Here is a 121896-nt window from a genome sequence, read left to right on the forward strand (position 1 = left end):
GGTCATGATCCCAGGGTCCTGGGATTGAGCCCCGCATCGGGCTCTCTGCTTAGCGGGGAGCCTGCTTCCCCTTCTCTCTCTGCCTGCCTCTCTGCCTACTTGTGATCTCTGTCTGTCAAATAAATAAATAAAACTTAGAAAAACAAAAAAAAGAACCCATATTTCAGGATGGACAGAGAGTCCCAAATCAGGGGACGAACCATGATGTCCAGTCCAGGACAGTGAAAGAGAATCTTCTGGTTCCTGGCTTCCCAGCTTCCTTGCAGCTCCGGGTAGCCATGTACCCAGTTCTACTCAATAAAATATTTGGAAAAGTCTTCTTGAGCATTCCTGGGGAAGATGTTCCTTACCAGTTAGATCAGGGAGACATGGTCTGAAAGCACCTGCCCTCCTTCCTGTATTGGGTGCTGTCATAGGAGAATGCTTTGTTCTGAGAGCTACAGCAGCCATCTTGGGACAAGTGGGAAAGCCAAGAAAACGACAGAGACACAGAACCAGAACACTGTTGACTCACTCACTACCTCTTAATTTTTATTATGTGAGAAGATGATCTGCCTGCATTACCTAAGCCATAGTTTGTTATTCTAATACTTGGAACCGAATGTTCTCTAACGATGTAATAACACATAACAAAAATTTGAAGTTGAAGATATCAACACCTCACAAAATGTAAACAAATTTAGCCAGTAACCAGTATTAATGGCCAACAGTATGGAGTGTCATATTTAAATGGTTAGGTATACACAATATTATATGTCAACTATATCTCAATAAAGCTGAAAAATACAAAGAAATGGTTGCTTTACTGGAATAGTATACAGTCGTTTTAAAATAATATTTAGGAGGACAGTGTGGCCACATGAGGAGATGCTCATAGTCTAAGATTATGTGAAAATAAAAGGAAAAAGAAAACCTGAGATTATAAATACCCTATGATTACAACGTTTACAAAGACTGTGACGAGACATACCCAAGACATTAACAGGAATTGTCTTGGGGGAGATTGGATTGACAATAAATTGTTTTTATCCATTCCTCTATTTCCTAAATATCAGATTTCACAGGTTACGATTTTTACATTAGAAAATATTAAATAAAGGAACTCGTATAGACAGGTGATATAAATCCCTGGAAGAATTAATATCAGATATAAGACTATGGTTAGCACCCTATTGGCCGACTCTAACTTCCCAATCTGATTGTCCGAGCGGTTCCTAACACGGTTCCTGGGTTCCTGCCTACCCTCTAGTCCCGTCTCCCAGCGCATGTCCGTTCCAGCCACAGCGAACACTCCTGCATCCTGCGGATGTGTTCTCGCCTCTGCCGGAAGAGCCTTTCCTTGTGTGCAAGCTAAGCATTGCTAGTCATGCCAAGACTGATGGTTATTCTCCAAAATCTCTTTCCTCAGTAATAGAAAATAATATTCAGCTGAGTACGCTGCAGCCCCGGATAAAGGCTACATTACAGTCCAGTCTTCCTTTCGGCTGGATGTAGTCATATGGCTTTGCTCTGGCTACTGCAGTGTGGGCAAACCTTCAGGCAACCTCCAAGAATGTCCTTAGTAGGAAGAGGCGCTCTCTTTTCTTTGCCCTTTCCTTCTTAGATGCTCAAGCTTGAACAGCCCACGTGGACCGTGAGATGACAGCCATGAGCTGAGCTTGGAGGAACATGCTAGAAGGAGGCTGGGTCCCTGATGCTCGCGTTGCTGCCACACTACTGGCCCTAGAGAGTCTGTCTGTGGGTTTCGTCTCCACAGAACAGAGAGATGGATAACTATCTTGCCTACCCCACTGTTGTTTGGGGTTTTCTGTCATACACAATTAAACCAAATGCTAGTTGATGAATTAATTTATGAGCTAAGCTAGTAGTAAAAATGGCTTTTAGAAGATGAATGACCGCAGTATTACTGAATTGTTGTCCAGAAGAAATGAAGAGAAAGTTGGCGGTGTGGGGCTGGCATGCAAAGGAAAACAGAAAGGCGGAAGAAGAGAAAGGGCTAGAAATGTGGTGAGAAGTCAGGGCCCCCAATGACTATTTGGCGAGAAGATGGGGGCTAAGGTTTGACCAAAGAAGTTTTAAGAATAAAGATGACTAGTATGAAATATTACATCACTTATTGTACTCGGCTACAGTATAATTCCCTGAGGTTAGCAAATTCTTGGTTAAAAATCTAATAATATACACAATAGCCTGGCATGAGCAGGTTTTTTGGAAAATCAAGAAGAAAGAGTCAAGACAGAGTAAAACAACAGGTTAAGTGAAACACCAAAAGCTGTACATTCAGGGGAAGCCGAAAAGAGAGCTTATAATAAGCAAAAGCTTCCCCAAATCCCCAGAAAGTGGGTGGATATGCTGTATTTCCAAAATGCAACAATTTTTAGAACCAATATTGTACATATATTAGCATGTTTTAATGCTATTTATGTATGTTTTGCATATCATTTTTCTTTATACCAGAAATAGAGTCATGTCAGACATATTCTTTTGCAACTTACTTTTGCTTTGTTTTAACCAATCAATATGCCCAGGACATCTTTCCAAATAGATTAACCTCATTCAGTAAGAACAGCATAGCATTCCATCATATGGAAACAGCATAATTAATTTAACTAGTCCATACTGATGTAAATTCACTTTTTTTTCACTCTTGCAAACAGTACTAGACTTGTGCAAAACAGTGTAACACCTGAATGCAATTGTGCATTAACAAATATTCCTAGAATAAATGACAGGAAGGGACTTTCCAAGGTTTCAGAGTAGATATATTTTTATCATAGCAGCTGTTACCAAACTACATTCCAAAGAAGTCTACCAGTGATGTACAGGAGTGCCTGTTTGTCTGCACTGTTACTGCACTAGATATTATAAATCTTACTTTTTGTCAGCTGTAAAGCAGTCTCAAGCTGATCAATTAGAGCGATTTAACATCTCTTCATATATTTACTGGTCACTTATATTTTTTTTTCTGAAATACATATTTATATCTTGTGTCTGATTTTTTTTTTTAAATTGTTTCTTTTGGGGGGATGCTCATGTGACTCAGTTGGTTAAGCATCTGTCTTTGGCTCGGGTCATGATCCCAGGGTCCTGGGATCGAGTCCCACGTTGGGCTCCCTGCTCAGCGAGGAGCCTGCTTCTCCCTCTGCCTGCCCCCCGCCCCAGCATGTGCCTTCCGTCGATCTCTCTCTCTCTCTGATAAATAAATAAATAAATAAATTCTTTTTTCACACTGATTTAGGAAAAATGTTTATATCTGAAAGATATCAATAATTGTTCTATATATACTTAACAAAGATAGCTCTTAGTCTGTCATTTGTCTTTTAATTTTGTCTATGGTGTCTTCTGCCATGCCCAAGACCTTAATTTTAGAAATGACTTAGAAAGATTTTCCCACTCCAAAATGTAAATAAAATTTTCTTTTATTTTATGATTTATGATTCTATCAAAATGACATGGCACTAATGTAATAATTAAGAGTACAGTCTCTAGCCCCAAGCTGCCCAAGTTCAAATCTTAGTGATTCTGTGTAACCTCGGGAAAATTATTTAACTTTTAAGCACCTTGGTTTCCTCATAAGGCGCTTGTGAGGATTAAATGAGTCAGTACCTACTAGGGGTTCAGAACACTCTTTGCAACACAGAAAGTTTCAGGAAACATTAGTTACTATTACTTTGCTGTGTCTTAATGACAGTAGTTTTCCAAAGTGTTTTTAATATCTGAAATAGCCCACAAATAAACACTCCAGAAATGCCTCCAATCCTTATAATGGTCTTAACCTTTCTGCCACCTGCCTCTATCAGAAAAATGAAACTTGGCACCTGCACACAGTTGGAAAACTGAAGACAGCAAGTAAGAAGGGCTAAGTGCCACACAGCAAATGAAACAGAAGTACCAGCGAGAAAACTCGACCAGCCCCAGGGAAACAGAAGGACGTAAGGTCAGAATTACGTTTCAACCATGAGTCTTGCCCCGATGGGTCTCTCACACAGCGGCTGCGTGAACTTGTCTCATCCTATCTGGGGCCAATGCACCCTTCACAGTCAGGGGAAGCTCATTTCCTACACATTGAACCTATACCTTTTTTTAGCACGTCTCAGGGACTACGTTGTGTTCAGTCCTTTCCAAAGCTTTGTTTAGTCCTGGGCAACTTTATGTTGTTATTTAGAGAGCCTGATCGTCGTCCTGGTTAGCATTGTGGCTGGAAGACTAAGATGGTTCATTGTTTTCACGATGACAAAGTGTGCCCATGTTTTGTTAATAATTACTGGAATCTCCAGAAAGGCACAGGCTTGACCACATGCCGCTAGTGCAGCTTCTAATTCTTGAATCTCTTTCATCTCCTCTCCTCCTTTTTTGTGCCTGAAGCTGAATGGTTTTTTCCTTTTCTCTTACAGAGAAGCAAGAATCTTCTCTATAACACTTATATATCATGAGGAACAGATTTGGCTTTACTTACCAACTCTTGTTATATTTTTATTTTCTAATTTATTTATTTCTGATTTTATCTGTTTCATTTGCTCATACACAGGCAACAGAAATGTATAGACAGCTTTTAAGAGAGAGAGAGGGAGAGAGCATGTTCATGTGTGGGTCGAGGGTGGTGGGATGGGGCAGAGGGAGAGGGAGAGAGAGAATCTCAAGCAGACTCCATACCCAGCCCAGAGTCCCCTACACGGCTCCATCTCACAACCCTGAGATCATGACCTGAGCCCAAATCAATAGTCGGTCACTTAACCGACTGAGCCTCCCAGGTGTCCCAAGACGGCTTTTGAATTGTGCTCATTTCTGAGCAAGCAAGTCATCCCCCCTGTTATTTTCTTTGATTAATTCTGTTGTTTCTTTTCTGGTTGCTCATGTGAAATGTTGGGTCTTTTTCTTTTCAGTCACTCTCGTTTCCTAATGAAAGCATTTGGTCGTGGCAATTTTATTTAAATTTTGAAGGGCAGAGTGACCCCAGCAGACATCTAGACTACAAATGATTTATAAAAGTAGAGTCCTTCTCTCAAAAAAGGCCTGTGTGCCAGGTGAGTGTGGAGAAAACGCTAGAATGTTAGAACTGGGAGCAGCCTCTGGAAGAGCCAAAGTCCTATGCCCTACAAATGGGGGCTGTGATCATGGGAGATGAGATCATTTGTGTGATATTTTAAAAGTTGTATATTCTCACATCGAGTCTGTGCTCTCCTTGAGCAAGAAGTCTTAAAAATCAAAGCAAAGCAACCTCTTTCCCTCCCTTTCTTCTTTGTACATGACAGCAGACCGCCTTTTATCCCAGAAAGAACCTAGTTAACTCTTTCCTTTCATAATCAACCCATGTCCAAAATACTGTGCAAATGCTGTTTTCAAAACTGAGCTTCAGCTAAGCACTGCCCCAAGCCTTCTCTTTCCCTCCAGACTAGAAACTGGAGGAGGATTCCGGAAGGCAGGAGAATAAGGCTGGCTGTTGGTGACCTGCTTTGACCATGTGTTTTAGATGAAAGCACTTAGAGCTTAAATTTAAAGTTAACTCAGTGTAAAAAAGATATGTCACAATTATTTAGGCGTTTATTGTGGTTCCTGCCCTTCTCATGTTTTCTTCCAGTCACTGGGATTTCATTGCCTTAATCCTGCAGTTCTTAACCAAAGTTGGGGGAAACAGGGGTGTGTCTATCAGAATCGTCTTGGGAGTTTTTTTGTTAAAATTATACACTTTCCACTACTAGAATCATAAACAATGATCTAATCAAAGAAGAAGAAGAGGGATAACAAAAGATGAAAAGGAATCTAGGAATCCAGTTTGGAAATAATTAGAAATGAGGACAGCTATTCATTATTAGTGATGAAAAGTCATCAGCTTGAATGTCCAAGAACAGGAAAATAAATTATATTACAGTAATTCACATTATGGAGTATATTTGTAACTATTACAACTAATACTTTTAATAACATGAGAAAAGGTGCATGATTTAACTTTCATTGCAAAATGCAGGATACAAAAATATATATAAAACATGATCTCAACTATTTAAATGTTATATATATATATATAGTGTGTGTGTGTGTGTGTATATATGTGTATGTGTATATATGTGTATATGTGTATATTCACACACACACATATATATGTACATGCAGCAAAAAGATTAGATGGGAAAGTCACCAAAATGCTAGCAGATTTTTATTTTGAATGGGATTAATGGAGAGTTTTAAATTTTTTTTCTCTTTACACTTTTGTGTTTTCAGTGTTTTTCTCACCATTATTGCTTTCTATATTCAGAAATAATCAAGAAATGTTCATATGTAACAACTTAAGTCTGTAGCTTCTATTTCTTATAATCCATTCTTGGAGGAAGAAAATAAATAAGAAAAGGAAGATGGGGACAGGAGGAGAAAGTTATGACTCAGAGAAAAGGAGGTATTGGTTTACCAAAACTACTGATATGCAACATATTTAATGAGAGTCTGGCTCAGGCTCCACACCATAACACAGGATGGCTAACTGGTCTACCTATACCGTTGTCGTCTCACTGAATGTCAGCCAGTATTCAGGCTCACTTTATAAGGGAAGGTGTTGGGAATATCCTGACCACCACTTTGAGCCTTTAAATACATTGTCTCCTTGCATAGAACATGTTTCCCTCCAACTCCCTCTGTCAAAACCCTGTATAGGTCTTTCCTCTTCCATGAAGCCTTTCCTGACTGTTCCAGTCAAACTAAAGCTTCCTTGTCTGTCTCCTGATAGCCTTCTCCCCAGACCTCTAACGTGGTATTTATCATAAATGTGTATTAGAGCAATCATGTGTTCTATTGTCTTTCCTGCTGGTCCATAAATGCTCGAGGGCAGGGGCTATCTCCCCACAGTACCTAACACAGTAAGTCACATCTGAGCTCTCATGGAATGATATAAAAACCAAGGCTCCTTGTCATCATGGTGGGGTACCTTCCAGAAAAGTCCAAGGGATTAGGGCAGCCAATTCCCTTTTGCAACTTTGCTTGCAGATTTGCTCATATACAGCCATTTACTGAACCCGGGAAATGAGTGATTTACTGAGGTGGGAAAACAGGTTTCCAAAACCAGCCCTTGTGAGATGAGGGAGTTGGCCTGATTTTAAGAAAAGTCTCTACTGATGATGCAAGTAGAACTAGATATAGGTCAAGTCCACCCTTTGTTCTTCGGTAGGGGGAGATTAGGGGAGCAAATAGGCAGTATCAGAGTCATGTCATCAGGACACACTCTGAGAGATATGTATAGGGAATACTGGGTGGTATTTTTGCAAAAGAAAAAATGTTCTTAGCTTTGGAACATCTTGGACTAATATAATTATTCACTCGTTTAGTCAACAAACATTAATACTATTGTGGTTGGGCCACGTGCTGGATATTGGGAGGTTATAATAGATGACAGACACATGCCGTTGGGAAGGGTACATGAAATGACAGTCATAGACTTAAATACACACAGCTGAGTTGCACTGATTCAAATCCACTGTATTGGTTTGCTAGGGCTATCATAACAAAGTACCACAGACTGGGTGGTTTAAACAATGGAAATTTATTGTCTCAGTCTCAAGACTGAAAGCCTTGAGATCAAGGTGTCTAGGGATTGGTTCCTTCCGCAGGCTGTGAGGGAGGGATCTGTTCCAGGCTGCTCTCTTCTTGGCTTGTAGATGGCCATCTTCATCTCGTGTCTTCCCTCTATGCATATATCACGGTGTCCCAATTTCCCTTTATTGATAAGGACACCAGTGTACTGGGTCAGAGCCCACCCCAATGATCCCATTTTAATCTAATTACCTCCGTAAAGACCGTATCTCCAAATAAGATCGTATACTGAGGTACTGGGGATTAGGTCTGCAACATACAAACTTTGAGGGGATGCAACTCAACCCATAATACCCACCCACATCTAGCAGATAATCCAAAGCTAAACCTGAATGTCATCAGACAGCCTTGACTGCCTCTCTGGCCATTGTTGCATGGGGACTACCACCCACCATTACCCCCAGGAGCAAAGGTAGCAGAGACACCAATCACAGTAGCAATAGGTAAGGTACAAGATGGCACTCTCATCCTTCCAAGGGGGTTGGCAGCCTTCTCCTGGAGCTTGGCTCCTGTTTTCCTGTCTCATTCCTGGCAGCAGGGATAGGCCCACAGCAAACAATATTCATGATAACGTGTCCTGGCACTTCACTTTGGAGGGCTTTGCCCCGGGCAGAAAACAGGCTGAGAAAAGTTGAAGCCCAGTGTTTAAATACGCAACCCAGAAAGATAGGCTAAACATATCTAAATGCCTCTCCCCAACCCCAACCCAACTAATGATAAAGTTATTAAGCTAAATACCACTAAATAAATTATGCCAATCTCCTTTACTGAAATATTAAGCCTGAATTCTCAAATTCCAAAAAACATTTAAAGCTGTCACTTGTAAACATGTAAAAAAATACATATCACTTACTCCCTCGTTTCAATCACTTTCCAATACATCAAAGAGGAACTAAAGTAGAAAAGACATCATTGAACAAAATGAGGATACTTTAAATACAGTTGCACTGTCTTTAATAGCTCATTATACATGAAATCAATCACTCAAGTTAATGCATTACTTGATACAGCTATTGAACAAGAAATTTATCTCATTTGGTAGCATCTGGCCAAAAAGGTACAGCTAAAAAAAATACATAGAATCAACAATTTCCAGTAGAGCACAAAAATGGATGAGCTCATGCATGTATCCTTAGTAGAAGTCTACCGAGTTCATGTTCTGTTTTGTAACCTTTAAATACATTAGCACAATAAACACTTATATTGGGTGTGGTGGGTGCTTTCAGTTCAGTGTGTAAGTAGGCAGAAAAAAAAATTAAGGTTAATGACTGAGGCTGTATTAAAGACTCCAAGTAATCCAGTTATTAAAATTTGACATAAAAAAAGATGCAGGAGTTTCCTTTAAGCCTCAAAGGTATCTGGTTAGCATTCTGAACCTCATCAGAAGAACCCAATGAAAACTACATAAAGCAGTAACTACCAGCACTCTCTTGACAAAGTTGGGAAGGATTCATGGGCTAATTTCTGACCTCTAGTGGTAAAGTTGTACTAAGGTCCTCAAATACATTCTCCATCCTGAATTACTGCTACCATTCGAGAGGATTAAAAGGAAAACAGTCCACCACGCTTTCAGAGGGCACTGATCTCTCTGCCCCTAGGTGGTTCGAGGGTATTAGGGAATTCCCTGGCCAACTTCCATTTAAATGTTTGTTTCAAGCAGGCCTATCCAAGAACCTCAGATAAAGCAATAGTTCTTCAGCTTGCGTTCAGATTATTTTCTCTTCCTCTCCCCAATCTCTTCAGAGTACTAGGGAAAACCCCAAAAAATCAACCACGGAGAGAAAAGAAAGGTGTGTGGTAACTGAGGGCTAATAAGTGAAGATACATGACTTAATCATATATAATCATACATATATATAAAATCATATATAAAATTTTTTGTTTTCAGAAACAAAAAGTAATTCTGATAAACCAAGAGGAATATTAAGTTTAGACGTTAGAAAACAATTCTTTTACTACCATTTAAAACTAGTAAGACTTAAAATTTTGAAGTGAGTATAACCATTCAGACATTGACCAGACATTACACCACTAAAGAGAAAGATGGCCAACATGATATTCTTTTAAAAATAATAACAGAAAAATATCAAACTTGGAAGGAAAACATCTTTTTTAAGAAAAGCAAAACTACTTTCCCTGATGATAATAGGGTCATCATTTTGAACAAGTCTATTTCTGCTAATCCAGGTGTTGAAACTGGAAATTCCCCAATATTACTTACAAAAGCACCATAGAGATGCCATTGCTTTCGACACCAGCTGCAAATCACAGCCCTTCCCATTGTTCCAGATTTTGTCCTTCAGAATCTACATGCAACATTGCCACATACACACTCTCCATTTTTTTTTAGCCCCACTTCTAGCACTTTCTTGTATTTGTATGTATGTAGGTAGGTAGGTATGCGTGTACTTTTATCTTCTTGTTTATCTCTGCCCTCCATCTAGGCCCTCAACCGAAGTTGACTACCCATTGGTTCATCTCTCCATGGCCTTCTCTCTATTCATGTATTTATAATATACACATATATCAGAGTTGTCATTCAGTTACAAAAACAGAATTTTACTTATACATTGATTTTATTGTCTGTTTAATAATAATACATCATGGAATGCCCTCAAAGTTAACTGGTAGACATCAGTGGTAAATTTATTTTCCAAAAATAGCCACAATGATATATCCTTATCCCATATGCTGTTCCAGTAACAGGTCACCCTCCTATAAAAAAATGTGGAGTCAAAAAAATAAAAATAAAAATAAAAATAAAATAAAGATGTGGAGTCTATTTCCCACCTCTTGAACCTTGGTGGGCCTGTGACTGTCTTGACACATAGAATGTGGCAGAGGGAAGTTGTGTGACTTCTAAGACTAAGTGAGAAAAGATGATATAACTTCAAACTGTTTCTATCTCTTCCTACTTCTGCCACTCCCCCTCCCCTTTCTTCTTCCTCTTTCTCCTTTCCTCCTCCTTCTCCTTCTTGCCCACTCCCTCCTCTTTTGCCTCCTCCCCGCCCCCCACTCTCTCAGCTACCATGTTGTGCAGAAGTGCAGGTTAATCTGGGAACCCAAGTGTAGAACTTCTAGGAGACAGCTCTAGTTAGTTTCACCCAATAAGCCAGACAGCCAGATGGAAGTGGATGATCCTTTGCATAGTTCCCGAAACCTTCCATGAAGTTCCCCTCTGCTTTCCACCTAACACCTCAGATACCATGGAGAGTAGACAAACCATCTCCCTTGTGCTTGGAGTCTGTACTGTGCCTCTTCCAAATTCCTGACCCACAGAAGCTATGAACATAATAAAATTATTGTTTTAAGTCAGTTAAGTTTGGGGGGGACTTTGTTACAACAGATAACTGGAAAAGAACTGACTTGTCCATTCTCGTAGCTGTATGGTGTTTTACAGCTGGCTATAATATGGCTGGTTTGATAATTACATTTGCAAGGGTGTTCACTTCGTTTCCAGTTTTTGCCACTACAAACATTACTGCAATGAATATCCTTGAATATGTATCTTGAGACTTATGTTTTTATTTCCACGAGAATTGTAGAGTAGAATTGCTGTGTATTTTGATTTTTACTAGTTCTTTTCTTACCCTCTGGTTCATAAGGGCTTATGGGGGGGTGCTTTTATTTATCTTTCTTTTCTAATGTATTTATGGTTCTTTTTCTAATTTATTAAGATGAACACTGAATTCTTGTATTTTTAATCTTTGTCTGCATACAACTTTTTTTTTTTTTTTAAGTAGACTCCACACGCAGTGTGGAGCTTGAAGTCACAACCCTGAGATCATGACCTGACCTGAGTTCAAGAGTTGGACGCTTAACCAACTGAGCCACCCAGGCATCCCTGCATGCAACTTTCTTTGGGTCTTGTAGGTTTGGTTATGGTGGGTTTTCCTTTTTTACTTTAAAAAGTTTACAATTTCAATCTTAGTTTCTAATTTGATCCAAGAAATTATTTAGGAGGGTAGTCTTAAGTTTCAAATAATTGGTTAAACTATCTTTTAAAAATTTATTTCTAATTTCATAAATTTTCTTCTAATTTCATCAGATAATGTGAACTATAGAAGTCTCTGCTTTAAAATTTCTTATGTTTTTTTTGTGGAAAAGTTTATGATAAGTTTTGTAGACAGTCAATGGCCACTTGGAAATATATATGTAATCTTTATTTAAAGAATGTAAGATTCTGAAAAAACAATGTAAGATTCCATATATATTTATTAAAGTATATGTGTTGATTAGATGCCTTGGTATCATGTTACTTTTTTTTTTTTTCGGTCTACTAGGTCCATCTATTTCTGAAAACAGTATAGTACAAATCCACTCTAATTTCATGTTTATGAAATTATCTTTACATTACTAATAATATTTTGGTTTACATATGTTTAGCTATTATGTTGTTTGATGTATATATTCATTATGTTATGCCCTTCATGGCAAATGTTCTTCTTCCTCATGCTCATCAGCCACCTGACTGATGTTAATACTGCCTCTTCTAGTTTTGTTTGCTTGCATTTGTGTGGTATTGGTTTTCCAATCTCTATATTTTAGAATATTTCTTTACTATGTTAAGTGTTTTCTATGGACAACATATAGCTGGGCTTGCTTTTAATCTAATGTGACATCTCTGTCTTTGGATGGGAAAACCAAGTTCATTTACATTTAATATAATCTCTGATACTCTTGATTTTATTCCTTCCCTCTTGTTTTTGCCTACTATTGAACATACTTTATTCCCCTATTTCCTTTAATTTATATTTACTAGTATGAACAAGTTATAATTTATTCCACTTCCCCCTTATTAATTTCTTAAATTATATACTCTCCCATTCCATTAATGATTATCTTCTTTTTTATTTCCTGAAAAGATGTGTTTCCCCTACATATTAGTCTATTTCCTGATACTTTCCCTCCACCTCAGTAAGATAATACTTCTAGAATGCTTTTACTTCCACTCCCCTTCTCCCAACCCCGCCTTTTGGGTTTTGCTGAGAAATTTTGCAACTTTTACTTCCAGGCTCTCATTAGTAGAGTCACATTTATCTTAAGAGTCTTTATTTAACACATGTAGTACATATTCTCAGTCATTCCATTATTATCCACATATATTACAAGGCTCACTATTCACTCATCACTTTTCCCCTTCTCCTTCACCTTCTCCTTTCTTGAGATCTCTATTCTTATTAATTCATTGTTTAGTTACAGCCCTCTTTTCACAGTTTTCTTGGATGGGGTATGAGTGATATATTCTTGGAATCCTTAAATTTCTGCAGTCCTTTCCTCCTGACAGGTGAATGATGTTAGGTTGGAAAGAGACCTACCTCTTGGGTTACATTCCTTTACTCCAAATAGGGATAGACATTATTCCACTGTCTCATGCCAGTCTGATTCTTTTCTCTTTGTAAATTATTTATTCTTTCTGTCTAGAAACTTAAAAGGTTTTTCTCTTCAACTTTGGTATTCAGGAATGCTGTCAGAATATGTTTAAAGTGTGTTCCTTTTCTCATCAACTCTGCCTAAGACTTAGGGCACTTTCAATTGTAAATACAAGTTTTCATTTAGCTCAGGAAAATTTGCATCTATTACATTTGGTCTTCCCTTGTAATTCACTCTGGAACTCCTATTACTTACACATTAGATCTCTGGATTTGTCCTCTTTCTTCTAGCAATGAAAGTATCCATTTAAGAATTTGAAGAGATATATTAATGTTTTTCCTGATAATACTGGATCATCATCAACATCAGCTAAATTATCTGGTTATAACATTTTGCTACTACACTGTAGCCTAAAGTGAAATATAATAATATGCATATCATTTGCATACCAGATAACTCACTCTATCAAGGTTGGCTTTTGGGGCGCCTGAGTGGCTCAGTGGGTTAAGCCTCTGCCTTTGGCTCAGGTCATGATCTCAGGGTCCTGGGATGGAGTCCCACATCAGATCGGGCCCTCTGCTCAGCAGGAAGCTCTCTGCTTCCCCTCCCCACCCCCCCACACCCCCCGCCTGTGTGTGATATCTATCTCTCTCTCTCTCTTTCTTTCTCTCTCTCTCTCTCTCTGTCAAATAAATAAATAAATAAAAATCTTTAAGTTTGGCTTTTTTCACTATATTTCAAAATGTACATCTATTAATTTAGTTATATCTATTTTTTAAATATATATTTAAAGCAATATACACACAGTCTTTTTAAAAATTTGTTCAGATAATGAAAGTAAAATATTTCTCTCCTACCTCTAACTCCCCAGGCCCACTCCTAAGGTAACCTGCTCTTTACAGTTTCTTACAAAACCTTTCAGAAATTCTTCATGTATAACAAAAATTATTACTATAGAAGTATCCATAGCTTCTTTCCATCCTCCTACCTACTAACAAAGCTTTTTGCCATTTGCACCCTGATCCCTTCCCACCTCCTACATTCCTGTCTCCCACTGCCTTATTATGTGGATGGGACAAACAGGAGTGGAGGTCTTAAAAATAAAGAAGCAAAGAAGTCCAGGGAGGAGATTTATATCCAAAAAGCCCAGGCCTACTCACTACAGGGAAGAGAAAAAAAAAAAAAAAAAACAGGAAAGAAATAGAAAGAAAGGTAGTGGGGTGACAGATGAGGACTAGTACTGGCAGAGGTATCAGGGAAGCTTTTGGCAAAAGACAGGCTTTGGGGTGTGTATTGGATATGAGAGAGTGAAAGACAGAAAGACTATATGGATATGCAGAGTTAAAGAAGTGTTCATGCAAGTTATGTTTTATATAACTTGTGTTGTATAAAACACAAGTGTTTCATAAACAGTTTTTGAGGAATACGAAGATTATTCACTATCTTATAAGCACAAGACCCTCTGAGGTTGTCATTTGAGGCCCAAGATCTATTCCATTCTTTCTATGTGTGGGTTTGCATTCATGTATGTGTGTGTATATGTAGGTATGTGTGTTTAGAAAGAGATGTATAGTACATAAATAGATTTATCTACACATATCCTTTTTAAAAATTTTTATTATTATTTCTTAAGTAAGCTCTACATCCAACATGGGCCTTGAACTCACAACTCTGAGATCAAGAGTCACACGCTCCATTGAGCCAGCCAGGTGCCCCCACAGATATCCTTTCTTAAAAAAAAACACAAACGTGTAAATACACTTTTGCACCTTGTTTCTTTTCCCCTTAAACATATAGATTGATTGATTTCTATCCTGCCTACTTCCTAAAAAAATCTGAGTTCGTTTACAATAAAATCAGAGGCAAGTTTTTAACATGACTCCAAGGACAAAAACCAAAAAGTAAAAGGGCCAAGGGAGATACTATATTCAGAAATTCTAGCCAATAGTTTCATTTCATGAATGTAATAAAAAATTAATAAGGTACTTTAAAAATAGATTCCTAAGTAACAAAATGCCAAACATTATTTTTGAAGGGAAGAAATTAATTTTACCTAAGACCGAACAGTGACTTAGCCCAGAGCTTAAGAAGACAGTGAGAGCTCCATCCACGTCAGAATCTTAGCAAAGAAATTCAGGACAGTGCCATCAGTTCTCAATTGTTTATACAAGCAGAGAAACCAAGATAAACCAAACTAGTGGGTCATTTTTAAAGTATATTTTATTGGCTTTTATATACCCAGATGGATAAATGATCAGTAAATAAGTGTGCAAACAGAACAACGAGGTCCTGCTGCAAAGAACAGTTCCAGAAAGATCTGGGAAATTGTTCGTTTCCCACAATCCTCTCGGTGACTGCATCCATTTCATCCCTCCAGTACGTGCAAAACATTAGATTAAAGCAGAATAATCCTTATAAATCTTTCCTCAAAATGGAGCTGTGTTGAGTCAGATCCTATCAGTATGAAGGATGGGGACCACACAAATAAAGAGAACATGTTTTAATCTATCCATACTTTGGGCAGATGGCTTTCAATCTTCCCCTTCCACTTCATTGCCTGTCACCTTCCTGGGGAATACATACCTAAAATGGATAATCTAGAAATCTGATATCACTTCTGTGACCTTCTCCACTCGGATAACCATCATCTCCATGCTCAGCCACAAATGAAACTATGTTGGGAACAAATATCCACAGTCCCAATATCTTGAACTCTGATACTCTCTCCCTTCCTATAACTTCCTTCTACCTTCTCTCTCTCTCCCCGACACTTTCTGAATCAGTCCTTTACCTCCAAAACATCTTCATCTCCATTCCCCGATTCAACCAGCCCCCTCTAGATTCTGACAATCACTAACCTTACTTAACCCAACTGATGTCTGTTTCTCCTCCCTTCTGAAAACTGGAGAAAAATCACTTAATTAATAAAATAAGCAAGTACCAGGTGTTGAGGATAGACAGCTCTCAATTCAAAACCTGGTTCTGCCATTTATTAGCTGGTAAAGTTTGGACAAGCAACATAATCTCCCTGAACATCTCTTTCCTTATCTGCAAAATGGGGTATTATCCATTAAGACACTTGCAGCTATAACAGAAAATCAAGCGAAAGTAGCTTATTGTCTCCCATAATAAAGTGGTTAGGAATCAGTACCAGGGTTAATTCAGTGGCTCTGTGATGTCATCAAGAACAAAGATTCTTTCCTCTTTATGCTCCACCATCCTCAGCACATTGCCTGGGGGACTTAGGCATATCTCTTCCTGTTACTACACTGGTGACTGTGCTACCAGGCATTTCATACAGACCCCAAGTCCTGCTAAAGAAGAGTGCACTTCCTCCCATGTGCCTCTCTGTATTAGTGAAGGAAACCTTTCCTAGAAATCTCCTTAGGTCCCTTTGGCTTGGTCAAATATCCACCCTAGAGCCAAGCACCGGCAAAAGTAAATAGGATTGCCATGATGGCCTTTTCAACCAATCATAACTCACTTTCTGGGGCTAGAGAGCGGCCAAGCTTTCCTCAGCACATTGCCACCAGATACCTAAACAAAAGAAGGCTGTGATAATAAGAATATCTGTTGTGTATGCCAACAACCTCTGCCATTTGGGCAATAAAACTTGCTCCACAAGATGGCTGTAAAGATGATACTGGATACATTTGCAAAGTATCTGGGGATGCCTGGCACATGGCAGACATCATGGTTTTTAAAGACGTCCACAATTCTTGAACATTCTTTCAAAAAGTAGAGCTAATTCCCCTACCCTTGAATGTGGGCTGTACTTACTGACTGGGTTCTAATAGAATTTGGCAAAAATAATGGTGTGAAATTTCCAACACTAGGTTACAAAAGGCACTGCAGCTTCTGTTTTTCCTCTCCTGAGTGTCCCACTCTGGAGAAAGCTGCCATGTTGTAAGGACACTCAAGCAGCCTATGGAGAAGCCCACACAGGGAGAAATTAGATTACCACCAACAACCAGCACCAATCTACAAGCCACGCAAATGAGCCACTGCCAATCTACAAGCCATGCAAAAAGCTGGAAGTGAATTTCTCAGCCCCAGTCAAGCCTTCAATGGACAGATGCACCAAGCCACTTCTTGGATGCAACCTCATGAAAGACTCCTACCCAGAATGATCCCAGCTAAGCCACTCCAAGGATTCTGGGAAACGGAGAATAATAATTTTCATTGTTTTAAGCCACTAAGTTTTGAAATTATTTTTTTACACAGCAATAGATAACTAATATGGATTTTGGTACCAAATGAGGGTTCTGCTATAACAAAAACTTTAAAATGCAAGAGTAGCTTTGTAACATGGCAGTAGACAGAAGCTGGGAGAACTTTGACGAGAAATTTAGTGAAGACTTAAAGAGCCCTGAAGAGACTGCCAGTGAGGGAGGGAAGGTTCATGGGTTTTACTATGACAGACCAGGTAAAAATGTATCTTGCTTTTCTCCTTCATAAATTTTAAGTCTGACCATTGCTGAGAGGTAATATGCATCACAGATAAATGCACAGGCTTTGGAGTCTGTCTTGATTTGAATCCTGGCTCCATCATTTCTTATCTATGAAATATTAGGCAAGTTGCTTAACCTCTTTATGCCTCAGTTTCCCTCAGGGGATTTTTATGAGGATTAAATAAGTTGCCACATATCAACTATAAATAAACAAACAAATAAACCAGGGTTTCTTTCTGTATCCCATGGCAGAGTTGATTATGGTTGAGAACCAGCAAACCAGAATTGGGGTAGAAACCAAGGAACATTACCTTGACTAGCCAAAAAAAGAACAAAGTCTTTGTGATGGGCTATCCCAACTAGGGTAGCATTTCTTAAGGTGTTGCCCCACCTGCATTAGAACCATTGAGGTATTTATTTAAAAGTTGGGGCCCTACCACCTGAGATTGATTCAGGAAGTCTAAAGGAGGGCAAAAAGCTGGATTTTAACTGAACCTTTTGTGGATGATTCTTGTGTCCACTAAAGTTTGAAAACCATTGTCCTGGGGAAAGGAGTCCAGGTAAATAGCCCAAAGATTAATCGCTTTGAACCCTACTGTTTTACCTTAAAAATGAATGCAAAATTCCCCATTCTTCTCCACAATTTATCCATTTTTGTTTTACTATACAAATAAGGTACATTAAATAATAATGCACGTAATTTGCCATTGAGTGAAATTAATATTCCTGAAAGATCTGCTACCTTTATCCAGGACTCGTGGCAGCCCCCGGCATACATCTACATACCCCAGTTGACATACAAGCTTTTGTGATAACTGTATCAACCCATTTTTAGTGTCTGATTTGACAAGTACCATCAGTATTGTAAATATGGACATTTGATAATTCGGCCTCTGCTCCACTTCTTCTAATGAGCCTTTTTGTACCACAGAGACTGAGAAGTTTAAAATTACATTTCCTAGACTCCTCTGGCTGGTAAAAATCTGGATATAAAATAGTGTTCACCCATTAGATACACTATTATGAGATGTGGGAAGTAGAAGTAAGTTGAAGGCGCTCTGTCTACTGCTATGTCTTATTCCGATAAAATGTCAAGTTATAGAGAGGTCAGTTTTCAGCAACAGTTGTCTGTTACCAACTTTGGGTCCACTGAGAGCAGGTGTGGCAATGGTGCCATGGTGGCCTTTTCATTAGGGCAGAGGTGGCAGTAGGTTAATTCTGCAGTGTTTTGAAAGTCATTCTCTGAGCCAAGTCTAGAATTTACTCCTCTAGCTCTTCTACCAACTTTTAAAGAACACTTTTTATTACAGTTTTGAATATATTCAGAAGTAGAACCAAAAACTAATAAAACCCCAGCTTCCACATTTACCAACTTAGGCCAATCTTATTTTATTTTTTAAGTACCCCTACCCACCCACTTCATCTTACTTTCAAGTAAATCCCAGACATCATATAATTTTATATATTTTAGCACGTATCTCTTTTTCAAAAAGTAGACTAAAAAATGTAATCTCTGAGATAATAGAACATATTGGTCTCTTGCCCCCAGTTCTTGGCACAGAACTCCTGAAACCCTTGTAGTAATTTCCAAAGTGATAAAAACACTAGGTGATCTCTTACTATATTTGTCCTTGACCCCATTCCTGCCCGACATACAGCTCCTAAAACCCATTTCTAAGTGATTAGAGCACTAGAAGCATCTTTTATTCTATTGAAGTGACTCTGGTATGGGCTCCTGGTTAGAGGCTGGTCACCGTAAAGACCGTGCATGATCAGAATCTCAATTTTCAGTCCCAGCCCTCATCCTGAGACAGGAAAGTGGCTGGAAATGGGAGTCAATAACTGTATGCCTATGTGAGGAAGCCTCCATAAAATTCCAGTACAATGGGGTTTAGAGAGCTTCCAGATAGACGAATACATCCAAATAGGAAGGGTGATGCACCCCAACTCCAAGGGACAGAAGCCCCTGCACTCGAGACCCTCCCAGATCCCAGGCCTCATCCGGTATCTCTTCATCAGGCTGTCCATTTGTGCCCTTTATCGTATCCTTTAATGATCTAGTATATGTAAGGAAATGTTACCCTGAGCTCTGTGAGCCACTCTAGCAAATTTTCAAACCATGAGGATAGGATTGTGGGAACCCCCAATTTATAGCCAAGTTGGACAGTTGTGGGTAACCTGGGGACCTACTTATTACTTGCAACCAGCATCTGAGGTTGGGGGGGGGACAGTCTTGTGGGACTGAACCCTTAACTTGTGGATGTTACCTCTAGGTAGATCGTGTAAGAACTGAGCTGAATTGTAGACACCCAACTTCTGTCAAGAGAATTGCTTGGTGTGGGGGAAAAACTCCACACATTTGGTGACCAGAGGAAGGTGTTTTTGGTAAGCAGTAAAGAGACACAGAAAAGAAACGCGCAGGGGGAAGGATTGGGTTTTCCCTACAAAAGAGAGAAAGAGATGGGGGGGGGGGACTGTATTTTTCCTAATATGACTATAGTATCATCATCCCTAAAATAAATAGGTAAATGGATAAATAGATCTTTAATTAAGTGTCCAGTCAATGTTCACATTGCCAGTCCTCGTTATTGTCATTAAAAAAACTCAATAGTTTTTGCTATATGAACAAATAAAGTCCATAAATTGTAATTGGTTGATATGCCTCTTCCATCTTAATGTATAGGTTCCCTTTCCATCTCTGTGTGTTTTTGTTTTGTTTTTTTTATTTGAAGAAACTGTTGTTAGAGCATCCCACAGTCTGTATTTTGGTGGTCACATCCCATGGTGTTGACATATTCCTCTGTCCTCTGTAATGCATATAAACTGGTTGTTAGATCTACAGGCTTGATCAGATTTAGGCTTTGTTTCCACTGATTTTTGAGTCCCCAGTTGTATATTAGATACCTTTCTGGGATAGTAGAAGCTACCAAAAAAACCCAAAACAAAACGAAACAAAAAAACAAAACAAAAAGCATAATACTGTGCATTCAATCAGACGGACAACCACAAGGCATACATACCTCACTTCACTGCTTTTGCTGTATTGTAGTTCACAGATACTGCATTTTTACAAATGAAGGTCTATGGCAACCCTGCATCACGTAAGTCTATTGGTGTCGCTTTTCCAAAAGCATTTGCTTATTTTTATCTCTTTGTTGTGTTTTGGTAATTCTCAAAATATTTCAAGCTTTTTCATTATTATATTTGTTATGGTGATCTATGATCGGTGTCTTTATGTTACCACTGTCATTGTCTTGGGGCAGGGAGCACAAACCATGTGCATATAGGATGGCAAACTCAATTAGTAAATGTTGCATGTGTTCTGACCTCCATCATTGGCTGAGCCCCCATTTCTCTCCCTCCTTGGGCCTCCCTATTCCCTGAGACACAGTAATACTGAAATTAGGCCAATTAATAACACTATAGTTGCCTCTATGTGTTCAAGTGAAAGGAAGAGTCACACATCCCTCACTTTAAATCAAAAAACTAAAAATGATTAAGCTTAGTGAGGAAGACCTGTTGAAAGCCAAGACGGGCCAAAAGTGAGACCTCCTGTACCCACTGGACAAGCAGTAAATGCAAAGGGAAAGTTCTCGAAAGGAAATTAAGAGTGCTACTTCAGTGATTCCATGAGTAAGAGTGAAACAGCCTTACTGCTGGTATGGAGGAAGTTCTGGGGGTCTGGATAGAAGATCAAACTAGCCACATAATTCCCTTGAGCCAAAGCCCAATCCAGACTCTCTCCAATTCTGTGAAGGCTGAGAGAGGTGAGGAAGCTGCAGAAGACAAGTCTGAGGCGAGCAGAGGCTGGTTCATGAGGTTAAAGGAGAGAAGCAAGTAAAGCAACAAGTGCTGATGGAGAAGCTGCAGCAGCTTCCCTGGAGGATCTAGTTCAGGTCATGAGCAAAGGTGGCCACACGACACAGACTTCTGGTGTAGATGAAACAGCCTTCTAACAGCTAATGCAGCCGGAGTCTTTAAGTTGAGGCTTCCACTCACAGTTCCAAAAACTGAGGGCCCTTGACCATTACACTAAGTCTACTCTCCCTGTACTCCATAAACAGAACAAAGCCTGGCTGACAGCACAACTGTTATAACACGGTTTACTGAATATTTTAAGCCCACAGTTGAAACCTACTGCTCAGGAAAAAAAAAAAAAAAAGATTCCTTTCAAAATAGGACTACTCATCAACAACGTACCTGGTCACCCAAGAACTCTGACAGAAATGTAGGAGATTACTGTTGTTTTCAGGCCTGCTAACATAACATCCGTTCTGCAGCCCATGGACGGAGGAGTCATTTTGACTTTCAAGTCTTATTATTTTAAGAAATCTGCTTCATAAGGCTATCCCTGTCATAGATAGTAATTCCTCGGATGGACCTGAAAGCCTCCTGGAAAGTTCACCATTCTCAATGCCATTAAGAACATTCCGGATTCATGGTAAGAGGTCAAAATGTCAACATTAATGGGAGTTTGAGAGAAGGTGATTCCAACCCTCATGGATGACCTGGATGGATTCAAGAACTCAGTGGAAAAAATAACTATAGATATAATGCAAACAGCAAGAGAACTAGAATGAGAAGTGGAGCCTGCAGATGTGACTGAACTGCTGTAATCTCTAAAACTTTAACAGATGAGAAGTTGCTTCTTCTGGATGAGCAAAGAAAGTGGTTTCTTGAGATGGAATCTACTCCTGGTGAAGATGCTGTGAAGACTGTTGAAATGACAACGAAGGATTTAGACTATCAAAAAAACGTCATGGATAAAGTGGTGACAGGGTTCAAGAGGACTCTCAATTCTGAGAGGTCAGCTGTGAGCAAAGTGCCATCCAACACCATCACATGCTACAAAGAAACCATCATAAAAAGAAGAGTCAATCAATGCAGCAAACTTTATTGTCTTATTTTATGAAATTGCTACAGCCAGCTTAAACCTTCAGGAAACACCCCCCTAATCATCCATGTTGGTTAGTAATATTATTTGAATATTTAAGTTAAAATAGACTGTTATTTCCTTTTTTATTATTCCTAGCACAGGGTAATCGTCAACAAAGATATGTTGACAGAATGCATCAAGAACTGATTTTCACATTATTTGCAACCAATGGTCAAAAATGGTCAAATTTTAGCTGAACGTATAGTAGACTGAAACAAAGACAATTTCCCAGCCTCTCTTGCAGCTAGATATGACCACATGACTAAGTTCTGGCTAATAAGATATAAGTGGAAGTATTGCACGGCAACTTCCAAAAATCTTCTACAAAAGATCGCTGGCCCCTGCCCACTGCTCCTTTCTTCTTTGTCCCTCCTCCAACAGAATGCAGATGTGATTATTAGAGCTCGAGCTACCCACCACCCTGGTTTAGGAATCGATGACCACACCTGGGGTATGCTAAGAGTGGTGAGCTAAAATAAAAGGATCCCAGATCTCCAAAAACTTAGTGGAGAAGAGCACACCCATGGTCCTGCAGACCCTAGCTCTGGAATTTTATGTGAGGAGAAAAATGAATTTTTATGTTTGTTATTGGGAAAACCCCACAATACCAGCTTCCTTTGTATAAGGGAGGAAGGCAGATTTATAAGTGGCAGTTTTTCAAGCACATGTACTGTGTAGCCACATCTCTCTTAGTTGGGGATAATAGGATATTCTTTCTTTCCAAGTAATTATTTTTATTCTTATGAAAACGTAACTCCTCTATAGTTGGAGTTAGAGAACCCAGGTTCAAGTCTTACCTCTGCCTTCAATGAGCCAATGTGTCACCTTCTCTAAGACTTTGTAAGACACAATGTAATAAGATTCTCTTGAGCCTTAAAATATAACATATATGGAAGTGTTTCACAATATAAGTAACTACACAGGGATAGTTGACTACAATTATAAGATAACTGTGGGGAGAAAATGTCTCAGGTTCTATCTCCAGTAACGAGTGCTCAATAAATATTTGATGAATAGATATTTTGAAGTCCTCAGTAAATGGGTGAATTGTTCTGCTTTGGAGTGAATAAATGTTCACAAGTCTTTAATATTGATTAAAGTATTACTTGAGTTTCTTAGAGCCAATTCTTAATTTTGCTATCAGTCAAAAGATACAAAGGTGTGAAAAAACAAACCTAGCTAATCCGTTTATCTAGTTCAAAAATGGACCCCAATTTGCTATAGCAAAATAATTTAAGAACACAAGTTGTGGTACAGAAATAAAATTTTTATGACCCTTTTCTTTTCCTTGAAATTACAAAGTTACATATAAAGACACATTTTAATATTTAAACCACTAACCCTACCACATCAAATGAAGGATTTCCTCACACTGGACTGTGGCTAAAGTATTTTATTAAATTAAGTATGTAGTTTGCAAATGGTTTCATAAGAAATTTTAAAAGCAAAGTTATAAAACATTTTCAATAAAAAAGTACAGAGTTAACAGCAAAATTACATTTTCTTTATAGTACAAATAAAAACATTTCTGATACACTGTCTGAAAATCTTATAATATATTCTCCAACTGATAGCTGCAATATTATATATTAATGAGAAGTTTCACCATTAATTCAATCATTTGCTAGTAACAGGTTCATCATTTGGACCATAAAAGTCAACTGCTCAACTTTAAGGAAAATAATAAAATTTGTCATTAGATAATGTTAAGTTACAAAAGGCTCTCCAGGATTTACATGTATGCCAGCCTTGTTTCTCTACTAAATTCTGTAGAGACATTAAGTAATATGTAAACTTCAATTACATTTTAAAAATAAGCACCATTAACATACATTCTACATAAATTTACTTTACCTTTTAAATGACACTTTTTTTGGCCACACTAACATTTAAATCTGTTTTCTTTACCATGTAAATAAAAATATGCAATATTTAACCACTCCACAGAAAATTACCAAACTTCACCTCATTGCACAATGGAAAAGCACTTGGAAAAAACACTTGGAAAAAAAAAGCACACGTTATTTTTGTGTCTTTTTTATAGATTTTGTCATTTTCTTAAATTGAGAGCAGTTAAAACATTGTCAGAGCAATTTCCTGAGTCTCAAAGTTTCTAATTTCCAGCTCAGAAATAACCAATCTTGCTATTATACATGTTCTTTTTCTAAGAACACACACAAAACATTCGAATTTCAAAAGAGAAAGACCAAAATAAGGACTGGGAACAATCCAACAGAAGAATTGTTTAGCTTTTCTTTTCAAAATGTGTTATAATATGCAAGACACTTTAAAGTATTAGTCAGATCTTCTACCATATAATATGTCCTATATTTAAAGGCCATAGAATTGCAAATAGTATAGAAACACTAATAAAGTGATGAAACCTCAACTTGAAAATAATACAGAACTATATGAACAGCCAATAAATCTAAGACAACATGCTTCCAAGTATCACGTTGAAGTAAGGAAGTGGATGAATTGAAAATACTGTTAAAGAGTTTCCTCAGTCCAACCTACTTCCCCTGTGGTTTCCACATTAGCTTTCTTTTTTTTTTTTCCTGGTAGATAAAAGTGAGAGACTACTGAAAAGAACTAATTGTTACTAAAACCTTCCAAACTACAGAAGTTTTATACTTTTAGAAGATTGATACACTTGCAAAGAGCCATTTTAATGAGTCCTGGATTAGCACAAATACACCAATACCTGAAAACTTCGATAATCCCCACACTGTCTTTACTTTTGACACACAGGATTTGGAAAGCAAGGGAAGAATTTGGTAAGCCCTGAACCTTTGGCATGCAGGATTTAGAAACGGGCAAAACAAGAAAAGAACAACTATAAAATTTTCTTTCATAATTATGTTGTTTAAACTATGCTAGACAGTGGGGTGGGAGACCGTTTAGAATTAAACAACTTCATAAAAACACAAGACGCTCAAAATTTGCCTAAATACTTATAAATGATGATTAAGAAAAATACCCTAGATCTACCAAAATAAAGCCTAAAGTTGAGGTTGGTACAGCAGAAAACGTAACCTCTTTCATTTGGTTTCTGCCCACAAAATACCTTACCCCTTGTTCTTTTTTATTGCTCCCATGTTAATCATAATTACAATAACACAAATAAATTTAGCTGAAGTGCGCAAAAGCGACACTTGTTTAAACGGGGTGAGGAACTATAAAAACATGGAAAGCTAGTATGCAGCTGTACACACTCAAATAACTCCAGGTTTTAGCACTGTTATTCACATTTCCTAAATCATATTAATTTATACATAGAAATATTTTATTTCACTAACAACTGTAGTTTCATAATAAGTTCTTGAAATGAATTGCTTTATTTTTAATTTATACAACTCTTCTAGACGTTACAAAAAATATGCTAAACTGTTGGTTTTTATTTTTTAAACAAATTATCAAACATAAGAATAATATTTCAATACCACTCACTAAGTACTTCTAAATAATAAATTTATTTTTTTGTGTGTGGAAATAAATTTAGTGATATAGCTCTTTTAAAAGCATGCTTTCATGAGATATAAAAACATGTTTTTGAGTTTTATTTTCATTAAAATGTCTGTTCTTTTGGGAAACCATTCTATAATTCAGGATTCTTTCAGGAACAGCTTGACCCTGTAATTCCTGATCCAAATGATTTTTAAGCTTATCAAAAAGCAACACAACCGTTTGTTCAATTACATATGTTGGAAACAGTCTCCATATCCGAAGTCAGTAAGCCATTGTTTCATGTTGGAAAATTATACTTTACCACATTAAACTTGTGTAAATGAAATTATAATTGACATACTAACAGGACTTTTTAGCTCACACACACAAGAAGAAGTCAATCAAATTTTCCCTTCAAAAAGCTGGCTCATTTTAAAAACAAGGGTAAAAAACTTTTAAATTGTAAAGATTCCTTTTAAGATTATATCAAAAATGTTTTCTATATTTGCTTTAAATTAATAGAGGACTTCAACCTACTGCACTTTAGAAATCATATGCTTCAAATATAAAATATAGCTCTTTAGTACCATCTTAAATACCATTTATACAGACAGCTCTAGAAGCAGTTCTATAAGACACCAATACTTGGTAGATTATCCAACCATTTCTCCTTCTCTAAAAACTTTTCTGCCTACAGAAGGTATAAAACTGTAATATAATCTCAGGCTCCAACTTTCCTCCTAGAAAATGCACACACACAGAACAAAAGGTAAGAGATCAAGATCATATACAAGACCGAGGAAAGTGCAAACGGCATGCCTTCCTTCCTGTAAGATATGGCAAAATGAAACTTTTTTTTGTATTTAGTTTTTAAATCAAAAAGTATTCAAGTGTTTTTGTTAGATTTTCTTTTCTTCATTACTACTACTACTTCTACTTCTCCTTTTAATACAAGGCTTTGATGGGCATGAACCAGGTCTCAAAGCACTTTAAAATACCTTTCAAAGATGCCTTTAGGATATTACTAAATGTTAAACAATTAATACAAAGGTATCATTTTTTTCTCTGAGAAAGAGAGCACTTCAAACTTCGAAACAGCAGCTAATACTTTCCTTAGACATTTTATAATCAATAAAAACTCTTTAATATAACAGACAACATATTTGGCATTTGATTCAGTAAAAAACTATTTTTTTGAGTTCTGAAAAACATCCTCATAATGTTTTTATTATAACTGGACATTTCTAATAAACACATGTTTACAGTAAAAATGACTAAATTTACCGCAAATAAAACTAAGTTTAACCTACAAACCTTCACACGTCTAAGTCAAGGACGTTTATTTTACTTTAGCATGACTTTCAAGCACCCTGGTTTAATTTCAGAGAACCTACAGAAATGAGAAAAGACTTATTTTAGGTAAAAATTTCAAAATGGTTAAGGAATAGATCATGCATGTAATCAATTCCAAGTGTCTATGCCAAATATAATATTTACTATCAAAGTATTCTCCTTTATTAAGTCAATCATCCAGGACCAATATCTATGCTTATGTATCCTTCAATTCATTGTAAAAATAAAGAATCCTAAGGCTAGGGGTTACTCCTAACTTAGTAGTTATTTAAGATTTTTCAAAACTCTCGAGCCTGAATTTGACCTTCATGAAGAAGAGCATACTGTCTGAAGGATAAGCTGATGTCTGCATTACATTATTTCTACGCATTAAGTGAGTACTAAAAAGAAATATCTAACATAATCGTAAGTCTGATTCATCAGGCCGTGAAATGCTTCCAAGCCCTTAATGTGAAATTTAAAAAACACTAGTCTCTACAATAGCCCATTAATCCCAACATGATAATGTTCTAGTCCAACTACTTTTTTAACAGACACTCTGAAATGTCACCTGTTTGCATGCTCAAAATTAATGTTACCATTTCCTATAATGTAGCCAAACGACATTTTATTACATGGCATAAACATAACTAAAACTAGAAGTAAGGGGAGGTTGGTACCTAATGATAAATATCCTCAGGGAATCTATCCATCAACAGATCTTATTCTTAGACTTTTCTTGTCATTTCCTGTTATTGAATAATAATCATTTAATGAAAAAGGACATGTCATGTTTGTTAGTTAAGATCATTAACAACACTTGATTTACGGAGATGTACAGATTCATAGTGACTGGATGCTTCTGCTAAAGTTTAAAAAAATCCAAATTATAATCCTATTTTAGTAGAAACGCCCAACTCCTTCCGAAATCTATGAATGCATAAATAGTAATTTTAAACTATGATACATATAATCTCACTATCTTGGATAATACATCATCAAAAAAACAAAATTATATTTACTTTCTGTTAGATTTTGGATTTATGATAGAAATAGTTTTGCCAAGTGATTGCTTCAACAAGAAACACATTTGTCTTTCATTTCTGGTTTTCTGAACATCATATATCCAGCAGGGAATGTTGTATCATAATTTAAGCATAAACATGTGGCTAATACCAGGTGGTTAAATTTAGTTAACTATTTTAATAAACCATCTGAGCATATGACTAGTGTTTATTATCTGTATATGGGCAATTGCCATTATCAATAACAGAAATCTATACTCACCTGAAGCTATGGCTTGTGAGGTATTTAATGACGGCTGGTTTGATGCGAGCAACTCCTCCTTGGCTGTGGTTTCCTCTCCCCGTAATCACAGACAGATAGGACTTCCCACCATTCTGCTTAAATTCTGTTACAACAGGAATTGGAACAGTTAAAATTCATTTATGTTACATTCTCAATAGAAAACAAACCTGAACTACTCAAACATATATGGAATTACTTTCATGGTGATTTAGATATTTATAAATTCAAAAAGCCCCCAAATTGAGGTTTTTAAATCCATGTTTCATCTATACTGTTTAAGTACAGAAGCCTCAAAGCAACTCATCCACCTAAACACAAGTGAAAGTTCTTCCCCTGTGGGGAAGGAGATTTCTGTGTCCTACCAGAATTTCTTTCTAAAATAATGATAATGACAATAACAATATTAATGATATCTTACAATTATTACATACTTGGAAGTGAAACACTGCTTAAAGCAACTTAATTTATTAACTAAGAATCTTCATAATGGGGGCACCTGCGTGGCTCAGTGGGTTAAGCCTCTGCCTTCAGCTCGGGTCGTGATCCCAGGGTCCTGGGATAGAGTCGCACATCAGGCTCTCTGCTCCTCAGGGAGCCTGCTTCCTCCTCTCTCTCTCTGCCTGCTTCTCTGCCTACTTGTGACCTCTGTCTGTCAAATAAATAAATAAAATCTTTAAAAAAAAAAAAAAAAGAATCTTCACAATGACCCTTTTAATTAAATATTCTGAAGCCAGCCAGCTGTGGTCTGTTGTTAATGGCTGGATGGTATGACCATGGACAAGTTATTTAGCCTATCTGTGCCAGTTTCCTTATCAGGAAAATGGGATACAGTCTTACTGTTAAAGATAATTGTTAAGAAACTCTTCTAAGGGCAACCTGGCTGGCTCAGGTTGGAAGAAGATGTGACTCTTGATCTCAGGGTTGTGAGTTTCGAGCCCTATGCTGAGTATAGAAATTACAAAAAACAAAAAACAAAAAACAAAAAAAAACTTAAAAAAACTCTTCTAAAGAGATAGTTTTTAAATATTAAATGAGTCTAGGCCTCTTTTAAGAATACAGCTCCTGCTCTGGATATGACCAGGTGAAAATCAAATGTATAAATCCAAAAAGTAAATAACAGCTACAATAAAATAACAAAAACAGTGTTAAGTAAGAGTTGACTTAATTAATTTAATAAATATTTGTTCCTCAGTCATAAACAGTACAAATTTTACTTTAGCATAAAATACACATAATATAAATATTCTATATTCTGCTCATTAAGTTGCCCTAAGACTCCAGCAGATCCACAGTTTTTCAAGTCTCCTATCTCCAAGGCAATATTTAGCCTAGAATTTGAAGAGGGTATGTTGCCCTTGCATTTCTAATTCCTTCTTTGCTTGAGATCTCCATTTCTTTCTTTCTTTCTTTCTTTCTCTTTCTTTCTTTCTTTCTTTCTTTCTTTCTTTCTTTCCTTTTTTTAAAAAAGATATCATTTATTTATTTGAGTGAGAGAGAGTATAAGCAGGGCAGGGAGGGAGAGGCAGAGGGAGAGGGAGAAGCAGACTCCCCACTGAGCAGGAAGCTCAACACAGGGCTTGATCCCAGGGCCCTGAGATCATGACCTGAGCCAAAAGCAGACACTTAACCAACTGAGCCACCCAGGTGCCCCAAGATCTCCATTTCTACTCTAGTCCATACCCATTACTTCAAGCAGTGTTCTGTTCAAAATTCAACTCTTCCTGGGTGCTACATACACAGGGTATTCACTTTGTGAAGTGTTTTTATGCTATACAATTATTACTTGTACCCTGTTCTTCATAGATGTGATATTACAAAGTTTACTTTAAAAAAAAACCTCAACTCTCATAACTATCCATAATTCCCTCTCATCACTACTTCATTGCTGCTCCCCTTATCAGTTAGGGCAGTCATTTATACCACCTCATTTTTAAATTCACTGCTCTGAAAATGTTCCACAGTTAAACTGCGTGCCTCAGATAAAAGTAGGCATTCAAAGGATGACTACTGGATGAATTAACGTGTATGTTTAAAAGGTCCCCAAATTTCACACTATTCCTAACATTTATCACCTTAAAAAAAAAACAAAAAACAAAAAACAAAAAACTATTTAACTCATTTTTAAGCCCAGCTCAGATTTCTTATCATTTCATTTGTAAATATTTCTGTGTACCTTTCAAAAAGGACTCTTAAAAACACACACACACACACACACACAATATCACCACCATATCTTATAAATAGCTCCTTAATATTATGCTTCTAAAAATGGCTAAAAGTTTCCCTCAAGAAAATGTTTTTATAGTGGTTTGCTTAAGTCACAGTTGAAACAGGTCCACACATTGCATTTGATTGATATATTCTGAAGTAACTTTTAATCTAAATGTTCTCCCTCCTCCTGGGTTTTTCTTTACAATTTGTTGAAAGACTTGGTTTACTTAGGGGACACCTGGGTGGCTCAGTCGGTTCAGCGGCTGCCTTGGGCTCAGGTCATGATGCCAGGGTCCTGGGACTGAGTCCCGCCTTGGGCTCCCTACTCGGCAGGGAGCCTGCTTTTCTCTCTGCCTGCCACTCTGCCTGCTTGTGCGCTCTCTCTCTCTCTCTCTGACAAATAACTAAATAAAATCTTAAAAAAAAAAAAAAAAAAGAAAAACAAAAACTTGGTTTATTTATCCTAGATTTTCACAGCATGAATACTGTTGATTGTATCCTCATGGTACCATTTAACCTGTTCCTCTGTTCCCTGTAAATCCCTACAAAGTAGTAAAAACTTCATGGGTGCTGGTGATGCATAGTCCAACCAGAAGGCACATAAAGGTCAGATACTTTTTTTGTTGTTCACTCCCAAGTTTGACAATCCCCTTTTATTACTAAAAACAATGGAGGACAGAGCCACAGATTGTCCCCTGGATGTATTTCTGTTCAACAATACTACCATCTGGTGGTGACTCACTGCAACTACAGACTACCACAGGTGGCAACACACACAAGGATAGGCCTGGCTTCAGAAAGGGTTTGTATCTTGGGTCTGAACAAGTATCACGTTACACAAGTTATTTAACTTTTTTTCTTGTAATCTTTTTTATTGAGATACAATTAATACAACATAAAGCTCATGATTTTAAAAATGTACAATTCAGTGGCTTTCAGTATAATATTGTGCAGCCATAAATACTAATTCCAGAACATTCCATCATCTCAGAAAGAAATTTTCTGTACTTGTTGAGCAGTCACTCCCAATCCATACTTTTTAGCCCCAGCAACCGCTAATGTACTTTCTGTTTCTATTGGTTTGTCTATTCTGAACATTTCATATGAATGGTAATCATATAAAAAGGGGCCCTTGTGTACCTGGCTTCTTTCACAAAACATGTTTACAAGGCTCATCCATGTTGCAGCATGTATCACTACTTAATTTCTTTTTGTGGGGCTGAATAATATTCCATTGAATAGATACACCAAATGTTGTTTGCCCTTTTATCAGCTGATAGACATTTAGTTGTTTCTACTTTTTGGCTATTGTGAATATTCATGTACAAGTTTGTGTGTGAATGAATTGTGCTTTCAATTCTCTTGTGTACATAACCAGGAGCAGAACCTGCTGGTTCATACGGTAACTCTAGGTTAAACTTTTTGAGGAATGCCAACCTTTTCCACAGTGGCTGTACCATTTAACATCCTCACTAGCAACATAAAGGGTTAAGGGATGCCTGGGTAGCTCAGTTGCTTAAGCGACTGCCTTCAGCACAGGTCACGATTCCAGGGTCCTGGGATCGAGTCCCATATCAGGCTCCTTGCTGCCAAAAACTACTAGTTAATTAGAAAGAAAAGGTACATTTACACAGAGAAATCTAGCAGAGTCCCACATTAGCTAAGAAATCAAACTTAACATCACCAATAATGGGCCAAAATGACCACGTTATGTCTTTTGATGTATTCATCAAGGATAATTCAACATCACCTACGTAGTATTTTTGCCAAAAAAATACTCTGAATCTAATCAGGAGGAAAGAATCAGACAAAATTGTAGGTCAATCTACCAAAAGTTAGGAGTCTTCAAAATGTCAACATAGAAGACAAAAAACAGGCAGCGTAACTATTCCTATTTTTTCTTGAGTAACCTCTACACCCAAAACGGAGCTCAAACTCATGACCCTGAGATCAAGAGTCACATGCTCCATTGATTGAGCTAGCCAGGTGCCCCAAACTATTTCTATATTACTGCAGGCTACAGACACGGGGCAATCAGCTGGAACATATAATGTCTGACTGGATCCTAGCTTAAGGGGGAAAAAAATGGCACAGCTGTAAAAGACATTTCCATACAGCTAGAGAAATGTGGATGTGGCCTGTATATTAGACATTATTATTAAAACAATGTTAAATATCTTAAAAGTAACAATGGTACTGTGATTCTGTAGGAGGATGCATTTGTTCTCAAGAGATAAACATGCTAAGGTATTTGGAGGTAAGGTACCACAGTGGTTAATAACTTATTTTCAAATAGTTCAGCAAAAAGCAGTTTTAAACAGATTAAGCAAATGTGGCCAAAGGTTAACAACTGATTGATCTGGGTAAAAGATATACGGATGTCTATTATACATTATTTCAACTTCTCTATGGGTTCTTAATTTTTCAACATAAAAAGCCAGGAAAAGGGGCTCCTGGGTGGCTCAGTAGGTTAAGCCTCTGCCTTCAGCTCAGGTCATGATCTCAGGATCCTGGGATCGAGCCCCGCATCAGGCTCTCTAATCAGCAGGGAGCCTGCTTCCCCCTCTCTCTCCGCCTGCCTCTCTGCCTACTTGGGATCTCTCTTTGTCAAATAAATAAAACCTTAAAAAAAAAATGCAGGAAAAAAGATAACAGTAAGAGTACACATGTTGATATGCAAAGTAAAGCTCACTGTACATAATAATTAAATGTGAGTAGAGGAATGGATACATTATGATGCACTCAGAATACTATACAGCGGTTACAATAAAAAAATGATACTATCAACATGAGTATATCTTGAAAATTATGCTGAGTGAAAATAAACAGTTTGGTTGAAGGCAGTGTGAAACCATGTACATTCATTTATTAAAATTCACAAAAGAAATACTACAGAATGATTATTGATGAATGTACATATAGTAATGGTATTTTAAAAACTAGACAGGAACCAAACTGAAAGATGTTGATTTCCACCAGAAAGAAAGAAAAAATGATTGGGAAGAACAGGCACCTGAATGGCTCAGTTGGTAGCGTATGCTGACTCTTGACCTCAGGGTTGTGGGTTCAAGCCTCACACTGAGTGTAAAGATTACTTTAAAAAAAAAAAATCTTAAAAAATACCTGGAAAGAATACAAAGGGAAGAGTAAAAATAAGATGTAAAGCATACATGGTAAAATGTTATCACTTGTTACTTGGATTCATGGGGACACAGGTGTTTCATTATATTACTGTAAGCTTTTCAACATGGTTTTTATGGTAAACAGATGAATTTCCAACCTCTATATTAATCATATTTCATCAAGTATTTAATTAATTACAAATGATACATGTTGAATTGATAAAACTGCATAAACTACAAAGCCTCCCTACACATATTATATATGTAGTATCATATACGCATAAGTTAACCAGAGTAATATAGCTATCAGAGACAAGGCAGGGTTATGGAGCTATGAGGTCTTACCTGGGGCATGGACTCCCATGTCTCCACAATAAAATGGAAGATAAAGAAAAAGCCAAATTGAGAATTCAAAAATACTCTAGTAGTGGTAAAAGAAGATGACTTCTAGAATTGGAGTCTGGAGTAACTAAAACAGATTGACTTTTTCTAAATGCTACCATTATCCAAATGATAATGAAAAAGAAACAAGATACTTTAATGCATATGAAGTACATGATACTGGATGGAAAAAGATCCTCATCTAAACCCCTTGGAAGAGGTAGAACTTAGAGAAGAGGCATGTAGTGGCCTTTCCTGAACCTGCAAAGACAAAATACAAGCAGAAAGAGAGAAAGGGAGCACCTGCATAATGCAAACACTCCGAAAGCCCGCCTTCTGTGATAATTCTGTAAAAATCCTATCACCTTATTTACTTCCGCATTTTATTGAACACCTATTGAACAACTGGCATCTAATACACATTTATTAGCTTTAATAAATGTCTACTGAACAAAGATGTCTGATACTCCTGAAAGGTCCCATTTATAAGTCACAGAGGATTCTCAGATTATACCATGCCCCCCCTTTAATAAATACAGCAAAGGAATACAAATATAACTGAAGTAGGGAGTTACCTAACAAGAATTAAAATAAAAACTTGAAACAAAAAAATATGAGATATGGAAATAAAAAGAAAATGTTAATGACTATGGCAATGAGCATTCTTTTCCAAGAAGGTCCCCTTGAAGCATGAACCTAAATACAAACATCTATAAATGTGACACAGATATCCTCAGCTGGCGAACTGAGAATCTCCTGAATTGGCAAGTTTACCAATATAAGCAAAAACATATTTTCTATTTTACTTTCTTTTTAAAAGATTTTATTTATCCATTTGACAGAGAGAGAGAGACAGCGAGAGAGGGAACACAAGCAGGGAGAGTGGGAGAGAGAGAGAAGCAGGCTTCCTGCTGAGCAGGGAAGCTGATGCAGAGCTCGATCCCAGGACTCTGGGATCATGACCTGAGACGAAGGCAGATGCTTAATGACTGAGCCACCCAGGTGCGCCATATTTTCCATTTTAAATTTGTCATTAACCACAAGTCTTACCTTCAGTTTTCTGCTGTAAAACTGTCATCAAGTGTTCTATAGCTTCATCCACATGCAGCCCATGGAGGTCTAAAACATTCTGTGGCAGCAGGGAGGCATTGACTTTCTCAAAAATCTCCACAGCAGCAAGGTGATTGGCTTCTTTCATCTTCTGCTCATGGAGACTACCCTTTTATTTTAAACAGACCACCAGTAAACACTTTTGCTATTTGCTACTTAGAAGGCAAAAGAGGAAATAAACAGTGCCCCCAAATAAAAGGTAAGACAAAAGAGGGAACAACAAATCTAAAATTTTAAATAATGCAATGGCCTATGCAAGAAGGCACCAAAGTTTAGGTGAATTTCAGTGAATCAATAACATAGTTCTTAAAATATTAAATCATCAATTCTAACAGATTTCCTAGTCCAAAAACCATAGAAGAGGAAGACTTAAATAAACATTGCCTATCTCAAGAAGGATTCCATTAGTTATCCTTCGATAATCCTGATCTCATTCAACATCTTGTGGTTACTTCTGAAGCCATCCCTCAAGGTATGTTATTGGGGCTCATGAGGTTATACTAGTTTGATATCTTTCTCCACTCAATCACAAAAAGTTATACCAGTTTGATATCTTTCTCCACTCAATCACAAAAAGTTCCATACTGGAACCACAAAGCTAAAAAGGAAATCAGATAGGTTTCTTATAATACTATGTCCAATAAGCTTGAGTCAAAATTTTACTTCCCTGAAAGATACTAATGCAACTTTCTTTTTCTGGCCATAAAAGTGATATATTACTAAAAATTCAAACATGCTAGAAAGCACAAGTCCCCTGTAATTCCACTCTGACATGGTCAATATCAACATTCTGTTGTCTTTCCTTCAGAAAACCTGTATCTGTTTAGAAGTAGTGCTAAATGACAGATTTTATCCTAAAAGAAAATATGGACTGACAGAATAAACTGTAATTCATATAAGCCATACATGCAAAAGCAACTATAGAAACTGAGCATTTCAAAGGAGAGGTAATTCTCAGAACCATACATTTCTTATATATTAGGATATCTTATGTCATTTACATAATCTACATTCCCCAGAATAACTTCATCTAGTCACAATAAGAGTATTACCTGCTTTAAGATTATTCAGATATCATAAATGACAAAAAATACCTGTTGGGCATAAAATGTGGCAACGTGTTTTTTCCCCATCCGATAAGCTTCTTTTGCTTTGCTGTAGCATTCAATCCTCTTCTGTTGGTGCAGGAAAGCCTCTGCTCTGTAGTCATTATACTCTGGGTACTCAAAATCCTGGAAAGATGGTTCACTTGGTACATCTTCAGTCTCTTTTGATTTCTTTGCCTACAAGATGTTAGACAATAAATAAAACACAAAAAGAGGAGAAAAATAGGGGCTTTTCCTTCAGAAGATGTATTCGAAAACTGAGATCCACTATTTTTTGCCTTTTCTTTTAAAAGATTTTATTTATTTATTTATTTATTTATTTATTTATTTATTTGATAGAGAGAGAAAGCAAGAGAGTACAAGCAGGGCTTGTGTCAGAGGGAGAGGGAGAAGCAGACTCCCCACTGAACAGGGAGCCCGATGTGGGGCTCGATCCCAGGACCCTGAGATCATGACCTGACTCAAAGGCAGACGCTTAACCCACTGAGCCACCCAGGCATCCCTATTTCTTAACCCTTCTTCTCAGGAAAGGAGACTCCCCAGAGTCAACCTAGTAAGTCATGTATTTAGCAACTACATTAACTTTTTCATGGTATAAGGTACCTCTTCTTTAACCACTCTTATCTTAAAAGATGTTGCAAAGTTCTCTAAAATTATCAAAATATAATTAGGTCACAAAACCAAATCAAAAAAGAAAACACAAGATATTCAAAGAATAAAACTCATATAGCTAATGCAAAATTTTCCAAATTTTAGTTTGTAAACACAGAGAGTCCAGTCATTGAAGGTAGTAATGGCGTATTTCAATTTTTTTTAAAATCAATAAAATAATTAAATAAATTCTTTTTGCAGGGACTCCTGAATGGCTGTCAGTTAAGCATCTGCCTTTGGCTCAGGTCATGATCCCAGGGTCCTAGGATCAAATCCACATCAGGCTCCTTGCTCAGCAGGGAGTCTGCTTCTCCCTCTGCCTGCCACTCCCCCTGCTTGTGGTCTCTCTTTCTCCCACTGACAAATAAAATCTTTCAAAAAATAAAAAATAAAGCAGAAGGACATATGGAATGTCCACAGCCATTAGTTAGTAAAAATTACAGGTAGGTCTCAATTTTTCAATTGCAGTTTTTCAATCAGCTGACTACTACCAACTAGCCACTATGCTAGTGTTGACTTCTGAGCTTTCTGAAACACCATCAATCAAGTAACTGTTATCCAAAATGGACTTTAAACAAGCAAAAGTAACTCTAAGATACAAAGTAATGAAAATAATAATTATGCTCCAATAATCCCCACTGAACAGAAAACTGCATGTTTCCGAAGATGTCTCTAAAATATCAAAAGTCGGTGTTTAAAAAACAGCAAAATATAGTGACTTCTACATCCAATTTGGCTTTTTATTTATTGCATTCCTAAAGAGCTACTTGCAGAAAACTGCTTGCAAACAGCAATCTGATACATTTCTTAGCATGTCACTAGGGGGTGGGAGTGGGTATTAATTATTGTGATTTAAGTGGATTTTCTTAAATGCTTAAAATAATTCCAAGGGGTGCCTGAGTGGCTCAGTGGGGTAAAGCCTCTGCCCTCAGCTCAGGTCATGATCTCAGGGTCCTGGGATCAAGCCCTGCATAGGGATCTCTGCTCAGCAGAGAGCTTGCCTCTACCTCCCCTTCCCTCTCTGCCTGCCTCTCTGCCTACTTGTGATCTCTCTCTGTCAAATAAATTAATAAAATCTTTTTAAAAATAAATAAATAAATAAAATTTAAAAAATAAAAGAATTCCAAGTATCAGGTGCCATACCAAGTAATTTAATGAACATTTTATGAAAACTCAATCCCAAAATTCCTCCAAAAATATAATTTTTAACTTCATAAATAAATCATACTTTTCTGATACAATTAATTCAAAGTAAATTAAATAGTTTAGGCTGTTAAATTCCTAAAAGCTGAAAACTGTCATTAAATTAGAAATATTACCAAAGACTATAATTATAATGCACTCTACAATACAATCTTTAATAAAATGCCACTTTAATTTTTTAATATCATTTGATATATATTAAATATTACATTAAAATTTTATGTATATATTACATAATACATACATTACTAATTGATCATTTTTTCAAACTGCCCGCCTGTGAATTGAGTTCTGAAGTCACAAAAGGTTGGTTAAAAATACTGGTCTAATATATAATAGTTGATTGTATTATTTTTTTACTCATTACATTTTACTATACCCCTAGAATTCTAGAGGTTTAAACAAGTTAAAGAATAAAATAAAGGTATCACCATATTCCTGACTCATTATTAAAGTCAAAAAATTTATAAATAGGGTCACCTGGGTGGCTCAGTCAGTTAAATGGCTGACTCCAGCTGAGGTCATGATCTCAGAGTCCTGGAATTGAGCCCCAAGGCAGGCTCTGCACTCAGTGGAGAGTCTGCTTTTCTTTCTCCCTCTGACCCTCACCCCCTCATGCTCTCTCTTTCTCTCTCAAATAAATAAATCTTAAGGGGCGCCTGGGTGGCTCAGTGGGTTAAGCCTCTGCCTTCGGCTCAGGTCATGATCTCAGGGTCCTGGGATCAAACCCCGCATTGGGCTCTCTGCTGGGCAGGGAGCCTGCTTCCCTCCCCCCTCTCTCTGCCTGCGAACTTGTGATCTCTCTCTCTCTCCCTCTCTGTGAAATAAATAAATAAGATCTTTTAAAAAAATTTTTTTTAATAAATACATAAATCTTAAAAAAAAAATTCTGTACAGTTGATTTACTTTTGCAACAAATAGCCAACCTATTTAATGAAAGAATACAAAGCTCTCTCTCACATAAGAATATGCATAGACCCTCTGTCACTCTCACCATTACTTAATCACAAGCTTGTTTCATATTAATGTTAAGTATTCTATGAGTATATGGTTTGCATCTGATAAAAATCAAAGATTTGGTAAGGAGAGGATAATAAAAATGCTTTCTATGACTTTTGAAAAGCCACAGTGCTTAACAGTATGAACATAAATATTTCATATTTCATAGCATCAGCGTCTCTGTTGGTGTTCATACTTAAAAAATGCAAATCATATTTGGTTCTCTGGGAAGAGACCCCTCATTTCTTATTCTTAAAAAAGAAAAAGAACAGTATGCAATGAGAAACGCTTTCCCAAATAGCTATCCTCTTTCAAAATAAAACCAAGATTTATTTTTATAACCATTTCATAGGGATGTGGTTTATTACTATAAGCCCATTAACAAGGGCCAAACGAAACATGCTTCCTAAGAATTCTCCTCATTAATGCCACTTACTCTCTTGAAGTATAATGTACTATAATACCAAAACCATTTCCCATGGTAACAAGCTTGTAAAATTCATTAAAGGCTAAAGGGAAAAATAGTAGTATTAACAAAACAACAGTTTTAAATGCTAGTTTCTTGAAAAGAGACAAATCAACATATTACTGGTACCATGATACCCCTGTTTAATATCTGTGGTCCTTTAGAGTCCTGGGATATCAAAGACAGAGTATTTTGCTCAAAAATCTGAAAATATTTTTTATCAGTGTTATGATACCTGCCTATATTTTGTGTAAAAAGCTAAGAATAATGTCCAGAATAACTTAAAAGGTCTACATTTTGGCCAATGTTTACATAACTCATAAACACCCCCCCCTCTTTTTTTAAAGATTTTATTTATTATTTACTTGACAGACAGAGATCACAAGTAGTCAGAGCGGCAGCAGAGAGAGAGGGAGGAGGAAGCAGGCTCCGTTTTTGAGCAGAGAGCCTGATGCGGGGCTCGGTCCCAGGACCCTGGAATCATGACCTGAGCCGAAGGCAGAGGCTTTAACCCACTGAGCCACCCAGGTGCCCCAAATCCCCTTTTCTTATTCAAACATCTTCCAATCATCTCCAATTTTGAGCAAACACACCTTCCTCCCATTACCTCCTCTACCACCATAATGACCCACAGTGCCTCGCTCTATTAACAGAAGAGTGAAGAAATAACCTTCATTCCTAAGTTGGTCTTGATGGTCTCATCATCATCTTGTATCCTCTCTGCATCTTATGAAATATTACAATACACTTATCTATCCATGATGAACAGAGGCATGTACAGCACTAACAGATCACATAAATACAAAAATGAACTGAGTCCTATATGTAAACAAAATGGTGAAATATTCAAAGAAAAAAGGGAGCACACAAGTTATTCCTGGTGGTCTCAATTAATAAGTAAGAAGAGCAGGATAATGAAGGTCTGTGAAAAAAAAGCCTAAAGGTAATACAAAATTGATATATAAAAACAATTGTATTTCTATGCATTTGCAATGTTCAATCCAAAAATAAAACAATTTCATTTACAACAGCATCAAAAAGAATAACGTAACTCAGGAATAAATTTAACAAAAGACATGTAAAACTTACATTCAAAACTACAACATAACTGTTGAAGAAATTAAGACCTAACTAAACTGAAATTCATGAACTGGAAGCAATAATATTAAGATGGTAATACATCTCAAGTTGATCTACAGACTCAACACACACCACATAAAAATTCCAGCTGGCTCTGAAGCATCTGGCTGGCTCAGTCAGAAGAGCATGCAACTCTTGATCCTGGGATTGTGGTTCGGAGTTTGAGTTCCATGTTACGTGTAGAGATTATTAAAATAAATAAATAAACTTGAAAAAAAAAATCCCAGCTGGCTTCTCTACAGAAATTGGCAAGCTGATCCTAAATTCATATGGAACTGCGAAGAAGGAAAACAATCTTGAAAAAAGAACATAGTTGGAAGCTCATACTTCCCAATTCCAAAACTTATTACAAAGCTACAATAATCAAGGTAGTGTGATACTGGTATGATGACAGACATACAGATCAATGGAACAGAATTTACAGTCTAGCAATAAACAGTCAATTCATTTTCGACAAAGGTGCTAAGAAAATTCAGTGGGGCAAGAACAATCTTTGCAATTAAGTAGTTCTGTGACAGCTGGATATCCACATGCAAAAAAATGAACTTGGACCCCTATCTCACACCCTATGCATGAATTAACTCAAAATGGATCAAAGATCTAACTTACAAAGAAATGTAAGTACAATGTAAGTACTAAAATTATAAATTTTAGAAGAAAACATAAAAACAAAACCCAAAAAATAACAAAATATACAACATAAAAAACAAAAAAATAACCTCATGACCTTGGATTAGGTAATGGTTTCTTAACTAGGACACCAAAAGTACAAGCAACAAAAAAGATAAATTGTACATCATGAAAATTAAAACTTTGTACTTCAAATGAAAGACATCAAAAGAGTAATAAGACAACCCTTAGAATGGGAGAAAATTTTGCAAATCACATGTCTGATAAGGGACTTGTAACTAGAATATAAAATGAAATCCTATGACTCAAGAATAAACATTTTAAGGGGCACCTGGGTGGCTCAGTCAGCTGAGCATCAAACTCTCGGTTTAGGCTCAGGTCATGATCTCAGGGTCATGAGACAGACCCCACTCATGTAGGGCTCCACACTCAGTGGGGAATCTGCTTGAGATTCTTTCCCTCTGCCCCTCCCCTTTTTCCTGTTCACACACATACACACTCTCTTTCAAATAAATAAATAAATAAATCTTTAAAAAAAAAAAACCAAGAATAAAAAAAACATTTCTTAATGGGCAAAGAATACAAATAGATATTTCCTCAAAGAAGACATTCAAATGACCAATAAGCACATGAAAAAGTGCTCACCATCACCAGTCATCAGGGAAGTGCAAATCAAAATGACAGTGAGATAACCACTTCTTTATTAACCGTTTATTTCCTGTTTCCTGATGCTTTGACATCTGGGTCCCTTGCTAACCCCTGGAGATAAAGTATCCCCAGCCCTGGGGCTGGCTAATTCCTAGAGATAGCAAACAACTCATCTGCTAGCATACCTTACAGAAGTAAACCAATCTCAAGCCCATATTCTCAACCACTTCCTTTATGGGGTTCTCACCCTCAGGGCCATCATCCACGTTGCCTAATCACCTACACCAGAGAGGACAAAACCAGGGATGGTTCCTACGCTCCAGAGCCTGCCCCAACTGTTCAAACTGGCCAATCCTAAACGTGTTTGCTCTGCCTCACCCATTCCTCTCCACAGAAACCACAGAAAAGGCTCTTGCCCATGTTTCCCCTCTGCTCGGTCTCCTGACTCTGGTGTGTCTCCATGTGGCCCTGGGTGGCAAGCCATGTCTCCTGTTTCTAGAGATCTGTGAGTATAATAAACTTCTTCCTTCATGACATTGCCATGACTCAGTATCTTATCATACCTGATTAAAACAAATCCCAGGTACCCTTAAGACAACTTCACACCCACCAGGATGGCTATAATCAAAATGACAGATACTAACAAGTGTCAGAGACAATGTGGATAAATTATAATCTTCATACATTACTGGTGGGAACATAAAATGGTACAGCCACTTTGGAAAAAAGTTTAGCAGTTTCTCGAATGGTTGAAAATCTCTGCCCACATATTCAACATACTTACACCTAAAACCCACCATACCATCACCCCCCTGCTATTCAATTAAGCCTCATACTCTACTGTATACAGTGAAAGTATCTATAAAGAAAAAGTTAAGACATTCAAGTGCTTGCCATACATAATGACACTGAAGAAAAAAACATAATCAGCTATAAATTCATTATTTTGAGCAAACAGATATCCTAAATCAAATATACTGCTGGTGGTTAAATTTCTAACATAGCTAAAATGTTGAGAAATAATCACTAAATTATATCAACAAACAATTACATTTCCATATACAATCATTTACCATTATAGTAAAAACAAATAACTCCATACCTTTTTTTCCTTAGACTTCTGTGTAATATGAGAAGGGACATTCTCATTTTGGTAAACGAACTCTTGGGCTACAACTGTTTTTACAGGGTCTCCTTCAAGGACACAGTTTAGAAACTGAACTGTGTGTTCTAATGAATAACTGTAGAGAGTTACAAACACAAGTTAATTTAAAAAGCAAAAGTTTTATGAAAACAGTAACACAAGCAAACCTTCAAACATTTTAGAAGAATACGGAAAATTGGTTTACTTCTGAGTTTTAAACATTGACACTATATGCTCATTACGTATCTCAGAGACTCAAGAACGACCAGAAGGAAACTATTAAATAATAAGCTCTCAGAAACTAATTTTTGTAAATGAAGACCAAAAGGTAACATACTGATAATTAATTTTTCTGATTTTTTTTTCCAGGTAGATCATCCACAACAATCTTACTTTCATTTTATCACCTATACTTCTCAGGCCCCTTGTGGGGTTCACACATGGTTTCAGTTTCCTCCAAACATCAAACACAGACAATATATCTCCAAACTGACATTTTTATTGCGTGAAATTTCACTTTTTACTTAAACCATAAGGTTCTAATCAAAGAAATTTTAAGTAGGGACACAGAAAGGAAAATATACTATCTTACCTCTCACCCCTAATTATTTAGGCATATTTCCATGGTGATTCTATATTTTATGTAATATCAAATTTTACAAATTGACATAGACTTGAAATACTCGTGTTCCAATTCCTAAAGAAACTCACTCCAAAGCAAATGATTTTATACTGCTATTATTTCAGGCTATTTATGCTTCTGATCGCTCCCAGTGACTACATAATGAAGAGCTGACCACAAAGGAGTATTTGTGAAATGTGCTAAACAATGATCCAAAGTACTGTGAGATTTTGCTATTCTTCTTGATGGAAAACCATTTTGGACTACCGGGTTAGCCCTCTGGTATTGCGGCCTTAGATATGCTCCCCAAGGAGAGGTTCCTAGGGGCTGCAAGCTACCAGCAATTACCATCCTAAACAGCCCTTAAAATCACATGCTTGCTAACTCATGGGGCCTGAAGGTAATATCCACCAGTGGTGGTGGTAGAGTAGGATGGCCCTGGAAGATTACAGCACAGGCATATATGTAATCAGTAACTGAACCCACCTACCCTTCTGAAGGGTAAATGTGAAGCTACTGCTAACTGAAAAAATTATCCAGCTGCCGGCAAACAAATGGAAGCAACTGATCACCTACCCTGAAGGGCCTGACTGACCCCCCATCACTCTGGGCATCACCAGAAAGGACTCACTCAGTCCCCCTTACCTTGCCCAGGGAACCAAAACTCTGGGTTATTTCACATCAGGCCATCTTTTATCAGCCCACAAAAGAGAGTTGCCGTATGTCAGTGCACACTCTCCTAATCCCCGTCCCCTTGGGAGATTTTAACACATAACTCTAAGAAAACAGCCAGTTAGGGAGCAAAAATAAATAGGGAAGTTGTTTATTAGAATAATACCATTAAAAACATGATTTAAGTGAATGTTTAGAACTCTACATTCTTAAAAGAGAATATTCTTTTTCAAAAGCACCTTTCATGTAATACCTGTAAAAACTGATCATGCATAAACCACAAAGAAAATCTTAAATTCTAAAAAGAACTCTTCAGGCCACATTCTTGTACCTCAATACAACAAAACAAAATAAATAATAATCCTCACTCTACCTACCACCAAAGACATCAAACCATTTAGAAAATTAAACCCTCTTAAAAAAAAAAATTAAAAACTTTTGGGGAAATGAGAAAATCAATCTGAATTAGAGATTATTTTAAAAATAATGAAAATGAGGGATGCCTGGATGGTTCAGTCAGTTAAAGTCTGTGTTCACTTCGGATCATGATCCCAGGGTCCTGGGATCAAGTCCCATACCCGGCTCCTAGCTCAGCAGAGATCTGCTTCTCCCTCTGCCTGCTGCTCCCCCTGCCTATGCTCGCTCTCTCTCTCTCTCTCTCTCTGACAAATAAATAAATTTTTTTAATGGAAAAAATAAGGAAAATGAAAATATTATATATCAAAATCAAAATATTATATATATATATATCAAAAACACTATACAAAGAAAAATTCATATCCTTAAATGTATTTTTTATTAAAGACTGAAAGGAAACAAACTAACCAGAGTTGAAAATGTATCAACAAATTTTAAGAAAAAGGAACTATCAAAAACAGAAAGGAATCACCAAAATTAAAAAACAAAAATAAATGATGTGAAAACACAGATCAATAAACCAAGAGCTTGTTCTTTAAAAGGGCCAATCTGATAAAGAGCAAAAACAACACAGAGAAAAAAAAATCAGGAAAGGAAAAAGGGATACAACCAAATACAAAATGTTTTCAATTATCAAAGAATATTTATATAACTTAACAATAATAAACTCAAAAATTAAGGTAAAACTGATTTTCTAGCAGACAAACTACCAGAAAAGATTCATGAAAAAAGCAATCTGAATAAAGCAATAACCTTAAAAAGATAGTAAAGATTCTAAAGACCTTCTCTCTGAAAAGGCACAACTCCAGAACTTTCAAGGTACCAATTTTAAATTTTCTAGAGCATAGAGAAAAATGGCAGTCTTTCCAGATTATTTTATTAAGCCTAAAGCCAAATAAAACCCTGAAACCAAAATCTGACAAGGACAGCACAAGAACAGAAAATCACAGACCAATCTCATTTAATTACTGTTGTGAAATCTTGAAATCAATTACTACACTGCATTTAGAGGAAAAAAAATCAGGGGTGCCTGGCTGGCACAATGTGTAGAGCATGTGACCCTTTTTTTTTTTTTTTAAGATTTTATCTATTTATTTGACAGAGAGATAGAGAACACAAGCAGGCAGAGCAGCACGCAGAGGGAAAGGAAGAAGCAGGGTCCCTGCTGAGCAGGGAAACTGATGCAGGGCCTGGGATCATGACGTGAGCTGAATGCAGACGCTTGACCTACTGAGCCACCCAGGTGCACCAAGGGCACATGACTCTTATCTTGAGGTCAAGAGTTTGAGGCCCACATTGAGTATAAATATTACTTAAATAAACTTGGGGAAAAAAAAAAAACAAAAAAATCAAAAACAAAAAAATCTGAAGGTAAAATAGGTTTTATTCTAGAAACTCACTATTATGATTGAAATACACTAAAACTAAAGAAAAAAATCTGTATTAGATTCTCAAACGATTATAAAAAGGCATGTATTTAAAAAACCTCTTGGGGCCTGTGGGTGGCTCAGTAGGTTAACCATCTGCCTTCGGCTCAGGTCATAATCCCAGGGTCCTAGGATTAAGCCCCGCATCAGGCTCCCTGCTCAGTGAGGAAGTCTGCCTCCCTCTCTCCATCTGCCTCTCCCCCTGCTCATGCTCTCTCTCACTCTCTAATAAATAAATAAAATCTTTTGAAAAAACAAAAACAAAAAAAAAACCACCTCTTGCTAAAATACAAATTTGAGAAATACTAAGATTTAAATACATATTATTCAAACCAGAAGTATCCCTAACATGCCAAACATCAAATACACTGTAATACTATGATAATTAAAACAACATAGTGGAAACCCAGGACCAAAGAACTCAAGAGAATTGGAAAGTCTTTAAAAGAAAATGTATATTTTGGAATATAGCAAATATTAGTGTTTATATTTTATATCAGTGGGTAAAGATGATCTATTCATCTCAATTAAGTTAAATCTCTACCTCATACCATACACATAAAATTTAGAAAATTTAGAAAATTTAAAATTCCTTGGGTAAATGGGAAATGCTAGATATGTTAAAACTTTTTAGCTATTAAAAATACTGAAGAGGGGTGCCTGGGTGGCTAATTGGTTAAGCGTCTGCCTCCAACTCAGGTCATGATCCCAGGGTCCTGGGATCGAGTCCCAAATTGGGCTCCCTCCTCATCAGTGGGTCTGCTTCTCCCTCTTCCTATGCCCACCCTCACTGGTGCTCTCTCCCCCTCTCTCTCTGTATCAAATAAATAAATAATCAAAAAATAAACTAAAAAAATAAAAACACTTAAGGAATATTTTTATAATACTGTGGTAGGACAGACGTCCTAAAATGACATGAAACCAAAAAGGAAATGATTTTCTGATAAAACATATGAACTAAAATATGTATAGACCCAAAGAGACTATCCTAGGTTAAACGATAAGTATCAGGGTAGAAAAATAATTATAATCTATAGAAACAAAGATAACTACACATAACATATAGTGAGTTCTCACAAACATCAAAAGAAATACAAAGAACCAAACAGAAAACAGGCCAAAATTAATGACTAGAAAAATAAATTAATGAAAAAGGCTCAACCTTCCTAGTAATCAAGAAAATTAAAATTTAGGGCGCCTGGGTGGCTCAGTGGATTAAGTATCTGCCTTCAGCTCAGGTCACGATCCCAGGGTCCTGGGATCAAGTCCCTCACTGGGCTCCCTGCTCAGCAGGGAGTTGCTTCCCCCTCTGCCCTTCTCCCTGCTTGTGCTCACGCTCTCTCTCAAAAATTAATTTTTTAAAAAGAAAATTTAAATTTAAACAACAATGAACTATTTTATCCACTAGAATGGCAAAAAATTTAAAGATTCTTAATATCCAGGATGGGTTACACTATCAGTACAGAAAGCCTCTATTTAAAAAAAAAAAAAATTGACATTAGCTGTAAAAATTTTCAACGCGTACACTCTAAACCAGCAATTTCATTTTAGGAACTAGCATACAATAGCATTCATCCATGTGTGCAAAAACGTATGCTCAAGGAGGCTTCCTTGAACTGGTTTCCAATTTTTCTTGCAGTCAAAAAGGCCATAAAGAGGAGCATGTTCAAATTATAGTACTTCTGGGGGGAAAACATCCACCTATGAATGAAAACTGGGAGTGTTTTTCACATGTCTTTTTTGTCTTTGTAAAAAAGAAAAGTTGGAAAGACTGAAAGAATACATTTTATATCTGGATTTTTATAAAGTTGGCCATTAGAATGGAAAGTAAATAGATAAATCTTTAAAAAAAAACACTTTAAGATTAGTATGGAATACTCTATGGACTTAAAGCAAATTACTAAGTATGGACTAGAAAAATAAATACCAATAAAACTACAAAACAGTATATAAAGCAACCTATTTTTGGTGAAATATATATTTTTACATAGACGAAGCAAACAGATACACATGTAAGCACATACACATCAGTGGACCATGAACCACCTGTCAAAACCTGCTCACTTTCTATATTATGTACATTGCACTTAAGTGGTTTATAATATGCCTATTATGATTTGTTATCAGAAAAATTAAAATGATATGCTTTCAATTACATCATAATAGAACCTACAGATAATCCTATCACTCACTTGTGGTCCTTGAAAATGTCCACCAGAAAATTTTGGTTAATGGCTGGAAAGATCTTAAAGAGCTGCTTCTCCTTTAGTTTAGTGGCACAATCTTTTTCAAACAGAAGTGCCTCCCTTTTCTAAAACAAACGAGAGAGACAAAAGTCATCCTTCAGACGGAATTTATAAAACTAATTATGCTGATCCAAAAGCATGGTTATTTTGTTGCAAAAAGATTAGTCATTTAAAAGCAATCACAGACTTTCTTCACTGATTAAAGACTGAAATTAGTAATGTAAGTATTCTTGCATTATTTATTTATATCCCATTTTTTGCAAAGTATTTGAAGCTGTTCACTTATATACATACACAATCACACATATACATATATGTGTGCAAGTGTATATAAATATATACATACATGTACACACTCAGCACAGTCATATTATATTAAAAAAAGATGAAGATACACATACACACACACACACACATATAAACAGGATATAAATAAATGAAGAAGTCAGAGTAGAGGAAACAAAAGTAAGAATATAGGATAAAGCTAGCAAGTAAAATTAGTATATAAATGCATGCCATAAAATCCTGTACATTGCTAAAGGTGGGCCACAAATTCAGTTCTGAGCTTCTCAGTGGCCAAAGCAAAGGGGGAAACAAAGATTCTCAGTGTCCATAAAATAAAAACAAACCAGTTGCTCAGGAGAAGTACAGCTTTTTCTGGTACTGAGACCTGAGAGAAATTTCTCCCATGGGTCCTCATAAAAGGGACACTGTGTGATGCTCTGAACAACGTCCTCAAAAACATATTCTCCTCAATGGGCAGAAACTACAACGTACAAATAAGTTGCAAATTCAGGTTGATAGAAAATCTTAAAATTCACAATTTAAAAAATTTTCACAAACATATTTACTCCAAAATAACTGTATGAGAACCGTCACTGACTGTTATTTTTTTCACAAGTTGTAAATTGGATCTGTTTAAATTGCCAAACTTACCTAAAGAACTTACCTAAATAAAACGTGCTTTTTAAATTCTAATCTAGGATTATGGTAAACATTCTTAAAGTTGATTTCTAACTCTAAAACAATCTGTTGACACTGTGATGTAAGTACATAATATTTTTGTTTGCTATGAAGCTGCTAATGTTTGAAAAATAACTTCTTATAAAATTTCAAAGGTGACTCAAAAATATGAAAATTACAATAATCTAGGACAACCCTAGAACAGTTATTGCTTTTGAAGCCTAATGTATTTAGGTCATTTATAACACCAAACAACAATAAAAGAGGATCCACAATAGGTGACAATCTGACCAGAAAGAGAGACTAGTAGAGTTGAACACATCACACATCACAAGAGTAATGGAAACAAGCCACCTCAAGAATTAAAAATATCTCATGTTTTATTTCAGATATACATTATAATCTGAACTTAATAAAAAATTCAGTGATCAGATTTACTAGCACTCTATCAGGTCATAGAGTTTCTAAACTACAAATTCTAAGGTCTCATGACTGAAACTCATGACCTTAATCATCTTATAATTATTCTACTCATATATCATGCCTAATGTTTTATTTTATATTCTTTGCTTAAAAAAATACAAAGTGTATTTCTCCTTTGGAGACAAAGAATGAAAAGAAAGCACCAAGAAATTCTTTTACTGAGGTTCTACCTACAGAGAAGTCCTTGGGACAAAATAAGTATAGCTTCTATCACCCAACCCATAGAAAGATAAGCAAAAATCACTGATAGAAAAAAAAATGCATTAAGTTGGGAAGGCAAAGATACTCATCTGTTCGCTATTATACTGAGAGATTAAAGGACAGATTAGAACCACAAAGATAAGTTCCAGTAGTAAAAACTGGCATTTCAACAAAAGGTGTCACACTATTTGGGCCTAAGTTCTAAAATTTCCTTATTTCTTTAAGTAAATGCATTTCTCCAATTTATTACACATATAAATGAAGAGGATATGTGAAACACCACCACATTGTAAGACCCTATCAAAGAGACTGTTTCTTAGGTTATGTAAACATGCAAAAATGGCAACATATTTCCAACTGATTAACAAGATAACTGGGGAAAATAAATACGAAGGTGGAGGAATCCCATCATTCTTCCAATGTCCCAATTCTATGTATTTCAGCTAAATGTAAAGATGCTCCTTTGAGTAGTCAAATGAGTAAGAAAGTAAAATGTTTAAGATCACCATCTAAAAATTACTTCTTTTCTTTGAGAATTGGACTAAATAACTTCTAGGGTCTTTCCCTTTTTGATTTCTGAAATTCTCTAATACTAATTTTCAGAATTTAAAAAAAGGCTAAGAAGAAATAGAAAAGAAACCAAATTCACTTATGGCTTCATAAAACCTGATATGGTGAATAAAGAACAAAAATAAAGTTCAAAATAAAGTTTCTATTTGAACTTGTTTGATTAAAAAGTTAGAAAAAGAAGAGTACTTAATTTTTGTTAAGTTTCTAGATTTTTCTCTAAAAAACTTTGTTTTAGGGCACCTGCATGGCTCAGTTGGTTAAGCATCTGACTCCTGATCTCAACTCAGGTCTTGATCTCAGGGCCATGAGTTCAAGCCCCTGTCCCACCCCCCAGGTTCCACGCTGTGCATAGAACCTACCCAAAAAAAAAAAAAAAAAAAAAAAAAATTATATTGAGGTTGGAAACATCATTAATAGCAAGACAGAAGACATTTCTTTTTACTAATTTATGAATAAAATTATCTTTAAATGAAAGATTTCTTTCATGTTTTTCAACAATTAAAAAATTATTTTAAATAATTAAAAAATTGTAGAAATAATTGCTAAAAGTCAAAAAATATATATGCAGCTCAATCACCTGCAAAATTAAATCTAAAAAAAATGGTTTAACACAGACTGGCTTATTGTTACAGAATATCAACTAGTCTCCCGAAGCAAAAAATTTCAGCTTCGAATTTCAAAACAGTTTCAATTTTAACATTAACTTCAATCAGGTTAAATACAGATTCCAGACTAGGAAATACAGAATCAAATGAAAATCACAAAGTAAACATATCATCAACCTAGCTAGAGTCAAGAGATAAAAGCTTAATAGTTATACTAACTCATACCAAATCGTGTTTTTCCTGTAAGGCAATCTCTTCTGACATTATTTCTCTGAGTGATACTTTTTTAGTTTGAGTGTTCCAATGATCCAATAAGGGTAGCATTTCAGGTGCTGCTAACGTCTTCAGTAATTTTTTGCCCGTTCTCTGAGATGATTTTTGTTCAGGATTATCAAGACCAATATGCCCACCCAGGGAAGGATCTACAAAAGCAGTATAAATAGAAAATAGAATGAATAAACAATAAACACACAATGCACTACTCATTCTGTTACAACTACCTCGGAAAGACCAAAGAAACGTGATTTTTTTTATTTCTAGCTTATATAAATATAATTCTGAGGTTTCAAAATGTACCTTCACATAATTACAAGCACGAAATATGTGTAAATGTAGGAATGTTTCAAATGAGCAAGGATCTGGGTATCACTGTAAATCAACGCGATGGTCCCCACTTCTTTCTACACCGCACGAGCACAGACAAACCTATGTACACACGCTGGTGAACAAAGGCAGCTGTGGCCAGGCGGAAGCCGCCAGCCGCAGCAGCTCTGCATAGCTCTGCGCAGCTCTGCTCAGCCACTCCAAACACTGAAAGGACCAATATTTTGGCAAACCCATAAGCCCATTAGAGGCACACAACACATACTGAACAAGTGATATTCAACATAAGGAAGAAACTGAACATTCTAAGTTCACAGGAACAAGCTTTAAGTGTATACTATCTCAGCATCTCTAGGGGGTATCAGCACATTCTGATACACTCCTGTGCTTTCCCAGAGAGTGAAGACCGGAGATGCTGCCATCCACATAACTCTGATACCCTTTCAGTACCTCTAGCTCTCAAACAGCTCTAGTTCTTGAAGCTGCAATTATACCCAAAGAACCTTCAACCGGAGTCCCGGTGTGGCATGGGGGGATCTGAAGGCAACGTGCACAACAGGAGACCTCTGTTAACAGTTCTGCCACCCTGTGCTAATCACTGAGGACAATGCTACCTAAAAGTCTTCTAGAATCAAGTATTTCAATTTGGCAGATGTTCCAAAAGCAGGCTGACTTTTGTGCTCTAACAAAATTAACATCAATACCCATTTTGAGTAACCAAGTAACAGCTGAATGATGCTCTCAATAAGACACACGAACATTTTATCGCTCTCAAACCAGAACAGTTTTCTTTCATTCAGAGCTAAATCTTAAACAGGAAACACCTTGACCACATGTACTAGCAGATACATAACCTAAGGCGTTCCACTGTACTCATGAAAGTTAATCATAGGCACTTTTTAGTTCTTCTAGTTTTATTTTACATCAATATTAAATGTTAAATATTTTAAAAGAACTTTTATTTGCAACTCAATGCTTGGGTAACATATTTTGTGGAAGTACATTTAATAATGAGGTAAAATTCATACACATATACTAAGTTTTGACATCATGACAAGAACATCAGCAGTAAAAAAAATATGTGCTTTACCTCGCATCAACTTGCCACAGGATACCTCTTCTTGTCTTTGTCGCTCCTAAACACAAATGCAGGATGGGGGATTTGCAAAGGGAGGGTGCATTAGAAAATAAGATTATATTATTTTTCTCTAGAAATCATTTCTCCTTGTAAAACTATCAATCATCCTTGCTAAATCTAAGTGAAACAATAAAATAAGCAAGATTATGAAAATGACCATATCAATATATTTTTTTCCACTTATAGAGCTCTGAGGCTGTTTTTCTTTAGACTGTTTTTGAAATTTAATCAACTAGCACTGCAAGTCTTTAGAGAATAAAAAACTATGATTTTTGTCTTAAAAAAAAAAAAGCCAACAATCACATTGAGCTCCACCATTAGTTATGTAATTTGGCCAGTCTGGAAATATTCTAAAATATTGGGAAGACAAAAAAATACCACTAATCTCTTTACTGGAAAAAGTTCATTCTCTCTCAAAGTCAAAATTCAATAGAATTCTTTCATACAACAGATTTTATTAAGAGCAAAGGTGAAGACAAAAGGAGCTCTTCATAAAAAAAAAAAAAAAGCCTACCAACCATTACAGATTCTTTCCATTTCTCATGAATCACTTTAGCCAGATTCAGATCTATATGAACCACACAATCCTCAACTGTTAGAGACCCTTGTGAGGGGGAGAAAAGAAAAGAAAATAGAATCATTACTCATATGTTTTCAGAAAACATACTCAACCACCTTATGTATCATTAAAATTAATTTATATTAGTTACTAACCTATATTCCTAGTTCTAAATCTCTTGGAATATTTTTGTTTATGTACTATGTCACTGTTTTCACACTTCCTGGCAGGTGCAATTATAAAATACTTCATAAATTTAAGTTATTCATGTCCATTAGTTTCCACTACTCAAGACTTTTCAAGAAGTGTGCTCTAAGAAATTAATCTTGCCTTAAGTATCTCTGGAGTAGCACCAGAGATTCAAAAAGGTTCATCTGTGCAAATAAGTATGAGGTAAATACCAAAGAAAATTCTCAATATATGAATGGAATGAACACAAACTCCATATAAATACTATTTCTTTAAATTACAGTTTTAAAAAATCCTCTACAAACAGATGTGTCAAAAATAAGGTAGGCAACACAAATTACTTTTATATTTCAATTAACATACAATTTTAAAATTAAGACAGAACCCTGAATCTGTATTCTAGTCACACAAAGACACACATACAGGTAATGTGCTTTTTTCTTTACCTGAATCAATACCAACAGGGCCAAATAACTCATTGAGCTGAAAAGCCAACTCGGGCGGTAATGCCAATTCCAGACAGTCTATGGTCAGAGATTTGGGCATCACTGGCATGGGATTCAACATCTCAGGTTTATCTTCTTCACTAACTCCAGCTGACAAAGTACTCTCAGCCATTAGAATTTTTTCCATTTCCTGTTCATCTTCATTCATAAATTCTTCGGTGTTTGGAAATCTCACACAATCCTTTGGAAAGTTTTCATTTTTCTTTATTTCAAGAGAGTCAATAAAATCAACTTCTTCATTTAATTCAAGATTTGAAGTGCTCGGTACAGAGTTTAAAATATCAGACAAATTCAAAGAAGAATGTATACTGTCTCCAGTCTCTGTGACTTCTAGGTGCTTCTCCATTTCACTCACATCTTGAGCACCAGTAGCTTTGAGAGTACCTGGGAAAGACTGCTTCATGTTATATAGACCTGGAAGTTCTGCCTGGCTACTGGGAAGTACTTCATTAGTACTCTTAACATCTAGAGTGGCATTTGGAAATAAACCTGTTATTAATCCAGGTTTTTCAGTAGTGATAGCTCTTATTTCTGCCTGCTCTGAATTTCCCTCTTCTGAATCACAGGAGGACTGTACGTTAGTGTTACTGTCAGCAGTGCCATGGCTAAATTCTGGCATAGAAGAATTAGAATCTTCTGAAGTTCCTCTTTGGCTAATAATTTCCTTCAAATTTAATCCCAGAGAAAATGGCCCAATTTGTGCTTCATCATATGATTTTTGGATATTTTCAAATTCAGTATCTTCGCATAGTTTAGTTTCAGAATCCAACAAAAGGCTTGTGGCCCAAATAATATCTTTGTTACACCTCTCATATAAGTCTTTTAGGGCTTCTAATGAAAAGGATCCAAAGAGTTTACAAAGAATGTTAAGATTTTCAGATTCATCAGCACTGGTAAGTTCACTTTCTTCGACATACGTGCTTTTGTCATACATGACCCTATATGGAATTGTTTCTTGAACATCTAATTTTGTGTTGCTATTGAAAGCTTTTGGTTTAAACCCATCTAATCGTCCTGTTAACACTCTCACAGAATCTGAAACACTAATTTTATTCTTTTCTATTTTCCATAAGAGAGCAAAATCCCGTGGTTCAGTCTGGGTACACATGCCTTCTTCTATTCCAGGAACTCTTTTAGGTTTTCCTTCTGGAAATTCAGCTAAAGTTTGTGGTCCTACTACTCCAGGAATAGTTGGCCCACTATTGGTAAAAGTAAGAGACAATGTATGCTGTCTGTGACTGTTTTTACTTGGACAAGTCTTACTCTCACAGATCATTTCATTGGGCAGCATTTCAGAATTTCCTAGAGTGGAACTGCCCAGGGTTTTTAGCTCTTCAGGGCTTGTGCCCCAACAACAGGTCTCATGGGCTGTGCAGAAGGGTGTCTCATTCATACCGTCATTAGTTCCAAATTCTAGGTTGGGTTCCTTTAAACTATTCTTTGGCATTCTTGATCTGTGCTCTCTCTGAGCTAAGGAATCAGATGAAGGCCAGTCACCCACAATGGTGAATGACTGTTTTTCAGTATTTTTATATGTATCATATTGACAGTTATTGAAAGATTCTGAAGCATCATCGTACTGTGACTTCCTGTCATCCTCTGTACTTTCGTGTGGAGATTCTTGTTGCTGGATATGATCCATATTCACAGATAGAGTACTCTCCAATCCTCTGCGTGACTGGGGGCGATTATATTTTTTGTCACTCTGTACAGATGAAGCTTTTTCAGTTTTTCGGTTCCTTTTTGTCCTCTGACCAATAGTCTTATCAACTGGCCAGTCACCAACAAAATTTGACAATTCATGTCTTGGGAACTTTTCCAAAGTTGACTTGCTCTTTTGTTTTCCAAAGGCTTTTTTCCTTACTGTGGCTCTTTCTTCCAATGTTTCACCAGGTGAAGATCTTTCATTATGAAATGGTGTAGTATTTGAAAGATCATAGTCTTCTTGGTTATTTTCACCATAGCAAATACTTGACAACACTCTCTCTACAACACCAACTGCATCCACTTTACTGCACTCTTTTTCAGAAGCCAGTTCAATCTGTTCTTCTTTTTTACTTTTTTCTGTTGCTTGTTTGCTTTCAGAATCAGAAATATCCATGTCGGAAACTTCCTGAATGAAAGCACTCTGAATGTTAGGATTCATAGCATTTATTTCTTTTCTTCCTTTGTTTAAATCTGCATTAGAAAGAGATGTAACATTCTCAGGTAATATAGTTTCTTTGGTCACTTCAAGTTTCTTCTCTTCAGTCAATTCTAGATGCTTCAAAGATGAGGATAAAACATTTTCTTCTTTTTCAGAGGTAATACCTTCATTGTCTTTTGGGCTGCAAGATTTTTTTTAAGTATTATAAGGAAGTATCTTAATGTTGCTGTTAACATTATGATTTAAATCAAAGAAGTATTCAACTGAAAGGCACTTAACATTCATTCTAAAACTTTTATAAATAAACTACATTAAAATTATAAAAGCTCATCTTGATCCTTCCCTGTACATTATGAATACATCCCTTTATTGTAACCCTAACACCTAACACAATACTTGGCATATAGGAAGCACTCAAACTTTTTTGAATTAAATAGTAAACATGAGATTTTCAGTTAAGGTGTTCAGATGCATTAAATATTAAAGTTATGATTCTAGGGACACCTGGGTGGCTCAGTGGGTTAAGCCTCTGCCTTTGGCTCGGGTCATGATCTCTGGGTCCTGGGATCAGTATCAGGGAGCCTGCTTCCTCCTCTCTACCTACTTGTGATCTCTGTCTGTCAAATAAATAAATGAAAATATTTTAAAGTTACGATTCTAAATTTGTTCCCAGAAGAGGACACCACCTCCCTGGCTTTTTTCAGAACTATTTTGGCATAATATATGTGAAAAGAAGTCTGCCTCTGTAACACCTGTCATTTGCTAGAGGGTAATGCTTAAGCTTCATTTACAAAGGCACAAAGAGTCAACAGGATTTGCACAACTAAAAGAAATGAGAGAAAGGGAAGAGAGCTGTCATTTGAAATGTCACCTGTTAATTTTTTTTAAAACCATCCTCAATGTTAATTTCAGACTTAGAGCGCTTTTGCCTAATTATTACACTTTCAACTTCAGTGTTTTTTCCTTAGTCAATATATCAACTCATCTTCCCCTCTTCCTTTATTCCGGAGCTCTCAAAGTCCCGACTCTCCCATGAAGCCTTCCTAAATGAAATCACATACAACACTGAGTCTTCTATATGCCAGATGCTATTCTAAGTCTTCTTGAAGTATTCATAAGCCTTACGAGATTTGCTCGAGCAAAGTGTTATTATTGCCATTTTAGAAATGAAGAGCTGAAGAATAGAGAGATTCTATAATTTGTCAAAGATTACAGAACCTTGGGATTTAAAACCAGGAAACACAGTTCAGGGGGCCCATGCCCTAAACCACTTCGCAACACAACTCCTCAATAAAAGAACATTTATGAATTTTCTCTTCCCAACTCCTTTCTAATAGAGCCTCACCATTCCTTATGATCAAAAAGTGTGGGCAATTTAGAGCGCTATCTATATTTAAGGTTATTTTTTAACTCACCTATCTATTCAACTGTTGATATGCCTTAAATGTTTAATAGAATCAGTACTATGCTGGACTACAAACTTTCAAAAGGCTGTGACTTGTATTACTTAGACAAAGTATACCATTAATAATTAATTTGTATAATACTAACTTGAAAGAGTATTTTTACAAATACCTAAAGAAATTAAGAAGTGATGCAATTATATACAAAATAACGACAGCCAATAGCAGATACATACTGGAATATGTGGGCAGTTACATAAAGAAGGTAGGAGTATTCATAGTATAAACACAAAACCCTGAGGACAATGGAAAAACTCCCAGTCACTGCATATATAACTTCACTTCTTTTGCTGACCATACACAACTTGCTAAACATACACATCTTGCTTCAGGTAAGACTATATCTAAACCCTACAAATAATAAAAGTCTACTTATATTTTTAAAGTTGTTTGGCAGTGATTTCACAAGCTCCAACATTATTCTTTTTACATTTCAAATTGAATTTGTGTATAGAGGGACTTTAACCTACCTAGTACTTCTGTCCTCACAAGAATAGGCACACAACTCAATACGTTCAATTTTCTCTGGAACTGAAGAACTCATGATTATTGGAACTGAAACAAAACGCTGATAATGTTCCAACATTCTTGATATTTTTTCTTTGCTTATACCATGAATATTACGCCTAAAAATTCCAGGGGAGAAAAGGTAGAAAGGATATTGATAATTTAGTTTTTTTCAAAATTGGAACATAAAATGTCAAGAAAATCAGTATTATTTCTAATATGTAAAAATATATAAGCTGATTTATTATGACACAATATATACTGTTCAATTCTAATTTCATCTTATTCAGGATGTCTGAAATGACCATTTTTTAAATCACTGCACACAAACTTTTCTAAACATCATTTATTGATTTGGAAAAAGCCAGCAGATCCTAATAACTTTAAAAGAAGTTATTCTCAAGCTCTGCAAAAAAACATTTCATAACAATATGACCATCACTTCAAGACTAATTATTAACTAGGAGGTAAAAAAAATTCCACTATCGTCTTCTACTTATGCCACTATGGCAGGTTAGATGTCCAAAGGGCCCTCCTATTACAATAAAACTAGATCCCAAGTCAATTAAAGCACACATATATTTTAATACATTTTAAGTCCAAGCAAAGAAAAAAATTCCTAGTATACCAAGTCTCTGGATGACCAAATATGAAATTTGTCATATTTGTGCTTTCATTCATGGTAGCTTATTTGTGTGTTTTTATGGGCTCATGTTTAGTTGAACCTAATATATGAGAATCCTTAGGCCTTAAACTGGGGTGCTTTCCTTCATGCAATATCTGGATTTGCATCTGCCAGGAGGCCGGATGAATATGCTTTAGTCCCTCAAGGATCCTGTCTTAATGAAAACATCTTAGTTGCAACATTCCTATCTTGGGTTGGACCCAAGGCTTAGTGTCTATCCCAGAGCTAATATTAGTTATTTGCCACCTGGGCAAATCTGGCTTTCATATTTACCTACCTCAATCTTGTCTGGTTTCAGATCACAGAGAAGCAAAGAGATAGAAAATATGAAAGAGAAGTTAAGAGTTATGACATAGAGGACAGAATAAAAAGGTAGTATACATCCAATCCAAGTCCCAGAAAGAGAGTACATGGGACAGAAGCAATTTAAAGAAAAATGGCTGAGGATTTTCCAGAACTGATCAAAGACATCACTGATGTCCCCTGATCTCAGAAGCCCAACAAATCCCAAACAAGACACATATTAAGAAATCCACTAGAAATATGGTACTGAAATTGTCATTCACCAAAGATAAGGAGATGATATTAAAAGCAAGCAGAAATTAAAGGGAAAAAAACGAGTTATCTAAACCAAGTATTGGAATTACAGCTAACTTAACAAGAATAACAGAGGCCAAAAGAGAATGAAATGTTATCTTCAGTAACAGAAACTGTCAATCTAGAATATACACACCTTATAAGAATGAAGGCAATAAAAGAATTTTCAGATTAAAAAAAAAAGAGTTTGACATGAAGCAGAACTATACTGTAAAGAAAATCCTAAAAGATGAATGTCAGACAGAAGGAAATCCCAGATGAAATATCTACGATGAAAGAAAAATTAAGCACAAACCAATAACTATATGAGTGAAAACACACACTGTCTATACATTCTGGACAATCATAGTATGTAAGTCAGAAAGGAGGTAAATATCAGAGTTAAAATGTTTGAAAGTCCTTATATTTGTGAGAAGGAAGGCTAAGAAAATGGCTTGACTTTAAAGTTTGCATGATCTAAGTTTTAATATAACGACTAAAAGGATAAAAATACTGTATATAATTTCTAAATTAAAAGGAAAAAATATGAAAATCTGCATTCAGTGAAAAAAATCCAAAATAAGGCATGATAAAAGGGGAGAAAAAATCAAATATATAATTTTCTGTGATAGGAGAAAAACAATCACAGGAAAGGTGAAATAAAGAGAAAGTACACAGAGTGAGATAGTAAGAAACAAGACTAATTATATAAATAACCAAAATAACCATAAAAGAATTAAGCTTAAGAATGAAAAGCCAAAGATGGACAGAGAAGATTTTTTAAAACCCAGTAATGGTTATAAGAGATACACCTAAATGTAAAGACACAGAAAAGTCAAAAGCAAAAGTATGGAAAAATTGAAATAACACTCAAATCCTAAAAGGAAGCTGGTATAGTTCTATTAATATTAGACAAATTAGACTTCATAACAAAAATTAATATTAAGCGTAAAAGAAAATCACTTGACAAGGATAAAAGGTTCAATCAGACAGATATAAAAACTTTAAGCTTATAAGCACATCAAAAAATATCCTCAGAATACATAAAGTGAAAATAGGTAGATTTATAAGAAGAAACTTGAACATACTCAATACAATAAAGAGAGATTTCAACACATCCCTCTCACACCAATTTCCTCATTCCTCTCTTATACATTAATCCATCAAGCAATTTTTTTTTAAAAGTAAAGCTAAAGAAGATATGAGCAACAGAATTGATTTAATAATATAATATACTATAACCAGTATACATTTTTATCAAGCAAACATGAAACATTAATAAAAAAACAGACAATGAGGGGCACCTGGGTGGCTCAGTGGGTTAAGCCTCTGCCTTTGGCTCAGGTCATGATCTCAGGGTCCTGGGATCGAGGCCCACATCAGGCTCTCTGCTCAGCAGGGAGCCTGCTTCCCCCTCTCTCTGCCTGCCTCTCTGCCTACTTGTGATCTCTCTCTCTCTGTGTCAAATAAATAAATAAAATCTTTAAAAAAAAAAAAAAAACAGACAACGAAGTGGGCCATAAAATGCATCATTTAAAATATCAAGGAATTAGTATCACACAAATGGCACAATCTTACCCACTACAACTAAGTTGAAAATGGATTTCTTAAGAAATATAAAAACTATCTGTTCACAAACTTTAAAACATAATTTTAAATAACCCAAGGGTTAAGAAGTGAAGTTAATTATAATGCAAATTAGAGGATAAACGATAAAAAGAAAGTATTATATATTAACATTACATATTAAAATTCTAGGAGCATCTAATTTCCTAGGGAAATTTATAGCCTCAAATGCTCATATAAGAAAATAACCTAAACTTTCAGATGAATCCTTATAAAAATAATAGAATAAACAAAGCAAAATAGATTTTTTAAAAAGCAAAGAAGGTAGAATAAAAGAGAAGCAGAAATGAACTGAACATAAAACAAACTTATAACAGAAAGATCAAACAAGCAAAGAGATGTTTACTTGAAAAGGCTAATAAAAAAATCTTGTATCTGGTGAGAATAATCAAGAAAAAAAGAAGGAAGATACATATAAACATATCCAGATTGAAAAGAGGAACTTAAGTATGGATGAAACAGATATAAATGGTAGGAGAATATTATAATTGTTTTAATAAAATCTTAATAAATTTGGAAACTTTGGTATAATGGACAAATTCCGACTGAAACTTCTCACAAAGAAAACAGCAGGTCCAGAAATTTCATAAGTAAATTCTATCAAACATCCAAACTTACACAAACTCAGAAAAGAGAAAAAGAAGAAATACTTTCCAATTAATTTTATCAACCATGATACCAAAGCCAGGTAAGAAAGGGCAAGGAAGAAAAAAATTATTGATCAACCTTACTCTTTCATACAGATGCAAAAATCCTAAGCAAAATATTAGAAAAGCAAATCTAGTAATGTACCAAAAACATGTAAAAAGGAATGAAGTACTGATACATGCTATAATACAGATGAACCTTGAAACATTATGCTAAGTGAAAGATGGCAGACACAAAAGGCCACAAACTGTATGATTCCACTTATATGCAATGTCTAGAATAGGCAATTTCAAAGACAGAAAAGCAAATTAGCAGTTGCCAAAGGAAAGGGAGAATTGGGAGTGACCAACAGCAGGTACAGGGTTTCTTTGGAGGTGATGGAAATGTGTGCTAATTAGATAGTGGTGATGGTTGCACGACATTAGGAACATACTAAAACTAGGTTGTCCTTTAGTTAGAAGTGAAATTAGTTAAAATGACCAAGAAAAAAATACCCTGACCAAAATCAAGTTAGGGTTCTCTCCAAGGAATACAGAGCACAAAGCAAAATACAGTGTGTGTCCATGTCCTAAGTAACATTTTAACTTAAGTCAAACAATTAAATAAAAAAGTAAAACCTTTGGGAGAAGGGCAAGGAGGCGGGAGGGTAGTGCAATAACTGGATAGCTGGACATGTGCTACCTTTTCCACCTATGCTTTCCTCACTTCCGTTCAGTATTTTAAGTCACGAGGCAGCACAAAGACTTGCTTCTCCCAGCCCACGTCGCTCAGGTACGCCAAACCCCAGGATCTAATTTCAGATATTGACATTATACTACTAATAAGTGGTAAAGCACTGACTATATAAGACAACTGGAATGTTTGTTAATTAATTCAATCTTAGGAACAAAAAGATACAAACTTCATAAACTGAAAAAAGGTCTACAGGAAATACAAAATTTGTTATTAAACCTGCAATCAAATCTGTTTTGTTTCATTCATTATTTATAGGGAGAAAAAAGTCTAGATGGACTTTCTAGCACAGCCATAAAATTAAAAAACACATTAAACAGTCTCTAAATTTTACCTTGCAAGTTCCTTTGGTTTGAACTTCCACCATGTATCCGGTTCCCGGAAGAGGACTTTATATTTATGTTTTTGAGACTACATACAAAAAAGACAAATGTATTTAAAAATACTACTTCCATGAAATTAAATGCATTGTTTCCAAATTCACAGCATGTAAAAACTGAAAGAACCTAAAGGTTATGTAATTGTGATGAGTTTGTTAAACTGGCAAAAGGTATAATCTCTTTGACCCAGCAATTAATTTCTAGAAAGTTATACTAATAAATTATATAAGTGCAAATACACACACATACACACACAAACACACACATAGACACAAGCTATCCAATTCACCATTATTTGTAGTAAAAAAAAAAGAGGACCACATAGTGACTATTAATACACAACTGGATGAAGATACAACCATAAAATGAAAATAGAGCAATTTTAAAAATGCTGTATGTGTTAATGAGAAAAGGTCCCAATACAAACTGGCAAGAAAGTAAGATACAGAATTTTCACTTGGGTAAAAAAGAATTATTCACACATTTTTATACACTTTCTTCTACAAAGATTCTCAAAAATATTACTAAAAGCATCTACCTCAAGGAGTAGGAATTTTGGCATTCGTTTTTATAATTTCAATATTTATCACACATGTATTACTTTTATAATTTTAAAACTATTTTAAGTAATACTTCATTCTATTTTTCAAAACTCTAACATGGCTATAATCTAAAAGCCATGCCCTACACTTGTCCACTAGATCCATCTCCCCTCTGCACCTCAAGGATAACTTGAGTTTAGCAATTCAACCCTCTCTCTGAGGTAGTGTTAATTTCCTCACCACCTTGAACCAGTCTCATCACATTCAGTTATTTCTCCTATGTTACTCTTAATCCCCTGTCCCCTGCCAGCAATCTCCCCATTTTCCTGCTCCTCTTTGCAGGAAAATGCCTCAAAATAATTATTACACTTTGTCTCCAATTCCTCTCCCCACGTCTCTTAAACCCACTCCAACTGGGCTTGGCTACCCCCACTGAAACTGTCCATCAAGACCACAGATTACTTCCACACTGAGAAATGCTCCGGTTAATTCTCAGTCCTCTCTTGACTTCCAGCAGCATTTGTCACAGTTCGTCACCCCCTCTCCTGACCCTTTCATCCTGCCCCTCTGGAAGGGTGTTCTCACTTTTTTGCTAGTCCTTTTTGCCCAGACCTCTTCCCACTTAGTCCTTCACTTAGTCCTCGGTCTTCTACTCTTGATCTACACTCACTGCTTTGGTAATATTATTCCATTCCCTGGCTTTGAGTATCACCCATATGATAATGACTCTCACTTATCTCTGGCTCAGATTTCACTCCTAAACTCCAAACTCACAGATCCAATTACCTATTCAACAAACTTAATGTATTCAAACCTAAACTTTCAAAATCCATTACCACACACCTATCATAAAACTATTTTTTCTGAACCCTTCTCCATCATTCTCACCTCATGACAACCTCTAATTACACAGGCCAAACACCAACCTTGATGTCACACTGAACTCTTCTCTCTCTTTTACATCCATTTTCAATCCAATATGAAGTTCAGTTGGCTCTACTTTCACAGTATACCCAGAATCTAATCAGTACTGTCACTTTCACTGCCACCATGTTGGTGTAAGCCATATGATCTCTTACTTTAATTATCATTGTAGTCCTCTAATTAATCTCCCGCTTCCACCCTTGCCACCCCACCCTGCCTCTACCCCAACTCTAGTCTCAACACTGTGATATAGCAATCCTGTTAATAGTCTATCATGTCCTTACCCTGCTCAAAATCCTGTTATGGACTGAATGTCTGTGTCCCTGCAAGCCCCATTATGTTGAAACCGCACTCCCACCATGTGACTGTGTTTGGAGATAAGGCCTTTATGGAGATAATTAAGGTTAAAATGAGAACATAAGGGTAAGGCTCCAGTGTGACAGAATTAGTACGCAAATAAGAAGACACACCAGAGAACTCATTATATACCATCAGAGAACACAGCAAGAAGGCTGCAAACCAGGAAAACAACTCTCACCGAGAAACCAACCCTACCAAACCTTCACCTGGGACTCCAAGCCTCCACAACTGTCAGAAAATAAACTTGATGTTTAAGGCACCCAGTCTGTGGTATCTTATGGCAGCCTGAGCAGATTAATATATCTTCTGTGTCACTCAAGATAGAATCTAAAATTCCACAGTGATCTATGAGACCTAATATAATCTGCCCTACCATCTCCCCAACTACCATTACATCTCTGACCTCATCTCCCACTACTGATCCCCTCAAGTTTTATGACAAGATGCAAAGTACTCATTGCTATTTTCCATTATTCTGACAGAAAAGCCCCCAAATCAACCTAGGTAACAAGTGACAGAACACCCTATAATGCATCTTCTCACTTCCAACTCCTCATCTCAGTACCAAACCGTATACACTTTATTCAGGGGCTGGCAACAGCCCCAGTCTCTAATTACCTCAAGGAATGTCCTATAGCTCTTAGATCAAATTAATTTTAAATGAATATACACATACAGAGGGGGAAAAAAAGAGACTATGAATTTAAAGACTTTTTCAACTCCCATCTCAATAGACAAATCTTAATAACGTTTTATTACTTGGGAGGATTCTGATTTATGTTAAGCTATATGACAGCTCACAAGGGAAACTATATATATATTTTTTTTTTAAAGTAATAAGCTTTTGCTAGATGCCACTGAGCATACCTGACTGCTTGCTATATCCCCAACTCACTTCCAAACTACTTATGTAAATGAGAGTCATGTTAGTAATAGACGGTTATCTCCTACCTATTGTACTCCCCCACAGCTCTCATTATCTTGCTACCAAAAGGAGCAAAAAGCGATCCTCTTCTCTACAGTAATTGCTATATCTACTTCTTTTTGAAGAAAAAATGAATTTGGCATTCTATGATAAGCACCAGTCCTTTATACTTCTAAGCAGAGTTGGGAAGAGCCAAGGAATCAATACTGGGAAAATAGCTTTATAATTTCAATTATTATCTAATAAAAAAAGGGAAAGAAAGATACTACTATGGAAGCCTGAAGGCTAAATGAAAATCAGTAACACAGTAATGCAGAGGCTTTTTACTTTCTACATTAGGAAAATGGGTGTTAAAGAACTTCCATATGACAGCAGGAAGCTAAGGAAAACACACAGAGAAGGCAAGTAAGGTTAAGGGAAAAAGCATTCCCCATGATAAATACGTTAGGCTAGAAACTGGGAACTCCTGAGGCCAGAAAGCAAACGGACTTTCAGGTGCCCATGTACTAATATTGAGTCTTTCTTCCCTCTACTGCTCCTTCATAGAAGTAAAATCTCATTTGTTCTCAAAGGGCATTAATTTTCTTCAGAAAAATGAAGAGTCACACCCTCAAAATTGTATAAATGCATAAAGCACATCAAAGGAGGTACAGGCTGGATATGCTGAGGACATTAAAGAAGTACAATATTCATTAACTGAAGAAATATAAATTGAGCTTTAACATGCCAGACACACGTGTGCTAATATTGGGGGAATAAACAATACCCATAATCACAAAAGCTTCATTCGTTCACCATTTTAACCCAACAAATATATATTTATCATATGCCAAGCATAGTGCTAGGCCCTGAAGATTCAATGATGAATAACATAGACCTATCCTCAAGAATATATAGATGGCTTAGAGCCAAATTTAGGCCATCAGCCAGTATTTGTATAGCCTAAGAGCTAAGGACAGTTTTTTGTTATCTTTAAAGGATCATTTAAGAAGAAAAGGAAAAAAAAAAAAAAAAAAAAAAACCAAACCACAACAAAAACTGTAGGTGGCCCACAAAAACTTAAAACATTTACTACCTAGCACTTTATTGACAAAAGCTAGCTAACCCATGGCTTACTGATAAAAGCAGCATGCTTAATGGTATCACAGAATTAAGTCAGGGTACCATGAAAACAGAAAGAGTACTCCACTCCACTTTTTAGTAAATTCCTGAAAAAAGTGACATCAAAACTGGGCCAAAAAAAAAAAAAAAAGAATCTGGCAAATTTGAAGAACTGAAAAGAGCTGAATTTATAAAAGTCTGAATTTATCAGAAAAGCAGAATCAAAAGAAATTTGGTTACTAACAAAGGACGACCAATTTTGTTTCTGCCAAGTAATAGCAATAAGGAAAAATATTTGTGTGTATACACATTAACACACGGACACATATACCCATATAAACATAAAATTATAATTTATTATCTATATACACACAAACATAAAATGATAATTTAATACCACTATTTTTTCATAAGACATCAAAAATGAAAATAATCACAGGATTTAAAAACTAAATCTCAGAATCTGAAAACTGATTAATTTTAGCTTTATGCAAAAACTATTCCTATTTTTCTCATTTCACTTAAGACCAGAGAAAGCTCAGTTACAGACAGTCCCAAAGACTGTTCGCTTAAGATTCGGTCGTGTAATCAACATCCCCCAACAATTTCAAACTTACTACCATAGACTTATTATAATTTATGGTACAAACCAAAGAAACATATGGCTTCATTTCCCATGCCTGTAGGTTTGTATTATCTATTATTACAGGAGACACCTTCTTCTCAAACGCTTCTTTCGCTGAAAAACACAAACAGAAGATGACAAATCACTTTTTATAACAGTATTAAGTATTCTCTGGAAATTTTAAAAATCTGATCTTGTTTTCATAATTTGAAAATCATAGATATGTGGTAATTTTACTCACAACTCCACTACCTTTTTTTTTTTTTTTTTTTTTAGGAGGGGGAAGGGAAGCAGGAGAGGGACAGAAAGAATCCCAAGTAGATTCCACACCCAACTCGGACACCAACACAGGGCTTGATCCCACAACCCAAGCCAAAATCAAGAACTGGTTGCTTAACCAAATGAGGCACCCAGGCCCCCCACAACTCTACTTCTGAATGTCACTTTTGAGTGTATGAAAAATTAAAGTACAGGTAAATGTTAGATAATAAATAATAAATAAATACTAAAGTTATAATCAGAGAAAATTATAAAATAAAAACTGTCTAAATTTTATGTGTGTTACATGTATAAATGGCATAAATGGGGAAAAAAATTATCATTAAAAACAATATCATGCTAAAAGCAACATGGTATCCTGGATTAGATATTAAAAGGGAAAAGAACTTAAGTAGAAAACTAGTATCAGGGTGCCTGGCTGGCTCAGCCAGTAGAGCATGCAACTCTTGATCCCAGGGCTGTGAGTTCAAGCTCCACATTGGGCATGGAGCCTAATTAAAAACAAAAATTGTAAAAAAAAATAATAAAAATAATTAAATAAATTAAATTTAAAGAAAAACTAATCCAAATAAGGTCAGAGTTTAATTAATAGCAATATACCAGCACTAATCTCTTAGTCTTGATAAATGTATACCACGATTATATAAGATGTTAACATTAGAGGGAAATAAGTGAGGGGTATACAGAAACTCTACATTGCCTTTGCAACCTTTCCACAAATCAAAAATAATTACAAAATAGTCTTAAAACAAGCACAAATTTTAAACACACAGAAAAAGATGTAATGATTTAAAATAAACATTATTATATACTGTCATGCAAGAGATTTTCTTTTTTTTTTTTAAAGCTTTTATTTATTTAATTGACAGAGAGAGACTACAAGCAGGCAGAGAGACAGGCGGAGGTGGGGGGGAAGCAGGCTCAATCCCAGGACCCTGGAATCACTACCCAAGCCAAAGGCAGAGGCCCCAACCCACTGAGCCACCCAGGTGTCCCTGCAAGATATTTTCTTAAAAAACTACATTTTTTCCCAAGGACTTGAACCATTCAGGAAATTAACGATGAAACACAATAAATAAGCTTTACAAGGAAATTATGTGGAAGTTTTAAAAATTCCATGTACTCTCTTATAACTCAGTAATAAATGGGCAAATAATCCAATTTAAAAATAAGGAATGATTAAGGAGCTAGAAAAAGAAGAAAAACAAAACTCAAACCCAGGAAAAGGAAGGAAATAATAAAGATTAGAACAGAAATAAATGATATAGGGCACCTGGGTGGCTCAGTGGGGTAAAGCCTCTGCCTTCAGCTCGGGTCGTGATCCCAGGGTCCTGGGATCGAGCCCCGCGTCGGGCTCTCTATTCAGTGGGGAGCCTGCTTCCTGCCCTGCCTGCCTCTCTGCCTACTTGTGATCTCTGTCTGTCAAATAAACAAAAACAAACAAAATCTTAAAAAAAAAAAAAAGAAAAGAAAAGAAATGATATAGAAACTAAAAAAATAATAGAACCAATCAATGAAACCAGAAGCTAGTTCTTCTAAAAAATCAACAAAATTGCTAAACCCCCAGCCAGACTCATCAAAAAAGAGAGGACCCAAATAAACAAAACTACTAAAGAAAGAGGAGAAAAAACAATACCACAGAAATACAATTTTTACAGAATATTATAAAAACCTCTGTGCCAACAAACTGCACAACTTAGAGGAAATGAATAAATTCCTGAAACATATAACCCAACAAAATTAAAGCAGGAAGAAATAGAAATATTTAACACACCAATTACCAGCATGAAATTGAATCACTAACCAAAAAACTCTCAAAAAACAAAAGTTCAGGACAGATGGTTTCACAAGCGAATTCTACCAAACTATTACAAAAAACAGAAGAGGAAGGAAAACTTCCGAATTCATTCTATGAGGCCAGCATTATACTGATACCAAAACAAGATAAACACTACAAAAAAAGAGAACTACAGGCCAATATCTCTCATGAAAAAACCCTCAACAAAATATTAGCAAATCAAATCCAACAATACATTAAGAAAATCATACACCACAATCAAGCAGGATCTATTCCTGGGTTGCTAGGATAGTTCAATATTCACAAAACAATCAACATGATACATCACATCAATAAGAGAAAGGATAAAAACCACAGGATCATTTCAACAGATGCAGAAATAGCATTCAACAAAGTACAATATCATTCATGAGAAAAATCATCTGCAAAGTAGGTCTAGAGGAAAGATACCTCAACCTTAATTTGCAAATGACACACCAATAAAGGGTTAGTATCCAAAATATATGAAGAATTTATACAATTCAACATCCAAAAAACAAATAATCCAATTTAAAAAATGGGCAGAAGACACAAAGAGACATTTCTCCAAAGAAGACATACAGAGGGCCAACAGACACATGAAAAGATGCTCAACATCATTCATCATCAGGGAAACACAGATCAAAACCACCATGACATACCACTTCACACCTGCCAGAATGGCTAAAATCGAAAACACAAGAAACAAGTGTTGGTGAGGATGTGGAGAAAAAAAAACCCTCGTGCACTGTTGGTGGGAATGCAAACTGGTGCAGCCACTGTGGAAAACAGTGTGGAGATTCCACATACACACACAAAAAAAACAAAAACAACAACAACAACAACAAAAAAAAAACCTAAAAATGGAAATACTCTATGATTCAGGAATCACACTACTGGGTATTTACCCAAAAAGTACAAAAACATTAATTCAAAGGGATACGTGCACCCCTATGTTTATTGCAATATTATTTACAACAACAAATCTATGGAAACAGTTCAAGTGTCCATTGACAGATGAATGGATAAAGAAGTGGTGTACACACACACACACAGTGGACTATTAGTTCAGCAATAAAAAAATGAAATCTTGCCATTTCCAACAACATGGATAGAGCTAGGGAGTATATTGCTAAGCAAAATAAGTCAATAGAGAAAGATAAATAACACATGATCTCACTTATATGTGGAATTTAAGAAGCAAGCAAAGGGAAAAAAGAGAGAGAGAGAGAGAAACCAAGAAACAGACTCTTCACTCTTAACAAACTAATGGTTATGAGAGGGGAGATGGGTGGAGGGATGGGTAAAATAGGTGATTGGATTAAAGAGTACAGTCATCATGATGGAAAAAAAATACTTTTTCAAAAAAGAACACAAGATACTTTAGAAAAAGTGCAATTTTTTCAAGAATATATTATTTTTTCATTTAAATATTTTTTAAGGGAAAGACTGTACCTGAATATAACTAATGTATTAAAAAATTTTTAAATCACATCTTAAAAAAAAACTTAGATAACTCTCCAAAGAAGATAAAGTAATGGCCAAAAGGACACACCAAAGAATGCTTAACATCATCACCCACCAGAAAAATACAATCAAAATCACAGTGAAATACCACTTCACAACCACCAAGATAGGTATAATCAAATATACAGATAAAAACAAGTATTGGTGACCATGTGGAGAAGATGGAACCCTGATAAACCCCTAGCAGGAATGTAAAATAGTGCAGTTGCTTTAGAAAAACAGGCTGGTAGTTCCAAAAAAGTTTAGACATAGACTTGTACGTTCATACCAACATTATTCATAATAGGCAAAAAGTGGAAACACCCCAAATGCCACCAACCAATGAAAGAATAAATCAAATGTGGCATATTCATACAATGGAATATTATTCAGCCATAAAAAAGGAATGGATTACTGATACATGCTACAACATGAGCCTTGAAGATGTTACACTAAGTGAAAGAAAGCCATTCACAAAAGACCACGTATGATATGATTCCATTTATATGAAATGCCCAGAACAGGCAAATCTATAGAGACAGAAAGTAACTTAGTGGTTGCCTAGGGCAAGGAGAGGTTGCGGAGAAATGAGGAGTGACTGTTAATGGGTAAAGGATCTTTTTTGGATGATAAAAATGTTCTAAAATTGATCAAAATGTTCTTAAAAGCGATCGTTGCAGAGCTCTGAATATGCTTAAAACCATGTGATTCTTCTCTCAATAAAGCTATTTAAAAAGAGTTCTGCCTATTAATTTAATATTATTATTGTTATGGCTATTGCAGTAGTGAGGACATGTTGAACCACTGCTAAACACTTATTTTTCAACCTTAACAATCATGGGGGTAATATTAAGCCCTTTTACAGGTGAAGACAATGAGCTCTGGAGAGTATAAATAACTTATACAAGACAGCATAGCTAGTAACTGCCAAATCTAAGATTATTCTTCACCACATCCTACTGTTTTCATTTTTTGTTGTGTATTTTCTTTTCTTTTATTTTTTTAAAGATTTTATTTATTTATTCGACAGAGATCGCAAGTAGGCAGAGGCAGGAAGAGAGAGAGGGGGGTAGCAGGCTCCCCGCTCAGCAGAGAGCCTGATGCGGAAGGCAGAGGCCTAACCCACTGAGCCACCCAGGTGCCCCAATGTGTTTGTATTTTCATATTCCTGAGTTCTCACTTTAATAGTCAGTTCAAGAAAAAAATACAGAAAAATTTAATAATGTCTGAAGATGGCAAAATCAAGAATCACTTTCATGTTGCCTCTATCATAAAATAAAGGCTAACATAGTGTCTATGTGTATGAAAAATTCCTCATGGGATGCCTGGGTGGCTCAGTCAGTAAAGCTGCTGACTCTTGATCTTGGCTCAGGTCTTGATCTCAGAGTCCTGAGTTCAAGCCCCATGTTGAGCTCCACATTGGCGATGGAACCTACTAAGAAAGAAGAGAAAAGAACAGAAAATAGGAAAGAACAAAGAAAAGAAAAAGAATTCCTCATATGAAATTCAAACTAGTTGTAACTAAATATTTCATGATAAAACCATCTTCAGTGAACAGATCATTGCACTAATAAAAGCAGTAAGGTCGGTTTGAGGAGACCCATTTTTACTCTCACACTGTCCCCCCATAACAATAAAATCAATCTAGGGAAGAGTAGGGGTTAACAATTCAAATTCCATTCTAGGGGGCACCTGGGTGGCTCACTCGGTTAAGCTTCTGCCTTTACTTCGGGTCATGATCCTGGAGTCCTGGAACTGAGCCCTGAATTAAGCTCCCTGCTCAGCAGGGAGTCTGCTTCTCCCTCTGCCCCTTATCCCACTTGTGCTCGATCTCTCTTAAATAAATAAATAAAATCTTTAAAAAAAAAATCCATTTTAGGAAATAGAAACTGAAGCATACCAGACAACTGGAGACATCTTGAGCTATTCTGAGACCCATATAGAAAATCTGATACACTTTTGGCAAGATCCCCACTGATTAAGTAAAACTTAAACATGCCATGCGATGTTCTAAGCATTTTACAAAATTTAACTTGTTTAATCCTAACAATTCTGTAACATAAGACTAACTTCTTTCACCTCTTACTCTGTAATGTAACAACTGTTACAATTTTATATATTATATATTGTTAAGTAAATAATTCACTTCAGTAATTAAAGTTGGGGGGGCACCTGGGTGGTTCAGTCAGTTAAGCAACTGCCTTCATCTGGTCATGATCCTGGGGTCCTGGGATCAAGCCAAGCATGGGGCTCCCTGCTCAGCAAGGTGTCTGGTTCTCCCTCTCCCTCTACCTCTCACCCCACACTCATGAGTACTCTCTATCAAGTAAATAAAATCTTAAAAAGGAGAAATAAATAAAGGGAATTATACCCTTCTTAAAAACTGTCTCCCTCTCAAAAGACAAATATTTCATATTGCTTTTATTATTACTCAAAATCTAATGTCTATTCTTACCACGATTCTGGTTCCATTCATGTGCTTCTCCTAAGTACTTTATATCAAACTGGTACTGTCCATTTATGTAAAAATAATCATCAGTACTCAGAATAACTCCACTTGGATTATCCTCTTGCAAAGTCCTGTGAAAGATAAATGGAATTATTTTCATTAACTTTTGTCCTAAACTCTCCTTCTCCTAATTTTTGCAAGGTCATAATCCAAATAAAGAATTCAAATATTGGTACTTAAAAGTGAGAATACAATAATATCCAGACAACTCATATCAGAAATCCTCTTAGCAGAAGTTTGACTCCCAAGAACATTGACCTAAAACAAGTCTATTTTATTCCTTGAATTGAAAATCAATTATGGCTTTGTAACTCCGTAAGCAAAGTTGAACTTCTCTTTTTTCCCATTCAAATTAGTTCTCTTTCACATAAAGCTATTTCTACTGATTTCAGAAGCTCACAGTCTTGGAATTATCTTTGAATTTTTCTTCTATTCTATCTCCCAAAATGACAGTCTAAGATAGAAGACTTCAATAAAAACTTCTGGAGAAAAGAGTACTGCTATTAGCTACAAAGAAAAAAAATGAGTAAAAAGAAAAAATTTTAGTGGTTACTAAACATCTCTATTAAGCAATAGCATTTCACATATTCATATTCTGTTAATGTTCACGTTCAAGCACTATACTGTTTTAAAAACTCAATTAAACCTCATACCTTGCCAAAAAGGATTTTCCTGATCCTGGAAGCCCTCTGAGAAGAACAAGAACTAGTCCAACATAAGACGACGTCTTCTTTCTTACAATCTGAGAAACTGGGGCTTCTTGCACTTGATAAGCACTTGTTCCCTCTTGATTTCTCCATACCTTTGTTGGGGAAGTATGAGAAATAACTGGAGGGGGAAACGTGTAGTTGACCGGTCTCCAGTGTGTAGTGGTGGTTACAACAGGAGCTACAAAGCCATGATTTCCTTGAAAGAGGTCAAAAGCAGGAATCATTGGATTCCACATTGGTGGAGGGGGAGGAGGAGGCAGCAGTAGAGGGAGAGGGGTAAGTATAGGGCAGTAATTCACATCCTTCCCCTTTGACGGCAGTTCAGTATGTTTCTGTGGCTTGAAACCAAATTCTTCAGAAGGTACAAATGCATCAGGGACAGAAGTAGATTTCTGATCCCCACTTGTACTTAGTAAATCAAGCCCCAGATTTTGCATGGGAAGGCTTAAAGGAGGCTGAGGTTCGTTGGCATCCAAATCTACAGGGGCTGGAGAGAATGGAGTCTCGACACACTCAGATTCTAAAAGCTCTTTCTGTCTTTGCCTGAGATTGCTACCACCCACCACAGTGTCATTTGCTACATTTAAAGAACTACTGAGAAGAGAATCTTCCAATGCCAATGTGTCATCCTTTATAAAACTTTTAGACTCATTAGAAACAGAATGTGAAATTAAGGTGTTTGAACTTAATGCAGAGGCAGAATTCTCTAAATTTTCACTGTTCAAATCCACACTTTGTGCAGAAAGAATGGGAGTCATACTATTTGAATCGGAATTTATAAATGCACTCGGGTCACTAACACTATTAACATCTTGCAAAGGCAAAAATGAGTATACTTGGTCATCAGGAGAAGAGTTCAATTTCTCAAAAGCATTCTGTATCAAAGAATCCAAGTCTTCGGTTAGCTGCATGTCCAAAAATGAATCCATTTTTGATTCTTCACTCTCTTCGTCAGGAGGATACTTTTCCATTATTTCACGTCCCACAACACTTACTTGGTTCTCAGAAGCAACAAAGCTTTTTGAAGATGATTCTTCTACCTTGGCGTCAGTGGCAGATAATTCTAATAGACAATCCATTGCATTTTCAACTGTACAACAACAAGAGCAATATACATGTGTATTGAAAACAGTGAAGTATAATTTGATTAAAATCTGGGTAAATTTATACTTTTGCACTAAATGGAATATAGACATTTATAAATATTCAAGTCATTTTTTAACTAATATTTTACAAATATACCAGTCTATATTAGTGAAAGGTTTGAATGAAGTCATGTAATGCTGTTACTATCAGACAAATTGCATTAAAGTAGGACAATAAATTGCCATCAAGAAGATAATCTCTGACAACTGAGAATAAACATAAATATCTATGAATTATATGTAAAGATATCTGTAAGTTGTATCTAAAAATTATCTGTAAGTTGTATTTAAAAATATCTATAATTGCAAATATTATGGTTATTTATAAAGACCCAAAACCAGTTAATTCATTATTTATATTGAATATCCTTTTAAATATTAAGCATTTTACTTGCCTATCCTTTTAAATATTAAGCATTTTTAAGTACTCTCCTATAAACCTGTTTATATGGTTGACGCTATGAATTTCACTTAATACAAAAAACAGGCATCAGCATATCAGACATACTCTGTTCAAAGTAAATAAGACAGTGGGTGCCGGGACCTGCACGCCCCGTCCGGCCTCGGGCCGGCGTTGGAAGGACGGGGCAGGTGCCCGCTCAAAGTAAATAAGACATAGTTTTTACTATACTTAAGGGATTTTTAAAGCCTAATGGAGGTAAAGATAATTAAGTTAGAAAACAATTACATTATAATATAATATAGATTAAATAATACACACTTTTAGTAATACACAAATGCCATAGCAGCCTTATAGGAGAATAAAGAAAAATTTCACGTAAGGTAATAAGTGAACTGGGACTTGAAGATTAAAAAGAAACTTGTCAGACACAAAGGGAAAAGTAAAGACAGTCTTGAAAACACAAAGCATGTTTAAGGTATTAAGAGAAGTTGGTTGGAGTATGAGCACACAGTAGGTACGGAAGATAAAAGGAGACAAAACTGGAAAAGATCAAGTAGAATTGGAAAAAGTGCTACATGTCATGGTAGGACATATCAATTTTACTTTCTACGAAAACTACCTGTCACCATATTTGAGCTAGGAGCTTTTTTTTTTTTTTAATTTCTTTTCAGTGTTCCAGAATTCATTGTTTATGCACCACACCCAGTGCTCCATGCAATATGTGCCCTCCTTAATACCCACCACCAGGCTCACCCAACCTCTCATACCCCTCCCTTCCAAAACCCTCAGTTAGTTCCTCAGGGTCCACAGTCTCTCATAGTATATTTATCACCTCAATGAACCATCAAATAATACTATGAGGTATAGTATTTCTAGCAAATAGATGAAGAAAATGAAGTTCAAAAAGTATATTAAGTTGGCCCAAGTCACACAGATATCAAGTGACAGAGTCAGGACTGGTATGTCTGACTCCAATGCTGAGCTCTTTCTATTATAATACAAATACAGAATTAGAATTGTTAAGCATTTGAAATTTGGAGTTTTGCTTATTTTTGTGTTTCCTCTTTTGTTTTATGGAAAATATATATGAAAAGGAAGCAGAGCACAGGAGGTAACAGCTCTGGTCTAGAGTCAGAAAACCAACACCTAAATCTCCGCTTGCTGCCTATGACCCTCTGAACAAGTTACCTAACTTTCCTAAGCCTTGATTCTCTCATTTGTAATATGGGGATAATAAAAGTACCTACCTCATAGGGTTGTTGTGAGGATTAAATGAGATAATCCGTGAAAATGTGCTGTGCACAAGGACTGGCACCTAGTAAGCACCCAATTAATGTTCCCTTAAGAAGAAAAACAAAGAGAAATTGGAGGGGCAGGCCTGGCAGAGATCAGTTAGGATATGATAGCAATAGTACAAAGGTTAGAAGCCCTAAACATGGAGGGCGGGAAAGAAAGCAAACACGCAAGCAAACATAGAAGTAGTTCTACGAAGAAAACCTACATAATAGAAAAACCACAAGGTCAACCAAAAAAATTATTAATTATTCATGAAAAATTTACATATAACTAAAAAAATTAGAGCACAACAATTCAGTGAAATATTAGAAAGCTATTAAAAATAGTTATAAAGATCACAGCAACACTGGAAAAAATGCTTAGGTTAAGTTTAAAAAGCAAATACATATTTTCATCAACACTATTTTTCAAAATACTCAAAATATCAGTATTTATGGACTAGGTGTAGAGAAGATCCTGGAAAAGAGAGATGTTTTTTGTTAGGATGTAAGGGTAATATATTTTTCTTGTAATTCCTCATTTCTATGTTAGTGTATGTGAAACAAATTTTAAAATACTGCAACATCAGGAAATAAATATTGAAGTCACACATAAAATTCTGCACACTATCATTTCTTAGCATCATGTGGACTGCTGAAAACTGGTTTTCTGCATACATATCATAACAGGATAGTTAAAATATGCTCACATCACAGTCCATGTAATAAGTAAAAATGGAAGTTTCTCATCCATTAGCAAAACTTCCCCAATCTTGAATAATTTTATCTTACACTGATCATATCAACACTAAGCATTAATATTTAATTTACTCATTTAGTCAACTTTGATTGCTTGTCCATCTGCCAAAATACTTCCAAACAATTTATTACAAGTTATTAATAATACTAAAGATAAAGACTTTACCAAAAAAAAAAACAACTCAATTCTCACCAAAAAAGTCATGTGAGATACATATTATTATTTTTCTCATTAGCAGATAAGTAAACAGACCCAGAGAGCTAAAGTGGCAGAACTAGAAATCTAACCCAGGTTTCTTGACTCCAAAGCCAATATTGTGAAACACGACCCTATTAGCATCAACACCTAATCAGCTCTTATTCCCACAATTACAATTATCTTTTCATTCAATAAATATTTACTGAGGTCCTATCTGAATCATTTGCTATATTAGGGGCTGGGGATACAGCATAAAAACAGTTTATAAAAATCTGTCTTTATGGAGCTTACATCCTAAGACAGTGGTTCTCAGTTGGGGATGATTCTGGTCCCCAAGAGACATATGACAATAGATGGAGGCATTTTTAATTGTCACAACAGGCTGCTGAAGGTCGCTACTAGAATCTACGGAGAATAGGCTAGGGACACTGCTAAACATCCTATGATTTACAGGAAAGCCACTCACAACAAAGAATGATCCGGTCCGAAATGTTAATAGCACCCACCTGTTCTAGAGGAAAGATTACAAAAGAAAAAAAAAAAAACGATAAAATATGACATCTATATATACATCTTACATCTAGAACTGTATATTTCTCAAAAGCAGAAAAAACTATGCTTTCTTCTTCATATTACTCACAATACCAACTTAGTACCTTGCCCATAGCAGATGCTCAATAAATTAACAAAACAGAAATAAGGCAATCATTTTTCTATATTACTACTAGTCATGGCACAGTACATGGAATCTTCTTATATGATGCAAAGGGTTCAAACTAAACTTTTTCTCACCTTTGAAATCACATTCAGAAAGCATCAAATACACTACATCGGGATCCAGATCAGAAAACATCTCTGAGATACTGGTGAAGAGTTCCTCCTGATCAACTTTTGTCTCACACATGGAAGGAATAGTAGTTGGCTCCTCATGACTAGCAACACCGGATACGACAACTTCCTTAGAGTTTGCAGTCTTCCGAAAAGGATTTCCCCCAAGATTTTTCCTTCTCCTTGGCATTCTGACTTCCAAACTAAAATGTTTCCCTTTTCTTATTTAAGATGTTTGATATTTAAGTCATACCTCAAAGAAAACATGGTTAAATATCTTGCAAAATCCAGCAGTAATAGGACCTAAAACAGAAAGCAAGCAAAAACACTCAGACTATATAATTACATTTCCATTTCTAAAATCGGAATGACATCTTTATTTAACTCTAAGAAAGTACCACCAACTCTGGTAGCAAAGCCAAAAAGCAGTCAGACAACTTTTCTCTCTCTCTCTAAAATACTCAAGTTTTGCCAGGATTGAACATGTTAAAACTCAAGATATTAACAACTGTAATCAATTTTCACAACAGTGTATACACTGTTTTAATGTCATTATTTTATTTTTGAAAAACATAAAACAGTATTCACAATGACAATGCCTACTGAACACCAAATTTGGATGTCTAACAGGCATTATAAACTTAACATGTCCAAAACTGAGCTCTTGGTCACCTCCTTCACACCCACTCTTCTCAGTCTTTCCAGTCTCAATTAATACAACTCTATTCTTCCAACTGCTCAGATCAGAAATCAGATCTTAGAAAATTCCTAACTCCTCCCATCCCACATCCAACCAGTAAGCCAACTTTGTCAATACAACCCTCAAAATGTATCCAGAATATGACCTTTCCTCACAATCTCACTGCCACCACAGCCTATTGCCTAGATTACTATAAAAGTCTCAAACCAATCTCCTTGTCCCTTCTCCTATTTATATGTAGCAGAGCAATCAGTAGTGACTCAGTTAAACTATAAGTCAGATCATACAGATCTGCTTAACTATCTACTGACTTCCCATTTCACTCAGAGTCAAAGCCCAAACCCTTAAAACCCATAAAAAGTAAAAGCCCATAACTCAGACATGTGTTACGTCAGTACTGTCATCCCTAAACCTCTTTCCCTTGCTCAGTGTCGCTCCAGCCACACTTCGCCTCCTTGTTCTTCTCCAAACACACCAGCCATGTTCCCTGCGGGGAACTTTTATATTTGGCTCCCTCTACCTAAACTACTTGTCTCTCAGGTATCTATAAAAGTTTCTTTCCTCAACCCCTTCCTATCATTACTTAAACATTACCCACTCAAGAAGTCAATCCCCAACACCACTTATCCGACTTTCCTTATTCGAATTTTCTCATAAGACTTATCATCTTCTAACACAGTGTATGTTTTACTCATTTTTTATTGTATTTACTACCCATAATTAATAAAGTGTAAGTAAGCTCCACAAGGGCAGGGACTCATTGATCTAGAGAACCCCAGATAGTCTACTTGCTTTCTCTACTTGGATGTATCTAATAAACGTTTCAAATTTAACATATCTAAAACTAAATGTCTGATATTTTCCCCAAAATCTGCTCTAACCATTTGGTCTAGCTACTGTCCTCATTCACTCATATTCTAGGATCCTAAATGCTCTGTTTCCAACCCTTGTCTCCTACAGTCTATTTTCAACACACTAGGCAGAATGATCTTTGTACAAAATACAACATACATATATACAACAACCTACAAGTCAGAATGAATCAAGATCTGCCCTAAATCCTCAAGTGGTTCTCCACATCACTCAGTAAAAGCTAAAGTTCTTACAGTAGCCCATCTCCCTCCTGGCCTCCGATAAACTCTTCCCCCAAAATTTGCAACTCCTTCAAATCTTTATTCAAGTGTCACAGTCAATGATTTCTTCCTTGATTACCCAATTTAAAATCATGTCCCCCCAATCCCTCTGCCCCAATCTCCCTTTCTCCGAACCAACCATTGGCCCTTAACACCCATACTATAAAATTTACCTTTTAATTAAATTTATTGTGTCATAGCTCTCTCCATCTTCCAGAACTGCACTGTCAATATGGCAGCCACTGGCCACAAGTGCCTATTTAAATTTAAATTTAAATTAATTTAAATTAAGTTAAATTGCACTTTTCTATGTTAATAGCATAAAAAGTAGAATGCGGAGGGGAAAAAATTATCAGAGACAGAGATGGACATTATATGATCATAAAAGATCAGTGCCCCAAGAAGACATAGCAACCCTAAATGTGTATACACCAAACAAAAGAGCCACTAAATAAGTGAAGCAGAAGCTGAGAGAACTGAAATGAAATGGACAGATCCACAATTAGAGAAATTTCAAACTCCTCTCTCAACAATTGATAGAATAACTAGACAGAAGATGAGCAAGGATACAGGACACAGTAACATCATCAATTAAGAATAATCAACTTTTATAGAACACGCCACCCAACAATAGCAGAATACATTATTTCCAAGTGCCCACCAAATATGTACCAAGAAAGACCATATCCGAGGCCTTAAAACAAACCCAGAAAATTTAAAAAGACTGAAATCATACAAAGTGTATTATCTGACCACAATGGAATCAAAGCAGTAATCAATTAACAGAGATAACCGGACCTTAAGCAATATACCTAATAACCCATGAGTCAGAGAGAAAGTCTGAAGAAAAATTTAAAAATACACTGAAATGAATGAAAATGAAAATAAACCATATCAAAATTTGTAGGACACAGCTAAAGCAGCAATGCTGGAAATTTATAACCAAATGCATACAAATCACAAAAGAGGAAAAGTCTCAAATCAATAATTGAAGCTCCCACCGCAATTACCTAGAAAAAGAAGAGCAAAACAAATCCACAGCTAGCAAAAGGGAATAAATAAAAATAAGAGCAGAAATGAATAAAATGGAAAACATAAGAGCAAAAAAGAAAAATCAATGAAACAAACTGATAGTTCTTTAAAAATAAAAATGACAAACCTCTAACATGACTAACAAAGAAAAAAGGAGGAAAGACACACAGTACCAATATCAGGAATGAAAAAAAGGATATCCCTACAGAACCTTGTATGCTGAAAACTATAGAACACTGATAAAAGACATCAAAGATCTAAATAAATGGGAAGACACAGGATGTTCACGGACTAGAAAACTGAACATAGTAAAGATGTTAATTTTCCCTAAACTGATAGAATTCCTATCAAAACCCCAGCAAGAGTTTTTGTGGATATGGACAAGATTAGTCTCAAACTAAATGTAAAGACAAAGGAACTAGAACTGCTACAACAATTTTGAAAGAGAGGAATCGGTCAACTCAATTTCAAGATTTATTGTATAACTACATTAACCAAGACTGTATGGTATCAGTAGAGGGACAGACATATAGATCTGAAAACAGATTACAGACTTGGAAACAGAAGAGAGAACCCAGAAATATACCAACACAGAAATATACCAATATGCTTTTGACAGGTGCAAAAGCAATTTAATGGAGAAAAGATAGTCCTTTCAACAAATGGAACTATAGCGAGTGGGTATCCACAGATTAAAAAAAATAAATGTTGACCTCATTTTCACATTTGATAGAAAAATTATCTCCAAATGGACCAAAAACTCAAATCCATAAAACTATAAACATCTTAGGAAAAGAAACAAAAAAACACACACACACAAAAAAAAAAAGAGGAGAAAATCTCTGGGACCTAGAGCTAAACAAAAACCAAAAGCATAATCCACAAAAGGAAAACCAGATAAACTGTACTTCATCAAAATTAAAAACTTTCGCTCTCTGAAAGACCTTGTTAAGAAAATGAAAACACAAGTTACAGATTGGAGGAAATATCTGCATACCATATATCCAACAAAGGACTAATATCTAAAATATATAAAGAACTTACCAAAACTCCAGAGTAAAAACCAAACAATTCAATTAGAAAATGGGCAAAAAGCGTAATACCAAAAGGATATATGAATGGCAAATAGGCACATAAAAGATGTTCAACATCATTAGGCATTAAGTAAATGCAAAATTAAAGCTATATGCAATGAGATATTACTTACACAGCTATCAAATGGGCTAACCTAGAAACTAATGACAACACAAAATCCTGGCAAGGTTACAGAGAAAATGGATGGCTCATACATTCTGCTGGGAATGTAAAATGGTACAGTCACTTTGGAAAAGAGTTTGGAGGTTTGTGTAAAAGCTAAGCACGCAACATCATACAACAATTCAGCAATTGCATTTCTGGGCATTTATCTAAGAGAAATTAAATATTAAGTTCACCCAAAAACCTGTACACCAAGTTTATAGCAGCTTTATTCATTATAACCAAAAACTAGAAAACAATTCGGATGTCCTTCAATGGGTGAACTGTTAAACAAATTATGATACTTCCATTCCATTCCACAAATTACTAGTTAGCAATAAAAAGGAATAAAGTAATGATACACAAAAATAACCTGGATGAAATTCCAGAGTTATGCTGAACGGAAAAAATGCAATCCCTGAAGGCTATATATTGAATGATCCCATTAATATAACATTTTAAATTAAAGAAATAGAGAACAGATTAATGACTGCCAAGAGCTAAGGAAGGGATGGGAGAGGAAGGCAAGTGGGTGTGGCCATTTAAGGGTAAGTTGGGGGATTCTTGTAGTGATGGAATTGTTCTATATCAAGGACAATATCCTGGTTGTGATACCATAGAACAATTGTGCAAAAATGTTCCATCGGGGGAACTGTGTAAAGAGCACAGGAGATGTCTCTGTACATTTATTAGAGCCAGATGTGAATGTATAATCCCAAAATAAAAAGTTTAATTCTGAAAAAAAGCATGTTAAATTAAAAACTCATTTCATCAGTCATACTACTCATATTTCAAATGCTCAGTTACTACATGTGGTTAATGATTATCATATTGGAGAGCAGAAATAGTAAGCTTTTCCCATCAGTGCAGAAAGTTCTATTGGGCAGCACTGTTCAGTAATATAAGATCCATGGAACAAGTGAATATCCTATCTTAGGAAAATAAGAAACTATATGAGCAAAAAAGTACAAAGAGGAAATCAGAAGGAAAAAAAAAATACTAACAGATCTAGCCACATTTAAATGTAAAAGACCTATGTATCAGAAACAAAATTAGGGGAAAATACGTACAACATACAGCAACTGTTTTCAATTTTTCTCCTTCCATTCTTTCATAGATTTTTGCCTCCACCATTTCTACAACTACCCTAAAATTGCTCTTATCTACCAACAGTGCACAAAGGTTCCTTTTTCTCCAAATCCTCATCAACACTTATTATTTTTTTGACTTCAATAATTCCGATAGGTGTAAAGTGGTATCTCGTGTTTTTAATTTGCAATTCCCCAATGATTAGTGACGTTGAGCATCTTTTCACTTGTCTGTTGCCTATCTGTATGTTTTCTTTAGAAAAATGTCTATTCGGGTCCTTTGCCCATTTTAATCAGATTATTCAGTTTTTAGGTACTGAGTTATTTGGAGGTTCCTCAAAATATTAAAAATAGAATTACCATATTATCCAGTAATTCCACTACTGGGTATTTACCCAAAATGTAAACACTGATTCAAAAAGATACATGAACCCCTATGTTTATTGAAGCATTATTTACAATAGCCAAGACATAAGGGTGCCTGGATGGCTTAGTCCATTAAGTGTCCAACTCTTGATCCCAGCTCAGGTCTTGATGTCAGGGTCATGAATTCAAGCCTCTATGCCCAAGTATCCATCAACAGATGATTAACGAAGTGGGATGTGTACATGCACACATACACAGTGGAATATTACTCAGCCATAAAAAAGCCATGAAATCTTGCCACTTGCAACAACATGGGATGGACCTAGAAGATATAATACTAAGTGAAATAGCCAGTCAGAGAAAGACTAATATCATATGATTTCACTCATATGTGGAATTTAAGAAACAAAACAAATGAACCAAGGCAGGGGGAAAGCCAGACTCTTTTTTTTTTTTTTTTTTTTTAAAGATTTCACCCATTTATTTGACAGAGAGAGATCACAAGCATGCAGAGAGGCAGGCAGAGAGAGGAGGAAGCAGGCTCCCCGCCAAGCAGAGAGCCCGACGCAGGGCTCGATCCCAGGACCCCGAGATCATGACCCAAGCCGAAGGCAGCAGCTCAACCCACTGAGCCACCCAGGCGCCCCGGAAAGCCAGACTCTTAAATACAGAGAACAAAATGGTGGTTGCCAGAGGGGAGGTAAGTTGGCAGATGGGTGAAATAAAGGGGATTAAGAGTATGCTTATATTGATGAGCACTGAGAAATACATAGAATTATTGACTCATTATACTGTATACCTGAAACTAATATAACACCATATGTTAATTATACTTGAATAAAAAAATAAAAATTTTTTAAAAGGAAAAAAAATTTTAGAGATCTTAAGCAACCAAAGGTTTTGGTACCTTCTCCCATATTCATTTCAAAGTACAAGCCAATCTAAACTAAAATAAGTGAAAAAGAAGCCCAGAAAGGTTCTGATTTTCCCTGTGATTTATGTTGTTCTTTTTACATCAAATATTAAATCATTTTCAAAAAAAAATAAAAATTGCTCTTATCTAAATCACCATTGATGTACATGTCAATGATAAAAGTTGATGATAAAATCCACCAGGAAGATGTAACAATTCTGCAATTCTAAGCTTGTATTCAACTTGTAAAAACGCTCCCTCTGTAACTATTAGAAAAAAGAGCCCCCCCAACAAAATAGAAAAAAAAGAAGGGAGGAACAATAAGGACAGAGAAGATCAATAAATAACTTGGCTTAAGATCTATATAACATTGGACCAAATAACCACAGAATATACTTTATTTTCAAGTACATATGGGATTATATTAAAATTAATGACTAAAACAGAACTAGAAGACACAATTGTTTGAAAATATACTCCTGTACTTAAGTCAAAGAAGAATTCCACAATGTTAGTGAAATGCTAACATCAATTTAAGATAATAGTTAAAGGGCACCTGGGTGACTCAGTGAGTTAAGCATCCAACTCTTGATTTTGGCTCGGGTCATGATTTCAGGGATGTGAGATCGAACCCCGGGTCTGGTTCTGCACTCAGCTCAGAGTCTGCTTGTCCCTCTCTGTCACTCTGCCTTCCCCACCCCCCACAAGCCCTCTCTAAAAAAGTAAAATCTTTTTAAAAATAAATAAATGAAAATTTAAAAAATAAAAAAATTAGTATTAGAAAATATTTTAACCAAATAAATATATCCAAATTTGTGAGATACAACTAAAGTCACACACAGAAAAAGACGCGTACAAATGCGGGTGCCTGGGTGGCTCAGTTAGTTCATCTGCCTTCGGCTCAGGTCATGATCTCAGGGTCCTGGGATCTAGTCCCACCCAGCATCAGGCTCCCTGATCAGCAGGGACTCTGACTCTCCCTCTCTCTTTCCCCTCCCCCCATTCATATTCTCTCTCAAATAAATAATTAAAATCTTTATTTTAAAAAAAAAGATGCATACAAATGCATATATTAGAAAAAAAGAAAGGCTGAAAAATCAACTGTCTAAACATTCAATAGGCAATCTGGAAGGGGGCAGCAGCAAATCAAACCCAAAGAAACTAGAAAGGAAATAACAAACAGCAAATACAAAATAGAAAACAAATACATAGTAAATGGGATCAACAACATCAAAAGACAGTTCTCTGAAATCTAAACTAGTCTTAAAAAAAAAAAAACTATTAAAAATAACAAATCTCTGGCAAAAGCAACCAAAAGAGAGAGGAGGTACAAATTACCAATATCAGAAATGAAAAAGGGGACATCATTATCAAGTCCAGAGACAGCAGAGTTGCACAGTGGAAGCGTGCTGGGCCCATCAAGTCCAGAGACATGTGTTAAAAGAGGGAGAGAGATCATAAATAATTTTATGCCAATTTTAAGCTTTAAATGGAATGTACATTTTAAAAAAAACATACATCATACCATATCTGAAATAACAAGATCTGATAGTCTTGTATCTATTAAAGAAATGGATCTTTAACTTAAAACCTTCCCACAAAGAAAACCCTAGGGTCTAGATGGCTTCATAAGTAAATCCCACTAAATAACCTGTAATATCAATCTTACACAAACTCTTCTAGAGACTCAGTTAAAGTGAAAACACTTCCCAACTCATTTTATGAGGTCAACCTAACCTTGATACCAAAACCTTACAAGGATATTAAAAGAAAAATGTTCCAGGCCTATTTCAATCATGAAAATAGATGCAAAATTCCAAAGCAAAATATTACAGTAGTAAGACATACATTATGAATGATATATAAATTACAAAAATATTAGTTATTTATAAAAATAATGTATCACAACTAACCTGAATTTATTTTTAGATTATAAAGTTGTTTTAATGTTTGGAAAATTAATCAATGCAATACCCAGTATTACCAAAATAAAGAAGAAAAATCACATAATCAACTCAATATACACAGAAAAACTATTTGAAAAACGTCAACATCCACTCATGATAAAAACTCTACTCACTGGGGCACCTGGAGGGTTCAGCCATTAAGCATCTGCCTTTGGCTCAGCTCGATCCCAGGGTCCTGGGATCGAGCCCCCCCACCCCTGCCACCGTCGGGCTCCCTGCTCACCAGGGAGTCTGCATCTCCCTCTCCCTTTGCTGCTCCCCCCAGCTTGTGAGCTCTCTCTCTCTCTCTCTCTCACTCGCTCCCTAACAAATAAATAAAATCTTTGAAAAAAAAAAAAAAAAAAAGACTGTTCTTTCTCTAATGAATGGTCTTGGCACCCATGCCAAAAATCAACTAACCATAACTATAAGGGTTTATTACAAATTCTCAATTCTATTTCACTGGTCTATATATCTACTCTTATGCCAGTATCACATCATCTTGACTTGTAGTGAAGTTTTAAAATCAGGAAAAGTAAGGACTCCTGGGTGGCTCAGTCAGTTAAACGTCTGCCTTTCAGCTCAGGTCACGATCCCAGGGTCCTGGGATAGAGTCCCACATCCGGCTTCTTGCTCAACAGGAATCCTGCTCCTCCCTCTGCGGGCCAAACCCCCTGCTTGTACTCTGTCTCTCTGTATCTCTCTCTCTCTCTCTGACAATAAAATCTTTTAAAAAGTAAAATAAAATCAGGAAAAGTGAGTCTTTGAACTTTGCTCTTCTTTTCCAAGACTTCTGACTATTCTGGGCCCTTTGGATTTACATGCAAAATTTAGAATGCGTTTACCAATTTCTGCAAAGAAGCCTTTTGGAATATTGACAGGAACTCTGTTGAATCTGTAGATCCTAAGTCAAAGGTTTGATTTAAAGCCTCCAAGACCTCTGCATTTCATATAGAGTAAAAGCTCAAATTCTTAAAATGGCCTAATTAAGATACTAAACAGTCTGGTTCCCTAAAAACGCTTTCAAGTCATTTCTTGGTACTCTCCCTCTTGCTCTTCCTTAAATTCACCCAGTATTCTCCTCTTTCACTGCCCTTATACTTAATTCATAGCCTGATATGCACTCCCCCAGATACCTACCCGACTCACTCATTGCAAGACTTAATTTATAGCACCTTTGCAGCAAACCTTTGCAAACCGTCCTATGCAAAACCGTACACACGAATGTTCTCTCCATTTCCCTCTCATTATTTTTTCCCTCCAAATCAATTACCACTCTGTAATTTCAATGTTTATGTTGTTTAATGCTTGTATATACCCTGACACTAGGAAGTAAACTCTTTGAAGACAAAGGTTTTTGGCAATTCTGTTCACTCCTGCACTGCCACCACTAAACTAAATAGTAAGTACCAAAACTATATACCAATACCAAAACAAGCTCTAGCACATAGTAAGCACTCAATAAATTCCTGCTAGATAAATAAAGGATTAAAGTAAGGAAAAAGAAAGAAGAACAGGAAAGCAATAGGTATAGAATTCTAGAAAGAAATAGTAATACTCAATAAAAATTTAAAAGTTTAACCCCTTTAGTAAAATGAAGTTAAAAGAGGAATGCCTGGGTGGTGTCATCGGTAAAGCATCTGCTTTTGGCTCAGGTCATGATCCCAGGGTCCTGGAATGGAGTCCCGTATCGGCCTCCTTGCTCAGCAGGGAACATGCTTCTTCTTCTGCCTGCCACTTCCCCTACTTGTGCTCTCTCCTCTCTCTCTTTCTCTCTCTCTCTCTCTGACAAATAAATAAATAAATAAATCTTTTTTTTTTTAAAGTGAAGTTAAAAGAATATTACTGAGGTGCCTGGGTAACTCAGTTAAACGTCTAACTCTTGATCTCAGCTCAGGTCTTGATCTCAGGGTCCTGAGTTCAAGCTCCACATTAGGCCCACGCCCATCCTCTTTCTTTTTTTTTTTTTTAAAGAGAAAGAATATTACTGTTACGTCAGATATTACTGTTATGTTGCTTAATAGATAAAAAAATAATTTTTAAATAATAATAGCCATTGTTGGCGATTAAGAATTTTACTGTTATGTCAAACATTACTGTTATGTTGCTTAATAGATAAAAAAATAATTTTTAAAATAATAATAGCCGTTGTTGGCAAGGCTATAGTGAAATAGGAATTCTAATACACTGTAATGAGAATAAACTAGTAGAACCTTTCTAGAAAGCAAACTGTCACTGTGTATCAAGAAATCTCAAATTACAGTTGACCTTTGAACAATGTTGCGGGAGCTGGTAAGAACATCAACCAGGTAATCAAAAATCCACTGATAACTTCTTTTTTTTCTTTTTTTCTAAGATTTTATTTAATCACTTGACAGAGAGAGTTCACAAGTAGGCAGAGAGGCAGGCAGAGAGAGAGGAGAAAGCAGGTTCCTCACCGAGCAGACAGCCCAATGTGGGGCTTGATCCCAGGACCCTGGGATCATGACCCAAGCCGAAGGCAGCGGCTTTAACCCACTGAGCCACCCAGGCGCCCCACCACTGATAACTTCTGACTTAACTACTAACAGCCTATAGTTGACTGGAAGCCTTACTGAGAATATAAACATAAGTCAATTAACACAAATTTTGTAAATGTATTATATACTGTTTTGTTACAATAAAGTAAGCTAGAGAGAAGAAAATGTTATTAAGAAAAATATAAAGAGGAGAAAATATATTTGCAGTACTATACTGTAAGAAATCTGCAGTGGATCCAGGCAGTTTAAACCCGTGTTGTTCAAGGGTCAACTTATATTCTTTGATCAAACAATTCCAGTTTCAAGAAATTCATGATAGAAAATAATCAGATTTACATGTTTAAATAGATATTTATACAGAAATATTCAAAATACAGTAATTTTTTTACAAAGAAAAACTAAAAAACAACAAGGTAATGAGAAAAAAATGAAAAAATAATTTCTGGTGATAGCAATTATCGTTTATTAAATACTTAACATACGTCAGCTAGAATGTTATGGCCATGATTTTACTTAACTTTTAAAATGGTAAGTAATATTATGCCTCTTTTGCAAATAAGAAAAATAAGAACTAGAAAAGATAAGTATCAAGCTTAAGGCTCTCAAGGAACAAAACTGGAATTGAACCCAGATTTATTAGAGTCCACTAAGCACAATATCCCTTTAAGATTCCTAAAATGGAATTTTATACAGTCATTAAAGTCTATATTTTGGATAATATTTGAGAGGGGGTTTTTTTGTTGTTTTGTTTTAAACAGCTTTTTTTTTTTAAGATTTTATTTATTTATTTGACAGACAAAGATCACAAACAGGCAGAGAGAGAGAGAGAGGAGGAGGAGGCAGGCTTCCCACTGAGCAGAGAGCCCAATGTGGGGCTCGATCCCAGGACCCTGGGATCATGACCCGAGCCGAAAGCAGAAGCTTTAACCCACTGAGCCACCCAGGCACCCCGAGAGGTTTTTTTTTTTAAGACAATGTTAGAAAAGAAAGCAAGACACAAAACTAAATATAATTTATACAGACACCCAAATGGGACTAGTTTAGATTACAATATTAGACTGGAAAAGAAATCTCTTGTTTATGGGATTATAAGTAACTTTATATTTAGCATACTACTCTTTTTAAATACTACTTTTGCATTTTCCAAATAATCTATACTATATACATACTTTAATAATCAGGAGGGAAAAAACAACCACTATTAATAAAGCTGAATCTTAGATTTCCCCTATACTTCCTTCACCTGGCAAGCCATACATCTCTTCTACCTCTTTTTCCATGGTGTCCATTTATACAGAAAAAGATCTAAACATGTAGGCAGCTTAAGTGTCCAACTAATATTTAGTATAGTGAAGCACCTCTATGAAAACATACACTACCACCATGTACCAGTTTTACTTTATGTACCCAGATTATTTCAATCCCATTTATCTCCCTGAGTGATCTTCAACTCTTTTATCAACTGATCCAATGCATCTTCCTTCTTCCATGAAGAGAGCTTTATTAATACACTAGTTTAAACAAGGTTATGTAGCTTCTTCACATACATACCTGATCTAGAGAGTGTATTCTAAAAGGATGTGGGAAATAAGGATGGGTAAGTAAGGTTTGATATATTATGGAGAAATGTGAAACTGGCTCAAATGAAGAACCTAAAAACAAGTAATATAAATTTTTATTAATAACGAGACCATGAAAATTTAAATTTCATATACATATTTTCTAAGCTCTTCTACCTCTATAATCCAATTTTAACCTGATAGAGAACCTAACCAATATGTATTTGCTCACTGATTATCATCAGAATATTCCAGCAGGAGGCCTTAACAACTCAAGTTTTTGGGGGGGTTTTTGTTTTGTTTTGTTTTAAACATCAATGTTTAAACATCAATGTTCTTTTAAACATCAAAAAAAAAAGTCTGGGTTAACATGATATTTATAAACGTAGTAGAGTGAACACAAACTCTAACACTGGTATGGCAATAGTCAGTACTGCCATTAAAGTGAATATACCAATAAATACCACTTCAAAAAAAAAACCTTCCTATCGAAAGCTACATCATCAACACAATACTAAAACACTAAAGAAATTCCCCATGTCATTTACAAATAAATCTGCTATATTTATACAAAGGCTACTAATTTTAGAAAAGTTAACTTTATAGAACAATATCAGAAAATAACAAATTTCTGTAACAATCAAGAAAGATATTCTATTTAATATATGCAATATCAACCATCTAGAAAGAAGAGGCCTAAGAAAATTGATACTAACAATCAAATTTATTAATAATACTTTAGCTCCTTAAAGCCATCAAAAAAGAAAGAAAAATGAAAACATCACTCTATAAGGAATATATATGGAAGTCACAGAACTCAAAACATTCTATCATCCCAAACAAGATGAAGAAACATCTCTTTCAGAAACAAATGCCACCCAAACCAAACAATCCATCTTTACTGGGGATTAAGTTACCTACAAAATTATTTTAAGTGTACCACTATGATAAGGATAAGATAAATACTAAATCTCATGAAGGTACCAAAAGGTGTGTCACTAAAAACAAACAAACAAACAAACAAAACATCAGCATTTATACAAAATGTAATCAGATTTAAGTGACCAGTAATCTTAAAATGTATTTATCTGACATAAAAACTACCATATCTAATCATTGAAGACATCCTAAATATCAATGGATAAGAGTATGGCTGAATAAATTATGGTAAAAGTCACCCTTTAGAATACTAGGCAACTATTAAACAGTTTAAGATAAAGAAACCCGATGTGTGTAGAAACCAGAAAGACCCCTGCAACATATTTTTAAGGGAAAAATCCAGTTGCTAAATAATATACAGCATTTGGCCAAAAAACCCAGGAAGATGTAATTCTCTAGAGTTCTTCAACACTTTCTATAATCTTCCATTACATACTGCCAGTATTAGTCTTGCTTGGTTATTTTAGGGCCTCACACTGTTGTGTGAGGCCCTAAAATAATTTTCATCTATGTGTGTATATTTCCCCATTAGCGATGTTCCTTAGTAACACAGGTAATGATACATACTCCAGTCTGACAGTTAGCTGTAGTCCCATACATAAAATAGGTGCACAAATAATATTTGCAGATGGAGAATATATAAAATATGAAAAAGCATTTTAGAAGCAGAGACACTAAAACATTAAAGGGGAAACATTAAAGAGGAAAAGCAGGACTACAATACAGTTTTTTTATACAAGCACAAGCTCTTTGAGAAGTTCTAGTAACAAAATCCATGATTACATTTTCTTTCTGAGAGATTTTTTTAAATCACTAAAAATGCTTGAGAACCTAAGTGCAAAAAATTCATACTCTATGACTTTAACAATACTTACCATCTGTCTGACATAGACGCTAAGAATGTGCTTATTAAGGCCACAGTTGATATCTGCAAACTCTACAGCTCTTCCTGTTACTCAACATGTCTTCTCACTACAAAAAAATAAAATATTAATATATTTTATATATACAATAAAGCAAATCTACATCGAAATATAATCCTAAATGAAACCGAAGTTCAAAATATGTAATACTTATAAGTACATATGATATTCCACACAGAAAGCCACAAAAGTAATCGCCAAACTGTGGAAAGAGCCAAGATGCCCTTCAACAGACAAATGGATGAAGAAGATTGTCCATATATACAATGGAGTACTACGCCTCCATCAGAAAGGATGAATACCCAACTTTTGTATCAACATGGACTGGAGAAGATTATGCTGAGTGAAATAAGTCAAGCAGAGAGAATCAATTACCATATAGTTTCACTAACTTATGGAGCATAAGGAATAACATGGAGGACATTAAGAGAAGGAAAGGAAAAGTGAAGTAGGGAAATCCACGGGGGAGATGAAGTATGAGAGACTGTGCATTCTGAGAAACAAACGAGGGTTTTAAAGGGGAGAGGGGTGGGAGGTTGGGTGAGCCTGTTGGTGGGTATTAAGAAGGTCACGTATTGTGTGGAGCACTGGGTATGGTGCATAAACAATGAATCATGGAACACTGAAAAAATAAAATTAAATTAATTTTTAAAACATAAATAAAAGTATACATTGGCAAAAAAAAAAAAAAAAAGGAAAGAAAGCAAGCCACAAAAGTAAAAAGCAAAAACAAAAACAAAGACAAAGAAAAAAGACCCAACCTCATTTGTCACCACTGGAGGTAACTGTAACCCTCCAGAAAAGGCTATATTAAAGGAACAAACTAAGCATTTATTCTCCAGGTAGAACATCATTTCAAGATAACAAAATAGCCCTAATTGATGAGGGAAACTTCTTCACAGAACATGACTATACAAAAAGAATGTGAAAGGAACAAAAGAATCTTAATATTTATAACGAGTAGCTGAACAAGAATCAGCCATCACCAAAGAAGGTTAAAATTATTAGGTGAAACAGGTTGATAGAGATTTACCCGGTGCCGAAGTGCCATTCACAGATGACTTACAGATGCAAAAAGAAAAAGATAACATTCAATAAAATGATCTGGTTGTCACCACCTCAGTGTGGTGATGAAACACAGCATCAGAATGATGGACAAGTAAACATTATGTGCTCTTAACATGAAACAATATGAATACAAAGCATTGCTAAAGTACTAGTCTAAAAACCTTTAACCTGAATCTGAAACACTGAGTTTGCTTATCCCTCCCATTCTCCCTTTGTCTCTCCCCTTGGCTTGTGCTCTCTCTTGCTCACTCTTTCTCTCTTACTCACTCTCTCTCAAATAAATAAAATCCTAAAAAAAATAGTAACTTTCACTTGCCATCATTAATATCCTTTTAAATGGTGCAGAAAATATAGATGTACATACACAGATATGTAAAGTAAATATGGCAAAATTATTAAAAATAATTCAATCTAGAAGGTGGGTATACACAAGTTCAATGTACTATTCTACTTTCCTATATGCTTAAGTATTTTCCATTTATAAAAGTCTTTAAATGTACCATGCTTCAAGTAAACTAGTCTGTCTAATCTATAAAGAAAAAAATTATTTTTAATCCAAATACCAACACTTAATTTGAAACTTCTAATTCAAATATGCCAAGTTTTCATAAAGCAGAGTAAAGGTTATATCTGGTTATCCATCCATGTGTGTTCTGAGAAGAAAAATTCAACCACTCTATTAGTAATGGGAAGGAAGAAAATGAAAGAAAAAAAATTTTTTTAAAGATTTAATTTATTTAGACCAGGGTGAGGGGCAGAGGGAGAAGCAGACTCCCCACTGAGAAGGACCTCCCCGCTGCAACCGGGGACTCTGGGATCATGACCTGAGCCAAAGGCAGACGCTTAACGTACTGAACCACCCAAGTGCCCCTGAAAGAAGAAATCTTAGGGGCACCTGGGTGGCTCAGTGGGTTAAAGCCTCTGCCTTCGGCTCAGGTCATGATCCCAGGGTCCTGAGATCGAGCCCCGCATCGGGCTCTCTACTCAGCAGGGAGCCTGCTTCCTCCTCTCTCTCTGCCTGCCTCTGTGACTACTTGTGATCTCTGTCAAATAAATAAATAAAATCTTTAAAAAAAAAAAAAAAAGAAGAAGAAGAAATCTTAAAGGATAAAACTGAAGAGGGGCTCCTGGCTGGCTCAGTCAGTGGACCATAGGACTCTTGATCTCAGGTTGTGAATACAGAGCCCAGAAATAAATCCCCACATATAGAGTCAAGTAATCTTTATTTATTTGAGAGAGAGAGACAGAGAGAGAGGGAGCAAGCACGAGTGGGGAAAGGGGCAAAAGGGGAGGGAGAGGAAGACAGAAAGAATCCCAAGTAGACTCCTCACTGAACATGGTGCCTGATGTGGAGCTCAATCTCATGTTCCTAAGATCAGGACCTAAGCCGAAACCAAGAGTCGGACGCTTAACAAAAGGCACCACCCAGGGACCCTACCTTCAAGTAATCTTTGACAAGGATGCGAAGGCTACGCAATGGGGAGAGGATAGTCTTTTCAACAAATGGTGCCTAGAAAACCAGATATCCACATGCAAAAGAATGAACCTGGAACCTTACCTGACATCATATACAAAAATTAACTCAAGATGGGTTAAAGACCTAAACATAAGACCTGAAACCATAAAACTCTTGGAAGAAAACAGGGGAGAAGGCTTCATAACACTGGACTGGCATGACTTCTTGGATATGGCACCTAAGCACAGGAAACAAAAGCAAGAACAAACAGGACTACATCAAACTTAAAAAAAACCTTCTGCACAGCAAAGGAAAACAATCAACAGAGCAAAAAGGCAATCTACAGAATAAGAGAAATATTTGCAAACCATACATCTGATAAGATGTTAATATCCAAAATACATACATCTTACAAGTCAAAAAACAAAACAAAACAAAACCTCAATTTTCAAAATGGGCAAAGGACTCCAAATAGTTATTTCTCTACAAGTGATATACAAATGATCTACAAGCATATGAAAAGATGTTCAACATCACTAATCATCAGGAAATGTTAACCAAACCATAATGAGATATCACTTAACAACTGTTAGGATGGCCACTATCAAAAAAGGAGCGGGGGGGAGCAGGAACAAGTGTCGGTAAGAATAGGAAGAAACTGAAACTCCAGTGTACTGCTGGTGGGAATGTAAAATGTGCAGCTGCTGAGTAATATAAAGAATTGCTGAATGACTATGTTGCATACCTGAAACTAATTTCACACTGAATATTAACTATACTGGAATATGAATTTTAAAAATAAAATAAATACAATGTGCAGCTGCTACAGAAAACAATATGGAGGTTCCTCCAAAGTCAAAAATATATTATGATCCATCAATCCCACTTTTTGGGTATATACCAAAAAGAAAAGAAAACAAGACCCCAAAGAAATATTTGCACAATCATGTTCAATGCAGTATTATTCACAACAGCCAAGAAGTAGAAGCAACCAAAAATGCCCATGCAACATAAATGTTCTTTAACAGAAAAATGGATAAAGAATAATTGGTGTACACACGAACACACAATATGGAATATTATGCAGCCTCAAAAAAGGCAGGCAATCCCGTCATATGCTACAACATGGATAAGCCTTGAGGACATTATGCTAAGTGAAATAATCCTGTCACAAAAATACAAATACTATACGATTCCACTTATACAAGTATCTAAAGTAGTCAAACCTTAGAAACAGCAAGTAGCATGATGGTTGCCAGGGGCTGGAGAAGAGGGAGAAAAGGAGAATTCTTTGGGACTAGAGTTTCAGATCTATAAGATGAAAAAATTCTAGAGATCTACTGTATTAACAATGCACATATACACACCAACAAGACAGAAGAAAGAGAAACTAAGGAGATGATCCCATTTACAACAGCACCCAAAACCATAAGATACCTAGGAATAAATCTAACCAAAGAGGCGAAGAATTTGTACTCAGAAAACTATAGAATATTCATGAAAGAAATTAAGGAAGACAAAAAGAAATGGAAAAACGTTCCATGCTCATGGATTGGAAGAACAAATATTGTGAAAATGTCCCTGCTACCTAGAGCAAACTACACATTTAATGCGATACCTATCAAAATACCATCAACTTTTTTCAAAGAAATGGAACAAATAATCCTAAAATTTGTATGGAACAAGAAAAGACCCCGAATAGCCAGAGGAATGTTGAAAAAGAAAACCAAAGTTGGTGGCATTGTAATTCCAGACTTCAAGCTCTATTACAAAGCTGTAATCATCAAGACAGTATGGTACCGGCAAAAAAACAGACACATAGGTCCATGGAACAGAATAGAGAGCCCAGAAATGGACTCTCAACTCTATGGCTGACTAATCTTCAACAAACCAAGAAAGAATGTCCAACAGAAAAAAGACAGTCTCTCTTCAACAAATGGTGTTGGGAAAATTGGATGGCCACATGCAGAAGAATGAAACTGGACATTTCCTTACAACACACACAAAAATAGACTCAAAACGGATGAATCAATGTGAAACAGGAATCCATCAAAAACCTTGAGGAAAACACAGGCAGCAACGTCTTCGACCTCAGCCGCCGCAACTTCTTCCTAGAAACATCACCAAAGGCACGGGAAGCAAGGGCAAAAATGAACTATTGGGACCTCATCAAGATCAAAAGCTTTTGCACAGTAAAGGAAACAGTCAACAAAACCAAAAAAACAGAGTGGGAGAAGATATTTGCAATTGACATATCAGATAAAGGGCTAGTGTCTAAAATCTATAAAGAATTTATCAAACTCAACCCCCAAAGAACAAATAATCCAATCAAGAAATGGGCAGAAGACATGAATAGACATTTCTGCAAAGACGATATCCAAATGGCCAAGCAGACACATGAAAACAAACACATCACTCGGCATCAGGGAAATACAAATCAAAATTTCAATGAGATACCACCTCAAACCAGTCAGAACGGCTAAAATTAACAAGTCAGGAAACAACAGATATTGGTGAGGATGCAGAGAAGTGGGAACCCTCCTACGCTGTCGGTGAGAATGCAAGCTGGTGCATCCATTTTGGAAAACAGTATGGAGGTTCCTCAAAAAATTGAAAATAGAGATACCCTACAAACCAGCAACTGCACTCCTGGGTATTTATCCCAAAGATAAAAATGTAGAGATCCAAAGGGGCAAATGCACCCCAATGTTTATAGCAGCAGCATCCACAACAGCCAAACTATGGAAAGAGCCCAGATGTCCATCAGCAGATGAATGGATAAAGAAGATGTAAAATATACATAGATATATAGATATACATATATATATGTGTGTATATATATATATATATGATGAAATATTATGTAGCCATCAAAAAATGAAATCTTGGGATGCCTGGGTGGCGTCTCTGCCTTAGGTCATGATCCCAGGGTCCTGGGATCGAGTCCCACATCAGGCTCCTTGCTCGGCAGGGAGCCTGCTTCTCTCTCCACCTCTGCCTGCTTGTGTGCTCTCTCTCTCTCTCTCTCTCTGACAAATAAATAAAATCTTAAAAAAAAGAAATGAAATCTTGACATTTGCAACAATGTGGATGGAACTAGAGGGTATTATGCTAAGCGAAATAAGTCGATCAGAGAAAGACAATTATCATATAATATCACTGATATGTGGAATTTGAGGATCATGGGGGAAGAGAGAAAAAAAAATGAAATGGGATGAAACCAGAGAGGGAGACAAACTATAAGAGACTCTTAATGTCAGGAAACAAACTGAGGGCTGCTGGAGTGGAGGGGGCTGGACAGGATGGGGTGGCTGGGTGATGGACATTGGAGAGGGTATATGCTATGGTCAGCACTGTGAATTGTGTAAGACTGATGAAACACAGACCTATACCCCTGAAATAAATAATATGTTATATGTTAATTTTTAAAAAAAGAAAGAAAATAAAAGAAGCAAGGTGATTAAAAGAAGGTATTTCTTTTAATATTGCTTCTTGCCAGTAAGATTGCTAAAGCTGTTTAATAATACATAATAAAAACAAATGCAAAAAAAACAAAACAAAACAAAAACAAAAATGCATTCACACAAAAAAATGCACATACAGTTAACACTACTGTGCTTACTATTCATCTAAAAATGGTTAAGATAGTAAATTTTATGGTATATGTTTACCAACTTTTTAAATAAAATTATAAGGGGTTTAACTACAAAGGGAAAAAAATAAGAGAAGGTGATTTAGCAGGGACAGAAGATGTTCACTGAAGAGAGTTGGGAGTCAGAACAGAGAAGAAAATCACAAATAGAAATCCTGAGAAGTGAACTACATTGGTTACAACTACATAATGAATTATTAGCTCTGAGTCCCAGGATAGAATAGACCTCCTGGATCTTTATAGCTCCAAAAATTATATGCAAAATACGCTACTATCTACTAGGATTGTATATATGCTATATCCATATCCTAGTCAACCACTCGTTTCCCAAAAACTCCTTCTCCTCCCTTACTCCACCAGGGGTTGTTTTCTGCTAACAGACCCCTGACACATAAACGAGCACATTACATGATCTAAACTAAACTAAGCATAGCACCTTAACACCTCAGCGCTTCAGCTGCAGGCATCGGTCAAGGTATGGACATGTGACCAAATCTACCCAAAACCTTGTAAATAAGGCTCTAAATAGAGCTGTGCTGGGAGGAACCAGGTCCTACCACATGAAGTATAGCCACAATAGGAGAAATGGCACCAGTATACACAGATTTTAAGTATAGGAAGGACCTACCTATGGGCAAGTTCCTACCTTAGCCCATATGGCCATTTCTAGCCATACCATTTCTGTTGTATGGTTATTAAACCAGTAACTTCTACTTTGACATAGGCTATTTCTAACTGTATCTCTGTTCCTTGCAATCCAAAAAGTCCTAACAGAGAAACTGAATATATGGAAATTTTACATAAAGATGTATTTCACTGACACTATAAAAGGGCCTACCTAGTATCCCTTTCCTAACCAAGAAAACTTTCATCTGGGGCACCTGGGTGACTCAGAGGGTTAAGCATCTTCCTTCAGCTCAGGTCATGATTCCAGGATCCTAGAAAGGAGCCCCATATCAGGCTCCCTGCTCAGCAGGGAGTCTACTTCTCCCTCTGCACACACGCTCTCTCCCCCTCTCCCTCTCTTACAAAAATAAAATCTTCCAAAAAAAAAAAAAAGGGGGGACGAAAACTTTCATCTATCATATATAGTGTCTTCTTCCCTTCTCTACTAGGTAAACCTCAAAATAACTACTTAATTCCCTCCATGCAAATCACATCATTTTTTAAGATCGCCAATACACCTCTTTCTTTCACTAACCCTAACCACTACAGGGTGAGATGACAGATAAGCAAAGTAGAACAATGTGATAATACAGAGTTGGCTAGGGAAACAAGCAGAAGAAATAGGACAAACCCGAAAAACCAGGCCTTGAGATACCAAAAAAAGCTTCCCCACAGAGGTATGATCCTGACTGAGAACCGAAAAACAAGCATAAGACAACAAAACCAAAGGGAAGGGAAGCGGGGAACCAGAGAAGGCAATGCAGAGGGAAGCTCCTGTACTCAGGCTTAGATTGAACGAACCTGGCATCCTAAGGAAGAAATGCTGTAACCGAATATGACCAGCACACTGAAGGCAAAGGGAAAACGTGAGAGAGGATGAAGACGGAGAGGCGAACAGAAACTAGATCATGAGGATCCTGAAAGCCAAATTAAGAAGCTGACTTTATCCTAAAGATGATGAAAAGCCACAATAAAGGTTTTTTAGCAGGGAAGTAAAATGTGCAGCTGTATCAGATACATTACTGTGTCTACAATGGGGGGTGGGGTGGTAGGCAACACTGGAAGCAGGGATACAACCTTAGGAGAGGACTGCAGCAATCCGTGTGAGAGATGATGCTAACCTTGATCAGGATGGTAGCCTTGGGGATAGGGAAAAGGCAGGCACAGAGTCAAGAAATATTAAGAAGAAAGAATCCAACAGGGTTCAGTGATCAATCAGAATGTGAAAGCAAAAACAGAGGACAACGGATAGCCCCTGTTTCTGCCAAGTTTTTATTATCAATCTCTAGCATTTACTGAATTTTTAACACACATGCATTATCTCATTTAATCTTCCCCTAGAAAGAAGACTGAGAAGAAACAGTCTGTTCTGTATTTTTGGTTTGAGGAAAGGAGACAGAAAGTTGTTAATGACTACAGTTTGAGATAGGCTTAGTACCGATGATAGCATACAAATGGACATGTCATGAAGACAGATGATACATGAGTCCACTTATCAGGAAAAGAGCTTCGGGTTGGAGACAGAGAATTATCAGAATACAGATGGTAACAGAGAGAAATATTTTTAAAAGTAAAATATCTCTTCTATTCATGCCAGTATTTATTTAATACTTACATACCTAAAGTAATTAGGTTGGGACCAGTGTTAGCAGGAAAAAAAAAAAGGAAGATTCAGTGAGGCTCAATTACTAAAGGGAGGGAGGAAGGAGCTCAGCATAGCATTAAGTGTATATTAGAAATATATCAAAGGTTCAAGGTTAGGGGGAGGAGGACCGAGAAAACAATAAAACACTCTAGGCAGAAGATATAAAATTCAAACACAGAATTTTTTTTAAAAAGATGCCCTGCCTTGGGGTGCCTGAATGGCTCAATTGGTTAGGCAACTGACTTGATATCAGCACAGGTCTCAATCTCAGGATTATGAGTTCAAGCCATATGTTGGGCTCCACTTTCAAATAATTAATTAATTAATTAATTAATTAAAAAGAAACCTTGCTTCAGAACAACAATAAAGTATCATTAATGTCAGTTTCCCAAAGTAATTCTTAAATTTAATGAATAGAAGATGTACAAAAATGTTTTTCTTAAGAAAGTAACATGGGGAAATTCCCTCTACCAAATACTAATGCATACCATGAAGGGGTGCCTGGGTGGCTCAGTGGGTTAAGCGACCAACACTTGATCTCAGCTCAGGTCTTAATCTGAGGGTTGTGGGTTCAAGCCCCACACTGAGCTCCACACTGCGCATGGAGCCCACTAAAAAACAAGCCAAGCATGCTATGACAGTAACAATAAAATTAAATGGTACAATCACAAAAGTCCAATAAAAGACTGAGGAACTATTATAAAAAATGCAAGAATCCAGAAAAAGTCCTAACTATATCTCAAAATTTACATGTAATAAGATAGGCTTTCCAAAACACGAAGATTAAAGTTTTTAACAGTGATAAATTATTTAATAATAATCTGTAAAACAATTAAGGTGGTATTACCTTAGAATTATGAATTTATGCTTTGAATTTATCCTAAATTCTGATTACAAAGTTAATTTTAGGAATATTAGAAAAAAACTGATTATCACATCTGTAGAACAATGAAATGTTTTAATTTAGAAATGTGAAACAATGGGACGCCTGGGTGGTTCAGTTGGTTAAGCCGCTGCCTTTGGCTCAGATCATGATCCCAGGGTCCTGGGATGGAGTCCTGCATTGGGCTCCTTGCTTGGCAGGGAGCCTGCTTCTCTCGCTGCCTCTGCCTGCCTCTCTGCCTGCTTGTATGTACTTTCTCTCTCTCTGGAAAATAAATAAAATGTTAAAAAAAAAAAATGTGAAACAATGACAAAGGAAAAGAATGATGGATTCATGTATGAACATTTTAAACTTCTGACAAATAAAAATAACCAAAAAGTAAAAAAACAGCTAGAGAAAAATATTTCAAGAAAAAAAGACGCTAATAACCATATATTTGGACCATTCTTAACATTTTAAGAGAAACTGATGTAATATATGATCAAAGGATATGAACAATCCATGTTTAGAAAAATGGTGTCCACTATCAGTCTAGTGGGGTTTAGTGAGACTGGTACACCCAGAACCAGTGCTCAGTCAAGGGCAACATGTGGGTTCTGCCTGCTAATAATTCCACTAATAGTCATAAAAACCTAGCTGGCATGGCTAGTTTCCACCTCCATGGAAATTAACAAAACGATTTTTTTTAATTTTCAAAGTTATGTGAGTTTGGATAGCACAAATTAATTAACCTGAACCTACATGTACTACTGAAATAATTTCTGGAGAACAAGGCTGAGATTCTTCCAACAGTCTGCCCACCTACACACATTTTAAAACTTCAGTTCAGTGGGTAGGAAGGTACTTAAAAGAAACTTTAATAAACCAAAATTCAGAGTAATGTTAAAATCTGTATATGATTTTATATAAGCAAACTGACTGTAATGTAGAGGGAAAAAAATGTTTATGTGACAAACCAATATAACTTATTTCATCAATTTTAAGACATTTTTACATTTTATGTGGTAAGGACAACCCTAAAATTAATGGCCTATCACAGTTAATTGGGAGTTTTTTTGGTTTTGGGGGGTTTTTGTAAATGTACATAAAATAATCCACCTTATAACTGATGCAAGGAATGGTAGATATTCGGAAATGTCACGATTTACTTGATATCGAAGGTTTTGTTTCAGAGGACCACAAAAAGAATATGATAAGAGTAAGGTTTGGGGTCAGAAAGATCCAGAACTGATAGAATCCTGGCTCTGCCAAATACCCATTGGCTGATGTTGGGACAACTTTCTTCGCATTTCTCATATTGTCTGTTTCCTCATCTGTGAAATTGTACCAGTAATAATGCAAATCTCATAGAACTGTGAAAATTAAATACAGTAGCCTATGTACAGTGCTTAAAACAGTGCCTGGCATATATGCACATACACACATGTATACATTCATATACATATGCACAAATACAAACAGGTATTATTGGTAGCCACTTTCATTACTGTAAGGATGAGGGTGATTAGGTTGATAATGACTTTTGGCTTATTCATTGCCTGGCATGGTAAATATTTTTCCAAACATTCATTCTCTTCTTTAATTCCTAAAGCTACTTCTAAAGGCATTTAATAGGGATCTATTAAGATCCAATATTTGGCCTGACCTATTCTTCACAAGACTTACAACATGAGTTTGCATATAAAAAGCTGAAGGAAGGAAGGCAAAGAGGATAGCTGTTCCCTAAAACTCACAGTGACTACTAAATGGTTACTGTTTTGCGTATCAAAAGGCACCCACAATCACGGATAATCGTGAAGCCAAAAAAGGAGATTTTAAAAGAAGGAAAATCCTCATACAGTTAAAAAAACATGCACCTACACTGATATTTATTTAGCCTCTACTGTGTACAAGATACTATACCTACTTCAATAAAGAAAAAATACTCTTCCGTAATAACTTAAGCCCACTTTTTCTATTCCGTCCAACGCCTGGTCCTCTTTACTCTTCCCTTCAAAGCTATGAAAATCAACAGGTACACAGACTGACATTTCATCAGTACCTTATGCTGGGTTTCTGCACTGGGATTTTGCACTGTTTTGTTGGGGTCCCCCCCCCCGTTAATATAGTAGTCTTTTTTCATGAAGTAAATTGTAGGCTCCTCGTACAAAAGCAGCCATTTCTTCCCTATTCTTCCCACCATCTCCACCACTGCAGCCCCCCTGTCCGAACACAACCACTTAAATGATAAAGGCTCTATCTAGCATAGGGCCTAGAAATTGTGGACTTAATTTCTGACCTCTAAAAACGTACAATGTTAGAAAACTGAACCACGCCGAGCATCAAAACACATGACGTTTACATTTCTTAAAAGCATGTAAGGATTCTTTCATTGAAAATTGAAGGATGGTTAAAACGAGTTACAAAAGAGAGCTCGGTGTTTGAGAGAAAAAGCCATAGAAATAATAAAAACGTAACGAAAACCTGATGCTAGGATAAAAGGTATTTTTTTTTTTTTTTAAGTGAGAGAAGAGAGGCATCTGCAAATCAGTCATTGTTTTTCCAGAGACGAGGTTCATCACCAGGATTTTCTTCTCTGCGCTCAACCAATCCCCACCTTTTCTGAGTTAACCAGTCTCCAGGCAAGCAGCGCTTCTTGATTGGCTTAAAGATGTTGTGTAGAAAAACCAGCCAATCCTGCCTGCAAGTCGGAACTGTGCTATGGAGACATTACAACCACTGCATGGCGAGAATGTGTACAAACCTGTCCCTGCCACAAATTGCAGATTCCTAGTTCTAAAGGCTGTTGCGGAAAGGAACATTCTTTAAAGCGACACCAAGCGAGATCTAGCATCTACACTTTATTACTCTAGCTCTCTGGGGTGGGCGGGGGGGGGGGGGCTGTTTACTGTTTTAATCAAACGAGCTTAAGGAATATACTGTGCCCCCGGTCGGATGACTCACTCTATCGAAGACGGATTTGCACAGGGACAGCTCGGAGAGGGTCCGGATGACAGAAGGGTTCGGGCAAGATCCCACAGAGGATCAAAGTTGCGGTGGGGGAGGGGGGTGCGGACGAGGGTCAAAGAGGCACAAATACCAGGGACCTGGGGTGTCTCCCCCACGGTGTCCAAAATCAACGTGCGGAGTGCGAGGTTGTGTTTGGATACGAAGTGAGTAAATAAACGGCTTTGCTAGGACTACGGGAGGGTGGCCCAAAGTTCCGAGAAGGCTCCGCCTGGGAAACGCCGAAGGTGCTCGGAGAAGCACGAGGTCAAGTCCCGGCGGGAACCCACAGGGAGGCAACCCCGGGGGGTCGAGAGGGGTGTGTCTGGGGCCTGGAGGCCCGCCCGGGACTGGGAGGCCGGGGAAGCGGCCGCGGCCCCCGCCTTCGCCCGGCCTCGGCGGCACGCCAGGACCCGCCTCTCACCGACGCCTCACTTCCCTTCCGTCCAGGCGGCCAGGCCCGCGGGCCCCGCGCCGACCCCCACGTTCAGGGATTTGGGCTTCGGTCGCAGCGCTGCCCGCCGCTGCCTCAGGCCCTTCGCTTCGGCTTGGGGCCCCGGAATCCCTTCCCTCCCGGACCCGCCGCCCCGCCTACCACCCGCCGCCTTTACCTGCTCCGAAAGCGGGTGGAGGGCGTCGAGGCCGGGGCCGCGTCGTCGAATGCGCGACGCGGCGCCGCGGGTCCGCAGCCCTTTCCCGCCGCCGCCACTGCGCTCTCCGGCGCGGCGCTGGGCTGGCGAGCAGCGGCGGCCGCCGGGCGGGGGGGGGGGGGGGGGGGCGGCGGGGGGGGGGGGGACGCGCGGCGAGTGCCGGGCGGGCAGACACTGCCGCTCTCTGTCCGGTCCGGGAAGAGCAGCCTCGCAGCAGCCAGCCGCGAGAGGGCGGGTGGGCGGCCGAGTGGGGAGGGGTCTCGGGAAGTAGGGAATGGCTGCCACGTCGTTCAGGTGGCTGGCTGCCGTCCGCCTCCCCCCACACACCCTACGGCTCCCCGCCGCGACCTCTGGTTCGTCCCCGAGTCCGCCGTGGCGCATCGGCCCGCCCCGCGGGGCCGGCGCCGGAGACCCGGCCCGCGGGCGCTCTCTCTCCCGCTCCCTCAGGAGAGCGAGTCCCGGCCTGGCCGATTCTGCCATCGGACCCCTGCCTTCACCAACACCACCACCAAAAAGCTCCCCCGAAATCCTGTGTTTCCCCCTTTCCTGGTGGAGCGGCCACAGGGAGGAGCAAACCCTTCTCCAAGTGTCGAGTTTTCGGGGAAGGCGGGCGCTGTTTTGAGCTCGTGAACGTTATCGATAAGGGGCCCCAAATTTTTGCCGAAGTAAGCGGCGCGGGAGACCACGGCTGTTTCTAGCCCTCTGCACGCTCCCAACCCGAAAAGCAAGACAGAAACCCAAGGTCGTACTCGGTGCTGGTCGAGGCGGGGGAGGAAATGACAGCCGGGGCGGGCCCGCCAGCGCGCGGGTCCCGGCGGCAAGTTGGGAGGGACAGCGGGGCGAGCCAGACCGCCTCAGCATTGCCTCACTGGGCTGTTGACTTGGGGCTCTGGGCCGCGGCGGCGGGGGCGGCGGCGGCGGCGGCGGCGGCGGCGGGCGCGCGAACCCGCCGTTGCGCGCGCGGCGCTGCCCGCGTCGGTTTCCGGGCCGCGCCGGCCGCCTCGCCGCGGGGAAACAAAGGGGTGGACGGCGGCCGCGGCCGGGACAGAGGCTGCCTGCTCCCAACCCGCGCTGCCCACTTGGGTCCGAACACGCTGCCGGAAGCACCGAAACGTGCGCTTGTTTGCGGTGCTGGACTGCAGGCACAGACCTTGCCCTCCACTTAGAGCTTCAGTTTCCAGATGCCAAGAAAAAACGAGGTTTTCTTCCCTTTTGCGATCACTGTACCATGAGCCTGTCGCCTACGCCTGCTCCGTTTCTTCCCCTAAACTCTCCTTTCTTTGGTTTGTTTCTTCTGTGTTGGGACGTGAAGTCAGTGTTTTCAGGTGCATGAATTTTTCACGCTTGCTTTCTGCAGGGGATGGTGGTTGTGCTGATCCTTTTTTTTTTTTTTTCTCGTTCTGTTCGACTCCCCTTGCGATTGCTTTTTATTCCACTTTCATTGTTTTTCATAGAGAAACAAAACAGCTTCCTGACGAAGTACTCCTTTTCGTCGAAGAGGCAGACTGTCCATGTTGTAGTAATTGCTTTAAAGTGAGTGGAAAATTGGGAAAAGTTCAAGTGAATTTTTATCTTCATCTGGTTCTCATTGGAATACCTACTCACACTCAATGGAAACATTCTAGTGGGGTTTTTTTAAGAATCAGAAATATTTAAGCAGAGACCTCGGGATGGTAAATTTTCTAATGAAACCAACAATACACAATTTTACTTTTGTATGATTTTTTTCTATTAGAGATCCTTGAGTCCCAATTAAGAAACTACAATACAAAATCTTTACTAATGCTTTTATTAAATTTCAAACAGCAAAAATTTTAATAAAGAACCCAGAATCTCAAGATATAAATAGCTATTGCTGAGAACCTAACATTAACTCTGCCTCTGAACAGCCATTAAAAGAGGCTAATAACAGTGATATATGCCACTTTAGAAATGAAAGAACCCTAGTAATTATGAACTTCAAACAAATCTAGCAAATTAGTATCAATTTTGTTCGTATGAAGTATGTTCACCACGATAATAAAAACACATTTTAAATTCTTGATTTTCCTTTGAACACTGTTAAAAGATTCATCACTTCTTGCCTGAACAATAAGAAATAGTGTTCTTAACATTGGAAAATATATTTGAATCCAAGACATTATCCAGCTTGAATTTTTTAAAAAATGAGTGCTTCCTACACCAATAAGAGAAAAACATCGATATTACAAAATTCTGAAAATCAGACTCAAACGAAGAACAAAGCAATCTTTACTCAATATTCACAATGCCAGCCTTCCTTTGTGAATATTTATAAAAATGTTCTCCTTCCTTATTGGTTTAAATTCTAAACCAATAGCAGAAGTACAACACATCTTTGAAAGGATGAGACATTAGCACTGGCTTAAAACATTGGATAAATAGATTGTTTATCATGCTCATTCTCATTTAAGATCATGTATCTTTTCATTTCAAAGAAGAAATTTAAGAATATTTGAATGGGAAAAAAAAAGAATATTTGAATGGTTGAGTATCTTGATGTACCTTAAATACCAAATTGCTACTCTTGATCACACTCTGCTCTCTGTAATCTTCCAATGGGTTACATTACAGTTTGTTAAAATATTTTAATTCTCTAAAATGCCAGATGAATCTGAAGAATGACTAAATGCCTACAGCCTAATACTTTAAGTAAGATGAACACTGCCATTTCTTTCTATGAAAGATGACCTTTAAGGAAATAATAGTTTCTCTTTTAGAAAATGTCTTGGATTTTTGTAAATAAAATGGCCAATGCATCATAAGTAAATCTTTTATATTTGTCTAAAGCCATCTTTGGCCTATTTAATGACTAAATACTAAACCTGCTTGCTGATGTTTATATTTATGTTTAGAACATAAGTATGATTTCCTCCCAATCAAAAATAATCTCTGCTTTCACATTCTTTGATTTTGGCTCAGCATTCTGCTTAATTATAATTATTTACATATTTATAATTTCCCTCAGTAATTCATCAATTCCTTGAAGATAGATTCCATTCCCCATTCAATCTTTTATTCCTCAGAACCTTGTACAATATAAACAATCCGTGGATATTTGCTGAATGAAAGAATGAGTGAGCATTGCTCTACAACACAGCATATGGTAAATCAAAATCTGTCTCGGGACTTTTTCCTCCTGTACATAATAGCTGATAAATACTTGTTTTCATTCCAATTAAACTTAGAATAACATTGTTCCATTGTTGTTAAGTGGGCTGTACAACCCGAGTGGAGCCCAATGTGGGGCCGAACTTACAACCCCAAGGTCAAGCCCCCAAGATAAGACCTGAGCTAAGATCAAGAGTCAGATACTTAACCATTCAACCACCCAGGTACCCCTAGAATAGCATCGTTGCAAGAAAGCTACTGAAAGAAAGTAGGACCAACATATGCTGGAGCGCCTGTATTTTTCAATTTTAAATCTAGTGGAAACTGGATAGTGGGTAATATTGCTGTCATCTAAAGTAAATAAGTATCAGTGGACTTATCTTTATAAAGGATTGCTTTACCATGCTTAACAAGAGCTACAAGCTCTGTGACTTCAGGAAAATTACTTTAAGCCCTCTAAAACTCACTCATCTCTCCAATGCATTCATTATATTCACTTTCTGATTAATTAAAATAATGAAACCATGTAAAAATACTCAATAGAAAGTAGTTACTATTATTTGCAAATATTAGTGGGCTCAATCATGAAGAAAAATGACTTTTTGTGCAATTATCTATAAACGGCAGGCATAAAGTTGTGTTTAAAAGATTTTTAAGGGGCGCCTGGGTGGCTCAATGGGTTAAAGCCTCTGCCTTCAGCTCTCCATCATGATCCCAGTGTCCTGGGATCGAGCCCCACATCGGGTTTTCTGCTCATCGGGGAGCCTGCTTCCCCCCACTCTCTCTGCCTGCCTCTCTGCCTACTTGTGATCTGTCAAATAAAATCTTTAAAAATAAATAAATAAAATATTTTTAAATGAGGAAACAAATATCCTGAGGGAAGGAATAGAATACTAACCACATATACTAATGGGAGATAACTTTCGAGAATTGAAATTTGCTAGGAGAATAGATCTTAAGTATTCTATGCACATGTGCCCCCCCGCAAGGTAATCATATGAGGTGATGGATGTGTTAATCATTTCACAATATATGTTAAATCACGTTGTACACACGTAAGTATGTATAATTTTATCAATTGTATGTTGGTAAAGCTGGGTGGGGAGGCAGAAGGAAGAGAAAAAAAATCAACCTACTATTGAGAAATCGAAGAACAATTACAAAAAATAAGCAAGCAAAAAACAAAAATAAGCAAACTGAAACAAGAAAAAAATAAGGAGAAAGAGGGCATTGCAGACTGAGTGAAAACTTAATGAAAAACGAAATCTGACTGCCTCAGAAACTTCACGGCTCCCCACTATTTATTTTAGCTTTTCTCAAAATTGTAAGAAACACTGTATGAGAAAATCTGTAAATGAAGGGTAAATAAATTATACCTTTCTTTTAAACTGGAAGGCTTCTCATTGAATTCTGTCCTTTGAATAAATTCTGAGAGATTTTAATATGACATGGTACACTATGAAAGGGAGGAATAGCATTACATATTACATATTTCCATGGAGAGTATTTCAGGGCATAAAATTTTATATCATGCTTTGGGAAGAAACACTCATTTATATGTTTGAAGATAAAATCCCAGCCCCTCAGTCCATACATCCAAATCCTGCCACTAATTCTACAGATATGGACTTCAAATGGACCCTCAAGCCTAGAAACACTGAGGAATGCTCTTGAGAAATGTATCCGTTTTACCTAATTTCTCCATGAGTAGGCAGGCAGGCATGAGGCAGTCTCCAAAGCTGACAGGGAAGGGTAGAGATGGGATTGGCAAAGAGAGTATTAAAAACAAAAAACCCTAAGAGAACCAGAACTGCAGTATGGCAAGGATAGCTTTCTCATGCCTGGGAGAATCCTGTGGGTATGATAGCGACCACAGTCTGTCTTTGTGGGGGATTTTTACAGGAAGCCACGCTTCAGTCCAGAAGCATATTGTGGTAGCTCCAGCTTTACGTAACTGTTAAGATTTTGTATCATTTAGGGGCACCTGGGTGGCTCGGTGGGTTAAAACCTCTGCCTTCGGCTGGGGTCATGATCCCAGGGTACTGGGATGGAGCCCTGCATCAGGCTCTCTGCTCAGCAGGGAGCCCGCGTCCCCCTCTCTCTCTGCCTTCCTCTCTGCCTACTTGTGACCTCTCTCTCTTAGAAGATTTTGTATCATTTACCAATAAGGAAATATTACATCCCATAGCCATTCCTGGTGACGTCTTTCTGTCAGTCACATTACTCTTCCATTTGTGACAATCATACATTTCCCAATGTAACCTACTTTTGATGAGGTTAAGCCCTTGGCCAGCAATCATTCATTTTCACTTATTTCTGTCTTTTACACACCCGGCTCAAATTCCTTTTCTCCTGTAAAGTTCTCCCAGATACCCCCAACTTAATGAACTGCTGCTTCTTCTATGCCCACAGCAATTTATATATCCGCTTTTAAGCGATTGCAGTGGTGACTATGTGTCACTGTGTATCTTCCCTAAGCTGTGAGCTCTCTTCCCCTAGGCAAGAAGATGTATCCCCAGTTACTAAAAAGGGTTCTTTACACATTGAAATTAGTAGACTCCTTTTAGGGTACCTTCCTCACTCACAATTTCCCCTTAGTTTTATTTACCCCCATTCCATAAAGTGCACTCCAGGATTTAAAAAAAAAAAAATGACTCTATCTCCCCAGCCACAGTGAATTAACCAAGAGTATGTGTCTTTATCCAATTAGCCCTTCCTGGGGAATTTTAGAATTAGGACGAAGACAAAAAACATCATTAGTAAAATCAAATGATAAATAAGAAAAAAATGCAATTCAAATTGGAGACAAATGACTGATTTCTCTAATATATAAATATGTAGAAATCAATAAGAAAAAGACCAATAATCCAATAGGAAAAAAAATAGACAATGTATAAAAAAGATTGCTCACAGAAAAAAGAAAAATTACTCTTAAATGTGTGAGTGTTCCAGTTTTTATTGCAACATTATTTGTAATAGCAAAAAAAAGGGGAAAACCTAGATGTTTATCAACACAGAAATGGTAAAATATGTTACAACGTCAAATCCTAGGGCATTCTCTAAATGCCGATACTGTACAATTTCTGGAATAAATTGCTCAGTGAAAATGTGTGTATGTTATACTGCCATTAGTGGGGAAAAATGGGAGAGAAGAATACCTAGACATAGAGATAGATAAATGTGTTTTATCACATATACATAAAATAGGTCTGGAAGGAGCTGGAACAAACTGGTACCATTGGTTGCCTTGGAGAAACAGAAATAGGTAACTAGAGAGAAAAGGGCTGGAAAGACTTTTCACTGTACCTTTTTGAAACAAAAGAATCTATTTACTATTTTTAAAAAATATCATTTTAGTAAGAATAAAATACTCTAGAGAGATTCAGTTTCTTTGTGCAGCTAAGCCTGTTAGAGGATTAACTCAGAAGTTGGGGCCAGATATATTCTGCAAGAAGGCTGGGGAGCAAAGGAACCTCTCCCGGAAAGAATGAAGCAGACAAAGCAGAGAAGACAGATTGAGAGATGGACGATTTGGTTGTAGTCTTTCCTGGGGCTAACTGCAACCCTCTCCTTAGTTTCTTTCTTTCTTTCTTTTTTAAAATTGTATTTATTTATTTGAGAGAGAGAGAGAGATAGCGCACAAGGCAGGGGGAGGGGCAGAGGGAGAGAGAGTAGCAGACTCCGCGCTGAGCAGGGAGCCTGCTGAGGGAAGGGCTCGATCCCAGAACCCCAGGCTAATGACCTGAGCCGAAGACAGATACTTAACCAACTAAGCCACGAGGTGCCCCTCTCCTTGCTTCTCTTAAAACATTCCTTTCATCACAATAAACCTCCCCTTTGTGGGCCTAGGTTAACTTGAGGTGTTTTCTAATAGTGGTGTCCAACAGAGTTTAACTATTTAGTAGGTTTTTTGTGAATGCTTGTTAAAATGAAATGTAATGTTCTCTATAATGAAATCCATTTGGGTTCTCAAAATCTGATTGTACTATTTAACAATTAAAAAACAAAACAAAACAAAACAGGGGTGCCTGGGTGTCTCAGTGGGTTAAGCCTCTGCCTTTGGCTCAGGTCATGATCTCAGGGTCATGGGATCAAGCCCCACATCGGGCTCTCTGCTCAGCGGGGAGCCTGCTTCTCCCTCTCTGCCTGCCTCTCTGCCTACTTGTGATTTCTCTCTCTGTCAAATAAATAAAATAAAATCTTTTAAAAAAACAAAAACGAAAACAAAAAGAAACACAAAAAATACTTACCTCTTTCAAGTTGAGAGAGGGCTAGCTCATCAGGCATTCTAAAAGATTTTCACCCTAAGTAAAAGTAGTGTTTGATGGTAGAAAATATAACCTGGGCCTGGGGCCAAAATATAAACTGTGGCCTGGGGCCACATTCCACCTAATAGACCTTCCTCTCCAATCCTGCCTAAGAGCTGAGACTTCTCAGCGAATGTTTGGTGATAACATTTCTGAAACATGAAACTTCTTGAATTTTGCTAATTAGGAGAGTTTGAGGATTGAGGACAAGTTTGTTGGTTTGGTTTAAGCTGATTTGTATTTTAGGAAAAGCATTAGGGAACAGAGCAAGAAGAACACCAATCCTAACGCAATTATTTAAGCATTTTCAAATATAAATTTCTAAGACCCAGAACTACTTAACACTTTGAAGCTAAACATTTCTGGAAGTGGTATCCATTTCTTTTAGCATTTTTTCAAATATGTGGATAGTACTATTTATTTTACATCATCCTTCCCGGAACTGAAAAGGTGGGAAGTACTTGGGAAATTCCTAGAAGGTCCCGAGTGAACTTGTAAAGCGTCTGCTAGAGTTAAAACAGCCTACAAGTGAAGTTAAATGTATTTTGTATGAGCCTGGTATTGTAATGCACATTCCAAGAACTGTAGCATAGAAGCTTCATTTGTGTTTATAACTTTTTTTTTTTTTTTGAAAGACAGTGAGAGAGAGAGAGCTCCTGAGCAGGAGCCGGGGGAGGGGCAAAAGGAGAGGGAAAAGCAGACTCTCCACTGAGCAGGGAACCTCACCCTGGGACTCGATCCCAGGACCCTGGGATCATGACCTGAGTGGAAGGCAGACACTTAACTGACTAAGCCACCCAGGCACTCCTCTACACTTTTTATATAAGGTGAATTTAAACAGGATGATGAAATGATATCTGCTGTAAAGTAAGTCAGAATAATTGCATGTATACATTAAGGGGTAGAACAGCACAATTTATTTGTATCCATTGAAATCCCATTGAAAAATTAAATAACATTAAATAAATATCAGGAGCTATTCTTTCTTCAACCAATATTTCTTGAGAATTTAGGGATCTTGTAAAAGTAAAAGACACAACCCCCGTCTTTAAGGAGACTGTGGCAATTTTTCTGAGGTAAGACGTACATATAAAGCATCATCATTGTCATTTTTACTAGGGGGAGTAGGATAGTGAAATGGAAAATAATATTGGCTTTTAGATTTCTTTTTAAAGATTTCATTGTTTATTTGAGAGAGAATGAGAGAGAGAGAGAGAGAGAGAGCAAGAGGTGGGGAGGGTCAGAGGGAGAAACAGACTCCCCACCAAGCAGGGAGCCTGATGCAGGACTCGATCCCAGGCCTCCGGGATCATGAGCTGAGCCGAAGGCAGTCGCTTAACCAACTGAGCCACCCAGGTGCCCTTTCAATCATTTTGAAAATCAAAATTTTAATTGCTTTAAAGCTAAAACTCAAATATACAGGGGTTTTTGTTGTTGTTGAAAGATTTTAATATTTATTCTAGAGAGAGAGAGCACGCACAAATAGAGAGAAGCAGAGGGAAAAGGAGAGAGAATCTGAAGCAGATTCCCCACTGAACACAGAGCCCAGTGCAGGACTCAAGACCTGCGCTGAAATCAAGAGTCAGACACTTAAATAACTGGGCCACTCAGGTACCCGATACAAGGTTTTAATCAAGTAAACTAGGTAAGGAAAAAACTAAGAATATAATTATTTTCCTAGGAAAATGGTATTCATAATTCCAACTTGCTCTTTTAGTAGAATAGTGTCACCTAACATAAGTGGTTTTTTTTTTTAAAGATTATTTATTTATCTGAGACAGAGCATGAGAGAGAGAGCATGCATACAAGCAGGGGAGAGGGACAGACAGGGAGGGAGAAGCAGACCCTCCACTGAGCAGGGAGCCAGATGGGGGGCTCAATCCCAGGATCTGGGATCATGACCTGAGCCAAAGGCAGACACTTTAATTGACTGAACCACCTAGGCGTTTCCATAAGTGCTCTTTAAATATGTAAAACAGTTCCAGATTTTGCTTTGGGTCCACTATAGATGTAGGTGTTTCAAAACATGTCCTTCATTGAACATTCGTTCATGATAGAGAATAGGAATTTCTCATTGTTTTGATGGGTTGCTGCCAAAAAACCTGTTTGAAAGAGGAGAAAGACCTATACTCTGAAAACTATAAATCACTGATGAAAGAAATTCATGAACAAAGAAATGGAAAGACATTCCATGTTCATGGACTGGAAGAAAAAATATTGTTTAAATGTCTATACTCCCCTGCCTAAGCAATCTATACATTTAATGCAATCCCTATCAAAATATCAACCAGCATTTTTCACATAATTAGAACAAACAATTCTAAAATTTGTATGGAATCACAACAGACCCCAAATAGCCAAAGCAATCTTGAAAAAGAAAGCAAAGCCAGAGGCATCACAATTCTGGAATTCAAGGTATATTAGCTGTAGTAATCAAAGCAATATGGTACTGACAAAAACAGACATATAGATCAATGAGACAGAATAGAAAATCCAGAAATAAACCCATAACTATTGGTCAATTAATCTTCAAGAAAGCAGGAAAGAATATCCAATGGGAAAAAAAAAAAAATGGTCTGCTTAATAAATAGTGCTGGAGGGTGCCTGGGTGGCTCAGTGGGTTAAGCCGCTGCCTTAGGCTCAGGTCATGATCTCAGGGTCCTGGGATCGAGTTCCGCATTGGGCTCTCTGCTCAGCAGGGAGCCTGCTTCCCTTCCTCTCTCTCTGCCTGCCTCTCTGCCTACTTGTGATCTCTCTCTGTCAAATAAATAAATAAAATCTTTAAAAATAAATAAATAAATAAATAAATGGTGCTGGGAAAACAGGACAGCAACACCCAGAAGAATGACACTGGACCACTTTCTTATACCAGACACAAATATAAATTCAAAATGGATTAAGGACCTAAATGTGAGATCTGAAACCATAAAAATCCTGGAAGAGTACATAGGCAGTAAATTCTTTGACATCAGCCATAGCAACTTCTTTCAAGATATGCCACCTGGGGCAAGGGAAATAAAAGCAAAAATAAACTTTTGGGATTACATCAAAATAAAATAAAATAAAACGCTTCTACACAGTGAAGGAAACAATCAGTCAAAACAAATGGGAGAAGATATTTGCAATGACATCATCTGATAAAGGGCTAGTATCCAAAATACATAAACAACTTTTAAAACTCAATATCCAAAAAACAAATAATCTGATTAAAAAGTGGGCAGAAGACATGAACAGACATGCTCCAAAGAAGACATCCAGATGGCCAACAGACACATGAAAAGATGCTCATCATCATTTATCATCAGAGAAATGCAAACCAAGATTATAATGAAATATCACCTTACACCTGTCAGAATGGCTAAAATCAACAACACAAGAAACAACAGGTGTTGGCAAGGATGTGGAGAAAAAGGAGCACTTGCACACTGTTGGTAGGAATGCAAACTGGTACAGCCATTGTGAAAAACAGTATGGCGGTTCTTCAAAAAGTTAAAAATAGAAATATCTTGGGGCGCCTGGGTGGCCCAGTGGGTTGGGCCTCTGCCTTCGGTTGGGGTCATGGTCTCAGGATCCTGGGATCGAGTCCTGAATCGGGCTCTCTGCTCAGCGGGGAGCCTGCTTCCCCCTCTCCTTCTGTCTGCCTCTCTGCCTACTTGCCATCTCTCTCTGTGTCAAATAAATAAATAAAATCTTAAAAAAATAGAAATATCTTATGATCTAGCAATCTCACTACTGAGTATTCACCCAAAGAATACAGGAACACTAATTCAAAGGGATACATGCACCCTTTTGTTTACTGCAGCATTATTTATAATAACAAATCTATGGAAACAACCTAAGCGTCCATTCATGGATGAATGGATAATGAAGATGTTGAGTGTGTGTATAAATAAATATATGTGTGTGTGTGTGTATTATTATATATTGAACATTTTCCCCTTAATCATTTTCTTTGACTGGGATGCCTGGGAGGCTCAGTTGGTGAAGCCTCTGCCTTCGGCTCAGATCATGATCTCAGGGTCCTGGGATCCAGCCCTACCTCAGGCTCCCTACTCAGTGGGAGTCTGCTTCTCCCTCTCCTTCAGCCTCTCCCCCACTCATGCTATCTCTTTCTCGCTCTCAAGTAAATAAATAAAATCTTAATTTTTTTCTTTTACCTACAAGTTCATTTTTTTCCTTCTGATTTTAAATTAAAACATTTTACAGACCTCTGAAAGTATGGTAGACCCTAGACATTGATCCTAATGTGTCCAATGGAGAAGTTGGCTCTGGGCAACACACTGAACCAAGTAAGTCTTATATCCTGAAAAAAGTGTGTGCTCTCTGAGTGCGACTTACTCAAGAAAAAGAGCAGGAATGAAGCGAGATGCCTAGGTCATTCTTCCTAAATTTACCAATCAGATATCACTCTCTCTTTCCTGGGATGGGTAAAGGAATAGTGAGAAGCTAAGGGTTATTACCATCACAGCTCAATCTACATAAAAGAAAATACCAGTGGAGAAAAAGCAACCCTCCCTGAACAAGTCTGTCCCTACCATTGAAATGGTTGTGTTCAGTTATGATAACGTGATAATCCTGGCCTTTAAGGTTACATATCTAGGCGTGCCTGGGTGGCTCAGTGGGTTAAAGCCTCTGCCTTTGGCTCAGGTCATGATCCCAGGGTCCTGAGATCAAGGCCCTCATTGGGCTCTCTGCTCAGCGGGGAGCCTGCTTCCTCCTCTCTCTCTGCCTGCCTCTCTGCCTACTTGTGATCTCTGTCTGTCAAATAAATAAATTAAATCTTTTTTAAAAAATTACATATCTAACTCTTCTTGCTCTAGATTCCTTTTTATTAGAAAACTTTCTGATTATAAGTATATGGCTTTCCATATAGATTTTCCTACAAAGAAAGTGCATCAAGCAACTGATAAAACATACAATCTGCTCTTTGGTTTAATTTATTATCATAAATTAGCAAATTAGCATTCTGATTTACATATTATTCTCACAAGAAATTGGTTGGCATGAGAATCCGTGGATTCATTTAATTCATCTAAGTGATGTGACCGTGTTAACTGAACCAGAAACATTGAGATTCAAAATCTAAACCATTGATGGCTTAATCTAAGGTACTACAACCCCAGGGGACCCTACCTCAGTGGTGAGCAAGTTTTTGTTCGCTGCAATTCTTTTTTCCCATTCTCTAACCACAGCGTACCCCTCCACCCTCACACTGTTTCTAATAATAGTGTGTCCTCAAATTAGATGAGTGGTGGGGGGGGGAAGGGAAGAAATAATCTGTAAATATTTCCCACAACTGTTATTTCCTTCCAGGTCTATCCAATGTCAGAGGATTAAGAATACCCGGCTTTTTTCCATGACTCATAATTAGGGAAGAATTAATTGTTAGCAGTTAGATCTGCGTAAAAATCATATTCTTTACAACAAATTATCCATTGGAAATTTTCATTTGGTCTTTTTTTTTTAAGATTTTATTTATTCATTTAACAGAGACAGACACAGCGAGAGAGGGAACACAAGCAAGGGGAGTGGGAGAGGGAGAAGCAGGCTTCCCGCCAAGCAGGAAGCCCAGTGCAGGGCCCGATCCCAGGACCCTGGGACCATGACCTGAACGAAGTCTTAACGACTGAGCCACTCAGGTGCCCCTCATTTGGTCTTAACCACCTCCATGGCCAGACGAGATACTATGTTGGACCAAGATAAAGAATAACTGGTAATACAACAAAGTTTTGTTTTGTTTTTTAAAGATTTCATTTATTTATTTGAGGGAGAGAGAGAGCATGAGCAGGGAGGAGAGGAAGAGGCAGTTTCCCTGAGAACAGGGAGCCCGACATTGGGCTCCATCCCAGGACCTTGAGGTCATGACCTGAGCTGAAGGCAGACACTTAACTGGCTGAGCCACCCAGGTGTCCCCACAACAAAGTTTATAATGGAACATTTCAGTAGTTATGATCTTTCATCAAATATATATTGAGAGCCAGTGATGTGTGAGTCAGTAAGCCTCTAACATAATTGGAGGCTGAAGCATATCTAGCTACATGTCCAGGAAGAAAAGGAAATAGACTTTGGTAAATATATATTAATTTCTAACTCAACAGTTGGGATTATCATCCCCATTTTCAGAGAAAATGGAGGAATAGAGAGTAAAGAATTTGCCTAAGGTCATATCTAGAAATCATGTCTCAAATCCAGGCCTGTTCAGTTTAATAAACACTTGCTCTGTCCCTGCTCTATGGCAAGCCCTGTGGTGGACATTGAGGGGACAACCCTGGTCTTCCCTTAAAGAACCCCACCAGTTTCCTGATATCAATTCAGTAACCCTACTTCCATGACCACTCATGCTTTCCACCAGCTCTCTTGGTTCCATGGGAGAGTCATACCTTCTCCTAACCAGGAGTGCCTTTTACCCTGTGCTCTAGATCCCGCCTCTCACCTTCATTCTTTTTCTTTTTTTTTTTAACTTTTTGTCTTGAAATCGTTTTAGATTTACAGAAAAACTACATAGTGCAGAGTTCATGTATATCCTTCACCCAAGCTTTTTCTGATATTAACAATTTGCATAACCATGGTATAATGATCAAAAACAGAAGTGAACATATAATACCATTAACTAAACTATAGACATTCTTGAGATTTTACTGGTTTTTGCCTTAATGGCTTTTGTACCCTATCAGAGGGTACATATCAGAGGGTACATCATGTCAATACATCTTACTACTGGTGGTCTTAATCTTGATCACTTGGTTAAGCTGGTATCTCCCAAGTAGCAAAACTACTATTTTTCCTTTGTATTGATAAAAATCTCAAGTTACTTGGAGATTTTGCGAAAATCCTGTGTCTCCTTGAATTGTCACTCACTGATTCTACCACGCATCAGTGGATCTTACCTGCAACAATTATTACTGTTGCGTTTGCCTAAGAGAGATTGTGTATTTCCCTCATTCATTCTACACTTACTAATTGGAATTCTCCTGTGAGGAATAGTTATACCTTCTCCTTAGTTTATTTGTTTAATTATATTTGTGTCAGTATGAACTTACAGATATTTATTTTATTCTATGGGTCATAATTCAATATTATCATTGTTTTATTTCTCAAATTGTTCAGCTTTGGCCATTGGGAGCTCGTTCAGGCTAGTTTCTGCATTCTTTTGACATGCCCACTTCCTTTTTTAAGCACTTCCTTATTTTCTTATGCCAGAAGCTATTCCAGGCTCCTTGAAATCAACAACTTTTCCAAGAAGTCCCCTAGTTCCCTTTATTAAAGAATGGCATTGGGGCACCTGGGTGGCTCAGTGGGTTAAAGCCTCTGCCTTCAGCTCAGGTCATGATCCCAGGGTCCTGGGATCAAGCCCCGCATCGGGCTCTCTGCTCAGCGGGGAGCCTGCTTCCCCCTGCCTGCCTCTCTGCCTACTTGTGATCTCTGTCTGTCAAATAAATAAATAAAAAATCTTAAAATTAAAAAAAAAAAAAAGAATGGCATTTAGGAGCCAATCTGGGTGCTAGATGTGTTCATTGCTACCAGAGTATCTTAATAAACAGAGGCCCTCTTATTGAACAGAGCTAAGGAATTACATGTATGTGTATTAATGCATATATGCATATTTATTCATATATATGAATAAATGATATGAATATATATATATTCATCAGTTTTTGCTGACACCATTGATTCCAGATCACAAAGTTTATTTCCAGCCTTTTCTCTTCCTTTATTTGTACCTTCTTCTTTCTCCAACAATGAGAAACCTGGCTCTCATTATCCACAATATATTTACTCATATGTTCAATCCTAGTATATACACAAAGTAATTAGAGAAATGTTAACCCATACCAATGTGAGAAATAGATTTACTCAGCACAATACTTGTGTGGGTTTTTTGTCTTTAGTCTTCAGTATCTGGTCCATATACTATTCATTTGTGTTTTTAATATATTTTTTTCAACTAACATCTTTGCTAAGATGTTAAAGTCTAAGTAGATTTCATCTTTTTAAA

The 121896-nt window shown here is 36.9% G+C and overlaps 1 protein-coding gene across 7 annotated transcripts; it reads right to left on the bottom strand.

Annotated features, from left to right (window-relative positions):
* Positions 1 to 26905: 26905 nt before the first annotated feature.
* Positions 26906 to 107719, bottom strand: N4BP2 (NEDD4 binding protein 2). Of its 7 annotated transcripts, XM_032852921.1 has the most exons (19): positions 107615 to 107709; positions 93412 to 93508; positions 81112 to 81194; positions 79070 to 79408; positions 74441 to 75587; positions 73734 to 73858; positions 67703 to 67791; positions 63155 to 63231; positions 58517 to 58672; positions 54378 to 56764; positions 53702 to 53787; positions 53136 to 53181; positions 51668 to 51864; positions 48567 to 48685; positions 43195 to 43333; positions 36344 to 36532; positions 35190 to 35358; positions 28405 to 28528; positions 26906 to 27175 (listed from the first exon to the last, which is right to left on the bottom strand). In XM_032852921.1, exons 4-19 carry the CDS (start codon positions 79293 to 79295, stop codon positions 27130 to 27132), a joined length of 5322 nt encoding a protein of 1773 aa, XP_032708812.1. In that variant the 5' UTR covers positions 79296 to 79408; positions 81112 to 81194; positions 93412 to 93508; positions 107615 to 107709; the 3' UTR covers positions 26906 to 27129. The 7 variants fall into 7 exon arrangements, with proteins under 7 accessions (XP_032708812.1, XP_032708822.1, XP_032708843.1 ...); XM_032852931.1 differs by lacking the exon at positions 81112 to 81194; XM_032852952.1 differs by lacking the exons at positions 79070 to 79408; positions 81112 to 81194.
* Between the last annotated feature and the right edge of the window lie 14177 nt (positions 107720 to 121896).

This window comes from Lontra canadensis, unplaced genomic scaffold (assembly GCF_010015895.1).
Source record: "Lontra canadensis isolate GAN:19392208 unplaced genomic scaffold, GSC_riverotter_1.0 scaffold1, whole genome shotgun sequence".
NCBI classification, from domain to species: Eukaryota; Metazoa; Chordata; class Mammalia; order Carnivora; family Mustelidae; genus Lontra; species Lontra canadensis.

Coding starts and splice junctions, on each gene's coding strand:
- N4BP2 (XM_032852931.1), bottom strand. CDS start 79,295: ATGCCAAGGAGAAGGAAAAATCTTGGGGGAAATCCTTTTCGGAAGACT. Junction 73,859..74,440: donor GGAAAATCCTTTTTGGCAAG/GTATGAGGTTTA, acceptor TATCTTTCACAG/GACTTTGCAAGAGGATAATC. Junction 28,529..35,189: donor TTTACAGCAGAAAACTGAAG/GTAAGACTTGTG, acceptor CTGTTGTAACAG/AATTTAAGCAGAATGGTGGG.